Below are 121,896 nucleotides of genomic sequence, written 5' to 3' on the forward strand. Positions count from 1 at the left end.
CTGAGGGTTGCAGCCCCCAGCTGTGAGTTTTGCCTGGCTGGTTATCAAAAATACAGGGGAACCCATGCAAGTTCTTTTTTTAATTATTAGTTTACAGTGCAGGAGCAGCTGATGAGTACCCCCATCTGCCGCTTCTGCTCACTGTTATTATCAGCAGTAGGTGTTAGCTGATGGGAGCTGTAGTCCCATTCGCTGACACCAGAGTCTGGAGGTAAATTTTATACCTCCGATCACAGCTGAGCGCTCATGCTATCTTCTGACAGTGTGGGAACCGCGGCTCTCTGACCGGCGGGGATGATTTCACCACAGATCAGAAGAACTACGCCGGTGTTTCCCACACTGTCACACAGAATATTGAAATATTTGCTCATTCTTACTAGTAACTACAACTTATTGGGTACTACAATGGCAGTTTGCAATTTTCACTCAGCAACATCCACAACTGCCTGTTTCTGGAAAACACCCATGTAGTCAAAATTGTCACTACACCTGTAGATAAATTCCCAAAGGGTTACAATTTCCAAAATGGGGTCACTTGATAGGGGGTACTGCTCTTCTAGCATTTAGGGGGCTTTGAATATAGTCTGCAAAGTATTTTAGGAAAATCTGCACTCCAGGAGGCCAATAGCACTCCGTCCCTCCCGTGTCCCGCCATATGGCTAAGTAATACTGTGGGACACATTTTGGTGTCATTTGTACCCATTTCCCTGTGTAAACATGTAAAATCTGGGGCTAAAACTAAATTTTGGTGTTAAAAATGTAATTATTTTTTCTTCATTACCCAATGATATAGAATTCTGACACACCTGTGGCATCAATATAATCACTGCACCCTTAGATGAATTCAATGAGGGGTGCAGTTTGTAAAATGGGGTCACTTACGGTTTTATTTGCTGTTCTAGCACTTCAGGGGCTCTGCCAATTTGACATAGCACCCTCAAACCATTCCAGCAAAATCTGAGCTCCAATAGGGCACTTCTTCCCTTCTAAGATTTGCACTGTGCCTCAAAAGTAGTTTTGGACCCCATAAGGTGAATCGGTGTACTCAGGAGAAATAGAACAACAAAATTTGGAGTCCATTTTCTCCTTCAGGCCTTGTGAAAATGAAAAAAAAACTAAGGCTAAAAACATTTTTGTGAGGAAAATATTTTTTTTTTCATTTTCACAGATGAAGCCACAGAGGGGTCTATTTTCCATATGGGGTCACTTGTTGGGAATTTCTACTGTTTAGGCACGTCAGGGGTTCTCCAAACGTGACACCCACAGACCATTCTATCAACGTCTGTGTTCCAAAACGTCACTTCTTCCTTTCTGAGCCCTGCAGTGAATCCAAATAGTAGTTTTCCCCCACATATGAGGTATGTGCATACTTTAGGAGAAATTACCCAACAAATTTGGGGTTCCATTTTCTCCTGTTACCCTTGTGAAAATAAAAAAAACTTGGAGTGAAGAAAAACATTTTTGTGGGCAAAATGTGATATTTTATTTTCACAGTTCTACATTATAAACTTCTGTGAAGTACCTGGGGGTTCAAGGTGCTCCCCACACATCTAGATAAATTCCTTGAGGGATTTTGCTTCCAAAATGGGGTCACTTGTGGAGGATTTCCACTGCATATGCATATCAGGGGCTCTCCAAACTCGATTTGCTGCAAACTCTGATTCCAGCAAATTTTGCATTCAAAAAGTCAAAAGGCGCTCCTTCCCTTCCAAGCCCTGCCATGCGCCAAAACAGTAGTTTTCCTCCACATATTAGGTATTGAAGGAGAAATTGCACAACAAATTCTGTGGTGCATTTTCCACTGTTAGCCTTGTGAAAATAAAAAAATTGGGGCAAAATTAACTTTTTTGTGAAAAAAGTTATTTTTTTCCTTCCACATTTCATTAATTCCCGTGAAACACCTGAAGGGTTAATAAACTACTTAAATGTGGTTTTGAGGACTTTGGGGGGTGCAGTTTTTAGAATGTTGTCACATTTGGGAATTTTTTTGTCATATAGTCACTAGTGATGAGCGAATATACTCGTTGCTCGGGTAGTCTCCGAGTATTTGTGACTGCTCGGAGATTTCGTTTTCTTCGCCTCAGCAGCATGATTTACGGCTGCTAGCCACCTTGATTACATGTGGGGATTCCCTAGCAACTAGTCAATCCCCACATGTGCTGAGGCTGGCTGACAGCCATAAATCATGCAGCTGAGTCAACAAAAACTAAATCTCCGAGCAGTCACAAATACTTGGAGACCACCCGAGCGTGCTCGGGAAAACCCATGCAACGATTATCCTCGCTCATCACTAATAGCCAGTTCAAATGTAAGGTGGTGCCTAAAAAAATGGTTTTCTAAATTTTATTGGGAAAAATTAGAAAATTGTTGCTAAACTTTTAACCCTTCTAACTTTCTAACTAAAAAATATATATATATATATATATTTTTAAATAATGATGCGGATGTAGCATAGACATGTGGGAAATGTTCTTTATTAACTATTTTGCGTGACATATCTCTTTTGTTTAAGGGTATAAAAACTAAAAGTTTGAAAATTGCAAAATTTTGAAAATTTTTCCCAAATTTCGGATTTTTTTTCACAAAAAAAACGCACGCCATATGGAACAAATTTTACCGCTATCATGAACTATAATATGTTATGAGAAAACAGTCTCATGTTGAAAAAAATGTCTCCATCTTCCATGGAAATCGGACTGTACACAGATGTTATCCGAGAGCGGTCCGATGGTTTGCACTCACTCATTTGACTTGCATGGCTGAGCGCGATGCGAATATCGGATCCAACTTTTCCATGCTGCGATATTTGCTCAGAGAGACCTTATCCGGGGAAAAAACGGGACATAGAATAACATTGGTGCACTTGCCGTAATTGTTACCGACAAATATGAGACTGGTCCCTAGAAAACTGCGATTGACGCAAAGGATGGAAATTTTGACAGTCTAAATGTCCTTCATTTGGCATGGTTACCAATAGCCGTGATCTATCAGCGTGGTTTAGCTGCCGAGACACCAAAAAAATAGTTTAAGACGCATGCACACTTAAGCATCTACGAAATGTCCTTCTCTCTCCGAGGCCATAAATCTATGAACGTCTTGTGTAACTTCCGTGTGTTCTAAATGTTCTCTCGAGAACAAAAAGTTTTCCCCCGGAGAATGATTATAAAAAGATCTCCAAAATGCATTTTAAAAAAAATAGTTTTTAAACTCTAATTATATATTACAAAGCCTCCACATGAAGCATAATCCATCATGCTGGTGTCAGTCACCTTTCAATATGTCAATCACATTACAAAGTGTGTGTCAGGGTTTTTTTTTTTTTATTAATATCAGTAATTCTCTTCATTTTTTTTTTTTTTTTTGAAAAAAAAAAGAAATAATCGCACCCACTTTGTGACGACGGTTCTAGTTTCTAATCACAATCTGTTCTTTATAGGTATTCAGCACACACTGGTTTTATGCATAAACACAATAGACCATATAAGCTAAATTATGATCAAATGGTGACAATTTTCTGAAAATGCAAAACCAAATTGCACTTATTATTTTGCGAGGGATTTTATTTCTCTCTTTTTTTTCTCTTCGTTGGGAGAAAATTGTCTCTTTTCTGGTCTTGCGGGATGATAAAAAAAATATATATATATTTCGATTTTTTATTTTTTTTTGTTCTTACAACATTCTTTATAGAACGCCATTGCATTGTAAATCCCGCTGCGGCACAATGTCAGTGGATATTAACGTATAAGTGGGATATAATTGGGTTGTTACTGATACCATGCCTATTATTGACAAATAAATTCACCGTTTCACAATATTGATGGTGACGCCATGCTGCTTGATCGGCGGCAAATGGCAAAGAAATCCTGCGGATGACTAAAATTACCATAAATGTATAGCGTGCCGTGATATTAACTGATGGAGTATGATGTTATGCTTATAGGACATCAATCAATTAATTAAAGAAATTAAAGAAAATTTTTTCTATAGTTTGCCAGTGGTCATTGACTAGAGCACTAGGCCAAGCGTGTCCATGGCCCAAGCTTCCGCTTTGGGGTCCTTGAAGATAGCCGGTACAGTCCAGGGTGGTTGTGTGCCAAATCTTATTGGGTGGTGAGCGCTACAATGTTACAAGAAAGGATGTGTGTAATTAGTGTACGGATGATGAAGCCAAACAAGATCTCCTCCAGGTGGTTAGATAAGTGGTTGTGTTTCCACCACGAAAAGTAGACCTTCCTGTCCTATCGGACCTACTCACCTTTGTATGCACCCCAGCTTTGGCAATATTGTGTCCGATTTTCTCGCATCCATATCTCTTTGTATTCCATTGGATGGATGAAATGGTGGCACAATGGTGTTCTCCTTGCAGTATTGGGGTCGTGGATTCCGAAATGGCCAGGGCAACATTTCTACAGAGCTTTCTTGGGTTCCTCGGCTTAATTTTCTAACATTGTCATTGGGTCCCTATTCTATCGCTCCATTGGGAGGGTGATTAAATGCCGTCAATCTGTCTCGTCAATAGGAAAATGTAAATATGTAATTTCCCATAAATATGTACATTGTTATGTGATGCAAATGTCGCCGTTCTCCTGAATTCTGCGACGTTCTTCTTTTATTCCTGTGTCTCTCCGTTCCTGAGATATGGCTCCTTCTTCCCTGTATATAAATCTAGTCTGTTTTTGTCAAGTGGGCATGGTCCTCAGCTGTGCTCTTCAAAGCCACACCCATTTGGCTATAGAAAGCATTTTCGTGCTCGAAAGAAAGGGCTATATCTCGGGAACGGTGAGGCGCAGGAACAAAAGAAAAACGTAGCAGTATTCGGGAAAACAACGGCATTTATAGCACGTTAAAAAAATACGAAAAATACAAGTGACAGATTCTCTTTAAGGGCCATTGCATTAGAAGATCGCAGTAGGACCCACTATTTTGACCACTAAGAGATAGAACGAACCTGAGGGAAACCAAGGACAAGAAAAAGCATATACTGTAATGTATGTATAAAATATTTATTAATCTTTTGCCTTATTTTAAGACGTTGCTTATAGTAGAAAAACCCATATCACTTATTCTAGAATTGCGTGTTAAGCTCATAGCGGTTTAGCCCCATTCACGGCTCTTCTTTATCGCTGAATACAAGAGCCTTAACCAATATGAAAGTAAATGAGTGTAACATATCATCAATTAATCTCAAAAATTGGTCTTTGATAGTCTAAACCAGTGTTTCCCAAACTCCAGTCTTCACGGACCCCACGGGTCATGTTTTCAGGATTTCCTTAGTATTGAGCAAGTAGTGGAAGTATCATCAAGGCATCAGGAATTGTCTCACCTGTGCAACACTATGAAAATCCTGAAAACATGAGTTTGGGAAACACTGGTCTAAACCATCTATATTGAAATAAAATTAGGCAATCTTGTCTTCTTCATTTTTGGGCTTTGACCACCATCTTTTCCTGCAGTTTACAATATTGGAAGACCAGGTGGTACTCAGTCGCCCGCCAGGGCCGTGGGGTACTCGGTACCGGATCTGATCGGCTCAAAGGGGGATGTCACGGTGGCGGTGACCCGGTCCATGGCCCTGGGCGCCCATGTTAAAGGGAAGGTCTTTAAAGGGTTTTGAATAAAGTTTGTGTTCGTGACGCCACCTGTGGTATTCGGTCAGTGGGGACCGACGCTGCTGTGGGGTCCGCTGGGGTGATGTGATGGCAGCTAGATGGTATAGCTTCCCACAGGTGAAGTAGGTCCCCAGAGCTCCCGGTATGTAGGTAAAGATGGTAAATGGTGCAGTAAAGAACGAGGACACAGGTTTACAGTCTCTTTACCTGGTTTACTGTAGACTTCAGGTATCCACAGTTCAGGGCACCAGATCACAGGTATAGGCAGGGTCTGGCCGCTCAGAAGCAAGTTCAGAGTCCCCTTTACCAGGTGGAGATGAAAGCCTTCCTCATAGCGTGGTGGTATATTAGTCCCTTACTACCTATGGCTTCTGGCAAGGTCATTACAGTTCCTCTCTTTCCTCCATAAAGGTAGGACACAAACCCATATGACAGGTGACTCGAGCCTTTTTACAGGGTCTCTATCATGACCCAGGCTCTATGCGCCACTGGCCCTCCTGGGTATTAGGGCGAACAGGTAACTTGCAGTTCAGCTGTCCTGCCGGTTTCTGCTGTGCCTCTTAGAGTCTGACACAACCTCGGTCTTCCGGCTACTGGTATCTGCACTCTTCCAGGGAGGTAGCCTAGTCACAGCTATCCTTCCCAGTTGTTACTCTCCTGGGCTTTGCCCTCCTGAACACTCTCTACAATCTGTTCTTTCCTTCTTTTATTCTCTTTCTCCAGAAGCTTCAACAACTCTGGCTACACGGCCCCTTCAGTCCTTCTGACACTCAATGTCTGACTGCTCTCTCCTCTGTCCTCTGACAGGAACTAACTGACTTTCCCTCTAAACCAGAATATGTATATAGGGAAGCCACCCATAAACTGGATCAAGGCTCCCCCTTCTGGCCTGGAGTGTGAACATGTTGTGTGCATTGTGGTTACCAGATAAAAGAGATCTTCCTTCGCTTCCAAGCGTGACATCACTCTCCCCATGAGGAAAGCAATGCCACTGTCACGGCCAGGACCCTGGGGCGTCACAGTACTATAGATTATAGTTATTTGCCAGTAGTTCAATCCCTTAAGATGTCTGAATGACACCATAATTATTATTTACAATGGAAAAATCCACTTAACTCTACAGCGATCAATCATGTTTTATTTCTATGTTCTCAGCCAATGAGTTGACCATTCCTCAAAGAGAAAAAAATTGGGCAAGTGGTGGACAAATGTAATTAAAAAAAAAATAATTATTCACTTGTCAAACTGTGATATTTCCTTTGATGCCACTGCGATGCTGCCTGCTAGTTTTTGTGTTCTCGACGGGTCACACGGGCTGATGTTTTCTGCTGGTAACGTAGGCATCAATGAAATGGCTTCCTCTGTGTGATGTAGTTGATGTGATGAATGTTGGTACAGGAACCCCAGATTAATGAGACTCACAACACATAGCTCAGTCCACATTGTAAGAATAAACTTAATCAACCAATCTTAATAAACTTAATAAACCTTTTTAAATCAACCATCTGTGCCATTTCAGTTTTCTTTTGTCTGTCTACCTATTTATACGCAATAACAAGTCCAGGTCTGTCTGCACATTGCCTGGCCATCAATACTTCACCTTTGCTGTCTCAGGGTCCCCACTAACCCACAACTGTACCCTCATGGACTCCCTGCTCTTAACCCATTGAAGCTGAGTTCTCACTTCTCTGAGCTCTACTTCTCAGGGTGTCAAGGATGTTCCAGCCATGTTTGAGATCCAAACTGTCGGTTTTGTATTGAGTTACAGACTTGCTACCTCTGTTTCCTTCCTTCCACACACACCCAATCCATCGCCTTACTTTTCGCTTTTCAGTCTTCAGCTAACCACAACTCAACTCACTAACCAGGAAGCGTCCCCCTTTTTTGCTCCCAAAACTCCTCCCAACGGCATGAGCTCACTAGCTAGTCAGCCAATTGCAGTTGGAAGGATTGACTGCTTCCTGTTCAGAAAACTTCTGCTGTAAAACTGTAATAAATTCATAGATATAGAAAATGGCAATACACCGTATGACAAATTTTAGCACTAGATCAATGTCGGAAGACCTTCAAAGGGCGCCATCCATTTTCCACTCCTTTAGAACTGCAGCGGAGATATATTCAGGATCATTATCTACTGGTTAGAATGGAGACTGCATCTAAAGATCTTTGATGCTCCGGAGAACCTATCCTGTTCTGCATTTTATAGACATCCCACTGTTTTATATGGACACAGTGTAATACTTATTTTATCCTGCGGAGGTGCTGCAGGGAAATTGCAAACTTACTTCGACACACGCTAGAGCTTATTGCGCAAGAGGGGAAATGCGTTGTCATCTACTTATTGTCAGATAATCCTTCTAAGAACTAAAGCTTAACATCTGAAAGCAAGGGTGGGGAATATTTTTTTCTACCAAGGGCCTTTTGGATATTTATACATCCTTCTGGGGCAGTACAAATCGTGTGGTAAGTTCGCTTACAAGGTGCGTCCTGATGCTGGAACTGGTATCAATACGTAATCTTTCATTCCATGCACCCCAGTGTTCAGTAGTTACCACTGCGTATGTGTGCTAACAGAGCAAGAAGAAATTAAAGAGCTGGCGGCTGTCAAAACACAGCTGCTTGCCCAAGCACTGCAGTCCCCAGCAATCTGGCCAGGGGCCTGAGAAAAGGTTATTGCGGTCATAAATGACCCCTGGCCCTGAGGTTCCCCACTGCTGCCTTCAGGGATTGAGCCAAGACTATTTTCTTTTTACTATGTATCTAAACACTAATGGGCAGAAAGTTGCTAACTACCCACCTGTTCTAGCCGATGCTGGCACAGAACGGTCATTGACCGCTCATGACAGCGATTCAGCTGCTCAAAGTCAACATAGCAGTTCTTCCTCTTCTGGACTGCTCTGTTGATGGAGCGTGACGGCCAACGTCATCCTGATTGACAGTTGGCTCCCCGCAGTTAGGCAGCAGGGAGTCGGCTGCCAATGAGTATGACTTCAGCAGTCATGCCCTGTGAACAGAGCAGGAAAAGAAGCCGCCGCTTTGCCGACGTGATATCAGTGGCAGCCGCTGAATCTCTGGCAGGAGCGGTCTGGGAGCCATCTTTGCTGGTAGAGATAAGCACCGGGCACAAAAGGCAGATAGGTAGCAGCCAACTGCCTGTTAGTTTTTTTGGCTCATAGTAAAAAAGAAAGTCCTAGATAAACCATTTCACATACCAATAATCACAAATAAAAGTCTTATACATAGATAAATCCAATATCCTATCTCATCCCTCTCTCCAATACAGCAAATTACAACTTGTTCAATCCCATTAATGTATTCATGTCCAAATTTTACATTTCACATGTTGAATTTTTTTCGAACAGGCATCCAATTTGTGCACAATATGTATATTTCCCCTTTCAAGTCAAAGGGGTTAGGATTTATGTGCCGTCCCCTCCCGTAACTCATCTCGTCCTTTTCATTAAATCCTCGGCATTCTTAGTAGTCATTTTTAATTGAAATGGCAGCTGAAATTAAACACAAAAGAAGGAATCCGAGTTGGGATTGGGTAGTTGAAAGCTGAAATCTTGCTTTCATAACCAAGTTTAATTGTCTACGACTGTGAAAAAAAAAAATTTAATGCGGGCGACCTAATGGAGCGCAGGCCTTGAAAACATAACTAGGCTTTGAGAACAGTGGAAAAAAAAATACTAAGAGATGTGTCTTAAGGGGATAGAGTCCTTAAAAAGACAGAATGTTTAAACAATGAAATATGAATGGCGCAGCCTGGTACAATTACATGTTGTAATACCTTTTAATACAGGGACATAAAAAGATGTTCATTTATGAAGGTATATGAGCTCGGAAGCCCACGGGTCCGCACTTCAAGAGTATAAATGAAGGGAAGGATTGTGAAGTTGTGAAAAGCGGATTCTGAACGCGAAGAAGAGCGGACCCTCTAAAGAATTCCAGTGTTAACCCATAAGAAATACAAAGGAGACACTTCAACCAGATGGTTTTGTAAAAGCGGAACAATGGGAATTGCGGAACTTTGAAGTCTGTCCAAAATCCTCTAGAAATGTCCATTCCTGGCGTATACTGCGGATTTGCTTTTACTTCTTTCATGGATTTTGGCTATCGTAAAAAATATAACTCTAAATTCTCCAGAGTCCAAGTTGCAGAGTGCGATGGGAAGAGCGGAATAACGGAATGGCCGACCCAGAGGCGGATGTGGGTAAAAATCATGATGTTTTAATCAAGTTGAAGCAAACTGAATCAGGTGAGAATTTCGCAAAAAATTCAGATTTGCCAAAATTCTAATTTTTATTCAGTTGGACAAAATTTGTTATTGACCCTTTTTATGGCTTGGAAAGAATTAAAAAATAATAATACAGTTTTATACTCATTTGTCTTTCCACCTTACCCTGCCAAACCCCTCCACTCTTTCCTTACAGGGACCAAGCACTGGCTCCGAAATGTCCCACCCTAACTAGGTTGTGGCCACGTCATCGAATCCTGGTCACGTTGGGCGCGACTCACTCCATAGACGTGGGACGTGCCAGGGGGTCAAGGATGTATCGGCAGGTAGTATATCCGCTCCTATTCCGCCACATGTGATGCTATTGCGGATGATGGGCATTTCATCTCAGTTCATTGTGAGCAGCTGGAAGGAAAAATTGAGTAGATGGCAATGATCGTCCATTTTCATAATGCTAATTATTTCCTAACAATGTTAACAAGGGGATTGGAGGTGCCAAGGGAATGTTAGGATTGTGGATGATGGGCACAGTTTATTAGTGCACATCAGGCACCTACGAGCTTTACAAATATATAAATATAGTAAGAAAGAAAAAGAAAGAAAGAAAGAAAGAAAGAAAGAAAGAAAGAAAGAAAGAAAGAAAGAAGAAAAAAAAGGAAGAAAGAGAGAAAGACAGAAAGAAAGCTGCGGGATTTACCCCTACTATTGATGCTGCATATGCAGCAATATGCAGCATCAATAGTAGTGTTAAAAATAATAAAATCATGATGATATACTCACCCTCCGACGTCCCGATCTCCTGGGCGCTGCAGGCGGCGGTCCGGTTCCAAAGATGCTGTGCGACCAGGACCTTCGGTGACATCACGGTCATGTGACCGAGACGTCACCGAAGGTCCTGGTCGCATAGCAAACCTCAGACCGGACCGCCGCCTGCAGCGCTGAGACTTCAGAGGTGAGTATAACATTATTTTTTATTTTAATTCTTTTTTTTTTACCACAAATATGGTTCCCGGGGCCTGGAGGAGAGTCTCCTCTCCTCCACCCCGGGTATAACCCGCACATTATCCGCTTACTTCCCGCATGGTGTGCCCAGCCCCATGCGGGAAGTAAGCGGATCAATGCATTCCTATGGGTGCAGAATCGCTGTGATTCTGCACAAAGAAGTGACATGGTCCTTCTTTTTTTCCGCAGCAATTCGTTTTTTTGGGGTTTTTCCGCATCATGTGCACTGCGGTTTTTGTTTTCCATAGGGTAACATTGTACTGTACCCTGCATGGAAAACAGCTGCGGACCCGCAGCGGCAAAATCGCCGCGGTTCCGCAGTAAAAACCGCATAGTGTGAACATGGCCTTACCTTCCGCTGTCTGTCCCCGGTGCTCTGCTTCTCTGTACTGGCTGTAAGCACAGCGGCCGGAAAGCAGAGCGGTGACGTCACCGCTGTGCTTTCTGGCCACTGTGCTCACAGTGAGTGCAGGAAAGCAGAGCACCGGGGACAGACAGCGGAAGGTAAGTATGAAGCGTTTGTTTTTTTTACTTTTACGCTGGTAACCAGGGTAAACATCGGGTTACTAAGCGCGGCCCTGCGCTTAGTAACCCGATGTTTACCCTGGTTACCAGCGAAGACATCGCTGAATCGGTGTCACACACGCCGATTCAGCAATGTCAGCCGGTGATCCAGCGACGAAATAAAGTTCTGGCCCTCTAGCCCCGACCAGCGACATCACAGCAGGATCCTGATCGCTGCTGAGTGTTAAACTGAACGATATCGCTAGCGAGGACGCTGCAACGTCACAGATCGCTAGCGATATCGTTTAGTGTGAAGGTACCTTTACACCCTCCTTTATATCATCGTGCTGCTATTCCTTTTATTCATAGATAGATAGATGATAGATATATAGATAATAGATAGATAGATAGATAGAATAGATAGTTGATAGATAGATAGATAGATAGATAGATAGATAGATAGATAGATAGATAATAGATAGGTGATAGATAGATAGATAGATAGATAGATAGATAGATAGATAGATAGATAGATAGATAGATAGATAATAGACAGATAATAGATAGGTGATAGATAGATAGATAATAGATAGATAGATAGATAATAGATAAATAGATAGATGATAGATGATAGATAATAGATAGATAGATAGATAATAGATAGATGATAGATGATAGATAATAGATAGATAGATAGATAGATAGATAATAGATAGATAGATAGATAATAGATAGATAGATAGATAGATAGATAGATAGATAGATAGATAGATAATAGATAGATAGATAGATAGATAGATAATAGATAGATAGATAGATAATAGATAGATAGATAGATAGATAGATAGATAATAGATAGATAGATAGATAGATAGATAGATAGATAGATAGATAGATAGATAGATAATAGATAGATGATAGATGATAGATGATAGATAATAGATAGATAGATAGATAGATAATAGATAGATAGATAATAGATAGATAGATAGATAGATAGATAGATAGATAGATAGATAAAAACAGATCTTTTCTTCAGAACGTTTCCCCACCCGACCCTCCTCCCAGCGCCCAGTTTTGCCGCAGCTATGGAAATGACATATTAAGGAGTTAAATCCCTCGCCCCCTTTGAACTGCGTTCTCAGCATTACATGTACACAGATACACTTTTGATGTGTTAACTAGAAAATCTGACTGATATAGAACAAAGGCATTGTCACTGAGGAGAAGCCTCTGACAGAGAACCACACAGAGATTATTGAAGAACTGTCAGAGACGATGCCGCCATTTGTCTCTTGTATTTATCAAAGACCAACAAGTATTGCGGGAAATGATAGGAAACGCGCCGTTCTCTGCACACAGCTCCCACGTCCAGATTATGGGGCCACGGAAGTAATATAATACATGGCTTATATGAAAATAAATGTGCAGCCAGTGACAATACAGGTTTCATATTAATTAGCAGTTTATGTAAGTGAAAAGAAAGCTAAGCTTATGGTCAGCAGCTTGAAAAACTGTACTAGGGTTGAACTGTAATACCAGACTCAGCCTATGGATGAAGGTGGCGCTGTTTTTGGGCAGTAGAAAAGCAGATACCATATACAGTTTCTATAAACTCAGGTCCTCTCTAGACCACACAATAACACGACACGCTTCTACCTTCGTCCAACTCTCGGTCACTCTCTGGCTCTCTCCTGAGTGACGTCTCTGCTGGTTGCGCTTCTGGCACACGTGTCTTCAAGAGTTTCACTAACACTTGTAAAAAAAATGCCTTTACGCTCCCGGTGACAACTTCTCACCATCCACGTGCACACAGGTTCTTGTGATACAGCACAGTGGCCCTTTGCCAGAGATTACAAAGTCTCTCTTTACTCCAGTGGGCACCAGGCTTGGACTGGCCCATTGGAAAACAGATTAATCCCCTGGTGGGTCACTGCACAGGAGTAACCCACTTAATCCCCAACAAAAGCAGCTTCTCATCATTCATCCAACAAACTACTTTGGTTCTTATTATATAGATGTCAATTTGTGGAAGAGAGTAATGTAATATTTGCATGTTGCTGAACAGGGGGCCCTCAAGGTCAATGTTACTGGTGCGCCCTTAGCACCCCAGTCTGACACTGGGAGGCACGCTCACTAAGCTCCTCACCCTCTTTCCATCTTCTCCTTCCGGGCAAGTATAGCTTCCTCTGACCAGGACAGTCACAGACACAATCTCCACTCTGTAATTTCTTGCGGGATCTAACAAGTAGCATAGCTCTTTCCTACTTGCTCTACAGAGCCTTTGCTCTACAGGACTGTACATGTGTCTGATTTTTTTCTTGGACCAAATGGTCCAAAGAAAAAAAGGATGACATCCGATTTTGATCCTACTGTTGGATCAAAATCGGCAACGCAAGTCTATAGGTCGGTGAAAAACATCGGACCGGACTCAGATGGCATCTGATCATGGTCTGATTTTCATAGACTGACGTAATGGAGAAGGTGGAGAAGAATTTTTTGCGTTGTTTTTGATTTCTCCACCTCTGAAAAAAACTCATCTCACTCCAATCAAACTCTGATGAGAAAAATTGGATCATTTTTCTGGGATGGAGAAAGCCAAAAGTCTGCAACTACCCATTAGTGTGGTCATTTCTCGTCTACTCATAGAAAGAGTTAACCAGGATTCCGAGCAGTTTATAACTTGACATTTGTAGACAAGCGTACGACGGTCGCGCTCGCTGTGAATGACGCTTTACAGTAATGCACTTTTAATGATATAGTTAATGTCTTCTCATTTTTGTGTCTTTTTTTTCCAACCGGATGAACAAGAAAACAACAACTCTGGTCCGTTCTGCATCGGTATTAATCTTGTGTCACGCGTTACAAGCATTTATTATATTTGATGCCTTTATTGTAAAGGAATTTTCAGGATAATTGTCAGGTTACATCATAATACACAAGACGCAGCGCCGTTCTCATCTGATGACAAATGAAGCGTGCAAATTTCATTTTATCGTTTGCACTAAAGTTGGAGAACAAACAGCAAATGAAAGGTAAATCCAAACTAAACCAGGTCCCATAATAATAATATTATATACCTGCAGGCAAACAGTGTTTTACCTGTGTTTCACGCTCACGCAGTGTAGTAGCGGCGCAGCAATAGAATCCACGTGTAGCAGAAAAACCCAAGCCCTTTTTCCAGAAGACATATCATTGAGGGTCTTGGTCTTTTATAGGATGTGAGGGACATGGTAGATGCCACCACTCTAAGGACACTGACTGTCACCAACCTGTGGCTTTCTCCAAAAAGTGGGGCATTAAGCAATCATGTGGCTAGCAATGTTATGGGGATCTTTGGATGGTACTGTACCTGACTCTGCCTGGCTCTGTTGTAAAGTTCTAGGGTTGGCTTTGATATGCTGCATTGCTATTAAGCACTAAACCTGGCACTGTTATGGGGGTACTCTGGCAGACACTGTTATGGAGCACAGTGGGTTGTAATGTTATGGGGAGCTATGGCTGGCCCTGGTATGGGACATTGTGACTTGATATGGGTCACTACGACTATCACCATTATTAGGCAGCATAATTGAGAATGTCATGTGGTTTGTTCTGTTATGGGGCCCTGTGGCTTGCTCTGTTTTATGGTACTGTGGCTGGCACTGTACAGATCAGTGTCACTGTGTTGGGCAGTGTTGTTTGTTCTGTTATGGAGCACTGTAGATGATGCTGTTATGGAGCAATATGGTTTGCTTTATAATGGGGGTTCTGTGACTGACAATGTTATGTGTCTCTGCTGCTATCACTGTCATTAGGCAGTGTGGTTTGGTCTGGTGTGGGGCAGTGTAGATGGATCTGGTGTGGGGCATTGTGGATGGATCTGGTGCGGAGCAGTGTGGTTTGATCTGGTGTGGGGCAGTGTGGTTTGATCTGGTGTGGGGCAGTGTGTTTTGATCTGGTGTGAGGCAGTGTGGTTTGGTCTGGTGTGGGGCAGTGTGCTTTGATCTGGGGAGAGGCAGTGTGTTTTGATCTGGTGTGGGGCAGTGTGTTTTGATCTGGTGTGGGTCAGTGTGTTTTGATCTGGTGTGGGGCAGTGTGTTTTGATCTGTGTGGGTCGGTGTGGTTGGATCTGGTGTGAGGCAGTGTGGTTTGATCTGGGGTGGGGCAGTGTGTTTTGACCTGGTGTGTGGCAGTGTGGTTTGATCTGGTGTGGGGCAGTGTGGTTTGATTTGGTGTGGGGCAGTGTGTTTTGACCTGGTGTGGTGGGGCAGTGTGGTTTTATCTGGTGTGGGGCAGTGTGGTTTGATCTCGTGTGTGGCAGTGTGTTTTGACCTGGTGTGGGGCAGTGTGGTTTGATCTGGTGTGGGGCAGTGTGCTTTGATTTGGTGTGGGGCAAAGTGGTTGGATTTGGTGTGGGGCAGTGTGTTTTGATCTGGTGTGGGGCAGTGTGTTTTGATCTCGTGTGGGTCGGTGTGGTTTGATCTGGTGTGGGGCAGTGTGTTTTGATCTGGTGTGGGACAGTGTGGTTTGATCTGGTGTTGGGCAGTGTGGTTTGATCTGGTGTGGGGCAGTGTGGTTTGATCTGGTGTGGGGCAGTGTGGTTTAATCTGGTGTTGGGCAGTGTGTTTTGATCTGATGTGGGTCGGTGTGGTTTGATCTGGTGTGGGGCACTGTGGTTTGATCTGGTGTGGGGCAGTGTGTTTTGATCTGGTGTGGGGCAGTGTGGCTTTATCTGGTGTGGGGCAGTGTGGTTTGATCTGGTGTGGGGCAGTCTGGTTTGATCTGGTGTGGGGCAGTGTGTTTTGATCTGGTGTGAGGCAGTGTGGTTTGGCCTGGTGTGGGGCAGTGTGCTTTGATCTGGGGAGAGGCAGTGTGTTTTGATCTGGTGTGGGTCAGTGTGTTTTGATCTGGTGTGGCGCAGTGTGTTTTGATCTGGTGTGGGTCGGTGTGGTTTGATCTGGTGTGGGGCAGTGTGGTTTGATCTGGTGTGGGGCAGTGTGTTTTGACCTGGTGTGAGGCAGTGTGGTTTGATCTGGTGTGGGGCAGTGTGGTTTGATCTGGTGTGGGGCAGTGTGTTTTGACCTGGTGTGGTGGGGCAGTGTGGTTTGATCTGGTGTGGGGCAGTGTGGTTTGATCTCGTGTGTGGCAGTGTGTTTTGACCTGGTGTGGGGCAGTGTGGTTTGATCTGGTGTGGGGCAGTGTGCTTTGATTTGGTGTGGGGCAGTGTGGTTGGATTTGGTGTGGGGCAGTGTGCTTTGATCTGGTGTGGGGCAGTGTGTTTTGATCTCGTGTGGGTCGGTGTGGTTTGATCTGGTGTGGGGCAGTGTGGTTTGATCTGGTGTGGGGCAGTGTGGTTTGATCTCGTGTGTGGCAGTGTGTTTTGACCTGGTGTGGGGCAGTGTGGTTTGATCTGGTGTGGGGCAGTGTGCTTTGATTTGGTGTGGGGCAGTGTGGTTGGATTTGGTGTGGGGCAGTGTGCTTTGATCTGGTGTGGGGCAGTGTGTTTTGATCTCGTGTGGGTCGGTGTGGTTTGATCTGGTGTGGGGCAGTGTGGTTTGATCTGGTGTGGGGCAGTGTGTTTTGACCTGGTGTGAGGCAGTGTGGTTTGATCTGGTGTGGGGCAGTGTGGTTTGATCTGGTGTGGGGCAGTGTGTTTTGACCTGGTGTGGTGGGGCAGTGTGGTTTGATCTGGTGTGGGGCAGTGTGGTTTGATCTCGTCTGTGGCAGTGTGTTTTGACCTGGTGTGGGGCAGTGTGGTTTGATCTGGTGTGGGGCAGTGTGCTTTGATTTGGTGTGGGGCAGTGTGGTTGGATTTGGTGTGGGGCAGTGTGCTTTGATCTGGTGTGGGGCAGTGTGTTTTGATCTCGTGTGGGTCGGTGTGGTTTGATCTGGTGTGGGGCAGTGTGGTTTGATCTGGTGTGGGGCAGTGTGGTTTGATCTCGTGTGTGGCAGTGTGTTTTGACCTGGTGTGGGGCAGTGTGGTTTGATCTGGTGTGGGGCAGTGTGCTTTGATTTGGTGTGGGGCAGTGTGGTTGGATTTGGTGTGGGGCAGTGTGCTTTGATCTGGTGTGGGGCAGTGTGTTTTGATCTCGTGTGGGTCGGTGTGGTTTGATCTGGTGTGGGGCAGTGTGGTTTGATCTGGTGTGGGGCAGTGTGTTTTGACCTGGTGTGAGGCAGTGTGGTTTGATCTGGTGTGGGGCAGTGTGGTTTGATCTGGTGTGGGGCAGTGTGTTTTGACCTGGTGTGGTGGGGCAGTGTGGTTTGATCTGGTGTGGGGCAGTGTGGTTTGATCTCGTGTGTGGCAGTGTGTTTTGACCTGGTGTGGGGCAGTGTGGTTTGATCTGGTGTGGGGCAGTGTGCTTTGATTTGGTGTGGGGCAGTGTGGTTGGATTTGGTGTGGGGCAGTGTGCTTTGATCTGGTGTGGGGCAGTGTGTTTTGATCTCGTGTGGGTCGGTGTGGTTTGATCTGGTGTGGGGCAGTGTGTTTTGATCTGGTGTGGGGCTGTGTGGTTTGATCTGGTGTTGGGCAGTGTGTTTTGATCTGGTGTGGGGCAGTGTGGTTTGATCTGGTGTTGGGCAGTGTTTTGATCTGGTGTGGGGCAATGTGGTTTGATCTGGTGTGGGGCAGTGTGGTTTAATCTGGTGTTGGGCAGTGTGTTTTGATCTGGTGTGGGTCGGTGTGGTTTGATCTGGTGTGGGGCAGTGTGATTTGATCTGGTGTGGGGCAGTGTGTTCTGATCTGATGTGGGGCAGTGTGGTTTTATCTGGTGTGGGGCAGTGTGGTTTGATCTGGTGTGGGGCAGTGTGTTTTGATCTCGTGTGGGTTGGTGTGGTTTGATCTGGTGTGGGGCAGTGTGTTTTGATCTGGTGTGGGGCTGTGTGGTTTGATCTGGTGTTGGGCAGTGTGTTTTGATCTGGTGTGGGGCAGTGTGGTTTGATCTGGTGTTGGGCAGTGTGTTTTGATCTGGTGTGGGGCAGTGTGGTTTGATCTGGTGTGGGGCAGTGTGGTTTAATCTGGTGTTGGGCAGTGTGTTTTGATCTGGTGTGGGTCGGTGTGGTTTGATCTGGTGTGGGTCGGTGTGGTTTGATCTGGTGTGGGGCAGTGTGGTTTGATCTGGTGTGGGGCAGTGTGTTTTGATCTGATGTGGGGCAGTGTGGTTTTATCTGGTGTGGGGCAGTGTGGTTTGATCTGGTGTGGGGCAGTGTTGTTTGATCTGGTGTGGGGCAGTGTGGTTGGATCTGGTGTGGGGCAGTGTGCTTTGATTTGGTGTGGGGCAGTGTGGTTGGATTTGGTGTGGGGCAGTGTGTTTTAATCTGGTGTGGGGCAGTGTGTTTTGATCTGGTGTGGGCCGGTGTGTTTTGATCTGGTGTGGGGCAGTGTGTTTTGATCTGGTGTGGGGCAGTGTGTTTTGATCTGATGTGGGGCAGTGTGTTTTGATCTGGTGTGGGGCAGTGTGTTTTGATCTGGTGTGGGGCAGTGTGTTTTGATCTGGTGTGGGGCAGTGTGTTTTGATCTCGTGTGGGTCGGTGTGGTTTGATCTGGTGTGGGGCAGTGTGTTTTGATCTGGTGTGGGGCTGTGTGGTTTGATCTGGTGTTGGGCAGTGTGTTTTGATCTGGTGTGGGGCAGTGTGGTTTGATCTGGTGTTGGGCAGTGTTTTGATCTGGTGTGGGGCAATGTGGTTTGATCTGGTGTGGGGCAGTGTGGTTTAATCTGGTGTTGGGCAGTGTGTTTTGATCTGGTGTGGGTCGGTGTGGTTTGATCTGGTGTGGGGCAGTGTGATTTGATCTGGTGTGGGGCAGTGTGTTCTGATCTGATGTGGGGCAGTGTGGTTTTATCTGGTGTGGGGCAGTGTGGTTTGATCTGGTGTGGGGCAGTGTGTTTTGATCTCGTGTGGGTTGGTGTGGTTTGATCTGGTGTGGGGCAGTGTGTTTTGATCTGGTGTGGGGCTGTGTGGTTTGATCTGGTGTTGGGCAGTGTGTTTTGATCTGGTGTGGGGCAGTGTGGTTTGATCTGGTGTTGGGCAGTGTGTTTTGATCTGGTGTGGGGCAGTGTGGTTTGATCTGGTGTGGGGCAGTGTGGTTTAATCTGGTGTTGGGCAGTGTGTTTTGATCTGGTGTGGGTCGGTGTGGTTTGATCTGGTGTGGGTCGGTGTGGTTTGATCTGGTGTGGGGCAGTGTGGTTTGATCTGGTGTGGGGCAGTGTGTTTTGATCTGATGTGGGGCAGTGTGGTTTTATCTGGTGTGGGGCAGTGTGGTTTGATCTGGTGTGGGGCAGTGTTGTTTGATCTGGTGTGGGGCAGTGTGGTTGGATCTGGTGTGGGGCAGTGTGCTTTGATTTGGTGTGGGGCAGTGTGGTTGGATTTGGTGTGGGGCAGTGTGTTTTAATCTGGTGTGGGGCAGTGTGTTTTGATCTGGTGTGGGCCGGTGTGTTTTGATCTGGTGTGGGGCAGTGTGTTTTGATCTGGTGTGGGGCAGTGGGGTTTGATCTAGTGTGGGGCAGTGTGTTTTGATCTGGTGTGGGGCAGTGTGTTTTGATCTGGTGTGGGGCAGTGTGGTTTGATCTGGTGTGGGGCAGTGTGGTTGGATTTGGTGTGGGGCAGTGTGTTTTAATCTGGTGTGGGGCAGTGTGTTTTGATCTGGTGTGGGTCGGTGTGTTTTGATCTGGTGTGGGGCAGTGTGTTTTGATCTGGTGTGGGGCAGTGTGTTTTGATCTGGTGTGGGGCAGTATGTTTTGATCTGGTGTGGGGCAGTGTGGTTTGATCTGGTGTGGGGCAGTGTGGTTTGTTCTATCACAAGGTACTGACACTGTTGTGATAGTCACACCTGCTACCATAATAATGTGGCAATGCGGTTTGTTCTGTTTCGGGGAATGTGACTTGCTCTGTTATAATGTATGGTACTGTGGCTGACATTCAGGGGCGTAACAACTGCGGTCGCAGGGGTCGCGACTGCGACGGGGCCCACAGTGTTTTCAGGGCCCGCCCAGTCCAGCAAACAAGTAGCAGGGGAAGGAGACAAGTCACGCACCCATCCTGCTGGCCATGCCCACAGCTTCCCCAGACTTTCAGCAGTGTGCGGCGAGTGGGCGTGTCCGTGAAGGACATGTGACCTAGCAGAAGGGCTGTGCGTGTCACTGACTGAAGCTGGAGAGATGGCAGGCATTAGCTGGTGAGTGATGTGCTGCTTACACCTGACACACACACACACACACACACACACACCTACCTGTTCTATGCGCACAGGACCTGTGATGAGGTCACAGGAGGGGAGGAGTCAGGGGTCACATGATCAGTGGCCTCAGTGTATGCACTATGCAGGACTCTGCTGTGCTTGATTGTCATGGTGCTGAATGAGGGGATGTTTATGTAACAGAGCCGTGTGTGTACAAGGTGTACAGAGCGGAGCCGTGTATGTGTGTAGTGGAGCAAGGTGTACGGAGCGGAGTCAGGTGTGTACAAAGCTGAGCCGTGGGTGAAAGAGGTGAGCGGATTCGTGTATGTATGGGGTGTATGGAGTGGTGCTGCGTGTGTAAGAGGTGTATGGAGCGGAGCCGCGTGTGTAAGAGGTGTATGGAGCGGAGCCGCGTGTGTACAAGGTGTAAGGAGTGGAGCCGCGTGTGTACAAGGTGTACGGTGCAGAGCCGCGTGTGTACAAGGTGTAAAGAGCGCAGCCGCATGTGTACAAGGTGTAGGGAGCGAAGCCGCGTGTGTACAAGGTGTAGGGAGCGGAGCCACATGTGTACAAGGTGTAGGGAGCGGAGCCGCGTGTGTACAAGGTGTACGGAGTTCTCGGAGCGAAGCCGTGTGTTCAAGGTGTAGGGATCGGAGCCGCGTGTGTACAAGGTGTAAGGAGTGGAGCCGCGTGTGTACAAGGTGTACGGTGCAGAGCCGCGTGTGTACAAGGTGTAAAGAGCGCAGCCGCATGTGTACAAGGTGTAGGGATCGGAGCCGCGTGTGTACAAGGTGTAAGGAGTGGAGCCGCGTGTGTACAAGGTGTACGGTGCAGAGCCGCGTGTGTACAAGGTGTAAAGAGCGCAGCCGCATGTGTACAAGGTGTAGGGATCGGAGCTGCGTGTGTACAAGGTGTAGGGAGCGGAGCCGTGTGTGTACAAGGTGTAAGGAGTGGAGCCGCGTGTGTACAAGGTGTATGGTGCAGAGCCGCGTGTGTACAAGGTGTAAAGAGCGCAGCCGCATGTGTACAAGGTGTAGGGATCGGAGCCGCGTGTGTGCAAGGTGTACGGAGCGGAGCCGTGTGTGTACAAGGTGTACGGAGCGGAGCCGTGTGTGTACAAGGTGTACGGAGCGGAGCCGTGTGTGTACGGGTTCTCGGAGTGAAGCCGTGTGTGTACGGGCTGTACACGGCTGTGGGCAGAGCCCAGCATGTGCACTGTGGGGGAGTATTGCGTGTACTTGCCAGTGTCAGAATGTGCAGTGCGTATGCTCCAGAGCCGACCAGTACACCGAATACACCCCCACACTGCACAGGTCTGGAAATGACGCACTGCAGCGTCATACCAGGAAGAAACAGCACACAGAGTTCAAACGCCGGGAGTGCGCTTGGAATTAGAGCGAGGGAGGACATATTACTATAGGGACATGTTAGTTATAAAATCATTTTTCTCAGCGAGTACAGGGCAGTATTAGGTCAGACTACACAACATTGCAACACGACTATAGTGTGCGAAATGAATAGGGAAAATGTGAATTTCGGTGGGAAATATTTTGGCGCGGGGGGGCCCCATTTGAAAGTTCGCATCGGGGCCCCTCACTTTGTAGTTACGCCACTGCTGACATTGCTATGGGGCACTGTGGCTTGAAAAAATATGGGAAGACTATTTATTTACCATCCATATTCTCGATGTATATGGATCAAACCTCCCAAAAAAATAAGCTGGTATACATGCAAAATATAAGAGCATGTTCGCACTGTGGATGTTTCGCAGACAAAACCAGAGAAAAGAACAATAAACAAAATGAGCAAATACCCTACAGCAAGTAAATAAGTAAATAGTAATAGCACATGTCAATAACATAGGGGACATAGTTAACGCTATTTTGATTTAAAAAAAAAAAACATAAAAACCATCCCACCGCGACAAGGTGTATCCAATGGGACGGCCCTATTCTGTCTCTAGTACTAAAACCTTACCTTGTGTCAAACAACGTCAATGTGAATAAGGGCAAGACACCGACTGAAACACCCATCCAAGGGAAGCTACCACCATGCATCAGGTTAGGACTATCGTTTTTGGGTTCACCTTGTCGCTGTGGGATGGTTTTTATCTTTTTTTGTATTAAAATAGCATTAACTCAGTATCCTATGTCATTTACAGTGGCTTGCGAAAGTATTTACTACCCCTGACTTTTTACCTATTTTGTTACATTACAACCTGTGTTTGTAATTCAATTTGTGTGTGATGCATCAGCTCTAAATAGCCTAAGTTGGTGAAATGAAGTGAGAAAAATATAGGCAGAAATGAAATGTATGTGATTAAATAACTAAAAAGGTGCATATGTATTTACCCCTTTTGTTATGAAGCCTCCAAAAATTTCTGGTGCAAGCAGTTCCCTTCATATGTCACATGATTAGTGACAGGACGTCCCGCTGTGCACAATCTCAGTGTCCCATGTCTGTCAGTATACACTTTACCTTCTCTGAAAGGCCACAGAGGCTGCAACACCATTAACAAGAGGCACCACTAACAAAACAACACAAGGAGATCTTCAAACACCACCATGAAGACCAAAGACATCTCCAAACAACACCATGAAGACCAAGGAGCTCTCCAAACAACACCATGAAGACCAAAGACATCTCCAAACAACACCATGAAGACCAAGGAGATTTCCAAACAACACCATGAAGACCAAGGAGATTTCCAAACAACACCATGAAGACCAAGGAGATCTCCAAACAACACCATGAAGACCAAGGAGCTCTCCAAACAACACCATGAAGATCAAGGAGATCTCCAAGCAAGTCAGGGACAAAGTTGTTGAGAAGTACAAGTCAGGGTTGAGCTATAAAAAAAAATCCCAATCTCTGATCATCCTTCGAAGCACCATCAAATCCATTATCATCAAATGGAAAGAACATGGTACCACAACAAAACCTACCAAGAGAGATCCGCCCACCAAAACTCTCAACCCTAGCAAGGAGAGCATTAATTAGAGAGGCAGCAGAGACCAATGTTAACCCTGGAGGAGCTGCAGAGTTCCCAAGCAGAGACTGGAGAGTCTGTTAATACGACCACGATAAGCTGCAGACTCCATAGAGGTGGCTTTTATGGAAGAGTGAGCAGAAGAAAACTTTACTTACACACAAAAATTGTAAGGCTCATTTTCAGATGCCAAAACACACAAGGGAGACTCCCCATATATATGGAAGAAGGTGCTGTGGTCAGATGAGACAGAAATTGAACTTTTCGTCAACCAAGGTAAATGCTATGTCTGGTGTCAAACCAACACAACTCATTACCCCAAGAACACTTACCCCCCAGTGAAACATGGTGGTGGCAGCATCATGCTGTGGGGTTGTTTTTTGGCAGCAGAGACAGGAAATATGGTTTGAATTGAGGTGAAGGTGGATAGTGCGAAGGATAGGGATATTCTTGAGTAAAACCTCTTTCAGTCTGTCAGTGATGTGAGACTGGGATGGAGGTTCACTTTTCAACAAGACAATGAGCCAAAGCATACTGCCAAAGCAATACTTGAGTGGTTTAAAGGGAAATGTGTAAATGTTCTAGAGTGGCTTAGTCACAGCCCAGACCTTAATTCAATGTAGAATCTGTGGTCAGACTTGAACATTGCTGTTCAACAGAGGAAACCATCTAATGTAAAGGAGCTGGAGCAGTTTTGCCTAGAGGAATGGGCAAAAATCCCAGTGGCAAAATGTGGAAAACTCATAGAAACTTATCCAAAGGGACTTACAGAGGTAATTGGCCCAAAAGGAGGCTCTACAAAGTACTGACTTTAGGAAGCTTAATAGTTATGGGGTGAATACTTTCCCAAGCCACTGTACATGCACTATTACTAGTATTTATTTACTTATTTACTTGCTGTAGGATAGATGTTATAGATGTTCATTTTGTGGCAGAATAGAAAGGAAAGGGTCACACTCACCGCTCCAAACATTTCTCCTTTATTATTATGACCGGTAGGAGGAGACAGAACACATCGAGCACGACGGCCGTTTCTGGACAAGCGGCACTACAATGGTCTTTGCATATTATTATTATTTATTATTATTATTTATTGTTATAGCGCCATTTATTCCATGGCGCTTTACATGTGAGGAGGGGTATACATAATAAAAACAAGTACAATAATCTTAAACAATACAAGTCATAACTGGTACAGGAGGAATGAGGACCCTGCCCGCGAGGGCTCACAATCTACAAGGGGATGGGTGAGAATACAGTAGGTGAGGGTATATATGCTCATTTAGTTTTTTTCTTATGTATATGGATGAGTTGCATCGAGTGCTACGTTTCCCAAAACGATTTCCATTGATTATTGTCAGCAAATTTTACCGGTATACTCCGAATTACTAGATGTCGTTCCTCCGGCGCTTACCGTGTTCCTTCCTCGTTTGTCCTGTACAATTAATGAATTACTGCACTTTCCGCAGATGTTTCAGGTCACAAGTTCTGACTTAAGTATTTATATAAAGTTTAACAATCCAGACATAAATATGTCCCGGGAGTTTACATACGGTTTCCACAAAAAAAGGTATTTTAATGCAGGACTTGAATTTTACCATATAAGACGAGAGTCCGATACATGATGTTTATTTTACCTTCATGTGATACTTTTTACGGAATGGCTTGTTCGGAGGTAGTCTGCAAATAACGTAAATTCTGCTCAGGTGTTTGTGTAAACCACAGTTTGTACGAAAGATAAAGTAAATGTCAGTGATGGTTAATGGACTGGAAGTAAAATCTTGACTATATGATTTACATCGGGGATCACTATTGATTTTCCTGTTGTTGTGGCACTACTATTCCCAGCATGCTAAGGCAGTCATAGTTTTTGCAACACAACATGGTCGTAGCCCAGTCATATTAAATCTGGGTAAAAACCTAATAAAATGGGTAAGAAAAACTCGTTAGCTTCCTTGTAGCGGTTGAATTATAGCTAAGTCCCATTCATATCAATATAGTCCAAGCTGCAATACCAGACTCAACCCACAAAGCATGTGCGGTGCTATTTCTGGATCAACCTCTTCCAAGCATAGGACGTGACTGCTATCTAAAGATCTCGTTGCCACCATCTTGGTGCCGCTGGGCTTCATAAGAGATTACTATTACCTATGTGATACACTATATGAAAGGGAATATATAATCACACAAGTAGGACTCTTTAAAGGTTCGTAAAAAGTTGTAAATTTTAAAAACAGAATGCATGTGATATTTATGTATCCAATAACAAAATTTTTTATAAAAGTCTAAAGGTAACTAGCGTTTCACGTCCTCCTGAGAGATCTGAGGATAGAAGATCACTACGTATTGGGAATCGCCTGTGTGTTTGTGTCACATATTAAATGGATTTGGCTTCCTTTGGTGCTGAACAGGTTAAGGACCCTTTCTATGCTGGTCAGAAACTTCCAGCTCCATTTTCAGCTGCTTCTGATCTGGTCATTACCTCTCTCTATAAAACCTGGCCACACTTTCTCTGCCTTGCCAGTGAAAGCTTTGCTTCCTAGCTCCTTGGAGACGCTGTGCTGAATAGGAGATCGTTGTTGCTACTGGAGATTGTTGAGTGCTGTTTTTGGGTATATGCTTTCCTCTTTGTCCTATTACCATTTGGTTAGTGCATTCCTATCCTTCCCTATATAACTCTCTGGCTTTGGTGAGTGTTTGTATGTTTGTTGCTTTCTGTTATCCCTGTTTTGTTTTTCTGACTGGTTTGCCTTACATTTCTGTCCCAAGCCTCATGGGGTTGAGGAGGAGACAGATTAGGGTTTAACAGTAGCATAATAAGGTCAGAGACTCAGGCCTCTCTACCTTCAAGAGTACCCCCGGCACAGGGATAGTCCGGGTCCCAGTTCTAGGGACAGTTTGAGGCCCCCCTTCCTTGCCGAAGACCACCACAGCATGACACTTAATGATCAAAGTTTATTTAACCAGTATGGAAGATAGAATAATGGAATTGTCAGAATTGCTAATTTGAGCCCCCTGCTGTGGGACATGAAGACCCTGGAGGTCCCTTCCAACTCTAACATTCTACGATTCTATGACTCTATGGCCACACTCGACCACCTCTCCATTCATTCTCTATGGGACTGCAGGAGAAAGCTGAGCAATGGACCACGAGGGTTTATCTGTAAAAGACTTTATTGCGGCCTAATATTAGAAAACTTCTAAGAACCTGTTAGAAAACTGCATTTGTGTTCTATTTTTTGCACTGTGAACAAACAATAACTGGGGGAGGGGTGTAAATAAGGGCACAGATTGTGGGTGAGAAAACAAAGCTGTTAAATACAAAAAAGGTCTTATAGAAAGGAAATGAGAGCAGATTTATCATATGAGAACAGGCCATGGCGCAGTCTGTGCAAAGTCTACTGCCAGCTCCAAAAAGTGACTGCAACTTTGCTTTACAGTGAACTGATTCATATAGATAGATAGATAGATAATAGATAGATAGATGATAGATAATAGATAGATAGATAAATAATAGACAGATGATAGATAATAGATAGATAGAAGATAGATACATAGATAGATGATAGATAATAGATAGATAGATAGATAGATAGATAGATAGATAGATAGATAGATAGATAGATAATAGATAGATGATAGATAATAGATAGATACATAGACAGATAGATAGATAGATAGATAGATAGATAGATAGATAATAGATAGATGATAGATAGATGATAGATAGATAGATAGATAGATAGATAATAGATAGATGATAGATAGATGATAGATAGATAGATAGATAGATAGATAGATAGATAGATAGATAGATAGATAGATAGATAGATAGATAATAGATAGATGATAGATAGATGATAGATAGATTGATAGATAGATAGATAATAAATAGGTATATAGATAATAAATAGACAGATATATAGAAAGATAATAGACAGATAGATAGATAATAGATAGATAGATTGCTAGACAGATAATAAATAGATAGATAGATAGATAGATAGATAATAGATTATAGATAGATAATAGATAGATAATAAATGAATAGATAGAAAGATAATAGATAATAAATAAATAGATAGATAGATAGATAATAGATAGATAGATAATAGATAGATAGATAGATAGATAGATAGATAGATAGATAGATAGATAGATAGATAGATAGGTACAATGTTACAATATTAATGTTCCTATCAGGTCCGTGCTCTGGATGGTTTTTGCCCTTTAGTAATTATCATCCCTCGGTGCCCAGGATATAAGGATATTCGGAATCCCTCATCTATATCTGTTGCCATCCGCCTCCATCCTATTAACACCAGATCCCCTATGAGGCCACCGCTTCCCGTCCACTTATTATTACCCGGCCTCCCGCCATGCTCCCTCACTGCGAGGTGCAAAAATGTCTCCAGTGTGAATGAGACTGGAATGAGAATTTCTTTTGCAATTTTCACAAATTTTAATCTAAATAAAATAGGAAAAAATGCAAAAAATAAAGATTGTGTCAGACTCCTGTTCTAGCTCTGGAGGGGGAAGGACCTCGGTTCTATCTGCACATGGAGGAGGGTGAAGAACAGGTTTTGTATTGGGGTCCACTGTATGAAAAGTGTTTTTTATAAAATGTGGAGGATATCGGCTGCATTTGTGTCTTCAGTCACCACATGAGGAGGGGATTGGACCATGGGGAAAAGGAAGAAAAAAATGTATGGATGGACATAATTGAAAACATGAATCAAAAATTAAAATTAAGGTGTTAATACTCAAAAATGAAACAAAATTCAAGTTTTCCCAGAAATTAATTTCCATATTTAAATTGACAAATCTTTAAAATTAAATATTTAATTAAGTAGAAAAATGACATATCAATATCATTGCAGTTAAGTATTTTTTATAATTTTTTTATCATTTTTTTTTATATAAATTTTTTGTATTACAACGATTTAGACAAAAATTGTTTTTTGATGGATAAATCATCAAATAAATTAGAAATATAATAAATGTAATTATTAAAATAACTGACGGGGATTCTGAGATTGCATGGAGATATTGCTATAGATTAAAAAAACAAAATTCAGAAATCATCTGGGTTTAATTTAACGCAAATATAGGTTCTGATTTAGAAGAAATAGCTTAGTAAAATTGTTTTTGTATCAAGAATCTGTTATTGGCCATTAACAAGGTACCGCCCCTGAGCTTCCGAATATGTAAGCAGGGGCAGTCAAAACGTTTATGCAGCGCCCCAGAGTCCTGGTCGTTGCAGTAATGTCGCTCTGCCACTAAGGGGAGTGATGTTATGTCTGATTGCACTAAAGGAGTTCACCTGACCAGGTATCACAGTCACACATTACACTTCACACTCCGGCCACCAGGGGGAGCAAAAGGCACTATGTATTAGGCCACTCCTCACACTGATAAAACTGGGGGTCGGATAGGAAGCTAGGACAGAACGCAGCCTGGGAGAGTTCCAGGGAGGACCTGTCAGGGGTGGGTTCCTGACAGGGGCCTAGAAGAAAGGATAGAGAGTGACGGAACCACGCCTGCACTACCTTGCGGCGCTATCCCAAGGAAGGACACGAAGAGAAGGATATTGTGGAAAAGTGAGAAACGAGATCGAAGCACAAAGGAGAGCAAGTAGGAGTCGTGCCCCGAGAACGGCAACATCCTACTGAGGCGCGTAGCCGGTGACCGGAACACCGAGGAAGTAACTGACTTCAAGCATTACTTCAAATACTGCAAGACAGTTGATTATAGGTTGGCTGTCTACCTTACATCACCTAAGCAGACATAGGGGGCAAGCGTGGAGAGGGGCATCTCTAGGGTCCCAGAATAGCTCCGAGCCTTCCCATCAAACGGGTGCGTCCTATCCAGATAAACTTGGGGGACGGAGAGAGAGAGAGAGAGAGAGAGAGAGAGAGAGAAAGAACGAATACGAGAGTTGTGAGGACTATCCGGAATGCTCAGCAGGGTAGCACTACAACACACCGGTCGCTAGTTGGTAGGCAACGATTTCCACCTGCAAAGGGAACTCTGGATGTGCCTTTGGACCGGCCGGTCTCAGACAGCCCAGTTAACCGTGCTCTGGATTGAGGATCCCGAAGTCTTCAGTAAAAGGTAAAGAGACTGCAACCTTGTGTCCTCGTTATTGTCTGCACCTCACACCATCGCCACCTACACCACTGGGAAGCCCTGGGGACATACTTCACCTGTGGGAAGGTATACCATCCAGCTGCCATTCCATCACCCCAGCGGACCCCTAAGCAGCGTCGGTCACCCTGACCGAACACCACAGGTGGCGTCATGAAACCTTGACAAACTACCATCACTCCTCTTATTGGACGCCCCTTAGCAGGGACACGGACCGGGTCCAACCACCATGACAACCCTAGCACCGAGACAGAGAGGACCGGTACCGAGAACCTGTGGCCCTGTGTCTGGGGGCGCTCCATTTACACTGCTCAAGAGTGGCGGTGTGACTTCCTCCATAAAACCACTTGCTCTTACCTTCAGAAGGAAGATTTGGGGGTACCGGGTATTTTGTCTAGGGGGTACAATAGCACCCTCTAGCTTTCTGATAGAATTATATCATTTAAAGAGGTATTCCAGAATTAGCTTATGACTTTTTTTTCACAAATCGAAACCCTGGAATTGTGAGTTTGAGCCGGTAGCCACCATGGGATCCAAAAACACCATGAAATTAAAGCTTTAGACAATCCTTAAAGGGGTTTTCTCCTTTTCTTAGCACAGTTCCTCGGCCTCCCAGCTTCCTACTTGCCAAGCCGAGGGGCTACTAAGTGAGATTGGAGGACCATTGCAAACTGCAAGTCCTCCTTATCGGGACCCAACTTGTTCATGAAATATGCAAGACATTCATTGATTTCAAGGAGGGTCTAACTACCCTCCACAAATTTAACACTAATCAATATGGATGACTGCAGACGTAAACTTGTCATTAGTAGACTTTTCAAATAAGTTGGGGTAATCCAGAGGAGAAAACCCCTTTAAAGAGGTTAGTTTAAAAGTATCGTCATCTCTAAAAGGAAAGAGTGGTACAAAGAGCATCTCTCGCTCTGGAGGACTTGTTCTGTCCTGTTAAACAAAGGCAAACCATTGATTTGAATGAGCGCAATGTAATACCTAATTTCTCCATGTGGCGGAGCTGTTGGGAAACCGAACACTTGGTTTTACCATAGATTACAGGTGATCGCTGGAGATTCAAGCTGGAGGACACTTTGTGATTAGCTTATTGATAATGGACAAGTAGAGTTGGCCAAATGTAGAGAACATTTATCTAAATATATATATATATGTATATATATATATATATATATATATATATATATATATATATATATATATATATACCTAAAGAAGGACAACACCAGAAAAAAAAGGTATAAAGGTTAAAATTGATACATCACAAATACAAAAATCCAAATCAAGATGGGGCAAGTGCGGACACACGTCTTTCCCCAAATTAATCCGTTTCGATACCTTTACGTTCACGTCAAGGACGCCCCAAAAACGTGGTGTGAACCAGGTCTAAACAATATTATACTCACCTAACAGATGAGAAAGAAAGTTCTATTATGCAAAATCAAGCATTTAATTTTCTTTTTCGTTAAGTTTAAGGCAATTTGGCATGGAAGGATTATTGCGTTAATTAGCATTAAAAGCTATGGGGTTTTTTTTTTTCCTTAAATGCGGCCCGGCCCCTTGGGTATGGGACTATTATCTTTTTTTTTTTATCATTATGAGATATTTGACATTAATGTTAAAAACTTCCAGACAAATATCCGAGGTGCCGACTTACACGATGATACAGTATTGTAAAAGTTAAAGAAATGGTAAAATAAAAAAAAAAGGCCAAGGACGATTTTATTACAAAATAGGCAAAGGTTGCCCCCTAGAGGAAATATGTAGAAAGGCATCTAGTCTCCATTAAAGGCTCGGATTTGGAGGCTTTTATATTAGAAAACTTGCAATTTTTTATTATATGAATCTGTCCAGCAAATAATTCTGATACTAAACGTCTGGGGACATAAATTGACTATATACAGTTGGCGACATTTATGGCAGCCTGTATTCTATAGCTTGAGTTGTCACAGAGGCGGTAGCAAAGCCGCTCAGTTAAATCTTGACTCCAAGGGCATTCTAACACTAGGCTCCATCACAAACATAAAGGAACTCTTAGTTTTCCCTCTGCTTTATACTGCATCTCTGCTTTTCCCGACTTTTTTTCTCACCAGGAAGTCAGTGCATGAAATAATAATATCTCTAAAAAAAAATTATAAAAGGTGGAAAAAAAAAAAAGGTTCAAAAAAAGGGAAATGTTCAAGATTTACTTGAAGTGAATCTCCGGCTTTTATAATTGTGTCCGTTGTAGGTGTAAACTTACACTGATTTGTTACTTTAGGGGCTGAAAAAAATCCTATGGTTTATATGGTGGCTGCATGCAGTGTCCACCAGAGGGAGCTAATGAGCTTAATGTATACTGCTTCATTGATCAGTTCAAAAGTCTGCAGCAAGCTCTTCAGCTCCCCCTAGGGGTGACTGGAAGCAGCCAGCTTTTACAGAAATTTTATGTCTATGCAGTGGATTTGGAGCTTTGTGTCAGGAATGCACCACGTGAGGCTCCTGATTATCTCAGATTTACTAGACATTTGGGGAGAAATGACTCTGATCCTGCTCTTTATAATTTGACTCTCTTTAATGTTGCAACATAAAATAGTTACAAAACTTATTTCTACTTATACTTTTTTTTTTTTTTACAAAATGTTTCTTACTTTCTATAAAGGATTGAATGACAAAATTAATGTATGTATTTCTGCATCAATACTGAATAGTGATAACTCCACCCCATTGTCGTTATACACAGTGACCAATATAAGTATTGACAATTGCGGGACAATTTACTCCCCAGGATGAGCGCCATCCAAACACGAAGTTCCCATTTCTGGACGTGGTGAACCCCTTCTATTTTAAGCCCATTACACTGCAGATTTGCAGTGAAAAATTGGAACATGTATGCATTGTACGCCATTGTTCTTAAAGGGCTTGTTCAGGAGGAATTAGATCTTGATGACTTACCTTTTTAGGATACGTCATCAATATTAGATTAGGAGGGTTCCACACTGATCAGAATAAAACAGTTCACAAAGCCAGAGAACTGCAGATTTTACGCCATCTAGTGGTCATTTTCAAGAAATGCAGTTTGCCTACCATTGAAGTGAATGGGAGCTGAGCTGCAGTACCTAGGAATGGCCACTACACAGTGCATGGCGCTGTGGTGTACACAGTGCACTTCCAGCTGCTTCAGGACCTGCAACCTGCTGAATTTAAAGTGAGTCTGTCACCAGGTTTTTGATACCTCATCTGCGAGCAGCAAGATGTAGGGGCATAGACCCTGATTCCAGTAATGTATCACTTACGGGTCTGCGTGCTGTAGTTTTGATAAAATCCCTATTTTATCTGCGGCAGATCTATCAGTTCTCTGCATGCTGAGCTCTGTATAACCCCGCCCACACCACTGATTGGCCACTTTCTGTGTACACTTTGCAGAAAGCGGCCAATCAGTGCTGGAGGTGTGGTTGGATTATACAGTAGCAGGTTTGTAGTCCTCCTGCTGATAAAACTATGATTTTATCAAAACTTTAGTAAGCACTTTTGATTTGCAACAAATTTTATTAGTTCTGGATAATATCTACAAGCCATTTTGAGTGAATCTGGCTGATGCAAATTTTCAGGAGACGTGGTCATCCCAATTAGTGCGACATGTTGCAAAATTTTTGCATCCGTAACGTCAGAAATTGCAATCGGAGTTGAAGGATGTAGGATGTAGGAGTTTGTAGGATGGGTTAGCACAGAACTGCGCCTTCACATAGTAACAGACATCACTAAACAGGTGTGAACAGAGTCTAAAACTTCTAATCTGAAAGTAAATACACTGTACGAATACTGTTTTTTTTAAATTGTTTAAAAAAAATTAAAATTGAAAACTAAATTAATTTTAAAGAGAACCTGTCACCGGATCAAAAGTGGTAAGTTTTTTGTTCTTACTTTATTCCCTCACTGCTAACATTAAATATTCCGTTTTTCTTTTAAAAATCCACCATACTATTCCAGAGCTATGGGTGTTTTTGTTTAGTACTACTTTTTATAAAGGGGCGTGGTTCAAGGGTTCCTCTGGGGCGTGTCTTTAGGCTACTCTGCACTGCCCCCTTGTAAATACCAGAGTAACAAAATGAAAAAGGCTTATATCTCTGGAACCGTATGGCGGATTTAAAAAAGACAAAAAGCGTATTACTCAGGGGAACAGTGGAAATAAAACAAGACCAAAAACTGCCTACTTTTGGCATGACCTTTAAGCACTTAATTCCTGGTATAGACACATCCTCTTTGAATTGACAGTAAACTCGCCCCTCCATATTAGAAAGGATGCTACCTTATTTTAACAATTGCTACCACAGACTCTGCCCCCCATCAATAACTAAATTGTGTCCGGTCACATAATCCGAAGCCTCTGACGCCAAGTACACCACGGCAGCTTGTAGATCTGTCACTTGTGCCAGCCTCCCAGCAGGGATGTCGGACACCCAGCGTGCTACGAGCGGCTTCAAGGCTTCTGAATGGATAAGCGGCGTATCCACGATGCCCCTGCAACAAAGAAAAACAAAACTCTAAATGACTTTAATAAAAAAATATGTTGGGATTATTATTTTCTTTTATAGAAGGTTTTTTTTTAATCACTAAATCCTTCAGGTTGCACATGGGCCATCTCATGGATTTGGCTACATTACGGCATCTGTGATGGGTGACCAGATGACTGCAACGACTTCAGTATGGCTAACAATGGTGTCAAATTAATTGAATAGTTTTTAAAGGAAGAGCAGCTCTGAAGCACAAGCTGTAGCTCTTTTTTTTGGCACACATGGGTATGGTAGACAAAAGCCCCATTAATCTAGAACTGTCAGAGTCCCAATAGTACTGGCTGGTGTGAGCAGTGGTGTAATCTGAAGCTCATGGGCAGTGACGTAAATTGAAACTCGTGGGCCCCAATGCAAAAGCGCCAACGGGGTCCCCCATTTTTGCAAGTCTATAATCGCATGGGTCTTTTTATATAGGCAAAAGAGACTTTTGTGTGATTGCAACCCCTGAACTTATTGAAGTTACGCCCCAGTTCATGGACCCCAGTACAGAATCTCTAACAGGGCCCCCAACTATTATGGGTCCTCAATTGCATTAGTCATCCCATATGGGCCAAAAAGACCTTTTGGGCCCACCCCTTAGTTTCCTGGGTATCAGTGCAATTGCAAACCTTGCACCCACTTCATTTATGCCTTTGGGTGGGATTCATTTTCACAAAAAGACGACAAGAAATTAGCAAAAAAAATAAATCACCATTATTTACTAAAAATAGCAATTACGGTAGTTTGGGACATTGAGTTAAATTAGCATAAAAAATCTGTTCTAATTTTTGTAGCTTGAAACTGTAAAAGTTATACCTCTTTCCAAAAGGCCGATAACAGATAACGATAGTTTATATTTTGCAAAAAATTAATAAATAATAATATAATAATAATATATCGGCCCCTCTGTCCTCTCCTCTCCTATGTATAGCACTCATGCTCTGTTCACATTGCTTAACAGCACAGATCCATTCAGTCCCACCATCCAACACAAGAGATGCTCTCATAAATCACTTAACCATCTGCTCACTCTTTCTATCTTCCTTCTCCTAGTCGCTGGTGACATCTCTCCCAACCCTGGCCCCCCATGTTATAGCCAGTCAAACCTCCCAATTGCTACACTCAGAAACCCCTCTAACCTTATTAATATTCCCTGCATGCCTTCTGCCTCTTTCAATTGTGCCCTTTGGAATTCTCACTCTGTGTGTAATAAACTCTCCTTCATCCATGACTTCTTCCTTTCTAATTCTCTTAATCTCCTGGCTCTTACTGAAACCTGGATCCAGCAGTCAGACACCACCGCTGCTGCTGCTCTTTCATATGGTGGACTACACGTTTCTCATACCCCAAGATCGGACAACAGAGCAGGTGGAGGCGTTGGTCTGCTCCTTTCTCCCGAATGTATCTTCCAAGTTATCCCCCAAGTACCCTCACTTGTCTTCCCTTCCTTTGAGGTCCATGCTCTCAGACTCTACATCCCCTTCTCCATGCGAGTGGCGGTGGTGTATCGTCCTCCCGGCCCCTCTCATCAGTTCCTGGATCACTTTGCCACATGGCTTCCACACTTTCTCTCCTGTGACACCCCCACCCTTATCATGGGTGATTTCAACATCCCCATTGCTTCTCCCCTCTCCCCATCCGCTTCTCATCTTTTATCTCTAACCTCCTCTTTCGGCCTCTCGCAGCATACTAACTCTCCAACGCATGAAGATGGAAACTCCCTCGACTTGGTCTTCTCCCGGCTTTGCTCAGTGGATGATTTCACAAACTCCCCTCTCCCGCTCTCTGACCACAACCTTCTTTCAATCTCTATCAAGAACTGCCATCCCGCTCAGGTCACCCCCACTTACCACACTTATAGAAACAAACAGGCCATTAACACCCAGAAACTTATGAAGAACTTGCAGTCCTCATTGGCCCCAATCTCCTCCATCTCATGTCCTGATTCGGCTCTGAAGCATTACAATGAAACCCTGCAAAGTGCCCTGGATGAAGCTGCACCTCCTATGCATAGAACAATTCAGCACAGATGGCGACAACCGTGGCACATGCTGCAAACACGTTTCCTGCAGCGGTGCTCCAGGTGCGCCGAGCGTCTGTGGAGAAAATCTACCCGAAGATTTCATTCATTATAAGTTCATGCTAAAAACATACAACTCTGCCCTTCACCTCTCCAAACAAACCTATTTCAACACCCTCATCACCTCGCTGTCCAATCACCCTAAACATCTCTTTTACACTTTCCAGTCCCTACTCAACCCAAGAGTGCAGGCCCCAACCATGGATCTCTGTGCTGATGATCTGGCCAATTACTGCAAATAAAAAATTGACCACATTCGACAGGAACTCATCTCCCAATCTCTTCATACCATGCACTGTCCTCCCTCCCCCACTGCATCTAGTTCACTCTCTGACTTTGAACCAGTTGCAGAAGAAGAAGTAATCAGGCTCCTTGCATCTTCTCGCCCAACCACTTGCACCAGTGACCCCATTCCGACACATCTCCTACAGTCCATTTGCCCGGCTGTCACCTCTCACCTAACAAAAATATTCAACCTTTCTCTCACTTCTGGTATTTTTCCCTCCTCATTTAAGCGTGCCATCATACATCCATTACTTAAAAAACCATCCCTCGATCAAAACTGTGCCGCTAATTATAGACCTGTCTCTAATCTTCCCTTCATCTCTAAACTCCTCGAACGCCTGGTCCACTCCCGTCTTACCCGCTATCTCTCAGATAGCTCTCTTCTCGACCCTCTTCAATCTGGTTTCTGCTCTTCACACTCTACTGAAACTGCCCTCACTAAAGTCTCTAATGACCTACTAACAGCGAAATCTAATGGTCTCTACTCCATGCTAATTCTCTTGGATCTCTCCGCAGCATTCGACACTGGATCATCAGCTCCTCCTCACTATGCTCTGCTCCATCGGCCTCAAGGACACCGTTCTCTCCTGGTTCTCCTCCTATCTCTCTGACCGTTCCTTCACTGTGTCTTTTGCTGGTTCCTCCTCCTCTCACCTTCCCCTTACTGTTGGGGTTCCTCAAGGATCAGTCCTAGGCCCCCTCCTCTTCTCGTTGTATACTGCCCCTATTGGACAAAACAATCAGTAGATTTGGTTTCCAGTACCATCTTTATGCTGATGACACCCAATTATACACTTCTTCTGATATCACGCCGACCTTTTTAGAAAACACCAGTGATTGTCTTACCGCTGTCTCTAACATCATGTCCTCCCTCTATCTGAAACTGAACCTGTCAAAAACTGAACTCCTTGTGTTTTCTCCCTCTACTAACCTACCTTTGCCTGACATTGCCATCTCCGTGTGTGGTTCCACCATTACTCCCCAGCAACATGCCCGCTGTCTTGGGGTCATCCTTGATTCTGACCTTTCATTCACCCCCCACATCCGATCACTGGCTCGCTCTTCTTACCTGCATCTCAAAAACATTTCTAGAATTCGCCCTTTTCTTACTTTCGACTCTGCAAAAACTCTTACTGTTTCACTTATTCATTCTCGTCTGGACTATTGTAACTCTCTCTTAATTGGCCTCCCTCTTACCAAATGCTCCCCGCTCCAATCTGTGCTGAATGCTGCAGCCAGGATCATATTCCTCACCAACCGTTACATCGATGCCTCTACCTTGTGCCAGTCATTACACTGGTTACCCATCCAATCAAGAATCCAGTACAAAACTACTACCCTCATCCACAAAGCGCTCCATGGCTCAGCACCACCCTACATCTTCTCTCTGGTCTCAGTCTACCACCCTACCCGTGCCCTCCGCTCCGCTGATGACCTCAGGTTAACATCCTCAATAATCAGAACCTCCCACTCCCGTCTCCAAGACTTTACACGTGCTGCGCCGATTCTTTGGAATGCACTACCCAGGTTAATACGATTACTCCCCAATCTCCACAGTTTTAAGCGTGCCCTAAAAACTCATTTGTTCAGATTGGCCTACCGCCTCAACGCATTAACCTAACTGTCCCTGTGTAGCCCATTAAAAAAAACAAACAAAAAAAAAACTTTAACCTTAATCAGGTTCCTCACATCATGTTCTCATATATTTCATGCAGTTAATAGCCCTCTGTGTCTGTACTGCTACATACTTAGGCTGATAACTGGTTCATGCAGCTTTACATGAACACCCGAGCCTTACACTATGGCTGGTCCGAACAACGAAAGCAATTGTTACCATCCACCTCTCGTGTCTCCCCTTTTCCTCATAGTTTGTAAGCTTGCGAGCAGGGCCGTCATTCCTCCTGGTATCTGTTTTGAACTGTGATTTCTGTTATGCTGTAATGTCTATTGTCTGTACAAGTCCCCTCTATAATTTGTAAAGTGCTGCGGAATATGTTGGCGCTATATAAATAAAATTATTATTATATTATAATAAATGGTAATGTAATAAGGTGTAATAAATTGTAATAATAATAATTATATTTTATCTAAAGTATATAGGATATAATAAATAAATAATGATTGGTTGATATGTGCTACACTAGATCAACTGGACAGGATGTCTGCTGAGCATGGCGAAATATCTCCGGCTGCAATCACATCATCATTTATATCTCATTACTTATTCCTGATTCCACTCTGCAAAATAAATTATGTAGTAATGATATCAGATAAATAGACATTTTACTATGGACCAGTTCAATCAATGAAAGTCAATAAAAAAAAAAAAAATACAGAACGGCACTAAGGAGGCGTCTGTCACCCCGGCAGGACACGAGGTTCCCATTCACTTTACTTTAGCAAACAGAGATCTTAAAAATGCAAAATAATTAATCAATGGAAGAAGAAGTGAACAAATTAATTCATCCGGTCGATAATCAATTTCCCTTTTATTCTCATAAATTTGGCAAAATTTCAAGACTCAAAGAATCAATTCTTAAAGGCTTTTAAATGGCAGATAATACAGGGTGTTGTGTACATGGCGTATGTGATAAATGTACAGGGTGGGCCATTTATATGGATACACCTGGGTGGGCCATTTATAAAGTTTTATCCAAAATGGCCAATTTCAAAATGGCCGCCATGGTCACCACCCATCTTGAAAAGTTTTTCCCCTCCCATATACCAATGTGCTACAAACAGGAAGTTGATATCACCAACCATTCCCATTTTATTTAGGTGTATCCATACACATGGCCCACCCAGGAGTATCCATATAAATGGTCCAACCTGTATTGTCTCAAGAATGTGTCCCCACATGTGAATGGAGCGACGGTAAACATGCATGACCGCCAACGCAAATCAAATTTGTTGAATTTAAGAAATTTGTTGGATCTGGCAAATTTGAACATTTTGCAACTCAATTTGCACAAATTCCCATAAAAATATTACTCTGCCATTTGACACATATCTGAAGATTAAATCAGTCAGAGAAGGCTCGTATGACCTCAGTGGCTGTGGTATAAGTTTCCTCACAATGCCTTCCAGTTATTACACAACATGGTGAAGCACAGCCAATCAGAAGTTACTATCACATCCTGTATAAAAAGCCAAGGCAGGAAATGCAGCAGCCATTTTAGGGTGAATCTGTATAGTGAGAGAATGTCACCGCTTAGAAATTAAGATGGGGAGAGGAAGCGTTACAACACTGAGTAAAGATTACAAATAGTGTGTGACAACACAAGAATGCTTAGCAGCTACCATCATGGGACCTACTGAAGAATGGCAGCACCAATGGCCTGGAATGGGAAAAACGGGAGAGTCTGGAGGTGGTGGTGGGAAAAAAGATGGGGAAGGTTTGGAGAATGAGTATAAGGTTTTTTTTTTACCTCTTCCCGCCAGTAGAATGGTGGATAAATCGAATCCTCCAAAAATTCAGATTCATGATCATCCAAACTTTGGTGGGAATTTCGATTAGTTTGGAATCGATTGATTTGCCTAAATTGCCAAAAACGCCCCTTTTCCCCAATTCCTCTTTTCCCATTATCCCCTAAAACAATGGCCAGTTTCCTAAGCATATAATAAACTACAAGCCTCAGTACGGCCGGGAGGGGGACTCCGATCTCCTCTACTGAGCCTCCAACCCCCCTCCGGCCTTGACAACCTCGATTAAAACAATGATTTCCCATTAAAATGTACAAAACGGCATTAACATCCCATTTTATTAATGAGAACCGGACACAATAAAACTTCAATTTCCCCGGCGGCGGCGGCGGCAGGCAGGCAGGCATGGATGGAGCTGACACTGATTGGCGCTATCTCTCCTCGGCGCCATATTTGTGTTGTGTGCAATGTATAATTTGTGTAGCCCCCGGAACAAATAAATTTACATATCTGTGCCGACAATGAAATTTCATTTAACTTCTTATAGATGACAGTAACTAAAATCCGAACTGCCAATTGTAGTTCATTAGTGTGGCAGGGACGCTTTCCAAATGTTAATAAAAATTCCAACATGCTGATAAATTAGCGCTTCTAAGGAGCATGTGACACCCCGGTTAACATATTCAACCTCAATTATAATTCCCTTCAGCACCCTGTTATCTGAAACTTTCGCTGGCAATCAAAGGTGCTGTTTTTCAGCGGCCAATTTTCTAGATAATGTAGCTTATCAACACAGTGGGTAAACTTGCCAATGAAATCAAGCAGCACTGAACCACACACGCGCTAATTGCAATGCTTTTTTTATGCATATTTACAGCCTGTCATTTCAAAGAAATCAGTGGCCCATTGAGGCGCCCAGTTAGCTGCGAGAAGTGACGCCTGAAAATTAGCAAACAAACCGGCGACAAATATGAAATGAACAAATATATTGAAAAGGCAAAAAAAAAAAAATCTCTCCTTTCGGAACGTCTTCTTCGATTTAATTCAAGCCGAGGCCACGCAACGGTGATCCCGAAAGGGAGAGGGGGATGTGGTTACCGTATGAATTTGACAACACTTTGGGTCTCATTTAATAAAATCATCCACGGGTATGTGCCCACGACATCTTTTCAGGTGGGAAAACTCTGCGATTTTTTTTTTTCAAGAGGAAGATGCATTTTTGTAAGCGTTTCAAACATTGCCTTTTTGCTACGTTTTTATTTTGATTATCTATTATTTTTTATTTTTTTGCTGCTCTTTTTTTAATGCAAATTTTAAGCTGTGTTTTATAGTACCAGCAAAGTATGAGATTTCAGAAATCACATGCACACAAATGGATTATTTTTGTTTTTTAAACTGCAGCATGTCACTTCTTTCAGCTTTTTTGCAGCGTTTTTTCAGTAAGTGCAAAAACGCAGCACAAAATGCAGGTATTAAGTTTTGCTGCATTTTTGGGGCAAATACTTTAAGGAAGTGGCATCATAATTTTTTTGGGGTGGCACTAAACTTTATCAGCATGCCCAAATGACAACAAAAATGCGGCAAAAGAACACAGCAAAACCAGCTTTTTGTAAGCAGCTTCTTTTTAGCAGGTTTTGCCTGCCAAAAAAAAAAACGCAACAAAAACACAAGGTGTGAACATAGCCTTATATAATTTTTGGGGGGTTGGGGAGATCATTTCTTGAGCTTTCTTTTAAACTTTTTGCATTTTTTAGTGGCGTCTTTTTTAATGGCATTTTCCAGTAATTTTTTTCTTTTACGCCATTAAACAATAAATAAATCAATAGCGTTTTTTAACCCTGCTGTTCTGTTTGGGTCCGTATGACTCGAAATGAAATTTGAGACACGGCAGATTATTTATTATGCGGATCTGAATCTTGTGATTAATTGACTTTTCCTCATTTGAGGGGTTACTTACTATCTACGAACTTGTAACGACCTGGAGAATCATAATGGCAGGTCAGTTTTAGCATTTAGTGAAAAAGGCAGAAAAAAAAACAATTGTGGAATTGCATTTTCACCACACTTTGAATTTTTTTTCTCATTTTACAGTACATGATATGGTTAAATAAATGGGGCTGTTCAAAAGTACAACTCGACCCGCAAAAAACAAGCTCTCATATGGCCATTTTGACTGAAAAATAGCAAAGTTATGGCTCTGGGAAGAAGGGGAGCAAAAAACAGAAACTCAAAAACGGAAACAGCCCTGGTCCTTAAGGGGTTAAAGAAGCTGTCCACTACTTGGACAATGTCTTCTCATACCCATCGCTTGGCCCCCAGAAAATAATAAAGCTGTGCTGGCGCTGTTCCTATGATGTCCGCACTCCGTCTCCCAGGACTCCTGTGCAGTTGTGACACATGATGCTGGCACCCAGTCAGGGCTGGTGTCACTGTCCTCGCTTCCTGCCGAATTGAGCAGGAAGAACAATTCTGACCACAGCAGCAGCCTGGACCTCTTCATAATCGATTTGTCCAAAGGTGGGGACCGTGACGTCAGCGCTGATTGGGTGCCGGTGTCACGCGTCACAACAACCACACCCAAATCCTGGGGCCATGAGTGCCAACACTGCAGGAGCAGTGGCGGCACGGGAGGTGAGTATAAGCTTTAATATTTTAACATTTGGATCAAGAAGGGGTTGTCCTAGTAGTGGACAACCCTTTAAAATTCTTGGTCTTTGGAAACCCGAGGCAGTTAAAAAATACTTAAACTATTGAACTTATGAACAGCATCAGGAAACTGCTGGTTGGGTGGTCCGATGTAGGACACATGTAACACCCCAGATGACCAGCTGTTACAGTGATATTGCCTTCCTTTCGGGGAGGGTAATATCATGCTGGGAGCAAAAGGGGATCCTCTTTACCAGGTAAGGCACCCACACACAACACATTCCAAACCCAGGCCAGAAGGGGGAGCTCTGAACTCGGATTCAAGGGAGCTTCCCTCAGAGAGATATCCTGGTCTTGAGGAGGAGTTAGTCAGTCGGAGAGAGACAGTGGACAGAGAAGGAAGTCTGGAACTGAGTGCATACAGCGGAGCCCTGCAGCCAGGATTGAGCTGCAGCTCCAGGAAGGAAGGAAAACCCGAGGGATTGAAGGTGGGAGAGATACTGAGGGAAGGAGCAGAGGAGAGATAAAGGGCTCAGAGGGGAACTACGACTGGGCACCCTCAGAGCCAGAATGCAGAAACCGGGCACCGGGAGCCCGAGGTCGTGTCGCTCTCCAGGACGCACGACAGAACCGGAGGGCTAAGAACTGTATGTGATTTGCCCACACCACACCTGAAGACGCAGCAGCACCTGAAGAGCCCGGGCCATGATAGAGACCCTGTAAAATGGATCAAGCTGCCCGCCATACAGGTACCTGTCCCAGGACAGGGGAAAGAAGGGGTACCTTGCCAGCAAGCTTCAGGCAGCAGGGACCTCGCACACCACCTTATGTTTGACAAGTGTGACCAACCTGTCAATCATTTTTCCAAGCGATGCCACAGATCGCTTGGAAAACGCTAGTATTCTGCAAGCTAATTACACTTATAAAATGCTAGTGTTTAGTGGGAATACGCATGCCAGTTCCACATGCGATATACCCATGGCAGGAGTTGCGGAATTGCCGAGGAAATTTCAGCACTTTAATCTGTGTGCACTTGTATTATGTTTGTTATGCAACGTTTAAGAAACAGCACCTCCCATAAAGGGATGTTCAAGTTTTAACCTGTTGACATGCATGTCAAAAATAATAAGTCTCAACCTGTGTTTATGTTTTCTTTTCCCAGTCCGGGAGTACTGGTGGTAATGGTGGGAAGTGTAACACCCCATGTGACCGGTTGTTACAGTGATATTGCCTTCCTTTTAGGGAGGGCAATATCATGCTTGGAGGCAAGGGGGATCCTCTTTACCAGGTAAGGCACCCACACACAACACATTTCAAATCCAGGCCAGAAGGGGGAGCTTTGAACTCGGATTCACAGGAGCTTCCCTCAGAGAGATATCCTGGTCTGGAGAAGTTAGTTAATCAGTTGGAGAGAGACAGTGGACATAGAAGGAAGTCTGGAACTGAGTGCAGACAGCGGAGCCGTGCAGCCAGGATTGAGCTGCAGCTCCAGGAAGGAAGGATAACCCGAGGGGTTGAATGTGGGAGAGCTACTGAGGGAAGGAGCAGAGGAGCGATAAAGGGCTCAGAGGGGAACTACGACCGGGCACCCTCAGAGCCAGAACACAGAAACTGGGCACTGGGAGCCCGAGGACGTGTCGCTCTCCAGGACGCACGACAGAACCAGAGGGCTAAGAACTGTATGTGATTTGCCCACACCACACCTGAAGACGCAGCAGCACCTGAAGAGCCCGGGTCATGATAGAGACCCTGTAAAATGGCTCAAGCTGCCTGCCATACAGGTACCTGTCCTAGGACAGGGGAAAGAAGGGGTACCTTGCCAGCAAGCTTCAGGCAGCAGGGACCTCGCACACCAGCGTTAGTAGGAAAGGCTCACTGATCTCAACTGGAAAAGGGATTCATCTATTGCCTCCAGGCCGGCCGGACCACCGCGACACTTGTACCTGGTACCCTGGACTGAGATGGATTGCTACCATCAGTAAACCAGGTAAAGACTATCATACGGTGTCCTTTGTTATTTATCGGCATACACCATCATTGCCGCCCTCACCTTGGGAGCCCTGAGGACCCCACTACACCGCCATACCATCACCCCAGAGGACCCCTTTAAGCGGCGTCGGTCCCTACTGACTGAAAACCACAGGTGGCGTCACGAACAATAGACTTTATTCACAATTCCCCTTACATGACCTTTCCCCTTTAAGTGAGCGCTCAGGGCCACGGACTGGGTCAAAGCCACAGTGACATCCTCTTTAAGATGCACCCCCACGGCCCAGGCGGGCGACTCACACAGCCAGCGCTTGGCAGAGAAGGTGGCGCTAGCACAGGGTGCGTGTGCCATATAGAATTTTGATAACTGACACGAACCTTCAAGCTACTCTGCTCAGCAACTCACAGGCGGTGGACACAGAAGGACCAGCTCTCCACTTTCCCAAATGATGTGGATTGCCATATTTGGCCCATGATCCCCGAGCTGGACACATGTAATTTAGGTTGCCTTGGTATTAGGAAGAAAAAACAAAGTAGCAGTAGTGCTTCTAGAGCCAATTTACTTGCCTTGGGCTTAATGCCCAAGGATCTCAAGGCAAGCGCCACTTTGAACTGTATGGGTATCGACATGATGCCGATATGGTTAGATCCAGAACAAAAAGCAAAGACAGCGTAGATGGCAGAGATGCACAGAAGCAATAATGTCACCATATTATGCCGCCTTTCTGAAGAGTAGAAGTGTGCTCAGATTAGGTGAGTGCAAACTTTTTTTTGTAGGGGGTGACTCAAAAGTGACATTATTACTGGTCATTATTACTTTTGGAGGGGGCACTGAGAGGCCATCATTACTTTTTAAGGCAGAAGTAAAGATGTATTAATACTTTCTAAAAAGGGCATTCAAGGGGCATTATTTGTTTTAATGGAGTCTTCGGAGGGCAGTATCTGTTTAAAGGAGCCATAATGTGTTTCAATGGAGCATTCAGAGAGGATTATTTGTTTTATTTGGGCAACATTTGTTTTATGGAGGCAATCAGGGGCATTATTTGTTTTAAGACGGCACTCGGGTGATATTATTTGTTTTAGGGTAACATTGAGGATCATTACTGGTTTCAAGGCCACACTCGGAAGTAAAGATGAGCTAACCCGAACTTAAAAGTTTCAGGTTCGCAGCGGACAGTTAGTGTCCGGTGCTAAACACAGAATACGGAATTCTGCCTGAAGTCTGATGCAATCTTCAGAGTTCCAGGGAAGTCCAGGAGAGAAAGAGAGAATTTTCCAGCTCAAAAGTTCGGGTCTCCATTGTTTTCAATTGGATTCGGGTCCTGGTTCAAGTTCGGCTACAATTCTGGTCCCCAAACCGAACTTTGAAATAAGTTTTGGGTCACATACCAGAATCGGAACTTCCACGGGTCCGCTCATCCCTACTCAGGAGGCATTATTTGTTTATGAGAAGCACTATAATTACTAAGCTAATAACACTTTGCTAAAGGTACCTTCACACTGAACAACTTAACAACGATAACGATAGCGATCCGTGATGTTGCAGCATCCTGGATAGCGATATTGTTGTGTTTGACACGCAGCAGCGATCAGGATCCTGCTGTGACATCGGTGGTCGGAGCTAGAAGGCCAGCACCTTATTTCGTCGCTGGATCACCCGCTGACATCGCTGAATCGGCGTGTGTGACGCCGATCCAGCAATGTTTTCACTGGTAACCAGGGTAAACATCGGGTTACTAAGCGCAGGGCCGCGCTTAGTAACCCGATATTTACCCTGGTTACCATTGTAAATGTAAAAAAAACAAACACTACATGCTTACATTCCGGTGTCTGACGCGTCCCTCACCGTCAGCTTCCCGCACTGACTATGAGCGCCGGCCATAAAGCACAGCGGTGACGTCACTGCTGTGCTCTGCTTTACGGCCGGCCCTCACAGTCAGTGCGGGAAGCTGACGGCGAGGGACGCGACAGACACTGGAATGTAAGTATGTAGTGTTTTTTTTTTTTTTTACTTTTACGCTGGTAACCAGGGTAAACATCGGGTTACTAAGCACGGCCCTGCGCTTAGTAACCCGATGTTTACCCTGGTTACCTGGGGACCTCGGCATCGTTGGTCGCTGGAGAGCTGTCTGTGTGACAGCTCTCCAGCGATCGGCATCGTTGTCTATATCGCTGCAGCATCGCTTAATGTGACGGTACCTTAATGGTGTTGGGATCCTGTCCTGTAAAAGCTCTCCCACGGACACCACGTGCATTTTTTTAACCATTCTCCTGCCAGGTTTTCCTCCCGATAGTTCATCCATCACACACTAACCAGCTTTACTGCAGCGTAAGCTTGTGTTTCCATTACTATCCAAAAGCGCTAATACTGGCCGCGGCCTCCAACACTTTGAATAATATATCATTTTGGCCACGTACCACCAGATAATGTCCCTGATTTGTTTCCTAGTAAAATATTCTGAAAGTGGTGTTGATATTACCTAATGACTAGTGATGTTTAAACAAACTGCTTCATCAGAGCAAAACCGAGCGACGGCAAATAATTCTTTCAAAAATATAATATGATGAGGAAATATTGTCCTCCCATTTTTATTATTCAGCGGTGAAGTGGAAATGAAGTATTCTTATGTAGAAGAAAGAAGATTCGAAAGAAGTACAATAATTTATTCATTGTGATTGTTAATATATATCGATCTTTACTCAAGTTAAATGGAAGCTCTTTTTTTAACCTCATGCACAATTTCTCGTTTTCTCCTTTTTGCACCAAACATCTGGATGGAGTTACCGTATATGGCCTTCAACCACCATTGCGGGTCACTAAATATGGGTAAGACAGGAGGACCACCATAGCGGGAGGTACACCAAGAGTTTTTTGAGGCTTTCAAAAACTACTAATTTTTCAAACAGGAAACTCTCCTCTTTTAGGTGAGTTTTTGGAGGAGTTTTTGCTTTATAAAGTGGTTTTGAAGAGTTTTCCGAGAGGGTGTTTTTTAGGGTGGAAACTCTGTAAATCCTCCTTTAAATACTCAAACGTTTTTGCATAGTGGTTATATATGCACATGACTAGAGGTGAGTGAACCTGGACTGTAAAGTTCGGGGTTTGTATCAGACACCTAGTGTCCGATGCTGAACTCAAAACACGGACTTTTTCCCGGAAGTCTACTTTAGTGTTCGGAGTTCTAGGAGAACAGAAGAGAGAAACTCTACTTTCTTTGGCGACCCCCTAGCCCTTACTATGACAATTTTACAGCACTAAAGTTCAGGTCACCATTGAATTCTATGGGACTATGGGATTCGGGTAGAGTTCTCATACCCAAACCAAACTTTGGACTACAGTTCAGTCAAACCCGAAGAACCCGAACATCCACTGGTCCACTCATCCCTATACATTAAGACACGGAAACCACCTGAAAAAACTATTAAAATAATGTCTATCTAAAAATGACTCACTGTGCACATGTTCAGTCTTATGAAAGTATTTTTAACCACTTCAAGTTTTTAAAAACATCAAGCGATTCAAAGAAGTGACTGGTCTATTCTTCTGGCACTTTTTATGCTTGGGCAACATTCTGAGACTAGAACGGCGCATCATCAAATGACCTTTTACATTGGTAAGTCTCTAGCTTCTCAATAATGGGTCCAAACACTTGATACGTGTTCTTACATAACATCATTATCACCTTTCTTTTGTTAATATCAATACATATTTTACATGCAATCATTTTTGCTTTAACATATTCCATTGAATGCACCTTTAAAAGATTTGTCCGCATTAGATAATGCCCTTTTTCTCAGAAGTATTCCCAAATAGTAAGATAATCTCAAGATGTACTGCTGCTGAGACCTCCAGCGATTAGCTGCAATCTAGCAGTAGATGCTTTTATCCCCTACAGTGCCTCCACAGGAGAAATTAGGTATTACATGCTTCCCGTTGAAATCAATTAACTGTATGTCTAAACAAGATGTGCTGGGTCCTTCAAAGAGAGAGATATACTCTTTGAAACTTCCGTACTTCATAGATAGAGGTCGTGAGTGTCAGATTACCCCACTTAGGAAACACTAAATTGGGTATTTTAAAAAAAAAAATTATATTCTAAACCAAACAACCCCTTTGGGACTCTAAAGGTTTTTTTTTTAACTAAGTTTACAATTTTTGTAAATGTTCCAACGTGTACAATACAACGAATCTGAATGGTCCCAAATGTCATAACATAAAATACGCATTCATTCTCATTTGCAAACCAATTTGGAGCTTAATAGGCCAATGAGAATTGTTGGCCTCATCTGCAAATTGTTTTAACGGATCAGTACAAAGCCAATACCCCCATTTCTCCTAATGACCACTAATCGCTTGACAACGTCGTGTCACCTTTAAAACTCCTACCAAAGCCAAAGCAACGACAATTAGATCGCAAGCTCCAACGGGGCTATTGAATCTTCATCATACAGAATGCCTACAAAGATGCTACCAAAATTCTGGCATTCTCGGAGACGAAGATTTTGTGTGAAGAAGTCTTTGGATGAAAAGTCAGTGCAGAAATTTCCTCGGTTGTGTTTTTTTTTTAATTTGGAGAGCTGCCATTGTGCATCTTCGTAGGCAAGAATCATTTGAATTATTTCCAGATTACCTACAACAAGTGCCAACGTACTAATGTGCTGGTGTATTGACTGTGCTGTGCTAACAGCCTATTAGTGATTTATTTCCCACGCCAGAATTTCATTTAGTAAAAAAAATGAAAACCTTTCCTAGAAGAAAAAAAAAATAATAAGAGCAACGCACAATTAGTAATTAGAATTTCTTCTTCTTTCAGAACTTATGTGTCCTAAGCTCAACATTTGGGGAAAGGTCTATGTCAGAATCGGAACGTCGATGTTACTTTATTGTTTGGCTCGTCTAATTGTTGATGGCAATGATACAATACAGTAAGCAATGGCGTTTTGGGTCATAACTATGAATCTGATGGCTTGTTCCTGTATCTTTTTGGCACGTACATCATAGACTTGACTATGCTGAGCGAAGAAAAATTTACTGTTTAGAATACACATTCCACAAAGGACTCCAAAGTCGTTGAATGCAGATTAGCTCAAAGTTACATCAAATTTTTTGGGACCAAATGGGATGTGCCTTATTATGCTTTGAGGTCTCCCTAGATTCCAAAGAATAATAAAATGTAAAAAAAAAAATGTACTCACCTCTCCCAGGCTCTCAGCCATCCCTCTACGCAGCTCCTTATCTTCTCCTCTGGTCCTCTTCTAGGTGCTTCCTATCATTTTCTGTCTTCACAGTGGTGCTCAGCACCTCTCACAACATCATGACATGCTTTGCCCTTCATCAAGGTGTTCCAAGACTATTGTCAGCGCCTGAAGCACCGAAGACCACTTTGAAGACGAAAAAAGGCTGGTGACACTTAGAAGAGAAACGGAGAACCAGGAGCTGCATCGAGAGATGGTAAAAAGAGCAACTGTTACAATTTGTATTTTTTAAGCCCTCTCCAGCCCTTTGGAATCCAGCAAAATGGCAGACTTTTGGGTGAATCCAAAATTTCTGTAAAATTCAAAATCAATTTGATTTACTTCTAGGCAAAACTATACGGTAGTTTTCCTTTTCATAGACACAACTTTGACAAAAATTTAGGCAACAGGAAAAATCCATCCTCAGAGTTATCCTTTACTAATTTCCAATAATAGGTAAATTAATGCTTGGACAAGGATATGGTGACACAAATCAGTTTAATTACCACGTTCACGATCATGGGGCAGATTTACTACTCCTGTCAATATTTATATAGTGGAGATTTAAATTAGACAGTGTGAAAATGAGTCAATGTCTCAAGTGGGATTATATATTTGCACACCTTTAGGAACCTTTGTCTAACTTTGCACCACCTATTGTTTGACTTAATTTGCATCAATTTTTGTACCTAATTTTTGGCACAATTTGAGGACCTGATGTCCCAGGTTAAGCCACTTCCTTTATTTTCCCTCCCTACATATTCACAGATGGACAAGACAGTGTTTGCAGAATGCCAATTGTCTCATTTTACTCAGTTGATCGTTGGTGCTTCAGACCATGTTGGGATTTCCTGCTCTGAATGGGACAGAAAGTGCCATTTTTTTAGTTTCTCAGACATTGAACTCTTCACAGGATTCGCAAAGAAAATTTTTTATGTAGCGGCAATTTTAAAATGTTAAAAAAAATTGTTTTCGACTGTGGATCTAAAATGTTTTACGATTTGACTTTGACTATTTGTATTATCTACAATTCTATCTGTCTGCCTCTGGAATGATATTTGAAAAAATTCTAACAAGTAAAGGTTTATGTGAAATTGGATTCAGTAATTCCCTCTTGGATAATGTTTGACGTAGACCTTTGGGAACTTGTTAGACTTCACTGAAATTCAACTCAAGGAACCCCAAAAAAACAAATCAAAACATTGGGCTAACAATATGGTGGAGGATCTTGCCCAATAATTTCCATTCCTGCAAGTACTTACGGTGATATGCAGTTGACTCTCACACCTCTGTCAATCCATTCTGTTCCCAACGTTTGAGTTAATTTCACAACGCCAGCCTTTGAGGTGTTGTACGCCAACTGCTTCTGAGGGTGCGGTACTACAAGAAAAATGGAGGAGGAACCATTTATTTAGGATTAGATACTGATTACAGAGTTTATTTGAGAAGGTCTATATGAGTGATACATGGTCAGACCTTCAGAACGACAATGAGGTAGCCATATTCTACAAACCGGTCACTTGTCTTCCTATAAGTCAATCTTGGATGTATGCTTGATGGTATATCAGTCAACTATAAACATCATGTAGCCCATAATGGCAAGATACAATGTTCGATAGCCGCTGTTACTTCCTTCTTCCTATGTGGTCTAACTAGTCTCAGCTGAAAAGGGAACCACAGTGTAGTCCGGTGAGTGCCATTGTCTCATCATAGTTTACTTGGCACAGATTTCTTGTGGTTGAAACTGGTATTACAGCTCCTTTTGTAGTGCCTGTCCCTAGCACTGCAGCTGCATTTGTTGTGACTGCCCCTGGTACTGCAGCTCCTTTTGTAATGACTTTCCCTAGTACTGCAGGTCATTTTGTAGTGACTGTCTCTAGTACTGAGGTTATTTTGTAGTGACTGAGTGGCACCCCAGGAGTTCGGGTACCACAGTAGTGCTGCCTCCCTCTCGGGGAGGGTAGTGCTATGCCTGGAAACAAGAGGGATTCCTTTGGCAGGTAAGCTGTACACACAACACATTCTAACTCCAGGCCAGAAAGGGGAGCTCAAGACCCTGTTTTAGGGGAACTTCCCTGATATCCATCCTGGTCTGGAGGAGGAGTTAGTTTAGTCTGGAGCAAACAGTGAAGGCAAAGGAGCAGAGAAGAGATCAAGGGCTAGAGGAGGCTGTGTGAGGGCCTCCTTGAGCAGAGTGCAGAAACCGGGTACCGGGAGCCTGAGGCTGTGGTGAGCTGCAAGCCCCATAGCAGAACCGGAGGGCATAGGACTATACATGAGTTACCCACACCACAGCAGCAATTTAGAGCATGGAGTCACCGTGCCAGAGACCACAAGTGAACAGCTCAGGCTGCCTGCTGTGCAGGTGCTGTCCCAGGACAGGAGTGAGAGAAAAGGGTACCTTGCTAGGACTACAGGCAGCAAAAGACCATAAACCAGCGCAGAAGTAGAAGGCCCCTAACCTGACCTGCCAAAGGGATCCTTACTTGTTTGAGGGCTGCCTGGACTCCAGCTACACCTATTACCGGTACCCTGGACTGAGGCTGAATACCATCTCAGCTCCAACAAAGTGTTAATCCGCATAGCGGGGAAGCCCACTCAGTGCACAGGTAATTGCATGAACTGATACTGCAGGCATGTGTACAGTAGTAAGTGCTCCGTGAGCCAGGGTGCCACTCCAAAGAAAATAGCCACAATGGATACAAAAATTGAAAGGAACGGATGGCACTCACCGGCTAAAAAACTTCTTCATTCCAATGCTTTAAAACATCGGCGTCGGGAGGATGGGAGCAGGAGTGGAATGGACAACAGCCGTTTCACGCTGTAGTGGCGCTTCTACTGGTCACTGTTGGGACCAGAAAACAGCGCAGAAGTGGAAGGCCCCTAACCTGACCTGCCAAAGGGATCCTTACTTGTTTGAGGGCTGCCTGGACTCCAACTACACCTGTTACCGGTACCCTGGACTGAGGCTGAATACCATCTCAGTAAACCAGGTAAAGACTGCAACCCTGTGTCCTCTGTTATTTGTCGGCATACAACATCCTTGCCACACACTTTGGGAGCCCTGGGGACCCCGCTTCACCTGTGGGAAGCGTCATCATCTAGCCGCCAGACCATCAGCCCCAAAACCCCTTTAAGCGGCGTCGGTCCCCACTGACCGAACACCACAGGTGGCCTCACGACAAACTTTATTCAAAAACCCCTTTAAAGACCAACCCCCTTTAATTGGGCGCCCAGGGCACGGACCGTGTCGCAGCCTCTGTGACATTCCCTTTAAGAGCGACCGGACTCGGTGGCAAGTACCCCAGGCCCTAGCGGGTGACCCGACTGTCCTTAGTACTACAGGTCATTTTGGAGTGACTGTCCCTAGTACTGCAGGTCATTTTGGAGTGACTGTACTTGGCAGTGCATCCTTTTTTGCAGTGGCTGCATACATATCTCCTATCCACAGGGTAGGTGATAAATATATGATCAATGGGATAAGTAAGATTCAACTGATAATGGGTCCCATGCCTGTGTGTGAATTGACTAGTATTGCTCATGAATGACCTCCTCTCCATTCACCATGGATGGATCTGTGGGAATGGTAACACGCATGTATGACCATCATTCCCATAGACAGTGAGCAGAGTAGTGCGCTACGCATGCACACTAATACTCCATTCACATAGACGACTTTTGTTCTTATGATCAGTGGGGATCTCAAGGGGTGAATCCCCTGCAACCATACATTTAAACCTAACCTAAGGATAACCGATTAATTTTGGATAACCTCTTTAAATATCACCCATTTTCATACCTTCTAGACCACCGCAGATACAAGCTACGACTTGATAATTCATAGACTGTTCTTCAGATCAAATTTTACTCAAAATGGTGGGGTGGGGTGTAGTCAAGGCGGAGGAGATGGTAAACCAAGATATTGATTCTGATTCTTCTATTTTTCCCACACTCTGACTCCGATTTCACAGTCCTGGGTGAAATTTGTATCAGTAAGTATAGTCTGGGACATCTGTCCCGTTTGAGCATTTGCCCCTGATTGTCCTTTGATTGATAAGTTCAGAAGATGACTAGATGTACAGCCAAACATGGATCATGGATGAGCAGTTTTTCGAGTTTGGCCAGTTTTTTTTAGAGGATCAGATCAGTAGCGTAGCTACCGGGGAGACAGAGGGTGCGGCGCCCTGGGCCCAGTGCTCAGAGGGGGCCCACCTGGTGCTACGCTACTGTAACTGTATCGGCGCACACAGAGCACCGATACAGTTATCTTCTGCGGCAGAGCAGGGAGAATTGATCTCCCTACTCTGTCGCCGGCTGCTATGGGGCTCCTGAGCAGGCGGGGGACCCCGAAGCCAGCAGTGGGCCCCCGCCTGTCATTGTAAGGTCAGCTGTATCGGCATTTAGCTGATACAGCTGACTGCAATGATGAGGGAAGGAGCGCTGCACTGCGCTCCTTCCCCCATCATCCCCCTGTCAGCCTCTGACGTCGCCGACGCTGACAGCGGGCGCGATGACATCACTGCCCGGCCCGCTGTCAGGAGATGAGCGGGAGCTCAGAGCAACGCAGGAACCAGGAAGAAGAGAGGTGAGTATTTATTTTTTATGGCGTGCTGCCAAATACTACAGGGTCTGCCTATGGGGGGGGTCTGCCTTATACTACAGGGTCTGCCTATGGGGGGTGCTGTCTTATACTACAGGATCTGCCTATAGGGGTGCTGCCTTATAGTACAGGGTCTGTCTATAGGGGTGCTGCCTTATAGTACAGGGTCTGTCTATAGGGGTGCTGCCTTATAATACAGGGTCTGCCTATGTGGGTGCTACCTTATACTACAGGGTCTGCCTATGGGGTGCTGTCTTATACTACAGGGTCTGCCTATAAGGGTGCTGCCTTATACTACAGGGACTGCCTATGGGGGTGCTGCTTTATACTACAGGGTCTGCCTGCGGGGTGCTGCCTTTACTAAAGGGTCTGCCTATGGGGGTGCTGCCTTATAGTAAAGGGTCTCCCTCTAGGGGTGCTGCCTTATAGTACAGAGTCTGCATATGGGGTGCTGCCTTATACTACAGGGTCTGCGTATGAGGGTGCTGCCTTGTACTACAGGGTCTGCCTATGATGGTGCTACCTTATACTACACGGTCTGCCTATGGGGTGCTGTCTTATACTACAGGGTCTGCCTGCGGAGTGCTGCCTTATACTACAGGGTCTGCCTATGGGGGTGCTGCTTTATCCTACAGGGTCTGCATGCAGGGTGCTGCCTTATACTACAGGGTCTGCCTATGGGGGTGCTGCCTTATACCACAGGATCTTTCTATGGAAGTGCTGCCTTATACTATAATGTCTGCCTATGGGGGAGCTGCTTTATACTACAGGGTCTGCCTATGGGGGTGCTGCCTTATAGTAAAGGATCTCCCTATAGGGGTGCTGCCTTATAGTACAGGGTCTGCCTATGGGGGTGCTTCCTTATACTACAGGGTCTGCCTATGAGGGTGCTGCCTTATACTACAGGGTCTGCCTATGGGGTGCTGTATTTTATTACAGGGTCTGCCTGCAGGGTGCTGCCTTATACTACAGGGTCTGCCTATGGGGGTGCTGCTTTATACTACAGGGTCTGCATGCAGGGTGCTGCCTTATACTACAGGGTCTACCTATGGGGGTGCTGCCTTATACCACAGTGTCTGCCTATGGGGGTGCTGCCTTATACTACAAGGTCTGCCTATGGGGAGCTGCTTTATACTACAGGGTCTGCCTATGGGGGCTACCTTATACTACAGGGTCTGCCTATGGGGGGGTGCTGTCTAGTACTACAGGATCTGCCTTTAGGGGTGCTGCCTTATAGTACAGGGTCTGTCTTTAGGGGTGCCGCCATATAGTACAGGGTCTGTCTATAGGGATGCTACCTTATACTACAGGGTCTGCCTATGGGGTGCTGTCTTATACTACAGGGTCTGCCTATAGGGGTGCTGCCTTATACTACAGAGACTGCCTATGGGGGTGCTGCTTTATACTACAGGGTCTGCCTGTGGGGTGCTGCCTTATACTAAAGGGTCTGCCTATGGCGGTGCAGCCTTATAGTAAAGGGTCTCTCTATAGGGGTGCTGCCTTATAGTACAGGGTCTGCCTATGGTGGTGCTGCCTTATACTACAGGGTCTGCCTATGAGGGTGCTGCCTTATACTACAGGGTCTGCCTATGATGGTGCTACCTTATACTACAGGGTCTGCCTATGGGGTCCTGTCTTATACTACAGGGTATGCCTGCGGAGTGCTGCCTTATACTACAGGGTCTGCCTATGGGGGTGCTGCTTTATCCTACAGGGTCTGCATGCAGGGTGCTGCCTTATACTACAGGGCCTGCCTACGGGGTGCTGCCTTATAGTAAAGGGTCTGCCTGTAGGGGTGCTGCCTTATAGTACAGGGTCTGCCTATGGGAGTGCTGCCTTATGCTACAAGGTCTGCCTCTGGGGTGCTCTCTTATACTAAAGGGTCTGCCTATAGGGGTGCTGCCTTATACTACAGGGTCTGCCTATGGGGTGCTACCTTATACTACAGGGTCTGCCTGTTATGTTTGCTAATGACAGGTGTTATGAAGGCAATCCAGAAACACAGTGTGCTTAGCGATCAGAGCGCACACAGTGATCTGACAAATACCCAAAAATACAAGAACGAGCTCTGAGACGTGGAAACTCTGTAGACTGCACACCTGATCCTATCCTAAACACAACTAAAAGCGGCTGTGGATTGCGCCTAACAACTACCTAGGCAACTCGGCACAGCCTAAGAAACTAGCTAGCCTGAAGATAGAAAAATAGGCCTGACTTGCCCCAGAGAAATTCCCCAAAGGAAAAGGCAGCCCCCCACATATAATGACTGTGAGTAAGATGAAAAGACAAAACGTAGGGATGAAATAGATTCAGCAAAGTGGGGCCCGATATTCTAGGACAGAGCGAGGACAGTAAAGCAAACTTTGCAGTCTACAAAAAACCCTAAAGCAAAACCACGCAAAGGGGGCAAAAAAAAACCACCGTGCCGAACTAACGGCACGGCGGTACACCCTTTGCGTCTCAGAGCTTCCAGCAAAACAAAAGACAAGCTGGACAGAAAAAAAGCAACAAAAAAGCACTTAGCTATACAGAGCAGCAGGTCACAGGAACAATCAGGAGAAGCTCAGATCCAACACTGAAACATTGACAAGGAGCAAGGATAGCAGCATCAGGCGGAGTTAAGTAATGAAGCAGTTAACGAGCTCACCAGAACACCTGAGGGAGGAAGCTCAGAAGCTGCAGTACCACTTGTGACCACAGGAGTGAATTCAGCCACAGAATTCACAATAGTACCCCCCCCCTTGAGGAGGGGTCACCGAACCCTCACCAGAGCCCCCAGGCCGACCAGGATGAGCCGCATGAAAGGCACGAACAAGATCGGAAGCATGAACATCAGAGGCAAAAACCCAGGAATTATCTTCCTGAGCATAACCCTTCCATTTAACCAGATACTGGAGTTTCCGTCTAGAAACACGAGAATCCAAAATCTTCTCCACAATATACTCCAATTCCCCCTCCACCAAAACCGGGGCAGGAGGCTCAACACATGGAACCATAGGTGCCACGTATCTCCGCAACAACGACCTATGGAATACATTATGTATGGAAAAGGAGTCTGGGAGGGTCAAACGAAAAGACACAGGATTGAGAACCTCAGAAATCCTATACGGACCAATAAAACGAGGTTTAAATTTAGGAGAGGAAACCTTCATAGGAATATGACGAGAAGATAACCAAACCAGATCCCCAACACGAAGTCGGGGACCCACACGGCGTCTGCGATTAGCGAAAAGTTGAGCTTTCTCCTGGGACAAGATCAAATTGTCCACTACCTGAGTCCAGATCTGCTGCAACCTATCCACCACAGAATCCACACCAGGACAGTCCGAAGACTCAACCTGTCCTGAAGAGAAACGAGGATGGAACCCAGAATTGCAAAAAAATGGAGAAACCAAGGTAGCCGAGCTGGCCCGATTATTAAGGGCGAACTCAGCCAACGGCAAAAAGGACACCCAATCATCCTGGTCTGCAGAAACAAAACATCTCAGATATGTTTCCAAGGTCTGATTGGTTCGTTCGGTCTGGCCATTAGTCTGAGGATGGAAAGCCGAGGAAAAGGATAGGTCAATGCCCATCCTACCACAAAAGGCTCGCCAAAACCTTGAAACAAACTGGGAACCTCTGTCAGAAACAATATTCTCAGGAATGCCATGCAACCGAACCACATGCTGAAAGAACAAAGGTACCAAATCAGAGGAGGAAGGCAATTTAGCCAAGGGCACCAGATGGACCATTTTAGAAAAGCGATCACAGACCACCCAAATGACTGACATCTTTTGAGAAACGGGAAGGTCAGAAATGAAATCCATCGAAATATGTGTCCAAGGCCTCTTTGGGACCGGCAAGGGCAAAAGCAACCCACTGGCACGAGAACAGCAGGGCTTAGCCCTAGCACAAATCCCACAGGACTGCACAAAAGTACGTACATCCCGTGACAGAGATGGCCACCAGAAGGATCTAGCCACTAACTCTCTGGTACCAAAGATTCCAGGATGACCAGCCAACACCGAACAATGAAGTTCAGAGATAAGTTTATTAGTCCACCTATCAGGGACGAACAGTTTCTCTGCTGGACAACGATCAGGTTTATTCGCCTGAAATTTTTGCAGCACCCGCCGCAAATCAGGGGAGATGGCAGACACAATGACTCCTTCCTTGAGGATACCCGCTGGCTCAGATAAACCCGGAGAGTCGGGCACAAAACTCCTAGACAGAGCATCCGCCTTCACATTTTTAGAGCCCGGAAGGTACGAAATCACAAAGTCGAAGCGGGCAAAAAATAACGACCAACGGGCCTGTCTAGGATTCAAGCGCTTGGCAGACTCGAGATAAGTCAAGTTCTTATGATCAGTCAATACCACCACGCGATGCTTAGCTCCTTCAAGCCAATGACGCCACTCCTCGAATGCCCACTTCATGGCCAGCAACTCTCGATTGCCCACATCATAATTACGCTCAGCGGGCGAAAACTTCCTGGAAAAGAAAGCACATGGTTTCATCACTGAGCAATCAGAACCTCTCTGTGACAAAACCGCCCCTGCTCCAATCTCAGAAGCATCAACCTCGACCTGGAACGGAAGAGAAACATCTGGCTAACACAACACAGGGGCAGAACAAAAACGACGCTTCAACTCCTGAAAAGCTTCCACAGCAGCAGAAGACCAATTAACCAAATCAGCACCCTTCTTGGTCAAATCGGTCAATGGTTTGGCAATGCTAGAAAAATTACAGATGAAGCGACGATAAAAATTAGCAAAGCCCAGGAACTTTTGCAGACTTTTCAGAGATGTCGGCTGAATCCAATCCTGGATGGCTTGGACCTTAACTGGATCCATCTCGATAGTAGAAGGGGTAAAGATGAACCCCAAAAATGAAACTTTCTGCACACCGAAGAGACACTTTGATCCCTTCACAAACAAAGAGTTAGCACGCAGGACCTGAAAAACCATTCTGACCTGCTTCACATGAGACTCCCAATCATCTGAGAAGATCAAAATGTCATCCAAGTAAACAATCAGGAATTTATCCAGATACTCACGGAAGATGTCATGCATAAAAGACTGAAACACAGATGGAGCATTGGCAAGTCCGAACGGCATCACTAGATACTCAAAATGACCCTCGGGCGTATTGAATGCAGTTTTCCATTCATCTCCTTGCCTGATTCTCACCAGATTATACGCACCACGAAGATCTATCTTAGTGAACCAACTAGCCCCCTTAATCCGAGCAAACAAGTCAGATAACAATGGCAAGGGATACTGAAATTTAACAGTGATCTTATTAAGAAGGCGGTAATCAATACACGGTCTCAGCGAACCATCCTTCTTGGCTACAAAGAAGAACCCTGCTCCCAGTGGTGATGACGATGGGCGAATATGTCCCTTCTCCAGGGATTCCTTCACATAACTGCGCATAGCGGCGTGTTCAGGCACGGATAAATTAAATAATCGACCTTTAGGGAATTTACTACCAGGAATCAAATTGATAGCACAATCACAATCCCTATGCGGAGGTAGAGCATCGGACTTGGGCTCTTCAAATACATCCTGATAATCAGACAAGAACTCTGGGACCTCAGAAGGGGTGGATGACGAAATCGACAAAAATGGAACATCACCATGTACCCCCTGACAACCCCAGCTGGATACCGACATGGAATTCCAATCCAATACTGGATTATGGGTTTGTAGCCATGGCAACCCCAACACGACCACATCGTGCAGATTATGCAACACCAGAAAGCGAATAACTTCCTGATGTGCAGGAGCCATGCACATGGTCAGCTGGGCCCAGTATTGAGGTTTATTCTTGGCCAAAGGTGTAGCATCAATTCCTCTCAATGGAATAGGACACCGCAAAGGCTCCAAGAAAAACCCACAACGTTTAGCATAATCCAAATCCATCAGATTCAGGGTAGCGCCCGAATCCACAAACGCCATGACAGAAAACGACGACAAAGAGCATATCAAGGTAATGGACAGAAGGAATTTGGACTGTACAGTACCAATGACGGCAGACCTAGCGGACCGCTTAGTGCGCTTAGGACAATCAGAAATAGCATGAGTGGAATCACCACAGTAGAAACACAGACCATTTAGACGTCTGTATTCCTGCCGTTCAACTCTAGTCATAGTCCTATCGCACTGCATAGGCTCAGGTTTAACCTCAGGCAGTACCGCCAAATGGTGCACAGATTTACGCTCGCGCAAGCGTCGACCGATCTGAATGGCCAAAGACAAAGACTCATTCAAACCAGCAGGCATAGGAAATCCCACCATGACATCCTTAAGAGCCTCAGAGAGACCCTTTCTGAACAAAGCTGCCAGCGCAGATTCATTCCACTGAGTGAGTACTGACCATTTCCTAAATTTCTGACAATATACTTCTATATCATCCTGACCCTGGCACAAAGCCAGCAAATTTTTCTCAGCCTGATCCACTGAATTAGGCTCATCGTACAGCAATCCGAGCGCCAGGAAAAACGCATCGACACTACTCAATGCAGGGTCTCCTGGCGCAAGAGAAAATGCCCAGTCTTGAGGGTCGCCGCGCAAAAAAGAAATAATAATCAAAACCTGTTGAATAGGATTACCAGAAGAATGAGGTTTCAAGGCCAGAAATAGCTTACAATTATTTTTGAAACTTAGAAACTTAGTTCTATCTCCAAAAAACCAATCAGGAATAGGAATTCTTGGTTCTAACATACATTTCTGATCAATAGTATCTTGAATTTTTTGTACATTTATAACGAGATTATCCATTGAAGAGCACAGACCCTGAATATCCATGTCCACACCTGTGTCCAGAATCACCCAAATGTCTAGGGGAAAAAAAAAGTGAACACAGAGCAGAAAAAAAAAAAAATGATGTCAGAACTTTTTCTTTCCCTCTATTGAGAATCATTAGTTGGGCTCCTTGTACTGTTATGTTTGCTAATGACAGGTGTTATGAAGGCAATCCAGAAACACAGTGTGCTTAGCGATCAGAGCGCACACAGTGATCTGACAAATACCCAAAAATACAAGAACGAGCTCTGAGACGTGGAAACTCTGTAGACTGCACACCTGATCCTATCCTAAACACAACTAAAAGCGGCTGTGGATTGCGCCTAACAACTACCTAGGCAACTCGGCACAGCCTAAGAAACTAGCTAGCCTGAAGATAGAAAAATAGGCCTGACTTGCCCCAGAGAAATTCCCCAAAGGAAAAGGCAGCCCCCCACATATAATGACTGTGAGTAAGATGAAAAGACAAAACGTAGGGATGAAATAGATTCAGCAAAGTGGGGCCCGATATTCTAGGACAGAGCGAGGACAGTAAAGCGAACTTTGCAGTCTACAAAAAACCCTAAAGCAAAACCACGCAAAGGGGGCAAAAAAAACCCACCGTGCCGAACTAACGGCACGGCGGCACACCCTTTGCGTCTCAGAGCTTCCAGCAAAACAAAAGACAAGCTGGACAGAAAAAAAACAACAAAAAAGCAAAAAGCACTTAGCTATACAGAGCAGCAGGTCACAGGAACAATCAGGAGAAGCTCAGATCCAACACTGAAACATTGACAAGGAGCAAGGATAGCAGCATCAGGCGGAGTTAAGTAATGAAGCAGTTAACGAGCTCACCAGAACACCTGAGGGAGGAAGCTCAGAAGCTGCAGTACCACTTGTGACCACAGGAGTGAATTCAGCCACAGAATTCACAACATCTGCCTATGGGGGTGCTGCCTTATACTACAGCGTCTGCCTATGTGTGCTGCCTTATACTACAGGGTCTGCCTATGGAGCGCTGCCTTATACTACAGGGTCTGCCTATGGGGGTGCTTCCTTATACCACAGGGTCTGCCTATGGGGGTGCTGCCTTATACTACAAGGTCTGCCTATGGAGGAGCTGCTTTATACTACAGGGTCTGCCTATGGGGGCTGCCTTATACTACAGGGTCTGCCTATGGGGTGCTGCCTTATATTACAGAGTCTACCTATGGGTGCTGCCTTGTGCTATAGAGCCTGCCTATGGGAGGTGCATTATACAATATAGAGTAGGCCTATGGGGAGTGCATTATACTATATTAAGGACTATCTGGTGCATTATACTATATTAAGGACTATCTGGTGCATTATACTATATTGAGGACTATCTGGTGCATTATACTATATTGAGGACGATCTGGTGCATTATACTATATGGAGGCTATCTAGAGGGGCATCATACAGTGTGGAGATTACAGTTAGGAGGCCATCACACAGTGTGGGGATTACAGTGAAAGGGCTATCACACAGTGTTGGGGCCATCAAGCAGTTTGGGGGCTACTAAGGGGTCAGTATACTGTGTGGGTGGTACTATACATTGAGGGGGCATTATACTGTGTATAGGGGAGCTGTACAGGGGGGAGACTCGGGACAGTATTAAATGTAAAGTAGGCACTTATTGTTATAGGGCAGTGGTCCCCAACTCCAGGCCTCGAGGGCCGCCAACAGTGCAGGTTTTCAGGATTTCCTTAGTATTGCACAGGGGTTGGAATCATCACCTGTGCAGATGAACACATTACCACCGATGCAATACTAAAGAAATCCTGAAAACCTGCACTGTTGGCGGCCCTCGAGGCCTGGAGTTGGGGACCCCTGTTATAGGGGAACTCAGGTTACTGTGACTATCAAAGGGGCACACAGGGCAATATTACTTTCTAGGGGCAAAATATGGGCACTGTTTTCTAGGGCACTTGCACCCAGCATTACTATATTATAGAGGGGTGCTTTAGAATTTAGAGGGCACAGTGAACCACACAGCAGGTGCAGTAATAGGGACACATATGGCAGCAGCGGCTCAGTATTGGGGTATCAGGTGCAGTAATAGGGACACATACGGCAGCAGCGGCTCAGTATTGGAGTATCAGGGGCAGTAGTAGGGACACATACGGCGGCAGCGGCTCAGTATTGGGGTATCAGGTGGAGTAATAGGGACACATACGGCAGCAGCGGTTCAGTTTTGGGGTATCAGGTGCAGTAATAGGGGGGACACATACGGCAGCAGCGGCTCAGTATTGAGGTATCAGGTGCAGTAATAGGGACACATACGGTAGCAGCGGCTCAGTATTGGGGTATCAGGGGCAGTAATAGGGTCACATACTGCAGCAGAGGCTCGGTATTGGGGTATCAGGTGGAGTAATAGGGACACATATGGCAGCAGCGGCTCAGTTTTGGGGTATCAGGAGCAGTAATAGGGACACATATGGCAGCAGCGGCTCAGTTTTGGGGTATCAGGTGCAGTAATAGGGACACATATGGCAGCAGCAGCTCAGTATTGGGGTATAAGGAACAGTAATAGGGACACATACGGCAGCAGCGGCTCAGTATTGGGGTATCAGGTGCAGTAATAGGGACACATATGGCAGCAGCGGCTCAGTATTGGGGTATAAGGGGCAGTAATAGGGACACATACGGCAGCAGCGGCTCAGTATTGGGGTATCACTGGGAGTAATAGGGACACATATGGCAGCAGCGGCTCAGTATTGGGGTATAAGGGGCAGTAATAGGGACACATACGGCAGCAGCGGCTCAGTATTGGGGTATCAGGTGCAGTAATAGGGACACATACGGCAGCAGCGGCTCAGTATTGAGGTATCAGGTGGAGTAATAGGGACACATACGGCAGCAGCGGCTCAGTATTGGGATATCAGCAGGATGAGGAGTTTGTGCAGGTTGGGAATAGATGGTGATGGGGCTGGAATATGAGAAGTGAAATGTGTCTTTGTTGTAATCTCTGCAGACGAGTCCTGGCTGGAAGAAGTTGTCATGTCGGCCTGGGCCAGATGGAAAAGACGGGAAAAATGAACGATTCCATCAGAGAGCATCAATGGTAAGTCATTATCTGTAACTGTGCTGTGATCACTTATATGTTCTGTAGGACTGGTATCTACCACTAACCATATGGCGGTAATATCCATGTTGGTCTTTATATAGAGATTATTTTCAGTAACAGCGCGGTCATGTGCTGAGGTCCTTAGGGTGCGTCACCCAGTTGTAATCAAGGTTACCTGGTTAGGGGCCCACTCAGAAGCTTCGCCTCCCCTGATCCAAAACCCTAGCTACGCCTCTGGATCAGATATAACTCATGTATAAATTGGTCGTGCTATTTTATTTTTTCTTTGCCTTTAGAGTCCATTTCTTTCTCTTGGCAGTAGAAGAGTTACGACCATAATCTACTGCTTCTCTCTAACAAGATTTGCAAAAACAGACTTTTTTTTTCGTTGAAAGATTCTGTAGCAAACTCATCCTTCTAGATTTTCCCCGTGGCGGCGAGCTGCTAAACACACATTTTATTAAACACATTTACAGAATAGTCATGAGCTCCCTTGTAGCTTTTCAGAAAACTCATTCGGCATTTCACTAGACTCGTCTCAAGTCAGCCCTCATAACAATTTCTTATTTTCAGAGATGCTTTAAAATGTGAAGGATAAGTCTCCGGAGGACTATGGCGATGGAGCAGAGAAGCTGAAGATCACTTAGATCTCTAGACTCCAAATCCCATCATGTGCTCCGGGACCCTATATTTTTATATAAAGTAATTAAACAGACCATTGGGTTGCATCTAAGCTTTGGAAACTATTGGACTTCTTGAGACTTTTTGGCCCGAAAAGAGGAGGCCATTCTACAATCAGAATGTGTTAAAGTTGAGCGCCAAGAGGTCCTATTAGATTAGAAAACCATGGCTGCCTTCTTCCAACAACAGCACCGCACCCGTCGAAAGGTGGACCTGCATCAATCGGCAGAACAGAATTTTTTTTTATCCCTGATGGAGCACTTTTATTGCGTTTTGTGCGCATTCAGATGTCTGTACAAATCGGACCTCAATGGTCGAGGTTCTCCTGACCTGAGCGTGATTTATTCATAGAAATATCTCGGGGTCGGGAGACATGCGGCCAGTCCGTGCATTGCAGTCCGACTGCAGACCGATTTGTCCAGACGTTTGAATGCGCCCTTAGAATGGATCGACAATTCAGATGCCCGACGGCTGCTCCGTTCATTCATTATTGAGCTCCCGGAAAAAGCCGAATTCGGTATTCACCAGTCCAGTAGGGTATTAAAGGAGCGGCGTTCAGACAGTCCATGCAAGTCCCACTAGTTGGACCCCCACAGATCAACTCATCCTTTGGAAACTCATCCACATGCTGCTTTTTTTTGTGGAGAATCTTGACGGAATTTTTTTACAAAACATATCAGTTCTTTGCGCAGAATCCTTGTGGATTTGCCCCGGAGCATAAAAAAGGGGGCAAAATCTGCCACAAAATCCGCTACAAAATCCACATGCAAAACAGATTCTGCAAATCTATTGAGTCGGTAAGATACTCGCCGTGTAATGCCAGACTAAAGTTTTTTTTTGGTTGATCAACAAAGATCAGATCTCAGCTGGCCAGAAGAAGTTTTTGTGTCCCACATCGCAGTCCTTGTCCGTTTCTCCATCATACACCATCATCTCCTCCCCCCATGTGTGAACTCGGCCGTAACCACTAAGTCAACTCATTTCGATTCTTAATTATTTATAAGGTGCGCATTTACCTTTAACAACTCTCAATACCTTGTAATAATTTCCACCCGTAAAGTCACAGCCAGGCCCTCTTAAATCATTAGTTAACGACTTCTCTAAAAATTATAATTGCAACCTTTTTTTTTTTTTTTTAGAGTCCTTGTCCTGAGTATTTTAACTCTCCAAAAAAAAATTGGAAGGAAAAAAAAAAATTCTGCTTTTAATTATAAATAGGACAGGTGGCGCAGACACTTAACCAAGGACTCGTAACACAATTATAAATGCATTTTTGAAGAAACGTTTATAGTCGCTTTGTAATAAACTGCACAGAATGCTGTCGAATGTCATACTGGGCACTGTAAAAATAAATGGTATTCCCAAAGAAAATAAAAAAAGGGCTGCATATTTATATAACATTCAGCAGATGGATGTAATATTAACTTAGTGGTTTTGTGTTGTAGTTTTATGGCCGTTAGATTTTCTTGCCTAACTTGGCAGCTCAAAGCACCGTTTGATTTTTGGATTTGGACAATACTGAAACAGATGTCCAGACCAATAAAATAAATTCCTGAAGGGCTATGCTTAATTTGTGTAATTGATCAATTTTTGTTCCATGGGCCTCGGATCACCAGAAAGTAACTGCCTTCCAGATTAGCTCAGCAGTCGGGATTTTTCTCCATATGTTACAATGGTTTATTGGCTCTCGGACGACACCGCTGATACGGCGAGGCCGGTCCAGGCACCTGTTGGCAGCTATAAAGAGGTTTAACAACTGGCGATACAGTCTGGAGCGCGGAGAAAGTTACTAGACTGATATTGCACAGAATTCTCGCTCAATGTGCCAGGTCTGTGTGACCTACCGGCGGCGGCCAGGGCCAGGACCTTCACTCATAGGTGCGAGGGTCGTACATGGCTTCATAAGAGGAGAGGGTACATCAGTGTAAGGGCGCGGTCACATTAGCGCCTAAATAATAGCTCCAATGTTTCTGCTGAAAAGGTGGAAAAGTGGAATCTGTGTGGCTCTACTTCCGCCATGCGAATGCTAAGCGAGTGCGCAAGTTATTCCTCACCTGCATCTCTGTGACATCAGAATTTAATATCATCTTTCACATACTGCACCAAGCTAATGAAGCAATCTTATATACAGATATAGATAGATAAATAGATAGATAATAGTAGATAGATGGATAATAGATAGATAGATATATTATAGATAGATAGATGATAGATAATAGATAGATGGATAATAGATAGATAAATGATAGATAGATAATAGATAGATAGATGATAGATATACTGATATACTCCCACCTTACCCATTACCTCTCCATTCACTCCCTCCTAGATCCTTCACAGTCCGGTTTCAGCCTCCTACACTCGACAGAAACTGCACTCATCAAAGTGACCAACGACCTTCTGACAGCAAAATGTAACGGTGACCACTCTCTGCTCATTCTTCTCGACCTCTCTGCAGCTTTCGACACTGTTGACCACCCTCTCCTACTCTCTAGGCTCCAGTCACTTGGCATTAAGGACACTGCTCTCTCCTGGTTCTCCTCCTATCTTTCTGACCGCTCCTTCAGTGTTCTGTTTTCTGGCTCCACTTCATCTCCTCTTCCTCTCGCTGTCGGGGTACCTCAGGGCTCAGTCCTTGACCCCTTCTCTTCTCCCTCTACACGGCCCCAATTGGACAGACCATCAGCAGATTTGGCTTTCAGTACCATCTTTATGCTAAGGACACACAACTATATACGTCATCCCCTGACCTTACCCCCACTGTACTACAGAACACCACTGACTGTCTGTCCACAGTCTCTAACATCATGTCCGCTCTCTATCTGAAACTCAACCTCTCCAAAACTGAACTTCTTCTGCTCCCGCCATCTACTAACCTCCCTAAATCTGACATTTCCCTCTCCGTGGGTGGCACCATAATAACACCCCGGCAGCAGGCGCGCTGTCTGGGTGTTATGTTTGACTCCGATCTCTCCTTCACCTCCCACATACAATCTCTTGCCCGCTCGTGCCGCTTACACCTAAAGAACATCTCTAGAATCCGCCATTTTCTCTCCATGGAAACAACAAAAACTCTCACTGTCGCCCTGATCCACTCCCGCCTGGACTACTGCAACGCTCTATTAATTGGCCTCCCCCTTACTCGACTTTCCCCTCTCCAGTCCATCCTTAATGCAGCAGCCAGGGTCATCTATCTAGCTAATCGTTACTCAAACGCGTCCGCTCTTCGCCAGTCGTTACACTGGCTGCCCATTCATTACAGGATACAATCAAAGTACTTGTTCTCACCCACAAAGCTCTCCACAGTGCGGCACCCCCTTACATCTCCTCCCTCATTTTGGTCTATCGGCCTAACAGACCACTGCGCTCTGCAAATGACTTTCGACTAACCTCTGCCCAAATCCATACCTCCCACTCCCGACTCCAAGACTTCTCCCGTGCTGCACCAATCCTCTGGAATGCTCTACCCCAAGATATTAGGATCATCCACAACTTACATAGTTTTAGGTGCTCCCTCAAAACATATTTGTTCAGAGCGGCCTATCACGTTCCCTAATCAAACTCATTTTATGTTTGTGTGTGTGTAGCCCATTCACTATCTCCATCTATCCCCCACCCCCTGAAGATGGCTGGACCATGATTGTAAATACATCATTGTGAATACACACCTGTACTTTGTATCTCCCCCACCTCATTGTAGATTGTAAGCTCTCACGAGCAGGGGCGGCTTATTTCGCTTTAATTATTGTATTGTTAACGTTGTTACTGACAGTGTTTCAAACACTGTTGTGTTTGAAACTGTTAAACTGTAAAGCGCTGCGGAATATGTTGGCGCTATATAAATAAAGATTATTATTATTATTATTAGATAGATAATAGATAGATAGATGATAGATAGATAATAGATAGATAATGGATAGATAAATAATAGATGATAGATAGATGTATAATAGATAGATAGATGATAGATAGATAGATAATAGATAGATAGATAGATAGATAGATAATAGATAGATAGATAGATAGATAAATAGATAATAGATAATAGATAGATAATAGATAGATAGATGATAGATAGATAGATAATAGATAGATAGATAGATGTATAATAGATAGATAGATAATAGATAGATAATAGATAGATAGATAGATAAATAGATAATAGATAGATAGATAGATAGATAATAGATAGATAGATAGATAGATAAATAGATAATAGATGGATAAATAGATAATAGATAGATAATAGATAGATAATAGATAGATAGATGATAGATAGATAATAGATAGATAGATAATAGATAGATATATAGATAGATAGAGAGATAGATAGATGATAGATAGATAATAGATAGATAGATAGATGATAGATAATAGATGATAGATAAATAGATAGATAGATAGATAATAGATAGATAGATGATAGATAGATAAATAGATAATAGATAGATAGATAGATAGATAGATAGATAGATAAATAGATAATAGATAATAGATATATAATAGATAGATAGATGATAGATAGATAGATAATAGATAGATAGATAATAGATAGATAGATAGATAGATAATAGATAGATAGATAGATAGATAGATAGATAAATAGATAATAGATAATAGATAGATAATAGATAGATAGATGATAGATAGATAGATAATAGATAGATAGATAGATAATAGATAGATAGATAATAGATAGATAGATAATAGATGATAGATAAATAGATAGATAGATGATAGATAGATAGATAGATAGATAGATAGATAGATAGATAGATAGATAATAGATAGATAATCGATAGATAATAGATAGATAGATAATAGATAGATAGATAGATAGACAGATAGATAGATAGATAGATAGATAGATAGATAGATAGATAGATAATAGATAGATAGATAATAGATGATAGATAATAGATAATAGATAGATAGATAGATAGATAGATGATAGCTAATAGATAATAGATAGATAGATAATAGATAGATAGATAGATGATAGATAGATAAATAGATAATATATAGATAATAGATAATATATAGATAATGGATAGATAATAGATAATGGATAAACATTACTTTCACCATGTAGCACAGCGAGGTCTCATAGTAGTTACACCCTGTAAAGTTCGTACACATCAGCTGACACAGATGCTCTAAATTCTAATGTCGGAGCCTAAGAAGCCATGCAGTATAATGTTCCCTCACTTTTCCTTTGTTGCGGTGATGATGTCCTTCCACACGATATATGACATTATTCCATCAGACTCGTATTCCGATCACTTCATTAGTAGAACATTCACATTGTTCATATTATTCCCTTTTATTGTAGATTTTTGCATATCCTTTTCACTGGTCCAGTCCCTATCCGCCTATGTGCGCAGGACACCGTATCACTGAGCCCTCCCGCCTCGGTCTGCACAGGTGCGCCGCTGCAAACAGGTTAAGAAGGCCGTAAATGTTGGCTAATATATTTGTTGACCTGCTTCATAGTGTCAGTGATTTACCACTTTCTGATACATGCTTAATTAAATCAGGTGGCATGATTACTAATTAAACTATGAATTCCAAAGCCCGACTGTCAACTCTCATCACTCACCTATTAAACTTGCCATAGACGCGGTATTAATTATCTTCCCATATCCCTGACTCAGCATTATGCGGCCGGCAGCCTATGAAAAGAATTACAGAAATGACATATGACCCCCTTAAGGAAAATGATATTACCATTATGCACTGCTCCAAAATCTTTTATTAAAGAAATCTATTTAATTGAGAAAGGCTCTCAAACAAAATTAATAAATAAGTAAAAATAAATAAATAAAAATAAGTATTAAAAATTAAAAAAAAAATTGTAACAGTTTTTATAGCAAACCGCATGTCAAAGATGGGATATGAGAAGGCTTAGATCTGCACCTAAATTTGATCCATTTTCTGGTTGTAGACTTAAAGGGTTATTCTCTAACCCCCCCCCCAAAAAAAAAAAAAAATATATATATATTGTATCCCTAATCCAATGTATATGGGAATAACTTTTAAATGACTGGGGTTTATTTTTTAGGAATAACCCTTTAATATATCTGTCTAGAAATATTTGATATAAACAGTATAATATTTTGCGTAATTTTTAATTTTTGGTCAATTTGGGCCTTAGGGTAAGAATCTAGAATAAGGTAATTAGTACGTTTAGGGTATGTTCACACGTTCCTGATTTCCATCCTTTTTTTTCTGCACTAAAAACCGCAGCTCTTGGCAGAATACGCAGGTGCGTTTTTTGGTGCTTTTTTGGTGCGTTTTTGATGCGTTTTTTGATGCGTTTTTTAGTGCGTTTTTTAGTGCAGTTTTCTATGCAGAGTCTCTGTGTGTTTTCTAGGAAGTTTAGGGTTAATGGCTGAAAATACCCTACCCCTAACCCTAACCCTACCCCTACCCCTAACCCTACCCCTAACCCTAACCCTACCCCTAACCCTACCCCTAACCCTAACCCTACCCCTAACCCTACCCCTAACCCTACCCCTAACCCTACCCCTAACCCTAACCCTACCCCTAACCCTATTCTAACCTTAGTGGAAAAAAAAAATTCTTTATTTTTTTATTGTCCCTACCTATGGGGGTGACAAAAGGGGGGGGTCATTTACTATTTTTTTTATTTTGATCACTGAGATATAATCTATCTCAGTGATCAAAATGCACTTTGGAACGAATCTGCCGGCCGGCAGATTCGGCGGGCGCACTACGCATGCGCCCGCCATTTTGCAAGATGGCGGCGCCCAGGGAGAAGACGGCCGGACGGACACCGGGAGGCCGGGTAAGTATAAGGGGGGGAGATGGGGGCACGGGGGGGGGGGCGTCGGAGCATGGGGGGTGGCATCGGAGCATGGGGGGTGGGATTGGGGCATGGGGGGCAGCCACACTGCAGCGGTTCTGCACCACAAACCGCAGTAAAACCCCCAGATATTTTTTTCATCTGCGGGTTTCACTGCGGGTTTGACCTCACAATGGAGGTCTATGGGTGCAGAACCGCTGCAGTTTCACAAAAAGAAGTGACATGGTACTTCTTTTTTACCGCAGCAATTCAGTGCGTTTTTTTTTTTTTTATTTCAGGATCATGTGCACAGTGGTTCCTGTTTTCCATAGGGTACAGTGTACTGTAAAGAGAAGGAGATCCAGCTCAACGAAATAGTGAAAAATCCATAGTTTATTTCACTTAAAATATAGTGAAAGGACAAAACATCAGCATACAAAAAAATATTAAAACCAAGGTCAACGCGTTTCCGGTGACTAAGCACCCTTAATCATGATACCTGGTACAAGACATGTCTATACTTTTATACTAGTATCCGGTCATCGCTCCGGTGCTGCAATTGGTGGAATTCCGGAGCGATGACCGGATACTAGTATAAAAGTATAGACATGTCTTGTACCAGGTATCATGATTAAGGGTGCTTAGTCACCGGAAACGCGTTGACCTTGGTTTTAATATTTTTTTGTATGCTGATGTATTGTCCTTTCACTATATTTTAAGTGAAATAAACTATGGATTTTTCACTATTTCGTTGAGCTGGATCTCCTTCTCATTCCTGTTCGTCTACGCCCTGACACAGCGGTTCCGTGCTCCGAGCTCTTGGGAATGTCGGTATGGTGAGCTGGATTTTGTTTTTTACAGTGTACTGTACCCTTTATGGAAAACCGCTGCGGTTCCGCAGTAAAAAACGCACTGTGTGAACATGGCCTTAGAATAGCATGTTTTATAGTGTTTTTGGGGTGCGCTTTTTATATTTTTACTTTTTGGCAATTTTTTGTACGTTTTGCTTTGTGAGCCTGAGAACGCACCTTCAGTGACCGGCAGTAACCTCTATGACGTCACTGCTGGTCACCGAAGCTGCGCTCGCAGCAGCTCATTGCATTCTGGCTTTCAGTGTGAACAGTTGCATCATGTCACCGTTCAGGTTGTAAACCAGATGGATTACGGCGTGGGACGGTATGGATTATCTTCACATTGGACAGGTGAGGGATATGATTGTTTATAATTTTTTTTATTTTTTTACAGGTGATAAGGGCTTCGATGGAATAGGCATAAGGTAAGTATAACTGTGCTTTTTATTTTTAAATAAATGTGTAAAACAGGGTGTTTTGTATTATTTCAAATAAATATTCTTGCGGTGTGTTTACTTACAAAACTCACTATGAGATTATTGATGGAGGAGCCTTATAGACGCTTCTCCATTACTAACACCTGGGCTTCATGTTACCTGCAATACAAAGGTGATAACCCCAACCCTATTACCCCACTTTCCAACACCGCAGGGAAAGTGGGAAGTGCGAGGTTAATTGCCAGATCTTATGGACGCACCATTTCTGGGATGGCTGAGGGCTGATGTTGGTTCTGAGCTGTTATTAATAGCCTGGGAACCTTATAGGTTATTGTCCCAGATTATTAACATTAGCCCCCAGCTGTGGGCTTTCCCTCTGCTAGTTATGACAGCATTTAATTTTTTTTTTATTTAATTCTTTATTTAACACAGGAGTTACACAGCAGGTGCTGAATACAACTCCCATCGTTGTCTCCTGGTCACGCTAATCTCAGCCGCCGGCACCTGGGATCAGCATGAACTGTACTGCTTTTCCCAGGTGCCGGTACGTGCCACACAGACGGCACACGGCGGCACAGACGGCACACGGATGGCACACAGGTGTGAAATACGGACATATGGGCAGCAAACGGATACACGGATGTCACATACATACTTGCATATGGCACACGGTCATGGACCACAGATCTCACCAGTACTGGTTTTTCCTGTACAGAAATTACCAGGAAGTGTGAAGGAGGCCTAAAAATCTCTTTGATATTTTTTTCTGTTTTTTTTTTTTTTTAGTCCTTTTTTTCTCCTTTAAAACCAATGATAATGACAACAGAAAGGTCAGTACAAAAAAAAACAAAATGAAAAAAGCTGCGAAATTAAAAAAAAATAATGAAATTTTAAGTTTTGACCATCTCTAATACAACACAGGGGGGGGTGATTCTTAGTAAAATGCCCAAAGTGAGTGCGGTCTAATAGTAAGAAACGATACCTGAGTTTAACTCCCTTTGAATTTGGTCTCGACCAATCCCATTCTATAGATTTATCAATGAAAAATGAGAAATCTCCAAATTAATTAGCAGTTTCAGTTGTTAATCCTAATTAACGATTAGGCAACGGCAGAGAAAGGCCGCACTTCAAAGTGTATTTAAAGTATTAATTGACTTAGCATCAGAGGAGCGCTGAACGAGCCCGTTAATACTGCGGAGCTGTTGCGCCTTCAAACCGGGGCCCCAACCGATAACACTTAAAGGGTTCACTTATCAGGGCTCCATTAATTAACGAAAAGTGCTCTACAAATTATTCATTATTGTGCCAATTATGCCGAGTGGAGAATGCTGGAAGAAAACAAATCTGTAATGTATACATTAATTCCAAGCTTGTCTGTTCTGGTGCGGTTTTATATCCACACTAGTTCGTATTTATGTATTTTTGAATAGAATGGGTTAAATGATCCCATGTGGTTCCGCATAATATAAATTGATGCCAAAAGTCAAACAGTCATGTTGGACCCCCATTTTTCGCGCACAAAAACAGCCAATAAAAATCAAAAATATAAAAAGAAATCATTCAATAGGACAAGTCACTGCCCTAGACAAGAACAACCTGCTCTTCTCCCGCTGCTGTAATATTGTTTGTGGTTTCTATCTCCAGTCAATTCTTGACGCTGCTTCATTTCATGCAGCACCCTCACTATTAGATTTACATGTATGAGCAGGTCACTGCCTCCCATAAAATCAACACACTCCTCTCCTACTGCTGCCATCTTGTTTGCGATTAATTGGGTTTCTTTCTCCTTTCAATTCTTTATACTGTCTCAATTTTATTCAGCATTGTCCTCATTATTAGGCTTATATGTATGAGCAGATCACTGCCTCCCATAAAATCAACACGCTCTTCTCCTGCTGCTGTCATCATATTTATTTGTGATTAAATGGGTTTCTATCTCCATTCAATTCTTGAGACTGTCTCATTTTATGCAGCACCGTCCTCAATGATATATTGCCACAGTAGCATGTAAAAGATTGGGCACCCTTGGTCAAAATTACTGCTATTGTCAACAGTTAAGTTGAAGATGTCCGCATCTACTCCCCCTCCAACCTCCAGCTGGCTGTCATCTACCGCCCCCCAGAACTAGCCATCTCCACCTTTCTCGACCACTTCACCACCTGGCTACTTCATTTCCTCTCTGTCGACATCCCCACTATCATCATGGGTGATTTCAATATCCCCATTGACACTTCCACCTCAGCTGCCTCTAAACTTCTATCACTGACTGCCTCCTTTGGCCTCACTCAATGGTCCTCTGAGGCCACTCACAAAGATGGCCACACGCTGGACCTCATTTTCACCCACCTCTGCTCCCTTACTAATCTCAGTAACACACCCCTCCCCCTGTCTGACCACAACCTACTGACATTCTCTTCCCTCTCCTCTCCTAATGTGCAACCCCCACTCCACAAACTCCCTCGCAGAAATCTCAAACATCTCAACTTACAATCACTCTCTGAGTCCCTTCTCCCTCTCACAGACATAGCTTCCCTTCATGACACAGATGCTGCTGCCACTTTTTATAACACAACAATAACAGCAACACTCGATTCGGACGCCCCGCTCATGCATAGTAAAACTCGTACACTCAACAGGCAGCCCTGGCTGACCAGCCTGACCAAAGAATTGAGACGGGCTTCCAGGATTGCTGAGCGGAGATGGAAGCAATCCCGCTCTGCCGACCACTTCACTGCATACAAGCAGTCCCTCACCAGCTTCAAGTCTGCACTCACTGCCGCAAAACAAACTTACTTCTCATCTCTCATATCCTCCCTGTCTCACAACCCTAAACAGCTTTTCAACACTTTCAATTCTCTACTCCGTCCCCCAGCACCTCCTCCCTCCCCCCTCATTTCTGCTGAAGACTTCGCCTCTTTCTTTAAACAGAAGATCGATACATTACGAGGAATGATGAGGAAAAAGCTAACATATTAAACACCTTCTTCTCCACGGTATTCACGGTGGAAAATGAAATGCTAGGTGAAATCCCAAGAAACAATGAAAACCCTATATTAAGGGTCACCAATCTAACCCAAAAAGAGGTGCGAAACCGGCTAAATAAGATTAAAATAGATAAATCTCCGGGTCCGGATGGCATACACCCACGAGTACTAAGAGAACTAAGTAATGTAATAGATAAACCATTATTTCTTATTTTTAGGGACTCTATAGCGACGGGGTCTGTTCCGCAGGATTGGCGCATAGCAAATGTGGTGCCAATATTCAAAAAGGGCTCTAAAAGTGAACCTGGAAATTATAGGCCAGTAAGTCTAACCTCTATTGTTGGTAAAATATTTGAAGGGTTTCTGAGGGATGTTATTCTGGATTATCTCAATGAGAATAACTGTTTAACTCCATATCAGCATGGGTTTATGAGAAATCGCTCCTGTCAAACCAATCTAATCAGTTTTTATGAAGAGGTAAGCTATAGGCTGGACCACGGTGAGTCATTGGACGTGGTATATCTCGATTTTTCCAAAGCGTTTGATACCGTGCCGCACAAGAGGTTGGTACACAAAATGAGAATGCTTGGTCTGGGGGAAAATGTGTGTAAATGGGTTAGTAACTGGCTTAGTGATAGAAAGCAGAGGGTGGTTATAAATGGTATAGTCTCTAACTGGGTCGCTGTGACCAGTGGGGTACCGCAGGGGTCAGTATTGGGACCTGTTCTCTTCAACATATTCATTAATGATCTGGTAGAAGGTTTACACAGTAAAATATCGATATTTGCAGATGATACAAAACTATGTAAAGCAGTTAATACAAGAGAAGATAGTATTCTGCTACAGATGGATCTGGATAAGTTGGAAACTTGGGCTGAAAGGTGGCAGATGAGGTTTAACAATGATAAATGTAAGGTTATACACATGGGAAGAAGGAATCAATGTCACCATTACACACTGAATGGGAAACCACTGGGTAAATCTGACAGGGAGAAGGACTTGGGGATCCTAGTTAATGATAAACTTACCTGGAGCAGCCAGTGCCAGGCAGCAGCTGCCAAGGCAAACAGGATCATGGGGTGCATTAAAAGAGGTCTGGATACACATGATGAGAGCATTATACTGCCTCTGTACAAATCCCTAGTTAGACCGCACATGGAGTACTGTGTCCAGTTTTGGGCACCGGTGCTCAGGAAGGATATAATGGAACTAGAGAGAGTACAAAGGAGGGCAACAAAATTAATAAAGGGGATGGGAGAACTACAATACCCAGATAGATTAGCGAAATTAGGATTATTTAGTCTAGAAAAAAGACGACTGAGGGGCGATCTAATAACCATGTATAAGTATATAAGGGGACAATACAAATATCTCGCTGAGGATCTGTTTATACCAAGGAAGGTGACGGGCACAAGGGGGCATTCTTTGCGTCTGGAGGAGAGAAGGTTTTTCCACCAACATAGAAGAGGATTCTTTACTGTTAGGGCAGTGAGAATCTGGAATTGCTTGCCTGAGGAGGTGGTGATGGCGAACTCAGTCGAGGGGTTCAAGAGAGGCCTGGATGTCTTCCTGGAGCAGAACAGTATTGTATCATACAATTAGGTTCTGTAGAAGGACGTAGATCTGGGGATTTATTATGATGGAATATAGGCTGAACTGGATGGACAAATGTCTTTTTTCGGCCTTACTAACTATGTTACTATGTTACTATGTTACTATGATACGATCAGAGAAAGCTTTTGCCCACAGCGCCCACTGCCCCTCTTAGCTGCTCAACCCTGCTCCTCCAAAACCAGCTTCTCCACCATGACAGAAGATCAGCTCTCCACCCTCCTGTCAAGATCACACCTCACCACCTGCACGCTTGACCCGCTCCCATCCCACCTCATCCCTAACCTTTCCATGGTCTTCATCCCAACCCTAACGCACCTCTTCAACCTCTCACTCACAACAGGTGTCTTCCCCTCATCCTTCAAGCATGCCAAGATCACACCCATCCTCAAAAAGCCCTCCCTCGACCCATCCTCTGTGTCTAGCTATCGCCCGATATCTCTTCTCCCTCCTTCTCGCCTCCAAATTGCTGGAGCAACACGTCCATCTTGAACTGTCCTCCCACCTCTCCTCCTGCTCCCTCTTTGACCGGTGACAATCTGGCTTCCGTCCCCATCACTCAACTGAAACTGCCCTAACTAAAGTCACCAATGACCTACTAACTGCCAGGAGCAAGCGACACTACTCTGTCCTCCTTCTCCTGGACCTGTCTTCCGCCTTTGACACTGTGGACCACTCCCTTTTGCTACAAATTCTCTCATCTCTTGGCATCACAGACTTGGCCCTTTCCTGGATCTCGTCATATCTGACAGACCGAACATTCAAGTGTCTCCCTCCCCCACACCACCTCCTCACTTCGCCCCTTGTCAGTCGGTGTTCCTCAAGGCTCTGTTCTAGGACCCCTACTCTTCTCCATCTACACTTTCGGCTTGGGACAGCTCATAGAATCCCACGGTATGCAGTACCATCTCTACGCTGATGACACGCAGATCTACCTATCCGGACCTGACCTCACCTCCTTACTTACCAAAATCCTGCACTGTCTGTCTGCTATTTCAGCCTTCTTTTCTGCTCGCTTTCTACAACTGAACATGGACAAAACAGAATTCATCATCTTTCCCCCATCTCACTCTACCCTTCAACCAGACCTATCCATCAATGTCAATGGCTGCTCACTTTCCCCAGTCCCACACGCCCGGTGCCTCGGGGTGATCCTCGACTCTGCCCTCTCTTTCAAGCCATATATCCAAGCCCTTGCCTCCTCCTGCCATCTCAAACTCTAAAATATTTCCCGGATTCGTGCTTTCCTTGACCGCGACACCGCAAAAACGCTAGTGCATGCCCTTATCATCTCCCGCCTCGACTACTGCAACCTCCTACTCTCTGGACTCCCCTCTAGCACTCTGGCACCACTCCAATCCATCCTACACTCTGCTGCCCGACTAATCTACCTGTCTCCCCGCTATTCCCCAGCCTCTCCCCTATGTCAAGCCCTTCACTGGCTTCCTATCGCCCAGAGACTCCAATTCAAAACCCTCACAATGACATACAAAGCCATCCACAACCTTTCTCCTCCATACATCTGTGACATGGTCTCCCGGTACCCACCTACACGCAACCTCCGATCCTCTCAAGATCTCCTTCTCTACTCCCCTCTCATCTCTTCTTCCCACAACCGCATCCAAGACTTCTCCCATGCTTGCCCCATACTCTGGAACTCTCTACCCCAACACATCAGACTCTCGCCTACCATAGAAACCTTCAAAAAGAACCTGAAGACCCACCTCTTCCGACAAGCCTACAGCCTGCAGTGATCCTGAAGTTACTGAACCGCCACTCAACCTGCCCTACCCTCTCCTAGTGTTTCATCACCCATCCCCTGCAGACTGTGAGCCCTCGCGGGCAGGGTCCTCCCTCCTTATGTACCCGTGTGCCTGTTATCTGCTCATGTTTAATGTATTTGTCTATATTTGCCTCGTATTCACATGTAAAGCGCCATGGAATAAATGGCGCTATAAAAATGAATAATAATAATAATAAAAATAATAATAAAAGATGAAATGATCTATAAAAGGTCTAAAGTTCAAGATGACACATTTCCTTTGTATTTTAGGCAAAAAATAAAAAATATATTTTCATCCTTTACATTTTAAAAATTACTAAAAGGAAAATGGTCCGTAACACATTTTGGGCACCCTGCATCATTAGAACCTAGTAGCACCCCCTTTTGAAAGTATCACAGCTTGTAAACGCTTTTTGTAGCCAGATGAGTCCTTCAATTTTGGTTTGAGGGATTTTCATCCATTCTTCTTTGGAGAATTCTTCCAGTTCTTTGAGATTTCTGGGGCTTCTTGCATTCTCTGCTATTTTGAGCTCTAGCCAGAACCTTTCAATGATGTTAAGATCAGGGGACTGTGAGGGCCATTGTAAAACCTTTAGCTTGTGCCTTTTGAGGTCGTCTTTTGTGGATTTTGATGTGTGTTTAGGATCATTATCCATGTGTAGAAGCCATCTTCTTTTCACCTTCAGCTTTTTTACAGATGGTGTTACGTTTGCATCAAGAATTTGTTGAAATTTCATTGATTCCATTCTTCCCTCTACCCGTGAAATGTTCCACTTTCCATTGGCTGCAACACAACCTAAAGCATGTTTGATCTACCCATATACCTAATGGTTGCCAAAATGTTATTTTCCTGAAATTCTGTGTCCTTTTTTTCTCCACACATACCTTTGATCATTGTGGCCAAAGAGTTCTATTTTAACCTCATTGCTTAACAGGACTTGTTTCTAAAATGCATCAGGCATATTTAGTTGTTCTTTTGCATACTTCTGACACTGAATTATATGGTGAGGATGCAGGAGAGGTTTTCTTCTGATGATTTTTCCACGAAGGCCATATTTCTGAAGGTGTCTCTGAACAGTAGAACAATGCACCAGAACTCCAGAATCAGCTAAATCTTTCTGAAGGTCTTTTGCGGTCAAGCGGGGGTTCTGATTTTCCTCTCCAGCAATCCTACGAGCAACTCTCAATGAAATTTTGCTTGGTCTTCCAGACCTTATCTTGACCTCTACTGTTCCTAGTAACTGCCATTTCTTAATTACATTTCGAATTGAGAAAAGGGCAACTTGAAAACACTTGAAAAAGCGTGCCTGTTACACATATAAACCAATCCATCCTACTAGTGAACAGTTCACTGTCTTCAGTAAGATCAGAACACTCTTCTCCTGTTGCTGCCATCATTCTCATAATCTAATTGGATGTGTATTCTGCTTTTATTAAATACCTTACTATATCTCTGGCATACCTTAATTCTCCAAACTTACATCATGCTACTAGTCCTGTCACTCACAGCCCAGGGCTCACAAACAGGTCACTGTCTTCCTCAACATCTGCACACTCGTCTGCTGCTGCTGCCATTATTCTGATAATCTAACTTGGTCTGTATACTTCTTCCATAAAATATTACACTACATTTCAGAGTAAGCACGTGTCTTCAAACTTACAACATAATACTAGTTCTCTCTTGTGCAAGATTGTCCACCATAACAGATCACTGCTTTCCTCAAAATCAGCACACTCTTCTCCTGCTGCTGCCTATATTCTCAAAATCAAATTTGATCTGTACCCTTCTCTCATAAAATAGTTAACTACATCTCAAGCTTACCACATGTCATCAAACTTATATCATGATACTGGTTCTATCACTCGCCGAGCTTTCTTCACCAAGTTACTACCTCCCTCAAGATCAGCACACTCTTCTCCTGCTGCTGCTGCCTATATTCTCATAATAATCAAATTGGATCTGTACACACCTCAGACTTACCACATGTTTCCAAACTTACATAAGGATACTGGTTCTATCACACACAACCATGTATTCACCAACAGGTCACTGCCTCTCTCAAGATTTGTACAGTCGTCTCCTACTGCTGCCATCATTCTCATAATCTAATTTTATCTGTATACTTCTTGTATTAAACATGGCTTCCCATGTGTCATCAACTTACATCATGGGTCTATTTCTATCACATACAGCTCTTTTTTCACTAATAGGTCACTGCTTCCATCAACATCAGCATACTCTTCTTCTGCAGTCTTCATCGTTCTCATAATCTAATTAGATCTGTAGACTTCTCTCATAAAATCTTCCACTACCTTTCAGAATTATCATATGTCACCAAACTTACATCATGATACCAGTTCTATCTCTCATAACCCAGTCCTCATCAAGAAGTCACCATGTCCCTCAAGACATTCCTCTCCTACTACTGCCATCATTCTCATAATCTAATCTGAACTGTACGCTTCTTTTATGAAATATTCCACTACATCTCATGGTTACCACGTCACCAAACTTGCATCGTGATACTAGTTCTATTATTTACAGTCCTGTGCTGGCCAACAGGTCACTGCCTCCTTCAAGATCTACACACTCCTCTCCTGTTGCCGCCATCATTCTCATAATCTAATCGGATCTGCACACTTTTCTCATATCATGTAACATCACATATCAGGTGTACCACATCACCAAACTTACAGTGCATCATGATACTAGTTCTATCACTTACAGATTTTTCTTCACCAACAGGTCACTGCCTCCTTCAAGATCTGCACACTCATCTTCTGCTGCTGCCATCATTCTCATAATCTAATAGGATCTGTACGCTTCTCTCATGAACTATTCCACTACATCTCAGGCTTACCACGTCACCAAACTTAGATGTTGATACTAGTTCTATCATTCACAGCTTTGTCTTCAGCAATAGGTCACTGCCTCCTTCAAGATCAGCACTCTCTTCTCATGTTGCTGCCATCATTCTCATAATCTAATCGGATCTGCATACTTTTCTCATATCATGTTACATCACATATCAGGTGTACCACATCACCAAACTTACATTATATCATGATACTAGTTCTATCACTTACAGACCTTTCTTCACCAACAGGTCACTGCCTCCTTCAAGATCTGCACAATCATCTTCTGCTGCTGCCATCATTCTCATAATCTAATAGGATCTGTACGCTTCTCTCATGAACTATTCCACTACATCTCAGGCTTACCACGTCACCAAACTTAGATGTTGATACTAGTTCTATCATTCACAGCTCTGTCTTCAGCAATAGGTCACTGCTCCCTCAAGATCAGCACTCTCATCTTCTGCTGCTGTCATCATTCTCATAATCTAATAGGATCTGTACGCTTCTCTCATGAACTTATCCACTACATCTCAGGCTTACCACGTCACCAAACTTAGATGTTGATACTAGTTCTATCATTCACAGCTCTGTCTTCAGCAATAGGTCACTGCTCCCTCAAGATCAGCACTCTCATCTTCTGCTGCTGTCATCATTCTCATAATCTAATAGGATCTGTACGCTTCTCTCATGAACTTATCCACTACATCTCAGGCTTACCACGTCACCAAACTTAGATGTTGATACTAGTTCTATCATTCACAGCTCTGTCTTCAGCAATAGGTCACTGCCTCCCTCAATATCAGCACTCTCTTCTCATGTTGCTGCCATCATTCTCATAATCTAATCGGATCTGCATACTTTTCTCATATCATGTTACATCACATATCAGGTGTACCACATCACCAAACTTTCATTATATCATGATACTAGTTCTATCACTTACAGACCTTTCTTCACCAACAGGTCACTGCCTCCTTCAAGATCTGCACAATCATCTTCTGCTGCTGTCATCATTCTCATAATCTAATAGGATCTGTACGCTTCTCTCATGAACTTATCCACTACATCTCAGGCTTACCACGTCACCAAACTTAGATGTTGATACTAGTTCTATCATTCACAGCTCTGTCTTCAGCAATAGGTCACTGCTCCCTCAAGATCAGCACTCTCATCTTCTGCTGCTGTCATCATTCTCATAATCTAATAGGATCTGTACGCTTCTCTCATGAACTTATCCACTACATCTCAGGCTTACCACGTCACCAAACTTAGATGTTGATACTAGTTCTATCATTCACAGCTCTGTCTTCAGCAATAGGTCACTGCCTCCCTCAATATCAGCACTCTCTTCTCATGTTGCTGCCATCATTCTCATAATCTAATCGGATCTACATACTTTTCTCATATCATGTTACATCACATATCAGGTGTACCACATCACCAAACTTACAGTATATCATGATACTAGTTCTATCACTTACAGACCTTTCTTCACCAACAGGTCACTGCCTCCTTCAAGATCTACACACTCCTCTTCTGCTGCTGTCATCATTCTCAACATCTAATTGGATCTGTACACTTCTCTCATGAAATATTCCACTACATCTCAGGCTTACCACGTCACCAAACTTAGATGTTGATACTAGTTCTATCATTCACAGCTCTGTCTTCAGCAATAGGTCACTGCCTCCCTCAAGATCAGCACTCTCTTCTCATGTTGCTGTCTACATTCTCATAGAGTAATTGAATCTACAGACTTCTCTCATAAAATATTACACCAGATCTCAGGCTTACCAGAAATCTCCAAACTTACATCATGATGCTAGCTCTTACAGCCCTTTCTTCACCAATAGGTCACTGCCTCACTCAACATCTGCACACTGCTCTTCTACTGCTGCCATTATTCTCAAAATCTAATCGGATCTGCACACTTTTCTCATATCATGTTACATCACATATCAGGTGTACCACATCACCAAACTTACAGTATATCATGATACTAGTTCTATCACTTACAGACGTTTCTTCACCAACAGGTCACTGCCTCCTTCAAGATCTGCACACTCATCTTCTGCTGCTGCCATTATTCTCAACATCTACCGTAATTGCATCTGTACACTCCTCTCTTGAACTATTCAACTACATCTTAGGCTTACCACATCACCAAACTTAGATAATGATACTAGTTCTATCATTCACAGCTGTGTCTTCAGCAATAGGTCACTGCCTCCCTCAAGATCAGCACTCTCTTCTCATGTTGCTGCCATCATTCTCATAATCTAATCGGATCTGCATACTTTTCTCATATCATGTTACATCACATATCAGGTGTACCACATCACCAAACTTACATTATATCATGATACTAGTTCTATCACTTACAGACCTTTCTTCACCAACAGGTCACTGCCTCCTTCAAGATCTGCACACTCATCTTCTGCTGCTGCCATCATTCTCATAATCTAACTGGATCCGTACACTTCTCTCATGAACTATTCCACTACATCTCAGGCTTACCACGTCACCAAACTTAGATGTTGATACTAGTTCTATCATTCACAGCTCTATCTTCACCAATGGGTCACTGCCTCCCTCAAGATCAGCACTCTCTTCTCCTGCTGCTGCCTATATTCTTATTATCTAATTGTATTTGTACACTTCTCATAAAACATTCCACTACATCTCAGGCTTACTATAGATAATCAAACTTAGCTGATGATACTGGTTCTATCACTTACAGCCCTTTCTTCACCAACGGGTCACTGCCTCCCTCAAGATCATCACTCTCTTCTCCTGCTGCTGCCATCATTCTCATAATCTAATTGGATTTGTACACTTTTAATAAAACATACCACTACATCTCAAGCTTACTACATGTCACCAAACTTAGTTGATGATACTAGTTCAATCACACACGGCTCTGTCTTCAATAACAGGTCACTGCCTCCATCAAAATCAACACACTCTTCTCCTGCTGCTGCCATCATTGTCACAATTACAGTAGTTAAATGTATGGTTTTTATTCTGTGATCACTATACACATACTTTATAAAAGACCTCGTACTACAGATAAGCTAATTGATTAATAAGTGATTTAATTTTTAACTCTTACCTGGCAGCACATGAACAAACCACGTAAGTTCACATCAAATGTTTTATCCCATTCGTCCAATGTAGTATTTTCACTGGCCGAGTTCATATTAATTCCCGCATTATTACATGCGATGTCAATTTTCCCCCAATTAGTCACGATTGTGTCCACCACTCTTTTCACGTCTTTTTCTTTGCTAATATCGGCTGTCATAGCAACAGATTGGATGCCTGCAAAATAAGGAAATTAGGTGCGTTGAAAAGTTCCGGAAAAAAAAAAAAATAACAATAATTCATAAATATGTATAGAATCTTCTTTATGGTCAAATAAAACTTTATCACATGCGTCTGATCTGAGTGTTATTTACGGGTTTAACCTTATTTTTTATTCTGACTAAACAATGTGCCAAAATGAATCTAGTTTATTGAGCAATGTCGCCCCCTTGTGGTCAAGTTTGAATATTACATGATCCATAAAAGTGTAGAAATGTAGAAGTAAGAGCAAACGATACGCAAAGTAGCCTACATATTCCAACAAATAAATCCTATTATCAGATTATTTAGAAATTCAGAAGTCTAGAAAATTGAAGACTATCAGACATACAGAGACAAACTAAGGAGACACATGCAATCATCAGTCTATAGATGATCTTGGTCTCTGCTCTGATGGATCAATTGGATACATTCAATGGATCTACACATCAATGCATAAATAGCAATTCCGCCGTACAGTAATATTACTTAAACCTGGCCCCAATGACAGATTCTGGACGACCAAATATTCTGGATTATGAAATGTTTTATACCTTTTTCAAAGTTAAGAATTTGTATTTGTAAGATATGAGCCAAAATTAAAATATTAACATAATGTGTTCCAAGTAATCATGCAATTTTGTTCCAAAGTGTGTTGCACAGAATTGGAATTTTCAGACTATTAGATGTCAGATTAAAGGAAATATAAAGTTGCAGCGACGTTGTCAACATAGAAGTTACGAGAACTAAAAGTAAAAGTACGAATTACCACCACCCAGTTTAGACTTTTACTATGAAGCAGCGTAACCACCACTTTAGATGCCTTGGTTGTTGGTCATGATGGCATCTAAGGCGTTAACCTTCTGTGATCAGACTTAGCTCCGATCACAGAAGTTACTGGTGGCGTCTGCTGTGGAAAATGCTGGAAGAAGTTGGCGGACCGCAGCGAGAGACTGAGCCGTTCAGCCCCGGAGAAACCTCCTGAACTCCCTCCTTTGGGGATTCACCATTGATTGTCAATCATCACTGGAATTTTTTGGGTTTATTCTCATGTTGAGGTTTTGATGCAGATTTTGAAGTCAAAGCCAGAAACATCTGAGATTTCTTCTCTTGAATAGAGATGATCGAACCCGAACTGAAAAGTTTGGGGCACCTAGTGTCCGTGGCTGAATTCCGAACATGGACTTCTCCCGAAAGTCCATTTTAGTGTCAAGAGTTAGGATGTTCAGAGTAACAAAGACCTTTTACAGCCGCAAAGATCGGATCCCCATTGACTTCTATGAGGTTTTGGGTAGAGTTCTGGTACCCGGACCAAACTTTGGACTAAAGTTTCGTCAAACCCGACGGACCCGAACATCCACGGGTTCGCTCCTCCCTACTATTGAATCCACCCCTAGGTAGCATCAAGAACCTGAAGGCGCATCAGACATTGCTGGCTACCTGTAGGTTCCTACTGTAAAATCCGAAGACTTTGTGATTCCTCTTCTTGCTGTTTTTACTCATTCCTCGTATCTCATGGAAACTACCAACAAGTTGCTGTTGACGGATCCACTTCTACTAATAGCAATTTTACTTTTTCAGCTTTTTAAGAGCATTTTGGTTTCCTTCTGAGCATCAGCTACGGGTGTGACTGACAAGTGATTATCTGGCTATGTGTCAGGTAACATCGAGATTGTATTCTCACACCGTGACATTGCATCTAAGAATTAACATTGTGACCTGCAGTCTGGTGCGGAGACCCAAATGTTTCCAAATTATTTTTTTTTTCACAACTTCGATGCAATCCGGTTGTGACTAAGACTCCCGTGTGACTAATCTGCATTTTGGTTGGTGTTTGCAAGTTGCAGAAAGTTTTTGGTGGCAAAACTTGTCCAAGAATTGCCGTCACATGACACATGACGGTGTGTAGCCCAATCTCAAATGTGAAAACCAATAAACATATGAAGAAAACTAATATATACTGAGACCCAGCTCTTCACACATAGACAATTTACTACTCAGGATCTTTAGAATCTTATGTGTCAGCGATCACATATTTGGGTGTTACTGAGCCCGGCAGTCCTGAGCATTCACACGGGTCCTGTCATCATCAGCGCGCTGGCAGTTTTCACACATGAATTTGAACTCAATAAATACTGGAAAAAAAGCTAAAACATTAAAAAAAATAATGGTGTTATCACACAATAACTTCTACTAAATAGTCCCCCACCAGTGGTGTGAAAAAGTCTTTGCCCCTTTCCTGATTTCCTATTCTTTTTCATGTTGGTCACACTTAACTGTTCCAGATCACCAAACAAATGTAAATATTAGACAAAGATAACAGAAATAATCACAAAATGCAGTTTATAAATGAAGGTCTTTATTATTAAGGGAAAAAGAAATCCAAACCTACAGGGTCCTGCGTGAAAAAGTGATTTCCACCTAAACCTAATAACTGGTTGGGCCGCCCTTAGCAGCAACAACTGCAATCTAGCGTTTGTGAAAAGAAATCCAAACCTACCGAGTCCTGCGTGAAAAAGTGATTCCCGCCTAAACCTAATAACTGGTCGGGCCACCCTTAGCAGCAACAACTGCAATCTAGCATTTGTGAAAAGAAATCCAAACCTACCGAGTCCTGCGTGAAAAAGTGATTCCCGCCTAAACCTAATAACTGGTTGGGTCGCCCTTAGCAGCAACAACTGCAATCAAGCGTTTGTGAAAAGAAATCCAAACCTACCGAGTCCTGCGTGAAAAAGTGATTCCCGCCTAAACCTAATAACTGGTTGGGTCGCCCTTAGCAGCAACAACTGCAATCAAGCGTTTGTGAAAAGAAATCCAAACCTACCGAGTCCTGCGTGAAAAAGTGATTCCCGCCTAAACCTAATAACTGGTTGGGCCGCCCTTAGCAGCAACAACTGCAATCAAGCGTTTGTGAAAAGAAATCCAAACCTACCGAGTCCTGCGTGAAAAAGTGATTCCCGTCTGAACCTAATAACTGGTTGGGCCGCCCTTAGCAGCAACAACTGCAATCAAGCGTTTGTGAAAAGAAATCCAAACCTACCGAGTCCTGCGTGAAAAAGTGATTCCCGCCTAAACCTAATAACTGGTTGGGTCGCCCTTAGCAGCAACAACTGCAATCTAGCGTTTGTGAAAAGAAATCCAAACCTACCGAGTCCTGCGTGAAAAAGTGATTCCCGCCTAAACCTAATAACTGGTTGGACCGCCCTTAGCAGCAACAACTGCAATCAAGCGTTTGTGAAAAGAAATCCAAACCTACCGAGTCCTGCGTGAAAAAGTGATTCCCGTCTGAACCTAATAACTGGTTGGGCCGCCCTTAGCAGCAACAACTGCAATCAAGCGTTTGTGAAAAGAAATCCAAACCTACCGAGTCCTGCGTGAAAAAGTGATTCCCGCCTAAACCTAATAACTGGTTGGGTCGCCCTTAGCAGCAACAACTGCAATCTAGCGTTTGTGAAAAGAAATCCAAACCTACCGAGTCCTGCGTGAAAAAGTGATTCCCGCCTAAACCTAATAACTGGTTGGACCGCCCTTAGCAGCAACAACTGCAATCAAGCGTTTGTGAAAAGAAATCCAAACCTACCGAGTCCTGCGTGAAAAAGTGATTCCCGCCTAAACCTAATAACTGGTCGGGCCACCCTTAGCAGCAACAACTGCAATCTAGCGTTTTGTGATGAGTCTTCTACAATGCTCTGGTTTTTTGATCTGAAACATTTAAGTGTGACAAACATGCAAAAGAATAGGAAATCAGGAAGGGGGCAAAGACTTTTTCCCACAACTGTACATGTAAATCCAACATACTCAACCTTTTAGGTGCAACTCATGGGCCACCGCCTCGGCTTTTTCGAGCACCAAATCGACGACGGCCACTTTGGCTCCAGCTTCCCCCAAAGCGTGAGCGAAGGCTCGTCCAATTCCCTGACCTCCTCCAGTGACGTAGGCGACCTCTCCATCTAAACGCAGGCGATCCAGGATACAGCGGCCGTTAAGTCCTCGAAAAACATCATCGGCTGCAATCTCTTTCTAGATTAGAAGATAGCGGTAAGTATTGAGCACGGTTTTGTAGCCATTAAAGCGGTTTTCTCTTTTTGGAAAAGCCTTGTACTCTGCAGCTTGTTAAAAAAATGAACTTTATTCACCCTCATCATTGGGGAGTCAAAAAGATGACAGTGGTTTTAAGGAAACATTGGACCCCACCAAATTTTGATTTTCCATTATTTTCAGAAACAGATGTGGCTAATATTAAAATAATTTAACACATAATATAATTTTTAAATATTTTTAAATATTCACGTTTTAAGACAGAAACAAATATGAATTAATTTTTCATTTTGGACTCTATTATGTTTTTGTTTCAGATTATTTTGGGGTTGATTTTATTTTGTTATCTTTGTGAATGACATTTATCCTTACCATTGTGGCAGCCAAGTGAGAAGGAGGTGATCGTTTTATGACAGTAATCCCTTCTACTGGTAGTGCTACCTTTAGAAGACAAAGAGAAAAAAGAAGGGTCTTAAGATATAGAATTACTGGCACCGGAGACAGACCGGGATATTCTGAACCCTAAAAATGTTTCTAGAATTATCTGCTGTTTTATAATATATATTTAGGGGTTGGAGGTTCATTTTTATCATACAGAGCTCCAAATATTCTGAGTACTTAGAATAAAATTATTAAATTCTGCCAGCCTGCTGCCGCCACTAGGGGGAGCTCACACAAGGTGGATTTATACAGTCTGAATGCTATCTTCTTCTAGGCTCCCCTTAGTGGTTGATAGAGTTAAAATGATCCTTTTATTTGTTATCTCTATTATTTACAAAATTAATGATATGTTTCTGAATGTTGATCCCAAGAATCAGGGTTCTGTGTCCCCCATTTAAATAGAAAGTCAAACATGAACACTGCTGCTAGAAAGTCAAGCATGCAAATATCGTCTTCACAAAGGAAGAGGGCAAGAACTCTAGTGCCCCATACCGGAAGTAGCAATCCCGCAAGTCAATATGACCCTTTTAGGGGTCCTTTGAACATAAATTAGGATCATATGTGTCATAAAGGACCTCTAAATAGGGTTATATTGACTTGTGGGATTGCTACTTCCAGTAGGGGGCACTAGAGTTCTTGCCCTCTTCCTTTCTGAAGATGATATTTGCATAAATTAGTAAAGCAAATGGCTATCATCATCAGCCGCAAGGACTGTGAATGGAGCGTCAGTGATCACGCTTAACTGCTGATGAAAGCACATTAAGGAAACAAGACCCCCATTCTTGCAACCAATGGGGTCCCCAGCTATAGAATTGACCAAGAATCAGATACTAAGGCTAGGTTCACATTGCGTTAGTGCAGTCCGTTTAGCGCAAACGCTAACGAACTGCGCTAATGCAATGTACAAAAAGAGATTGCATTTAGCGATCACGCAAGCGCAGCGAGAACGGACCCAAAAACGCTGCAGACAGCGTTCGAGGTCCGTCACAAAATAACGGAACATCGCTAACGCATGCCAAAAATGGCATGCGTTAGCGATGCGTTACATACATTGCGGTCAATGGGTGCGCTAACGGATCTGTTACATTGCGTTAGCGGCGCTGTGTAACGGATTCCGTTAGCGGATACACACTAACGCAATGTGAACCCAGCCTAACTAAACAGGATCCATGAGAACCGTCTCTCGTCTGAAGCTCTTCTTTTGATTAGCCAGCCTGGCATGGCTTCATCATCAGGATGGTTAATCGAAAAGAAGAGCTACCTGATAAGAGGAGGCTTTTTACGGCTTCTGTCCTATGGCCAGAGATTACTCTCACGGCCAATGGACAGGGTCTACTAATTAAAGATGCAATAGACAGTATAATCTAAGCTGGAAAGGAAGATTTAAAAAATAATCCTTTTGTATGGAACATCAGGGGTTAACTCTATTACAAACAAATGAAACAAGATTGCAACAATGTTAACAGCCTTGACTTCCTGCCAAAGTCATCGTCAGCCGTGACTACTTTCTTCCCGTGCTGCCCAAAAGAAAGATTTTCGTTGTCAATTTTCTACCAGAAGACATTAGATAATTTAATACAAATAATTTGAATATTACTCTATTATTATTTGAAAAATAAGAATCAGCAATAAAAAAAAGCCATCTGGAGTCCCCCTTTAATAGCGACATATTATAAAAAATGCAATAAAGGCAGCTATCTGTCCTAACTGGATTGTTCAAATTAAATATTTCCTTCTGTTTGTTCAATTACTTTCCCAACAGCCGAGCTTTGCATTCTGTATTCCTGCCTGATAGCACTAACCTGCTTCACTCTGGTGTCTGCATTAATTACATCTGTCATTTCCTGGGACCTTAATCCCATCTCATCATTGATGTGCTCCTGGCTTCTCGTCTCGTTTGCAGAAACGTTTTGTACGCAAATCACACCATCCATTTTTAGCATATTGCTGTTCATAATCAGGTTGTAATAGTTTATAGGATTCTCCTCTGTAGCGTCGATAAACACCATGTCATATTGCTCGCCCGAAGCGGCTAACTTCTGCAAGACAACAAACAGACACAGAATACAGATGTACCCTGATTAAGTGTGAAAATGGAAGGAGCCGCGTGATAATGAAGGAGACTCGGGTAGATTGCGAGCAGAACCAAAGCGGGGGAAATGTAGTTACGTCCTCCAGGAAAACCGTACATCATTTCTTTTTTCCTCCTGCTAGACTAAAGTGGCGTTAAATTACAGAATAGCAAAAGTCAAGTTTAGGATAAAGAAGGTCAGCGGGGTGAGGAGTGGGAATGAAGTGGTTATTTATTATTGCTAATTAACCGCAAAAATAATTACTTCAGGTCCATAATCATGTAATTATTCCGAACTGAGAGGCCTCACTGATTGAATAAAAAATCACAGTCAAATAATGGCTCGGAGTTTTTTGACCTTAGGCAAATGTAATTAAATGGATGACATTCCGTGTAGTTTTCTCAGAATTGCTACTTGGGTGTTATCATGCAAGAATATTTACATACAATATATCTTTTGGAGATCTCCACCTACAAAGCATTGCATAAGTGAGTAAGTGTGCGTACGTGTGGGTTGGCCTTTATGTAACTAAGTGGAGATGAACCTTTACGTAACATCTGGAAAGACTTATTAAAAGAAGGAAGTTTGGTGATTGGAGGCACCTGCTTGGAACAGAAGCTCATCCAGCTATTGACCTCAAAACTATATCAGACTTGACTATAGAAACCTTCATGAATTTATCTTGGGTTAAAGATGCTCAAGAACAGTTGAGGGTCTCCAAAGGCCAGCTAAGAAATCCAATCTGGCATACTAAGATTGAAAGTTTGGGCTTGAGGGCACTTGTTTGGGAAAGAAGAACTTCCAGTAATTAACCTCAACATTGTATCAGACTTGACTATGGAAACCAGCATGAATTTCCTTGAATTTACATTAGGTTAAAGATACCCAAGGACAACTGAGGGTCACCAAAGTCCAGCCAAGAAACTCAATCTGGTATATTAACCTTTCTGTCAGATATAAAGTGTTCGCCAAAGAAAGTATCATTTTGATCTGTAGTATGTCCAGAGAGATGCGTGTGGAGATAAAGCTATAGTTAACATCTGGAAATATTTTTTTAAAAGAAGGAAGTTTGGGACTTGAGGGCACTTGTTTGGGAAAGAAGGGCTTCCAGTAAATAACCTCAGCATTGTATCAGACTTGACTATGGAAACCAGCATGAATTTACATTGGGTTAAAGATACTCAAGAAAAACTGAGGGTCACCAAAGTCCAGCCAGGAAACTTAAACTGGCATATTACCCTTTCTGCTAGATATAAAGTGTTAGCCTAAGAAGGTATCATTTTGTTCTGTCCAGAGAGATCTACATGTATGCATGTAGAGATAAACCTTTACTTAACATCTGTAAATACTTTTAACTTGAAGTACGTTTTTGTCTTGAAAGCGCTTGCTTTGGTCACAAGGTCATCCAGCAATTGACCTAAAGACTATATCAGACTTGACTACAGAAAACATCCTGAATTTACATGAATTTATCTTGGGTTAAAGATGCTCAAGAACAGTTGAGGGTCACCAAAGGCCAGCCAAGAAACCTAATCTAACATATTAACCTTCCTACAAGAAATAAATAATGTCTTGGCCTAACAAGATATCATTTTGATCTGCAGCATGTCCAGAGAAATGTATGTGTGCGCTTGTGGACATCATGTAACTCAAGTGGAAATGAAACTTTCCTTAAAGGGGCAAAAATAAGTTATCACAAATACACACTGGATTTTGATCAGTGGGGTTACACCAATCACCAAAATGGGACTCTTTTTTCTCATTACAATGGAGCAGCAGTACACATGCTCGAACGCCGTTCCATTCATTCCTTATGGGGCCATTCAGCGATGTTTTTAGCTTTTTACGGCAGCCCCCTAAAGAAGGAATGAAGTGATGGTCAAGCATCGGACTTTCTGCTCTATTCTAACAAGGATAAAAGTGCCCTATCAGAATGAAAATTTGCCGTTCTGCAGATCGGTGCAAATCGATTAGGTCGGAATCGAACCTATCATTAAATTATCATCAATTCAAAGAATAAATGAAAATTATCACTTAGGTGATAACTTGTTTTCAACAGGCAACCCTTTTGCCATCTGGAAAGACATTGAAGAGAAGGAAGTCTTTGGCTTGAAGGCAGTTGCATGGGTAGATGGTCATCTGTCTATTGACCTCAAGACTACATCAGACTTGATGATGGAAAGCAAACCAAGGAAATTCATGAATAGCCTTGATTTTATCTTGGGTTAAGACAGTGTTCCCCAACTCTGGTACTCAAGAGCCACAAACAGGTCATGTTTTCAGGATTTCCTTAGTATTGCACAGGTGATTGAATACTTGCCTGTCCAGGTGATGCAATTATCACCTGTGAAATACTAAGGAAATCCTGAAAACATGACCTGTTGGTGGCTCTTGAGGAACGGAGTTGGGGAACACTGGGTTAGGATATTCAAGAACAACTAATGGCCACCAAACCTCAGCCAAGAAAGCATATCTTGCCTCTTAACCTTCCTGCCAGATACAAATAATCTTCTTGTCTCACAGTATATCCAGAGAGACATACGTATATGTGTGTGAGCATTCTGTAACTTTAGTGAAGTTTTACATAATATCTGGGTAGACTTTGTAAAATAAGGATGTTTTTGGTTTGAAGGCACCTGCTTCAAGGGAGCGAAGAAAATCAAGGAAGCAAATAAAATCCATTTGCAGGAGCCTCCACCTAGTGGAGAGTAGGATCCACCTAGTGGAGAGTAGGACTTGCGGAAGATTTGAATCTGAGAGATTTGTAATTAGGGAAACTCAAAAATAATATTTGCAATCATTTACAATGACCCAAAATTGACATTTACCAAGACCTAGTAGTTGTATCTCAACTGTTCACTTTCCTCAAAAAGGGTGTAAAAATCAATACACTATTCAATTTTTCTAATTTTGTTAATAGCTCTTAAAATTGAAAAACCATTTTACCTATTTCTCAAATCTGAAGCTATTTCTACATTATTATTTTTTTCTGAATTAACCTTTCATATCAAAAGGAGCAATTCTGCAATCTGGAGGATTCGCCACAATTTCATGCATAATTTATTCCCTGACTTTAACGCTAAATGCAGAGCTGTTGACTTTGTAAAAGCGCGTCCTGACTTTGCTAGCGGTGTGCCAGATCTAAAGCTCCTCTCTCTTGAGATTGAAGAGCATAAACTACAGAAATGAGTGCGGGATAAAGACGCCAAAACAAAACAACCAGGCTCGCTCGGCATCCCTTGAATCTTGATTTTTAAGTGTGGGCTTCATTTTTAATTTTGACTTCTTCTTTTTTTTTCTTTTTTTTTTTTACACCCGCCGTTACAACAGAACAGAAAATGGCAAACTATTTTACCGGATTTAGGGTTCAGCCACTGACATATTCCCGTTGTGGGCCAACAAATATTGGCAAGGGCATTTTATTATTTTATGACAATTTGGCACATGGCAGACTGATTGTCGTGAGCATTTCCTCCAGGCACAGTAGCTCCTCGGGGGTTTGGCAGATGAGGGTCCAATGAATGAGAAGTTGAAGCCACTTAATTGAAGATAGAAAGGGATCCCAGCATAGGCATGCCGGAAACTTTACTAGGACTAGAATAATATCAATCAAATCCAATAAAACTTTTAATAAACTTCTAATATCTAAATATCTAATCCATAGATTTGCTCTAGAAGTTGCTACAATTTCACAGTAAAACTGAATAGCGGTTGCCCGCCCCTTCCTGCCTAAGCCTGCCGTTCGGACCAGAAATGGAAATCTACACCCCCTAGGAGCCGGAGTAAATTTGTACTATAAGTTACTCCAATTTTTGGTGCAAATTGCTGCAAAATCTATCAAATGCCCGCTGTTTCAGTCTATAAAAATCTAAAATTGTGCAACAACTATATATGGTATAAATTATTTAATTATTTCCCTTCCTTGATTCGAAAAATTCTTGCTGCTAACTTCTAGAGGGAGATTAGGACCCACCGTATACATATTATATACCAGACTCCACAATTAAAGTAAAGCGCTGCGGAATATGTTAGCGCTATATAAATAAAATTATTATTATTATAATTAAACAATATGCAGTAACATTCCTGATATCACCGCATGTGTAAAAGTCTGATCTATTCATTTCTAAAAATTATTTAACTCTAAAATAAAAGCCAATCTAGAAAAAAAATCAAAACCCCAAAATTGCCATTTTTTTGTCAAAGCATCTCCCACAACAAAATGCAATAATGCAATAAAAAAGCAACCAAAACATGTTATAAATGGTAAAATAAAAACGTCAGATCGCTACTCAAAAATAAGCTTATATACAGGTCTACTGTTACAGGTCTCTCTTCTCCTCCTCAATTTTTTGTTTACAAAGTACAGATTTTTGTAGCCACTAAAATATAAAATATATGTATATATATATATGTCCTGTCTCAACACCAAAAATAGCTCAGTGAGTAAGTTTACATTTCCAAACTTTTCCAGTGTCAAGATGGGATCTGGCAGTAGAGATTAATGGGGACCAGCTAAGTGTCAGAACTGGTTTTTAGATGACAAAAAAATTCCTTGGCCATCTGTAGTCCTGAGAAACCAGTCCAGAAAGTCTGCCATTGAATTAATTAGTAATATAATAAACCTATAATGTTGTTCAGGTAGGACACTGAGGCTTTATAATAATACTAAATGGTGGTCCGATTCTAACGCATCGGGTATTCTAGAATATGCATGTCCACGTAGTATATTGCCCAGCCACGTAGTATATTGGCAAGCTACATAGTATATTGCCCAGTCACGTAGTATATTGCCCAGTCACGTAGTATATTGCCCAGCCACATAGTATATTGCCCAGCCACGTAGTATATTGCCCAGTCACGTAGTATATTGCCCAGTCACGTAGTATATTGCCCAGCCACGTAGTATATTGCCCAGTCACTTAGTATATTGCCCAGCCACATAGTATATTGCCCAGCCACGTAGTATATTGCCCAGCCCACGTAGTATATTGCCCAGCCACATAGTATATTGCCCAGTCACGTAGTATATTGCCCAGCCACATAGTATATTGCCCAGTCACGTAGTATATTGCCCAGCCACATAGTATATTGCCCATCCACGTAGTATATTGCCCAGTCACGTAGTATATTGCCCAGCCACATAGTATATTGCCCAGTCACGTAGTATATTGCCCAGCCACATAGTATATTGCCCAGCCACGTAGTATATTGCCCAGTCACGTAGTATATTGCCCAGCCACATAGTATATTGCCCAGCCACGTAGTATATTGCCCAGTCACGTAGTATATTGCCCAGCCACATAGTATATTGCCCAGCCACATAGTATATTGCCCAGCCCACGTAGTATATTGCCCAGCCACGTAGTATATTGCCCAGCCCACGTAGTATATTGCCCAGCCACGTAGTATATTGCCCAGCCACGTAGTATATTGCCCAGCCATGTAGTATATTGCACAACCACGTAGTATATTGCCCAGCCACGTAGTATATTGCCCAGCCACGTAGTATATTGTCCAGCGACGTAGTATATTGCCCAGCCACGTAGTATATTGCCCAGCGACGTAGTATATTGCCCAGCCACGTAGTATATTGCCCAGCGACGTAGCATATTGCCCAGTCACGTTGTATATTGCCCAGTCACGTAGTATATTGCCCAGACACGTAGTATATTGCCCAGCCACGTAGTATATTGCCCAGCTACGTAGTATATTGCCCAGTCACGTAGTATATTGCCCAGCCACGTAGTATATTGCCCAGCTACGTAGTATATTGCCCAGCCATGTAGTATATTGCCCAGCGACGTAGCATATTGCCCAGTCACGTTGTATATTGCCCAGTCACGTAGTATATTGCCCAGTCACGTAGTATATTGCCCAGCTACGTAGTATATTGCCCAGCCACATAGTATATTGCCCAGCCACATAGTATATTGCCCAGCCCACGTAGTATATTGCCCAGCCACGTAGTATATTGCCCAGCCCACGTAGTATATTGCCCAGCCACGTAGTATATTGCCCAGCCACGTAGTATATTGCCCAGCCATGTAGTATATTGCACAACCACGTAGTATATTGCCCAGCCACGTAGTATATTGCCCAGCCACGTAGTATATTGTCCAGCGACGTAGTATATTGCCCAGCCACGTAGTATATTGCCCAGCGACGTAGTATATTGCCCAGCCATGTAGTATATTGCCCAGCGACGTAGCATATTGCCCAGTCACGTTGTATATTGCCCAGTCACGTAGTATATTGCCCAGACACGTAGTATATTGCCCAGCCACGTAGTATATTGCCCAGCTACGTAGTATATTGCCCAGTCACGTAGTATATTGCCCAGCCACGTAGTATATTGCCCAGCTACATAGTATATTGCCCAGCCATGTAGTATATTGCCCAGCGACGTAGCATATTGCCCAGTCACGTTGTATATTGCCCAGTCACGTAGTATATTGCCCAGTCACGTAGTATATTGCCCAGCCACGTAGTATATTGCCCAGTCACGTTGTATATTGCCCAGTCACGTTGTATATTGCCCAGTCACGTAGTATATTGCCCAGTCACGTAGTATATTGCCCAGCCACGTAGTATATTGCCCAGTCACGTTGTATATTGCCCAGTCACGTTGTATATTGCCCAGTCACGTAGTATATTGCCCAGTCACGTAGTATATAACACTGCCCACGCAGTATAGAGCACAGCCCACAGAGTATAGAACACAGCCCACGGAGTACATAACACTGCCTATGTAGTATATAGCAGCCACGCGGTATCTAACACAGCCCACGTAGTATACAGCAGTGTGGGCACCATATCCCTGTTAAAAAATAATTAAAATAAAAAATAGTTATATACTCACCCCCTGGGATCCACCAAAGCTCCGGCGATATGCATGCGGCTGCCGCCATCTTCCGTTTCCAGGACCGCTAAGTCTTCTGGGTAATTTCGCAATGCATCGCTGGGAACGGAAGATGGCGGCAGGCGCGAGCGGCTCAGCGGACAACGGAGGGTGAGTATAGCAGGTTTTTTGTTTTTTTATTATTTTTAACATTACATTTTTTTACTATTGATGCCGCATAGGCAGCATCAATAGTAAAAGGTTGGGGACACGCAGGGTTAATAGCGGCGGTAACGGAGTGCGTTACCCGCGGCATAACGCGGTCCGTTACCGCCGGCATTAACCCTGTGTGAGCGTTGACCGGAGGGGTGTATGCGGGCGCCGGGCACTGACTGCGGGGAGTAAGGAGCGGCCATTTTCTTCCGGACTGTGCCCGTCACTGATTGGTCGTGGCTGTTTTGCCGCGACCAATCAGCGACTTAGATTTCCATGACAGACAGAGGCCGCGACCAATCAATATCCGTGACTGACAGAAAGACAGACAGACAGACAGAAGTGACCCTTAGAAAATTATATAGTAGATAATGCAAATTTTTTATTTCATGTCACGTACCTTTAAGATGTCCTCAGATTTTCCCACTCTGATACATAATTTTTTCCCCCAAGAAGACTCTTTCCAAGGACGACTCTGTTCCAAACTGGAAACGCAGGCAACCAAGTGACCATCTTCTGGCAACTGGTCCAGTAAAGTTTCAAGGTTGTCATTTGACCGATGGGGCAAATACAGAATTTCTCTTGGTCTCGTCAGTTGTATCAACATTTTGTATATCTGGTTGGCTATGAAGAGACAGAAAGTCTTGGTACATAAAACTGTATTGAAGTTAATGGGATTAGTTTAAAACAGCGCCACCTCTCTGCGTGGGTGGTGGCTGGTATTGCAGCTCAGCTCCATTAAGTGTAATTCCATACACAACTTACAGACAGGGTATTGCTCTATATGGATGAAAGCAGCCATGTTTTTTTCTTTTTTTTAACTAATCTCATACTGCCCCTTTAATTAAAGCAAGTCTAAAGATTTCCCATTATTCAATCAATAATAATACTAAGTTGTGGACTTAAATACATGTATATGCATACATTTCCCAAAACTGGTAGACCTTGATTTGCAGGGAAAATTAACTTTTAATAATTATGCAAGTTAGATATCAAGTGTCCAGTGGGAGGTCCCAAGCCAGGTGTGTAATCTGACTCCTGTCACTAAACAAGTAGTGGACTTTATAACAGGTAAACGCTAAATAAACACTTTCCTTTCTGGAACTAATAGAATTTGATTTGCAAATAAAATAAACTTTTATAAATTATGCAAATTATATGCAAGATGTCCAGTGGGAGTTTCCAAGTTTTGTGACTACTCTGATTCCTAACTGAAATTTTTCTGAAATACCAGTGCCTGCCAGTGAACCAGCACATGTACAGTTAGGGCCAGAAATATTTGGACAGTGACACAAGTTTTGTTATTTTAGCTGTTTACAAAAACATGTTCAGAAATACAATTATATATATAATATGGGCTGAAAGTGCACACTCCCAGCTGCAATATGACAGTTTCCACATCCAAATCGGAGAAAGGGTTTGGGAATCATAGCTCTGTAATGCATAGCGTCCTCTTTTTCAAGGGACCAAAAGTAATTGGACAATGGACTCTAAGGGCTGCAATTAACTCTGAAGGCGTCTCCCTCGTTAACCTGTAATCAATGAAGTAGTTAAAAGGTCAGGGGTGGATTCCAGGTGTGTGGTTTTGCATTTGGAAGCTGTTGCTGTGAGCAGACAACATGCGGTCAAAGGAACTCTCAATTGAGGTGAAGCAGAACATCCTGAGGCTGAAAAAAAAGAAAAAATCCATCAGAGAGATAGCAGACATGCTTGGAGTAGCAAAATCAACAGTTGGGTACATTCTGAGAAAAAAGGAATTGACTGGTGAGCTTGGGAACTCAAAAAGGCCTGGGAGTCCACGGATGACAACAGTGGTGGATGATCGCCGCATACTTAATTTGGTGAAGAAGAACCCGTTCACAACATCAACTGAAGTCCAGAACACTCTCAGTGAAGTAGGTGTATCTGTCTCTAAGTCAACAGTAAAGAGAAGACTCCATGACAGTAAATACAAAGGGTTCACATCTAGATGCAAACCATTCATCAATACCAAAAATAGACAGAAAAACACCTCAAGAAGCCAGCTCAGTTCTGGAAAAGTATTCTATGGACAGATGAGACAAAGATCAACCTGTACCAGAATGATGGGAAGAAAAAAGTTTGGAGAAGAAAGGGAACGGCACATGATCCAAGGCACACCACATCCTCTGTAAAACATGGTGGAGGCAACGTGATGGCATGGGCATGCATCCCTTTCAATGGCACTGGGTCACTTGTGTTTATTGATGACATAAGAGCAGACAAGAGTAGCCGGATGAATTCTGAAGTGGACCGGGATATACTTTCAGCCCAGATTCAGCCAAATGCTGCAAAGTTGATTGGACGGCACTTCATAGTACAGATGGACAATGACCCCAAGCATACAGCCAAAGCTACCCAGGAGTTCATGACTGCCAAAAAGTGGAACATTCTGCAATGGCCAAGTCAATCTCCAGATCTAAACCCAATTGAGCATGCATTTCACTTGCTGAAATCCAGACTTAAGACGGAAAGACCCACAAACAAGCAAGACCTGAAGGCTGCGGCTGTAAAGGCCTGGCAAAGAATTAAGAAGGAGGAAACCCAGCGTTTGCTGATGTCCATGGGTCCCAGACTTAAGGCAGTGATTGCCTCCAAAGGATTTGCAACAAAATATTGAAAATAAAAATATTTTGTTTGGGTTATGTTTATTTGTCCAATTACTTTTGACCTCCTAAAATGTGGAGTGTTTGTAAAGAAATGTGTACAATTCCTACATTTTCTATCAGATATTTTTGTTCAACCCTTCAAATTAAACGTTACAATCTGCACTTGAATTCTGTTGTAGAGGTTTCATTTCAAATCCAATGTGGTGGCATGCAGAGCCCAACTCGCGAAAATTGTGTCACTGTCCAAATATTTCTGGCCCTAACTGTAAATTCTGTGTCTAGTACCAATCTTCCCTGTTCATAGCACTGGTAGAGTTTGATTTGCAGAGAAAATTATCTTTCCATGATTATGCTAATTAGTTGCAAGAGTCCAGTGGGCGGTACTAAGCTAGGTAAATTGGATATAGCCAAAATATGATCAAGCTCTTGTTTCTGCGACTAAACCATCCCCAATCCTTCTTGTTTGGTGTTGACTTGTGGCTCCAGAATTCGTTTCTGGCACTTTCCTGTACCAATCATCCCAAGGTACGGCACAGTGACATTCCCATGCCGTGGGCCCGGACAGTGACTTTCCCATGCTGTTGGCCCCCCACAGTGACTTTGCCATGCTGTTGGCCCCCCACAGTGACATTCCCATGCTATGGGCCTCCTGCAGTGACTTTCCTATGGTGTGGGCCCTACGAAGTGACATATCCATGCTGTGGGCCCCCTGCAGTGACATTCCCATGCTGTGGGCCCTCCACAGTGACATTTCCTTGCTGTGGGCCCCCCATAGTGACATGCCCATGCTGTGGGCCTCCTGCAGTGACATTCCCATGCTATGGTCCCCCCAAAGTGACATGCCCATGCTGTGGGCCTCCTGCAGTGACATTCCCATGCTATGGTCCCCCCAAAGTGACATTCCCATGCTGTGGGCCCCCTGCAGTGACATTCCCATGCTGTGGGCCCTCCACAGTGACATTTCCTTGCTGTGGGCCCCCCATAGTGACATGCCCATGCTGTGGGCCTCCTGCAGTGACATTCCAATGCTGGGGTCTCCCGCAGTGACTTTCTCATGCTGTGGGCCCCCCGCAGTGACGTTCCCATGCTGTGGCCCCCCACAGTGACTTTCCCATGTTGTGGGTCTCCCGCAGTGACTTTCCTATGCCGTGGGCCCTCCGAAGTGACATATCCATGCTGTGGGCCCCCCGCAGTGACTTTCTCATACTGTGGGCCCCCCACAGTGACATTCCCATGCTGTGGGCCCCCCACAGTGACTTTCCTATGCCGTGGGCCCTCCGAAGTGACATATCCATGCTGTGGGCCCCCCGCAGTGACTTTCTCATACTGTGGGCCCCCCACAGTGACATTCCCATGCTGTGGGCCCCCATAGTGACTTTCTCATGCTGTGGGCCTCCTGCAGTGACATTCCCATGCTTTGGGCTCCCTGCAGTGACTTTCTCATGCTGTGGAAGAAAATAAACTTAGGCACTTAACTTGTGTAGAGTTTGTCAACTCAGCTGACTAGCAGTGGATTCCGCGTCTCTGCCAGACACAGCGGCACGGTTACTGAAGAAGGCCATCCATTGTGACCGAAACGTTTAATTTTGATGACTACATTAAATCACCTATAAATTCTACACAAGTTGAGTGCCTACATTTATTTTCTTCTATATATATGGTGTGGGACCCTACTTAGGCACCACGTCGGGTAGTGCATATGGTGTTTTCTCCATTTCTCATGCTGTGGGCCCCCCACAGTGACATTCCCATGCTAAGGGCCTCCCGCAGTGACTTTCCCATGCTATGGGCCCCTACCAGTGACATTTCCTTGCTGTGGGCCCCCAACAGTGACATGCCCATGCTGTGGGCCTCCTTCAGTGACATTCCCATGCTAGGGTCTCCCACAGTGACTTTCCCATGCTGTAGGTCTCCCACAGTGACTTTCCCATGCTGTGAGCCCCCCACAGTGACATTCCCATTCTGTGGGCCCCCCACAGAGACATTCCCATGCTGTGGGCCCCCCACAGTGACATTCCCATGCTGTGGGCCCCCCACAGTGACATTCCCATGCTAAGGGCCTCCCGCAGTGACTTTCCCATGCTATGGGCCCCTACCAGTGACATTTCCTTGCTGTGGGCCCCCAACAGTGACATGCCCATGCTGTGGGCCTCCTTCAGTGACATTCCCATGCTAGGGTCTCCCACAGTGACTTTCCCATGCTGTGGGTCTCCCACAGTGACTTTCCCATGCTGTGAGCCCCCCACAGTGACATTCCCATTCTGTGGGCCCCCCACAGAGACATTCCCATGCTGTGGGCCCCCCACAGTGACTTTCCCATGCTGTGGGCCTCCTGCAGTGACATTTCCATTCTGTGGGCCACCTGCAATAACATTTCCATGCTGTGGGCCCCCCCGCAGTGGCATTCCCATGCTGTGGGCCCCCTGCAGTGACTTTCCCATGCTGTGGGTCTCCTGTAGTGACATTCCCATGCTGTGGGCCCCCTGCAGTGACATTCCTATGCTGTGGGCCCCCCCCAGTTACATTCCCATACTGTGGGCTCCCCGCAGTGACTTTCCCATGCTGTGGGCCTCCCGCAGTGACTTTCCCATGCTGTGGGCCCCTTGCAGTGACATTCCTATGCTCTGGGTCTCCCGCACTGACTTTTCATGCTGTGGGCCGCCCGCAGTGACATTCCCATGCTGTAGGCCCCCTGCAGTGACTTTCCCATGTTGTGGGCCTCCCACAGTGACATTCCCATGCTGTGGGCCCCCCGCAGTGACATACCCATGCTATGGGCCCCCCGCAGTGACTTTCCCATGCTGTGGGTCTCCCACAGTGACTTTCTCATGCTGTGGGCCCCCCACAGTGACTTTCTCATGCTGTGGGCCCCCCACAGTGACATTCCCATGCTGTGGGCCCCCCACAGTGACATTCCCATGCTGTGGGCTCCCCGCAGTGACTTTCTCATGCTGTGGGCCTCCCGCACTGACATTCCCATGCTATGGGCCCCCCGCAGTGACTTTCCCATGCTGTGGACCTCCCGCAGTGACATTCCCATGCTGTTGGCCCCCCGCAGTGACATTACCATGCTGTGGGCCCCCTGCAGTGACTTTCCCATGTTGTGGACCTCCCGCAGTGACATTCTCATGCTGTTGGCCCCCCGCAGTGACATTCCCATGCTATGGTCCCCCCAAAGTGACATTCCCATGCTGTGGGCCTCCTGCAGTGACATTCCCATGCTGGGGTCTCCCGCAGTTACTTTCTCATGTTGTGGGCCCCCCACATTGACTTTCCCATGCTGTGGGTCTCCCGCAGTGACATTCCCATGCTGTGGGCCCCCCACAGTGACTTTCCCATGCTGTGGGCCTCCTGCAGTGACATTCCCATGCTGAGGGCCCCCTGAAGTGACATTCCCATGCTGTGGGCCTCCCTACAGTGACTTCCCCATGCTTTGGGCCTCCTGCAGTGACATGCCCATGCTGTGGACCCCCACAGTGACTTTTCCATGCTGTGGGTCTCCTGCAGTGACATTCCCATGCTGTGGGCCGCCCGCAGTGACATTCCCATGCTGTGGGCCGCCCGCAGTGACATTCCCATGCTGTGGGCCGCCCGCAGTGACATTCCCATGCTGTGGGCCCCCCGCAGTGACATTCCCATGCTGTGGCCCCCCCGCAGTGACTTTCCCATGCTGTGGGTCTCCCGCAGTGACATTCCCATGCTGTGGGCCCCCCACAGTGACTTTCCCATGCTGTGGGCCTCCTGCAGTGACATTCCCATGCTGACGGCCCCCCGCAGTGACTTTCTCATACTGTGGGCCCCCCACAGTGACATTCCCATGCTGTGGGCCCCCATAGTGACTTTCTCATGCTGTGGGCCTCCTGCAGTGACATTCCCATGCTTTGGGCTCCCTGCAGTGACTTTCTCATGCTGTGGAAGAAAATAAACTTAGGCACTTAACTTGTGTAGAGTTTGTCAACTCAGCTGACTAGCAGTGGATTCCGCGTCTCTGCCAGACACAGCGGCACGGTTACTGAAGAAGGCCATCCATTGTGACCGAAACGTTTAATTTTGATGACTACATTAAATCACCTATAAATTCTACACAAGTTGAGTGCCTACATTTATTTTCTTCTATATATATGGTGTGGGACCCTACTTAGGCACCACGTCGGGTAGTGCATATGGTGTTTTCTCCATTTCTCATGCTGTGGGCCCCCCACAGTGACATTCCCATGCTAAGGGCCTCCCGCAGTGACTTTCCCATGCTATGGGCCCCTACCAGTGACATTTCCTTGCTGTGGGCCCCCAACAGTGACATGCCCATGCTGTGGGCCTCCTTCAGTGACATTCCCATGCTAGGGTCTCCCACAGTGACTTTCCCATGCTGTGGGTCTCCCACAGTGACTTTCCCATGCTGTGAGCCCCCCACAGTGACATTCCCATGCTGTGGGCCCCCACAGAGACATTCCCATGCTGTGGGCCCCCCACAGTGACTTTCCCATGCTGTGGGCCTCCTGCAGTGACATTTCCATTCTGTGGGCCACCTGCAATAACATTTCCATGCTGTGGGCCCCCCCGCAGTGGCATTCCCATGCTGTGGGCCCCCTGCAGTGACTTTCCCATGCTGTGGGTCTCCTGTAGTGACATTCCCATGCTGTGGGCCCCCTGCAGTGACATTCCTATGCTGTGGGCCCCCCCCAGTTACATTCCCATACTGTGGGCTCCCCGCAGTGACTTTCCCATGCTGTGGGCCTCCCGCAGTGACTTTCCCATGCTGTGGGCCCCTTGCAGTGACATTCCTATGCTCTGGGTCTCCCGCACTGACTTTTCATGCTGTGGGCCGCCCGCAGTGACATTCCCATGCTGTAGGCCCCCTGCAGTGACTTTCCCATGTTGTGGGCCTCCCACAGTGACATTCCCATGCTGTGGGCCCCCCGCAGTGACATACCCATGCTATGGGCCCCCCGCAGTGACTTTCCCATGCTGTGGGTCTCCCACAGTGACTTTCTCATGCTGTGGGCCCCCCACAGTGACTTTCTCATGCTGTGGGCCCCCCACAGTGACATTCCCATGCTGTGGGCCCCCCACAGTGACATTCCCATGCTAAGGGCCTCCCGCAGTGACTTTCCCATGCTATGGGCCCCTACCAGTGACATTTCCTTGCTGTGGGCCCCCAACAGTGACATGCCCATGCTGTGGGCCTCCTTCAGTGACATTCCCATGCTAGGGTCTCCCACAGTGACTTTCCCATGCTGTGGGTCTCCCACAGTGACTTTCCCATGCTGTGAGCCCCCCACAGTGACATTCCCATGCTGTGGGCCCCCCACAGAGACATTCCCATGCTGTGGGCCCCCCACAGTGACTTTCCCATGCTGTGGGCCTCCTGCAGTGACATTTCCATTCTGTGGGCCACCTGCAATAACATTTCCATGCTGTGGGCCCCCCCGCAGTGGCATTCCCATGCTGTGGGCCCCCTGCAGTGACTTTCCCATGCTGTGGGTCTCCTGTAGTGACATTCCCATGCTGTGGGCCCCCTGCAGTGACATTCCTATGCTGTGGGCCCCCCCCAGTTACATTCCCATACTGTGGGCTCCCCGCAGTGACTTTCCCATGCTGTGGGCCTCCCGCAGTGACTTTCCCATGCTGTGGGCCCCCCACAGTGACTTTCTCATGCTGTGGGCCCCCCACAGTGACATTCCCATGCTGTGGGCCCCCCACAGTGACATTCCCATGCTGTGGGCTCCCCGCAGTGACTTTCTCATGCTGTGGGCCTCCCGCACTGACATTCCCATGCTATGGGCCCCCCGCAGTGACTTTCCCATGCTGTGGACCTCCCGCAGTGACATTCCCATGCTGTTGGCCCCCCGCAGTGACATTACCATGCTGTGGGCCCCCTGCAGTGACTTTCCCATGTTGTGGACCTCCCGCAGTGACATTCTCATGCTGTTGGCCCCCCGCAGTGACATTCCCATGCTATGGTCCCCCCAAAGTGACATTCCCATGCTGTGGGCCTCCTGCAGTGACATTCCCATGCTGGGGTCTCCCGCAGTTACTTTCTCATGTTGTGGGCCCCCCACAGTGACTTTCCCATGCTGTGGGTCTCCCGCAGTGACATTCCCATGCTGTGGGCCCCCCACAGTGACTTTCCCATGCTGTGGGCCTCCTGCAGTGACATTCCCATGCTGAGGGCCCCCTGAAGTGACATTCCCATGCTGTGGGCCTCCCTACAGTGACTTCCCCATGCTTTGGGCCTCCTGCAGTGACATGCCCATGCTGTGGACCCCCACAGTGACTTTTCCATGCTGTGGGTCTCCTGCAGTGACATTCCCATGCTGTGGGCCGCCCGCAGTGACATTCCCATGCTGTGGGCCGCCCGCAGTGACATTCCCATGCTGTGGGCCGCCCGCAGTGACATTCCCATGCTGTGGGCCCCCCGCAGTGACATTCCCATGCTGTGGCCCCCCCGCAGTGACTTTCCCATGCTGTGGGTCTCCCGCAGTGACATTCCCATGCTGTGGGCCCCCCACAGTGACTTTCCCATGCTGTGGGCCTCCTGCAGTGACATTCCCATGCTGACGGCCCCCCGAAGTGACATTCCCATGCTGTGGGCCTCCCTACAGTGACTTCCCCATGCTTTGGGCCTCCTGCAGTGACATTCCCATGCTGTGGACCCCCACAGTGACTTCCATGCTGTGGGTCTCCTGCAGTGACTTTCCCATGCTGTGGGCCCCCCGCATTGACATTCCCATGTGATGAGCCCCCCAATGTTGGACTGCTACACTATGCAAAGGAAGAATCTGCTGATAGACTTTCATAATATGTATGAGCCATTGGCCTACTTGGTTCACCTACCCGAGGTTTCACATTCTTTGACCACTGATCGTCTGCGCCTAAAGTGAAGAAAAGATAATTTGTTATTAAATTTTGGGAACCAAAACCTGGAGCAAATGCCCCTTACCCCAACTACCCTTCCAATATTATGCATCAGATTGCCTTAAAGGGAACCTGTCACCATGTTTTCCCAATATGAACTCAAAGACGGCATTGATGACATGTTACCAGCAAATTTCTCCTGGATCGCCTGCCTTTGGACACGCTTTCATCTCCTGAACAATAATGGAAGCTCTCCGCAGGTGACTTCTCAACTCTTCAGGAAATCCATCATTGGTGTTGCATAAATGTGTGATTTTTGAAAGGTAATCTGTGACGAGGTCCAGCTGGGTGTCTATGGAAGAAACTTGAGTGTTTTTTATTTATTTTATAAATGTAAAGACCCCACATATGCTCTTAAAGGGGTTATCCAGGACTATATTAATTTTTTATTACAGCGAACTGTGAGAAGGTCACTGGTAAAATACTTGGAGGGGAGATATGTGTCACTAAGGATGTTAGCCTCAGTGACATGAACCTGCAAAAAATGTTCTAGCATTCTAAGTGCTGAGAGGGGTTAATCAGCCATATTTAGGGCTAGGTTTATTGTGAACAGCTGAAGAGAAGGCCTTTTCTGGGCCTGTAGACTAATCCAGAATTTGCAGTGTTGCCAGTGTTTCTAGAAATATAGATGTTTAGTGCTTAATGGAGTTGTCCAGGCCTTTTACATCGATGATTCATCCTTAGTATAGGTCATCAATGTCTGATCGGTGGTGATGCGACACCCGGTACTCCCACCAATCAGCTGTTACCAGTGTTAGCAGTGACTGTTCAGCTCCATCGGCTGTATAGTGGCCTCGGCCGGTACTGCACATCCACCCCCTATTCAAATCAACACAAGTGGCCGCGGCCACTATGCAGTCAATGGAGCTGTGCAACTTCATAACTGATCAGTTCCAGCCACCCCCGACACCACTAACAGATGAGGATAGGCCATCAATATTAAAGTCCTGGACAACCCCTTTAAGGTGAGCAAACATTTTAAACTTCCCATAAGATCATATGACAACTAACCAAGATGTAATTCCCTAAAATATCTAGTATCATTGTCAAAAAAGTCTATTTCATCAAAGTTAGGGCGGGGTCTGTCTGACTAGTAATTGATCATGGAATTAGGAAAGGAAACTCGTAATGTCACCTTGCAGAATGTAAGATTCCACGTGACTGATAACACAAAGGAACTTTTTATAATCTCAGTATCTATTCATGGTGCGGATAAAATGAGATTATTTACTGTATTATTATTGTGGCATTAGGAGACTCAAGGAAGCACAGTTCAATATAATATCTGGAAAATATTTATGGAAAGTTAAAAGGTTTATTGTATGTCTCCTACTGATCTGTGAAGCAGTCAATAAAATCGTTTAGTGATAAAGTGATACAGATAGAAAGGTAATAGATAGATAATAGATAGATATATAATAGATGATAGATAGATAGATAGATAGATAGATAGATAGATAGATAGATAGATAATAGATAGATAGATAATAGATAGATAATAGATGATAGATAGATAATAGATAGGTAATAGATAGATAATAGATAGATATATAATAGATAGATAAATAATAGATAGATGATAGATAATATAGATCTATAGATATAGATATATAGATAGATAGATAGATAGATAGATAGATAGATAGATAGATAGATAGATAGATAGATAGATGATAGATATAGATAGATAATAGATAAATAATAGACAGATAATAGATAGATATATAATAGATAGATAATAGATAGATAATAGATAATATAGATCTATAGATAGATAATATAGATTATAGATAGATAATAGATAGATAATAGATAGATAATAGATGGATAATAGATAGATAGATCGATAGATAATAGATACATAGATAAATAGATAGATGATAGATAATAGATAGACTTTATAAAGGTGAATAGAAAACCACACATTTTTCATAGTGCTGTGACTTTTTTCAACATATGTTGATAGTGATTTCTGTTTTTACTTATAAATAATATTTTACTATTTAATAATTACTCATCTCTTCCGACAAGCCTACAGCCTGCAGTGATCCTCAACCTACTGAACAGCCGTACAGCCAGCTCTTCCCTCTCCTAGTGTATCCTCACCCACCCCCTGCAGACTGTGAGCCCTCGCGGGCAGGGTCCTCCCTCCTTATGTACTCGTGTGCCTTGTTATCTGCTCATGTTTAATGTATTTGTCTATATTTGCCCCGTATTCACATGTAAAGCGCCATGGAATAAATGGCGCTATAAAAATGTATAATAATAATAAAAAATAATAATAATAATATTTTGCTAGATTTTTTAAGAATTACAGAGCTACATAGTCGTTCATAATGTTACATTCCGGAGTATATTTCCTATTTTATATAACTTTACATTGTTACAAGGACTAAATTCTTTGAATATTTAAAGTCTGAAATATTTTATTAAATTAATGCCTCTCGGATGAGTGAATGTTCCCCCGGCGTCTGGATGCATGTTGTAGAGTGGCGCAGTGGTAGAGACTATAGGACACGTACCTTGGGATTTTTCCATGGTGTCCCCTCGTATTCCCTCGTCTGCTCAAGAAGATTCACTGCTTGATATTCGAGGAGTTTGGAATTTAGTTAAAAGAATTTGTTAATTTCTTAGTAGGTCTTCAGTCATACAATGGCTTTAGGTGACAAGAGGATGAGCTGTAATGTGCCTGGACAAGAAATCCTAACCCCCCTCCCGCTGACCTACAATATATGTAGCGGAGTGTCCTGTTGGTGTACGGTAGTGAGGTCTGCACTGTACAGTCGCTCCAGTGCACGTGCTGAGCCAGCTCACATCTCTCCTGCTTTATGTAACATCTCTAGGGTTACACAAGCCGGCAGAACGCCCTGCCCAAATGAGTGTTACATAGCCCCGCACCTCACAAGCCTGAGCGTTGTTTCCTAATAACTTCATCTAAAGGTGTGTAAGAGTTCAGCAATATGATCTATAGAATATACGCACCTGATAACAGAAAGTAAAAGATAGAGATGATGCTACTTTTCCTGTACATTTCGCCTTCTATGTAAAACAGAAAGTTGCCTTCCATCCAAGTTCAACAGAGCTCACGTGTAACGGATTCCGAAGACTGATGAGCGAATCAGTTCGCGCCCAATTGAATTCAGCTCCAACTTTCCAACAAAATGGATATTCTTTCAAACCCAAAGGTTTTGTGATTTTATTTATGTAACTTTAAGAAAGGGGTGAAAAATAAAGGCTCACGAGCCTTTGTAGAGCAGGTGGTGGAAATGCAGAAGGCATCGAGGGTTATTTTTTTGGAAGGGCTGGGCAAGAGGACACAAAGTGGTGGGTGTCTGTGGAGGGATGGAAAAAGAGAACATAAGTTGTTGTGGAGAAGACTGGAGACTGGACACAAAGTACTGAAGACATTATAAAGTAAAGTTGTCAGGGGAACAGAAGGTGGCAGAGACGTTTATCACTGCATAGCTGACACGAGAAGTCAGAAGAGGTGTAATGAGCCTTTGGTGGTAGAGCAATGAGTGTGGCAGTGACCATGTGGCGAGCCTGTGGATAGATACAAACTGTCTCGAATCTGTGACGATCCCATCAAATTAATTAATGAGGTTGGGTTTGCACTAACCCAACCCAGAAATAAGCATTTTTGACATCCTTGAGGTTGTTCCAGGAAGGGACTAAAATGTCCCTAACACGAATACTGATAACTATGACTGTGGACCAGCTAAGATTGTCAGTGGAGTTAGTCTATGTACGGGTATCGATGGAGAGGTTAAGTGACTCAAAAAGTTTTAATGAAGTTGGGGAAAAAGACATTAGTATAGACAACATAAGAGGAGAGAGTGAAAGGGATGCAAAGAGGAGACAGAGAGGAAGAGCTGCCATTAATAAAGTTGCTAAACTGGTTAAGAAACTCAGAGACTTTAGGAGCCATTGCCTATTTGGTGAGATCTGAGAGTGTACCAGCCCGAAACTGTAGGTTGCTTAAAGATTGGCCACTTTGAGACATATGATGAAACATGTCCAACCTGGTCTTGCACAGTAAGAAGACTGGTGGGGTCAAGGGTGTGTTGGCCGAGAATGAGTTTGAGTACGAGTAAGTCCTTCCTCCTCCTGCACTTTAGAAGCAAATGATTAAAGTCACAGTAGAGTTTTCTGGCTGGAACTTGACTTGGAACTGTGTTGGCCACTTTGGGAAGAGTATTTTGCAACCTGCAACACGGAAATTTGCATCTATGGGTGAAGAAGTGGTGTAGAAGCCATAATAGACTGTGGAGGTGCAAAAAAAATCCATAATAGGTTATTGGAGCCCTCCGATGGGTAGAGCATAGATGGGGAAGGATTTCATGGGTACATTTCAAAAACTTAATTTAATGCAAAATGTGCACTTAATAACTGCACTCAATTCTCTGATCTATCAATTGCTTTGCCCTAAGCTTGGATGGCTTACTAAAGTTATGCCAGAGTTTCATAAGAAACTACGTTTCTGCTTCTACTCAGTGAGGTCTTCGAGGTTTTTTTTTATTTCATCAAATCAACTTTTATAACGTTCATCCTCTGTCATAAAAGAATGCAGCGTTAGATAACAATTCGTTGTCAGTAAATTGTCGGCAAATATTCCTTACACAACCTGTTGGTCTGATATTAAAATAAAAATATTTATGGAGATATGATGTAACAAAATAAATTGTGAAAGTAGCTGAAACAAAGTGAGCAAAGTAAAAGTACTTTATAAAAAAAATTAAAATTTCAATAACATGTTTAACATACTTAAAAATAAAATTTTGCAAGAATTTTGAAAAATTGCAAAGCTACATAAAAGTTCATAATGTTGCATTCCGGAGTATATTTCCTATTTTATATAACTTTTCATTGTTACAAGGACTAAATTATTTGAATATTTAAAGTCTGAAATATTTTATTAAATTGATGCCTCTCGGATGAGTGAATGTTCCCCCGGCGTCTGGATGCATGTTGTAGAGTGGCGCAGTGGTAGAGACTATAGGACACGTACCATGGGATTTTTCCATGGTACTCCCTTGTCTGCTCAAGAAGATTCACTGCTTGATATTCGAGGAGTTTGGAATTTAGTTAAAAGAATTTGTTAATTTCTTAGTAGGTCTTCAGTCGTACAATGGCTTTAGGTGACAAGAGGATGAGCCTGGACAAGAAATCCTAACCCCCCTCCCGCTGACCTACAATATATGTAGCGGAGTGTTCTGTTGGTGTACGGTAGTGAGGTCTGCACTGTACAGTCGCTCCAGTGCACGTGCTGAGTCAGCTCCTATCTCTCCTGCTTTATGTAACATCTCTAGGGTTACACAAGCCGGCAGAACGCCCTGCCCAAATGAGTGTTACATAGCCCCGCACCTCACAAGCCTGAGCGTTGCTTCTTAATAACTTCATCTAAAGGTGTGTAAGAGTTCAGCAATATGATCTATAGAATATACGTACCTGATAACAGAAAGTAAAAGATAGAGATGATGCTACTTTTCCTGGACATTTCGCCTTCTATGTAAAACAGAAAGTTGCCTTCCATCCAAGTTCAACAGAGCTCACATGTAATGGTTTCCAAAGACTGATGAGCGAATCAGTTCAAGGCCAATGGAATTAAGCTCAAACTTTTTAAAAAAAATTGGATTCTCTTAAATCAAATTTTTTTTGTGATATTACTTGTAGAAATCTGAGAAAGGGGTGTAAACAAAATAATTCTTGACGCTCAATTGTCCCATCAAATTCATTAAAGAGGTTGAGTTTACACTAACCCTACCCGGAAATGAGCGTTTTGGACATTGTTGAGGTCATTCCAGGAAGGGACTAAAATGTCCGTAACACGAATGCGGATAACTATGACGGTGGACATGCTAAGGGTGTCAGTGGATCTAGTCTAAGTACGGATATCGATGGAAAGGTCCAATTTGAGTGAAGTTGTGGAGCAAGACTTGAGTACAGATGCCTTAAGAGGAGAGCGTGAAAGGGATCCAAAGCTTGGCAGGCAAGAGGAGACGGAGAGGTACAGTTCTGGTCACCATTATTGGCACCCCTTAATTTTTTTCATAAACTGTACAATATCATCAGAAATAAATGGAAATGTACCAAAGTTATATCCTCAAAATTTTTTAATTAATGGTCCAAAGTAATACAACAATAAGTTATTGTTTTTAAACTTAGATGTTGCAATTTCAAAGAAGAAATAGAATAAACAGCATGTGCAACAATAAAGGCACTTAAGTAATACTTGGTTGCACACCCTTGGCCATTGATGACAGCCTCCAAATGTTTCTTGTAGCCATCAATAAGCTTCTTGCACTTCTCAGCTGGTATTTTCTCCCACTCTTCCTTCACATTTTGTTCAAGCTCTTGAATGTTTGCAGGGGTCTTTTTCCCAATGGTAGATTTCAGCTCTCCCCAAAGATTTTCAGTGGGAATGAGGGCAGTACTCTTTGATGGTCATTTTAAAACAGTCCATTTTTTTATTTTTAAACCATTCCTGTGAACTTCTGGATATGGGGTTTGGGTCATTGTCTTGCTGTAAGATCCATGAGCTTTGAACCAAACCAAGGTTTCATACCCTGGGTAGGACATTTTGCTCTAAAAAATCTTGATAATTCTCTGATTTCATGACTCCTGTGATACAGTCAAGGCCTCCAGTACCAGATACTGCAAAGCAACCTCACAGCATTATGGATCCTCCACCATGCTTAACTGTTGGTAGTGTGTTCTTTTCCTTTTAAACTCATTGCGCCATCTGTAAACAAACTATTGCTTTTCATTGCCAAAAAGCTCCATTTTTGTTTCATCTGTTCACAGAACATTTTCGCAGAAGTATTGTGGTTTGTCATGTACTCTTTGGCAAAGATCAGTGGTTCTTTTTTATGCCTTCAGCAATGATTACTTCCTTGGCCTTTGCCCATAAAGCTTTGCTTGGTTTAGTGTTTGTCATATGGTACTTGTTGAAACCATAACCCCAGACTGTTCCAGTTTGGCCTTCAGGTCTTGGAAGTTTGATGTGGTGATTTTTCCACCGTTCGTGCCAACCTTTGAAGACATCTCTTGTCAATTTTCCTCTTTCCCCCACATCCAGGGAGGTTCTTGATGGTTTCATGCTTGGCAAACTTCTTAATAACATTTTCTATTCGCCACGACAGCACCCACTAGAGAGAGGGGATCCGCCCCTAGGAACAGGAAACCTACAGAGAGATAAAAGGGGCGGCCCCCCTCGCTCCTCAGTTGGTTTCCTGTTCCTAGAAGGGAACCCACAGAGAAAACTCTATGGCTAAGAAGAGGAAGGCCTGCCTGGGCTACCGCCTGTACCGACTCTGCTGAGCGACAGGGGTCCCAGAGCAGGTGGACAGTGTCGGGGGAATGTTCCTGTGGGCTCCCCCCTCATCTGGTGCGGCTGACAGGGAAGCCTGAAAGTGCCAACGGTCTCCCTGCTGGGACACCGTTGGGTAAGTGCTAATGAATGCACGGCGCAGTGTGGATACCTGCGGTAATGCCCTCCTAAGTGGAGCTGAGCAGCGGTGCGGCGTCCCTGGGCGGAATCTTCCCTCCGTTCCCTCCAGAGGTAAGAGGCGACATGGTGTGGGAAGCAGCGCTTAGGGCGCTTCCGGTATGCAGCAGACGCGGGCGCATGCGCAGTAGCGTCGGCGTCCCATGGAAGGAAGCTTGAACTTCCGGGGTCGCGGTGTCAGAGGACCATTTCCGGGGGAACCGCCATATTGGATTCCCCCATGCGATCCCAGTGTCCGGACGCCGGACTTGTGAGTAAAAAAAAAAAAAATTTAGGAGGGGATGTATGCAGGAGTGGCTACACTATAAAGGTCAGGATTAGAAGTGCAGTCAGTGTGCATTATGTCGTCCCAAGAGGAGGTCCGTGTGCACTCCATGGAAGAGCCACTAGTACCTAGTAGCGAAACCAGGAAAAAGAGCAGTGGACACTCTAAGATAAGTGACTCCACTGATAAATCGGGAAGGAAATCGTCCCGTTCCACATCCCAAACTAAGGCAACCCCGCAGCCGGTAAAATTAATACGCTGGGTGAGTGTACACATAGCTTCACTGAAGCATATATTGATTCCTTTGCTTGTATTATTCTAGGCAAAGAGGACGGGGAAGAGTAAGCACAAACAATGTGCTATATGTACCGAACCCCTGCCTGACTCCTATACTAAGAGTCTATGTCAGGCATGTATAGATAACACCTTACGGCAGGAGGAATCGGTGAAAATGAATGAGATACGGCTCATAATTCGGGAAGAACTTCAGTCGTTAGGGGGCGGTTCTTCCTCGATTAATATCGAGAAAAAGAAAAGAAGAGTATCCTCACCTAGAGCTGACACGTCAGCAGAGAGTGGGGAGGTCGACTCTGATGTCTCTCAACTGTCTGATTCTTCAGGGGAAGAAGACTTTGTTTGCTTTCCAACTGAAGGCATAAACAACTTGGTTAAATCGGTGAGAAATACGATGGGGGTATCTGAGTCAAAAGAACCCCAAACACCACAGGAAATCATGTTTGCTGGTCTTTCCCAACGGAAAGGCCACGTGTTTCCAATAAACCAGGCCATAAAGGACCTCGTTAAGAAGGAATGGGGTAAAGGTCAAAAAGGGTTGGTACCAATACCCTGTAAGAGGCGCTACCCCTTTGATGACGAAGATTTGAGTACATGGACCAAAATACCAAAGGTCGATGCTGCAGTTGCATCTACATCTCGCCGGTTCTCCTTGCCCGTGGAAGATGCAGGTTCCTTATCAGATCCCATGGACCGAAAATCAGATGCGCTCCTTAAAAAATCGTGGGAGGCCTGTGTCACGGCATTCAAACCGGCAATTGCAGCCACATGTACTGGCAGGTCAATGTTAGTCTGGCTGGATCAGCTGGAGCAAAATATTAAAAATGGTGTATCCAGGGAGAAGTTACGAGCATCTATCCCTTTGATCAAAGGTGCGGCTGCCTTTATATCGGATGCCTCTATTGACTCCCTACGACTGGCGGCCAGAACAGCTAATATCTCCAATACGGCTAGGCGGGCTTTATGGCTAAAAAACTGGAAAGGAGATGCCCAATCTAGATCCAAATTATGTGCCATACCCTGTCAGGGTGAGTACCTGTTTGGAACAGTCCTTGACGATATACTCACGAAGGCAGGTGAAAGAAAAAAAGGATTCCCTAATCCCTTTGTTCCATCTTACAGAAGGGCCTTCAGGAAGCCACCATTCGGAAAGAAGGGAGGCTTCAGAGACAGATGGAACAATAAGGATTTTAAACAAAAAGGAAACCTGTTTAATAAACGTCCATTCAAGCCAGCCGACAAATTCCAGTAATTATATTCCTCCAGTGGGTGGAAGATTAAAACAGTTTAGGCAACAATGGGAAGAGATAACAATAAATACTTGGGCCATTAAATTAATATCTTCAGGCCTCACATTAGACTTTATTAGAACTCCACCGGACTCCTTCCTCCTTACCACCTTAAGATCCAGGCCTCAGCAAGAGGCGCTTGAAACAGAGGTTAAAACCCTCCTACGCAAACAAGTCCTAGTGGAAGTCCCATCTTCCCAGATGGGGAGGGGATTTTATTCTCCCTTGTTTCTGATTAGTAAGCCGGATGGCTCTTTCAGAACCATAATTAATTTAAGAAAGCTGAACTCCTTTATAAGGCCTAAAACATTCAAAATGGAATCCATTCGTTCAGCCATAAAGAATCTATTTCCAAACTGTTACATGGTAGTATTGGATCTTAAGGATGCTTACTATCATATTCCTATACATCATTTATTCCAGCAGTTCCTTCGGGTAGCAGTCTGTATAGAGGGACAAATTCGTCATCTACAATATAAGGCGATGCCCTTCGGATTATCCATGGCCCCAAGGGTTTTCACAAAATTGCTATTGGAAGTTATGTCTTTCCTAAGAGTAAAAGATACTTTAGTCATTCCATATCTAGATGACCTATTGATTGTGGGTAAAGACCCCCTACAGTGTGAGCAGAGGTTACGGGAAGTAGTGATTTCCTTACAATCCCTGGGGTGGCTGGTTAATTGGGAAAAATCTAGACTTCAGCCTGTTAAGTGTCAGAAATTCCTGGGGCTCCTTCTAGATTCAGCTGACCAGATTTGTAAGCTGCCTGAGGATAAGAAATTCTCCATAGTTGATAAGGTATCCTTAGCAATAGAAAATCGTAGTATGTCACTCAGACAGAGCATGTCATTACTAGGTTCTCTGACATCGTGTATTCCTGCGGTCCAGTGGGCTCAGGCTCATACTAGGCTTCTACAAAAATTTATATTAGAGGAAGACATCAAGAATAGAGGCTGTCTGGATAGAACAGTTTATCTAACAACGGAAGTATTACACTCCCTTAAGTGGTGGTTAAATCAGAAAAACCTTTCAAGGGGGGTTCTCTGGGTAATTTCCCCCTCTAGTATAGTGACCACAGATGCTGGTCCTAAAGGCTGGGGGGCACATTTTAAGGATCAGTGGGTTCAGGATCTTTGGTCTAGTTCGGACCTGGATAGTTCTTCGAATGTCAAAGAGTTGAGGGCGATATATTATTCCCTACTTCACTTTCTTCCTCAGCTCAGCGGCTCTCACACAAGAGTGTTCTCCGACAACACCACGGCAGTAGCTTACTTAAACCATCAAGGAGGTACGCGGTCGGACAGACTCAGGGAGCTGGCATCAGACATCATGGAATTAGCCGAAGGTCATCTGCTATCACTATCAGCAGTTCACATCAGGGGCACAGACAACTTTCGTGCCGATTTTCTGAGCCGTCACACCCTCCATCAAGGGGAATGGATGCTAAACAGAAAAATTTTCAAAATGATAACAGCGCAATGGGGTATTCCTCAAATAGACTTGTTTGCCACAAGAGCCAACCGACAGGTCAGGGCGTTTGCCTCTCTAAACAGGGAGGACAAGCCGGACATACTCGATGCCCTCCAAGTACCCTGGACTTTCGACCTGGCATATGCTTTTCCTCCATGGAATCTACTACCTTTGGTAATAAGAAAAATAAGGGAAGAAGGAGCAAGAATTCTATTAATAGCCCCATTCTGGCCCAAAAGGCCATGGTTCTCATGGCTGAGGGCGATGTCAGTGTCGGACCCGTGGATTCTGCCTCAATCCAAGGACCTGCTCTCTCAGGGTCCGTTCCTTCATCCTCAGGCAAAGGGCATGAATTTAACTGCCTGGAGTTTGAGAGGCAGTTACTAAATCTCAGGGGGTTTTCTAGTGGGTTAATAGATACTCTGATGAAAAGTAGAAAACCCTCAACTACCAGGATTTATGTTAGAATTTGGAGGAAATTCCTTCAATTCCATACTACACAACTTTCCGCTGATATTCCTATATTTCCAATATTGGAATTTCTACAAAAAGGTCTGGAATTAGGTCTTTCAGTAAGCACTCTGAAAGTACAGGTGTCAGCCTTAGGAGCTCTTTTTAATTTTGATGTAGCAGGTAATAAATGGATATCTCGGTTTATATCTGCCTGTGAGAGATCGAGACCAATTAGCATACCTCGGGTCCCTCAGTGGGATCTATCGATAGTCCTAAATGCATTGACTCAATCACCTTTTGAGCCTCTCCATGCAGCCTCACTAAAAAATATTTCTTTAAAAACGGTATTATTAGTGGCATTAGTTTCTGCCAGAAGAGTAAGTGATCTTCATGCTTTATCTATAGATCCTCCCTTTTTTGTGGTAACATCAGATCGGATACTTTTAAAAACAGATCCTTGTTATCTCCCTAAGGTGGCTTCTACCTTTCATAGATCCCAGGGAGATCCTGTTACCTACCTTTTATGAGAACCACTCAACTCCAGAAGAAGAAAGACTTCACACCCTAGACGTAAAAAGGACTGTCTTAGCCTATTTAGAGAGAACTAGGGACTGGAGGAAGAGTAGGGCTCTCTTTGTGTCTTTTCAGGGTAAAACCAAGGGTGCCGGAGTCACAAAGAACACATTATCTCGCTGGATCAGAGAGGCAATAATCTTGGCGTATAAGGCTGGAGGGAAAGATCCTCCAATGCATGTGGGAGCGCACTCTACAAGAGCCTTGTCGACTTCCTGGGCAGAAAGGGCAAATGTGCCAATAGACCTTATATGTAAGGCTGCAACTTGGTCTTCACCGAATACCTTCTATAAGCATTATAGATTAGATCTATCCTCAGCTTCTGATCTAACTTTTGGTGTATCGGTCCTTGACTCAGTAAACCCACCCAGTCTATAGTCTCTGCAATTCTCTCTAGTGGGTGCTGTCGTGGCGAATAGAAAATACCGGATTACGTACCGGTAATGCTCTTTTATAGAGCCCACGACAGCACCCATTCACATCCCTCCCTTTTCTGTATATAGTTGCACATGGTGCTTTTTTGGTGAGGTGTAAATATTAGAAGATATAGTATGAGGTTGTAAATATGTATATATATGTATATACCCGAACCTGTTAACTAAAACCTGGCGGCGGTTCCTCCTATTCTCTGTAAAACAACTGAGGAGCGAGGGGGGGCCGCCCCTTTTATCTCTCTGTAGGTTTCCTGTTCCTAGGGGCGGATCCCCTCTCTCTAGTGGGTGCTGTCGTGGGCTCTATAAAAGAGCATTACCGGTACGTAATCCGGTATTTTGCACTGTTGAAACTGGGATACCAAGGTCTTTGGAGATGGAAAATACCCTTTCTTGTGTGTGCTAATAATAAAAGTTCTGATGTCCTCAGACTGCTCCTTTGTCTTCACCATTGTGACAAAGGAACAGGGCTTACGATGTGGCTTTTTAAAATACTGAAGCCATCATTCATTGGTTAATTAATGTCACATGGGCACCGACAATTAATTACTGGTGATTCTCATTTGTGATTTACCACAGATGACTCAAAATGTGTTTCCATACTAATTTAATGTAAAGGGTGCCAATACCAGTGTCACAGTAAGATTCAGGTTTTTCTATTTTTTTCCTTTCATTGTTTACTGTGTTAAATTATTGTTTAACTTTTGCGCTTTCATATCGAGTGCTCTATACAAAATAACTGTTTCAGTTGATTCATTTTTTTCAGGAGATATTCCACATTATGTACTTAAACTTCATGGGTGCCAACAACGATGAGCAGG

The 121,896-nt window shown here is 43.9% G+C and overlaps 1 protein-coding gene across 1 annotated transcript; it reads right to left on the reverse strand.

Moving 5' to 3' along the window:
• Window positions 1-32,208: 32,208 nt before the first annotated feature.
• On the reverse strand, window positions 32,209-111,573 carry LOC138647489 (uncharacterized). The gene is made up of 11 exons (XM_069736507.1): window positions 111,316-111,573; window positions 108,920-109,085; window positions 108,713-108,750; window positions 99,652-99,875; window positions 91,928-92,164; window positions 90,057-90,125; window positions 89,450-89,666; window positions 85,417-85,625; window positions 70,574-70,646; window positions 51,101-51,218; window positions 32,209-34,151 (listed from the first exon to the last, which is right to left on the reverse strand). Exons 1-11 carry the CDS (start codon window positions 111,329-111,331, stop codon window positions 33,956-33,958), a joined length of 1,563 nt encoding a protein of 520 aa, XP_069592608.1. The 5' UTR covers window positions 111,332-111,573; the 3' UTR covers window positions 32,209-33,955.
• Window positions 111,574-121,896: the final 10,323 nt, after the last annotated feature.

This window comes from Ranitomeya imitator, chromosome 8 (genome assembly GCF_032444005.1).
Source record: "Ranitomeya imitator isolate aRanImi1 chromosome 8, aRanImi1.pri, whole genome shotgun sequence".
Classification (NCBI taxonomy): domain Eukaryota; kingdom Metazoa; phylum Chordata; class Amphibia; order Anura; family Dendrobatidae; genus Ranitomeya; species Ranitomeya imitator.

Coding starts and splice junctions, on each gene's coding strand:
- LOC138647489 (XM_069736507.1), bottom strand. Junction 90,126..91,927: donor CAGACACCAGAGTGAAGCAG/GTTAGTGCTATC, acceptor TGTCTTCTAAAG/GTAGCACTACCAGTAGAAGG. Junction 34,152..51,100: donor AGAGTCAACTGCATATCACC/GTAAGTACTTGC, acceptor TCTTTGTTGCAG/GGGCATCGTGGATACGCCGC.